The sequence below is a fragment of the Aplidium turbinatum genome, chromosome 16 (genome assembly GCF_918807975.1).
Source record: "Aplidium turbinatum chromosome 16, kaAplTurb1.1, whole genome shotgun sequence".
NCBI lineage: Eukaryota > Metazoa > Chordata > Ascidiacea > Aplousobranchia > Polyclinidae > Aplidium > Aplidium turbinatum.
In genome coordinates this window covers 2,691,923-2,836,101 of record NC_137487.1, presented here as the reverse complement: position 1 = coordinate 2,836,101, position 144,179 = coordinate 2,691,923, and the positions used below count along the sequence as shown (strand labels likewise).

Here is a 144,179-nt window from a genome sequence, read left to right as displayed (position 1 = left end):
GAAGAAATGTGATTTTGTGTCATTTTTTTTCCTTTCAGCCTTAAAAATTTCTGCAAAATGCAGTGCAGTGCTGGATTAATGCTACTGCATACGTAAGGGTGGTTTTTGCACGGGGGCCCCCCGATCTAAAAGTGCCCCGGGCCCCCATCAGCTAAATCCGGCTCTGCAAGCGGGCCATCTCTTGTGTAAGCTGTAGTTTGTTTCAAGACAAATAGCCGAAATTGGACATCTTCCATTTTTTTTGTTTTTTTCAACTAGCACAATTTCCCGCTGGCAAACTTTTCTTTGTCAATAACTGAACTGAATGGCATACGTTTCCACCTCGTGTCGCTTTTATAGGTTCGTGTCAAACTTTTTTTCTTTGATGATTTCCATAAGTGATTGCTTCTTCATTTAGCAACACGATGTTTTTAAACTTTATAGATTACCGACTGCGGTACTTTTCTCCAGCATATGACGTAATTATTCACTCGCTTAGTCAATGACATCACGTGTAAAATTTCATGATTGCAGTGCGAATCATAGATAATTGTGTATTTATGACAAGTGTATTTTTGCTGTAGCAGATACTGATCATGGAAAGCAGTCACTCAAAAGCCTATTCAAAATCCGACTATACGATGCTACATTGCTACAGGTACTGATATTAGAGAACCTCTCAAATAAACAATTTATGTAATTTCGAAAACTCTCCTATCCATCTTAGCCCCAACAAAACTCTACATAGGCTACATGAGTTTAACATTACTGAAAATTAACTTTTCAACTGTAGTAGCTTGCTTAGCCCTAGCTAGAATATTATTTATTTATGTCATTAGGCCTACTGACAGGACGCTGTGCTAACAGCCAGATTTGCATTATTCCAATGATGCATAAAAAGGTTAACATCATTAGCATGCTGGGCATTGATGCCACACCCACTCGAGCAATATCAACCATGGCCCACTGCAGATAAGGCCAGATTTGTCACATTTTGAAGGATTTTATTAACAGGCTGACTCAAATTGTCTTAAACATTGCAGTTTCTACAACTAAAGTTCTTTCAGAAAATATTGTAAGAGGGTAACAAACATTTCCTTTATTAGTAATAAGTATTTAAAGCTTTGCACGATATCGTGAACTTTCTTTGAGTTGATTGATAGTTATTAATCTTCATAAATGCCAACTGCAATACGAAATGAAACCTAAAGTTATCAGAAGTAGTTTTCTCCAAACCATCAACATTAACGTAAACGGAGAAAATAAACATTTTCTATAATTCAGTAGATTGTTTCTGATCTTTACTCAATGCACATTATAAAAAAATACGTCTTGGCAGGGCCATTGAGTGCATAATTGGGCCCGGTACCAAGCCAAACTTCGGGTCCCCTCAAAGTTTCAATTGGCAATGCACAAATAAATATACGTACGACCTGAATTTCACTTTCACAAGTTTACTTTTTCTGCATAATTAGCGCAAACTATTATTTATCACATAGGTCCTCACAACAAGTACGGTGTGTGGAAGAAATAACATACATAAAATAATAACCGTTTTAAATACGTTTGCCTGCAGAAATGACAAACTTTAGAAAAGATTCTGAATACTTGGTGCAAAATAACCTACGTCTTTCTTTAGCATACAACTACAAAAACAATTGCCAATGCAGCAGCCAAAAGAAAGACCATGAAATTGTAATGATAAATGTTTATCAGGGGTGTAGTCAGGGGGGCGAGCAAAGAGAGCAATTGCCTCCCCTCGAAATATTTTAAAGTAACATTTCACACTCTATTACAGGATCATTTGACAAAGTTTTACTATCGATTTTGGCTGAAACAATGGCAATTTTAAGATATATTTTAAAAAATTTTCTGGGGGAGGACCCCAGTGAGTGCTCCACCTTCGATGAAACTCGTTGCCACTCCAGGCTCACTCACATATGAAAAAATACTTATTTGCCACCCCTGAAATTTTGTGCTGGCTGCACCCCTGATATTATATTTCATAGCCTACGTAAAATTTCAAGATTAATACTCGATCTTGCTTCACACCATCACATACACCAAAGGGATGAGAATTATGGTATCCCTACTTTACAATCATACATTATTTTGCATAAAAATACAAGAATTGTACAAATACCATAGGATCATTGAACAAGCTTCGAAAACTTTACTTGGTCAAATTCATTTGGACAGTCTAAACATATAGTACAGTAAATAAGTGTAGGCAATGGGTTTAGCAAAATGCAAGATAGTTAACCTATTGATTTTAAAAAATACACTTACAGAAGTTGAAGCCAAACTGATTGTCAGTCATACATAAAAAGACTCTAGTTATGAAAAACAAAATCCTTGAAAATTGTTGAATGTCATGTTGGCAAATGTGTATGGGCTACCACAATAACTACTGTTGTCTTTGTTGCTTTTCACAGCATGTACAATTTCAGAATACATGCAATAATTAGATGCATGTCCAAGATACATTGAAGAAATGACTAGAAAAAGGTAACATACAAAAATCATAAGAAGGCTTAATACTCTCAGTTGTGGTACCCAGCTGATTAATTAATACCAATTTTTTAACACATTGTTTTGAACATATCTACAACGCAAAGGTACAAAAACCAACAAAAGTATATATCACGCTCCTATCTTGTAGAAGGGTTTGGATACAATGCATCATTGTTCATCACGAAGAGCACTTCTTAGTCTTACAGCATTTTTATAACAAAAGTAGAACACTCCTAATGCAGTAAGCTACATACTCACCATGGCACTGAGGTTTAACACCAAGGTCTACTGAAATCTGTACATGCCAACAATACCAGCTCCACCAGTCACTCTAACTCCATCAACAGATAACGAGAGAGGTGAACAGGTGGCAGACAAAAACTTTCTAATTACTTTTATGTTCATACTTGTCACTTAAATACTTTTGTAGTAAGTATTAATTCTTTCAACTTTGTCTTGTTTTGAAGCTGTTCTTGAACTCCTTGTGTTTTTGCTTCTTGTTTTTATATGAGGCAAAGCTTCTTTATTAATGAAGTAAAACCCGGTCAAATGCTGAGTCATTTTCAAACCACTGATATTTTATTAAGAAATTGGAATGCCTTTCTACCACCAGAAAGTGGTCCATCACCATGAATATGCTTAAAAGCAACTTCATTCCTTTGTTCAACATTACACAACTGAACTTTCCCTTCTATTTTTCTGTTCTTTTTTTGATGAATGAACTTTCCACGAAAGGACACAATCATTTAAATACAAAATTATAACTTTCAAAAATGTTTGTAATGGCCCTGATTAACTGTAACAGCAAAAATTCTGCATCTAAATGGTGATTGCTATGAACTACGAATAAAGATAAAAGTTTTCGCTAAGCACCTTGGTATAACGAGGATTTCTAAAAGTACCCCACTTTTGAGACGATGTTTCAGCCTAACACTTACCAGCAAAAAATCAACTTGTTGCTTCAGGATGTTTACAAACGAGTTTAATTAAAAAAGCAATGGCATTTAAAAAAGTTTTTTCTAATAGACTCACTTTTTAACATATCCATCATGTATTTTTGTTTTTAAAAACACAGCTCCTAAATGTCAAAAAGCTGTTTATGGTAAATATAACACAGTGGTACTTTGTTGGCTATTGTTGCCGCAAAAGTGTTTTAGCTTGTAAAAACATTAATGATTTTGTTAGATTTGTTTCAATGTTAATATTATGTTAAGATTAACTTGATTGAGCAGTCTTTGACCCATTGTAGATTTAAAAGCATTTCTAACTCCTTCAATCCTATTTATTTCCAGTAGATTTAGTCTAAGTCTAAATTACCATAGTCCAAGTCTAAATTACCATGTTGTACGGTACCGGTATATCGCGATTTCGGGTATTGAACCATTTTCAGTGTCACACAACTCCATAACCAGCACATTAAAATTTACAGCAGTTCAGTTTATAAAAAGGCTAAATGAAAATGACTGTGGCTATCATTCCCATACAAGGGTTGCCAGACATGGAATTCTGCCCAATTTTGAGAAAATACTTTAGCCTACGTTAAATTGCCCACTCCATTTTTTTTTATAAAGTGTAGCACACTGCAAAAACTTAATCCACATACAGTCAAGTTACTACAATTTTTCATGCATATTACAAAGTATTTGACTTGCGATAACTTGAAAAGATCCAGTGTCTAAATATACCGTACTTGGAGCAAAACTAAAGTTCTTGATTTTTTATCATTACAGTGCAGTGTTAAACACTTGTCATGCAGCCACTTAAAAAATGTGGGCATAAAAAGATCTGGGAGCTTGATTTAATTCTTTCAATTCTGATCACTTTCACAAAAGCATGGCTAATAAAACCTACTGAGACACTGTCATTTTGAATAAACCATGCCATAATAGCAACCACAAAAATGACTGCAATGATGAATGATGAGTTTTTTTATGATGAAATCAGCACCTGTCAGTTAGGCATACTTTAAAGCTTGGAAAAACTTAAAAGGTATAGTTTTTGCATAGTGAAAATAAAACAGTCATACTTGTTTGACATATCATTGGGCTATGTTAGCTAAAGCAGTAGACACTAGACAAGGCACTCTAACAGCTGCAAGGTATAATTATACGGTATCTGTTAAACATACCCAAAGATTAAATTGGTGAATGCCTAACCTATTCTGGTATACCTATGCCTGTTGAACTGCCCAGGTACTTTTCAGTTTTAACTATCAACTAAGCAGCTTCAAAAAAAAACAGACCCATCACCAGTGGTTTGAACTGCTGGACTTGGCTGGGTTGCATTGATCAAAAGTCTCACCAAATAGCCAGTTGAGTAATGTGGGAGTGGCAAACAAATCATGTTTAGTTAACTCTAGTTAAAATAACAATAACACATGAACTTTTTATCAATGAACTGCTTTTAACTTTTCTTTAGCAATCGCTATCTTTTCGAGTATCCTGCCACATTTTGCCAGCAACTCAGACTGTTAATGTTTCAAAGAAAAATGTGACAAATCAGGCCAGACACTAGAGGGGGCCATGTATCAACTAACGAAAGGTATTCGATTTACAAAATTACATGTTTAAACAGAGAAGTTTTAGTCGAAACCAACACAGCTGAATAGGCAACCATGGCAATATGAAGTAGTTTAATTGTGGCACTTTCAAACCGGAACATTGGGGCTCCACACAGCAACGTATTTATTGTTGTATAAGCGAAAAGTCGACTTAATTTTAACGCATGTTTATATAAAGGCAACAGGTTTTGCTACATTTGATACAATTTTAAAGTAAAATGAAGACGTCTAAAAAAGGGATGTTCAAACTCTAACCTGCTCTGTAAGTACTTTTTATGGCTAAAAATGGAAACGGTATAAAATATTACATATTTTGAATTTTGATTTAATCAGCTCACGCGCTATGCAATTGATTATTAAAGGGGCAGTAAACCCCAAACCATACTTTTCGATTTTTTTGTTTGTAAGTGCTCTAGACATGTATAATAAGTGGTTGTCGTTGAAATTTTCCCTTAATTTCATTGCGTTTCCTTTGTAGGGCCGTTTTAGTTAGCCCTTAGTTTCAGAGCGACGCGTGCTCACTGAACCGTGCGATAATCACGTGTGACGTCATAAGAGTACTAGCCGATCTTATGTTCGCGCAAGATGCATTGTAAGCAAGTGTTCGTAGTGTCGTTTCCAACAAATACAATGAACTACATGTATTTATGTCGATTGTAAGCGGCTTAGTAGTTGATAAAATGAACACTGAAAGTAACTACCTTTCGACAAGTACCATATTAGTTTGTAAAGAACTAGATTCTAGTATAGCTTACTGTACTGTTTGTACAAGTACATGTACAAAATTCACTCTCTCTGTGCACACGGAAAAGCTTTTTTCAAAGCAGATTTTGAATTCTGACTTTTTATTTCAAATCAGGATATTTAAATCCAACATATTCGCCGCTATCTTGATTTGAAAATTTCGACCTAATTGCAGAAACGACGCATGACGGCAGAGGCACACGGATTGAACGTCCAAGGTAACCCCAGATCCAGCGAACAAACTGTCTATAGGCAATGTGCCTATAACGTCTGTAAAAACAACTTTTGGTTACATTTACTCTTGTTACGGTAACTCCTTCAAATTCAAAACAACTTTTTAAACAAACAAACTTTTAAAACAACTTTTGTCTGTCTATGGTTTTTAAAAAGTACCTCTCTACCAAAGCTATACTTTTTAAATGGCCGCGAGTGTGCAGTTTTGAGAAAAGTACACATAATAGCAAATCAGTCGCTTTTTTACATTGGTTCAACGTCTGCAGACGTTGCATCAATGTAAAAAGCGACTGATTTGTTATCTGGGTATGTTCACACTGAAACGACCATTTATTAGGTTTAAATGAAGTAAGAGAGTAAAGAGACGAAGTACATCTGCAAAACACAAGCCAACAATATAAAACGAACCAATTAAATCAGTCTCACACGATCAGAACTTAAAGTAACAAAAGTCCCTTTTACTGAACACAGCAAGAAAAGCTCTTATGAAAATGGGCTTGCAGAGAAAACAATCAATGGAAAGCGCGCCGAGCAGAGAAACTATAACGTACAAACATACGTAAAATAAACGTAAATTTGTTATAAGACACACTGGCTTTTCAATGAGTCATGTAAAAGAAGCTGGATTTGCTAGCTAAAGTATAAAATGTACTGGCTGAAGTCCATACCTGAAGAAGTTGCAAATCCACTATTTTATTCAATCTTGTGTCCATGATCGTGTATGTGCCGTGCTTCCCACAATGTCCAGGAGAATCTACCCTTCCATCTCCTGCTAACATGAGGTCAATACCATCACCTTCCAATTGTTGAAGTACAATGTTCTGCTCAATGACATATTAAAAATTCTTATCAATGACACTATTTTAAAGAAAAGATTGAGCACTTCCGTTTACAGTATGTGTGTGTTTCCATACATCAGGAAGCATTCATAAAATATCTATAACAGATATATCATTGTTTACAAACTTCTATTTGAATAAGTTTATACTGATGAAGCCACACTTGTGTGGCAAAAGCTCTGTATTTAAATAAACCGATTCTTCTGATTTGGTGTGATATTGTTTACTTTATTTAAAATGTTTTGTCACACCGTGCATCCCAGTGGATCATCACTTAAATTATAGGAAAATTTGATGAAAAGTTTAGGAACGAAGTTTTGTTTTGGAATTTTACAAACTTACCCCGGCTTTTCACTGCGTTCATTGGTAGACACCTCCGAAAATGTATTTATTGAGAAATTTGGATAGTGCATTTCATTATCTTCAAAAGATATGTCTTGCAAAGCCATTCCTGCTTTTTTGGAAGTGGAAGTAAGGTAATCTGGTGGAATTCATTTTCTTTCTTGCAAGTTGCAGGTCACATCTACAGATTGTGTTAATACCAGGGCATTAGCCTGAGTTGCTGCACTGCTGCAATAAACATATTCCAAATCAAGCAAAGCAACTTTTACAGTATTATTTGGCACCACTTCTCTTTCCAAAGCTATTAAAATGTACACTACTGTTATTTCATAATATGTTATATTATAGAGTCAAAGTTTCTTACCTTTCGCCGCACTCATTGGCTTCAAGGCAGCTTGGCATCCTTTTGATGAACAAGCACGAAAATCTAATACGTCATATTGTGTTACAGCATCACAAGTAACCATTTCTGTTTGGCATGACTTCGGCTTTTTTTTAAAAATTTCTCTCGATCTTTTCAGTGTACGAATTGGGGGTAGGAATTGTTCAGGGTACGAATTTGGGTGCATTTCTAGCCAGTAACTGAAAAAGAAAACAACAATGTATATATGAAGGAACATTTTTTGTTAATGAACTTGGTGAATTATACATGGGACGTTCTAAAAGTGCATGTAGCTGGGAATCACTATACCAGCAGGCAGCATACATATTGTAAACTTATGGAAAACAATTTCTCAAGGATGCTACTTCGCTACTTGTGTGCGGTACTTTATAACAAACATGTAGTAATATAATTGTTAGCTTAAAATTACCTTAAGAACTTGCCGCTTCCTAGCAGCCGGTCGCATGGATAAAGTGGAATTTTGTTGTGGAGTTGTCTCTCTACTGGACTTTGAATCCAACGGTTGCAAAGTTGTTGAAATGTTTTTGTTTGGAAAAATTGAAGGGCATGCATTAAAGTTTCAATTGAGACGTGTGGCATGACCCATGTCAAATTGAAAAAGATTTTAAAAATCTGTTTCCTTGAAATGGAGTCGCCATATTGTGCTGGACTGTGTTGATCCTGGCCACACTCTTGTGGTGTTTACAGACTTGTTCCATTTCTTTTTTATGGTACGATTTTATGGAAAATGGAACAAAGAAATTTTATCAGTAGCCTAGAACTGTCAGATAAACAATTATATACGGTACAACACACCGATTTGGCATGATGAGTACCAAATTGTAACAGGTTTAGCTTAGTTTACTCACACAGCACTGGGGAAGAATGCATATTGAGACACCAGTATAGGCCTACATGTCTAGCCAATACACAATCACAAATTGAAATACATGAGTAAATACTAAGACTGGTAGGTAGGCCCATCGTGCATACAGCACAGGATGCAGCACTGACTAATCATGAAGTAAAAAATAAATGCAAATCTCTGCAACCTTTGACTGTCTGAACCTCTTGCTGTTAAATACCATCAAAACTACGCAAACACTGCAAGGTCTAGCCCAAAATGTTTAGGTTAAACGTCCAATAAAAAGTTTAGTGTAGTCTGTAAAATGATGTAAGCTAGCACCAAGGCTACAATAAACTAAATCTGAACTTCAATTGTAACTTGGAATAATCTTATCGACTGCTGCAAACGCATGCCACACCTCAAACAAGCAAAATATTTGTCCAGCAGTACTCTTATGACGTCACCCGAGAAAAAATTTTATTTCGACAACAGTTCGTGCAGTGTGTGTTCGAATTACAAAACCAAAACTTTGTTTTAAGATTGCGTGAGAACAAATGAGTATTTTTTCATAAAAACAAGTGCAACGTGTTTTTGAATATCCCCTTTATGTATTTCAACTCTCAATTTGCATTTGAAAATGGGGTTGTCTGCCCCTTTAAGATACAGTAGAGCAGTGATTCTCACTGTATGTATCACATCTACTGTATGTAGAGGAAAGTGTGTGTAATGAGACAAAAATAACACATCGCTCAAATTCCTGTTTTAATTGAAGTCGAACAAAGTAAAAACTTTATTCAAGGATTTACTTTGGTTTTGTCGAAAGTGAAGGAAGTGTTTGCAGTGATGTAAAAGGAATGAAACAAGGAAAAGAGTAGAACACAAACAAAGCTAGGAAAGTTTTCCGTGGAATGCGTGGGTTGTTGCTTCCTCGTTAAACCAACGTTGTGCAACATCTTGAAAAACATTTAGTGAGGAAGGTTAGACAAGAAGTTGCAGCTTGTAAGCAAAAATCACAACTAAAACGCTTTGCTGTTGCAAAGCATTTGCTGTTATCAAAAGCACTTTGCTCTTGAAAAAATGACATAGCTCACTTAAATGAAAACAATCGACATGATTTATTCTAATACTTTAATCTGTGTACATAACATGAAAATAAGTTCAATTATTAATAATAATAATAATAATAACAATATTTATATAGCGCCACATCCACAGTCAAACTATGCTCCTGGGCGCTGTACATGACAATGGTGATAATTAATACGGTACTTTCAGTCATAATGTTCATTGAAATAGAACGTTTTCAAGCGAGCTTTGAATTCATTTAAATTTTCAGCTTCTTTCACACAAATAGGCAAACAATTCCACTTTCCAGCAACTGGCAGCTACAACTGGGAAAGTGCGATTTCCATATTGTGTCTTACATGAAGGGTTGCACAAGAGCAATTGATGTTGAGAACGCAAAGTTCTGGCAGGTTTATAATGAACAAGCAAAGTGTCCAGATAGTTCGGAGCAAAACCATGGAAAACTTTATAAATTAATAGACATATTTTGAAGCGAATACGATACAATACTGGCAGCCAATGCAGGGATTTTAGTATAGGAGTGATATGCTCACGTTTACGTGTTAAAGTAATTAGCCGAGCAGCAGCAATCTGAACTCTTTGAAGACGCAAAATAGTACAATGTGGAATGTTATTTAACAATGAATTTGAATAATCAAGCCTGGACGTCACAAGTGCATGAGTTAAAGTTTTACAAGCATCAACATTAATAAACTGTCTGATGGAACCAATATTTCTAAGATGAAAAAAGCAAGATTTAACAGTGGAACTAACAAAGTTTTCCAAACACAAATGTTGATTTAATGTTACACCAAGCAATTTAATTGAGTTAGAAGAAGAAAGGTTGATATTACTCAGGGCACGGCCTACTAGAACACGGCCAAATATGTTGCTATTTGGGAAAATTTCTAAGAGTCTTAATTGTTACAATCATAGCCATGACAAACCTGTCATTTTCCCACTTACAGAAGTATGTAAAATAAACAATATTTGCATCTAGACACATTTTTGGCTTGTTTTGCCGGAGATTAGATATGTATGTTAAGCACAATTTATGCAATAAAAATGTAAAATGTGTAAGCTTTCCAACTGCATCCTGGAGGTAGTCTCATCATACAGTCGTTAGGTTTTTTGTATAGCAGGATCTTTCGCCAAAAGACATATTTCACTTGCAAAATTAAACTTGGCAAAAAACAAACTAAAATTTAAGTTGGCACATCAGAAATAAACAGCTTACAACATAGAATCCACAAAAAATTCTTGATATTTCAAATGGAACATGCAATGGCACCAAACGATACTACCTCCAGGGTGCAGTTGGAAAGTCTTACATATTACATTAGTATTGTGTAAACTGTGCTCAACGTACATATGCCTAATCTCCGGTTAAACAAGCTAAACATATGTCTAGTTGCAAATATTGCTTATTTTACTTACTTCTGGAAATGGGAAGATGACAAGTTTGTCATAGCTATGATTGTAACAATTCAGACTCTTAGAAATTTCCTCAAATAGCAACATATTTGGCCGTGTTCTAGTAGGTCATGCTCAGGGTAAGGGTCATGTCATTAAACTTTGAAATACACCGTTTCGGAGAAAATACAATAAACTCACATTTTTCTTGATTCAGTTTCAACATATTATAAGACATCCAATTTGAGATATCAACCATACATTTTAGGAATTTTGACTTAATACAACACAATGAATCTTCATCAGTAACACGCAAATACAATTGTATATCATCAGCATATGAGTGGTATAAAAGCCCATGTCGCTTTATGATGTCAAACAGAGGTTTTATGTAGAGGCAAAACAGGACAGGGCCGAGAACAGAACCCTGAGCAACTCCAGAAGAAAGAAATGTTGCAGAAGACATTGAGTTTTCAATTGCTACAGATTGAGTTCGATCATAAAGATAAGAAGAGAACCAGTCAAGTGCCATTCCTGTAATGCCAAAATCTGATTTGAGACGATTTAGAAGAATTTTGTGATCAATGGTATCAAAAGCAGCTAAAAGATCAAGAGAAAGTAGAACAACGCTGTGATTACAGTCAAGCACGGTAGCAATATCATTATGGATTTTTAGTAAAGCTGTTTCTGTGGAGTGATGTTGACGATAAGCAGATTGATTGATATCAAATAAATTTTGCACATTTAAGAAATCCTTTAACTGTCTGCCAACTACTTTTTCCAATATTTTTGACACAAAAGATAGATTGGACACTGGGCGATAGTTCTTGAACTCTTCTTTGTCTAGACTAGGCTTTTTTAAGTGTGGACGAACAATGGCATGTTTAAGTTTTGGGGGAACAAGACCACTTGTCAAGGATTTGTTTACGATGGAAGTCAGAATAGACAGAAAAGATGATGAATGCTTTTTGAGGAGCCATGAGGGTACTGGATCTAGTTCACAAGATGCAGATGATAATGCAGTTAAAATGTTAAGAACTTCAGTCTTGTCTGTTTCAAGAAAACTAGAAAATGAAAAATCAATGTGAGTATGGTTACAAGGATCTGTGACTGAGTTCCTCCAGTTATATGGTCAAGACATGGAAGAGTATTCCTAATTAAACTAATTTTGTTTGAAAAGTATTGGTTAAATAATTCAGCAATTTCTTGAGCAGACTTTCCAGTTGGATGAACACTTCTGTTATCTTTGCCCATCAATGTTTTAGAAAATTTGAAGAATTGTTTTGGAGTTTTGCTTTCACTGATTTGCTTAAGATAGTAATTTTTCTTGGCCTTAAGTACTAACATGTTCACATATTTGCATTGTTTTTTGTAAATATCTCGATGAATAGATAATTTAGTTTTTCTCCAGTTGTGTTCAAGCTTTTTTCGAATTTGTTTTTCTTTCTTGAGTTCAATAGTAAACCAGAGAGAATTTGTTCTGAGTGTGAGCAATTGGGAACAGATGGGGGCATGATCATTAGAAATAGATTTAAGAGTTGAATTATACAATTTTACAAGTTCTTCACAAGAACAGTTCAATTTTAAAGATTGAAAAGCAAGACAGACATCAGAAGCAAAATCTTTATCAATAATGTTCTTCCATTTGCGAAATTTTACTTGCTTCTTGGGACGAGGTGGTTTGTATAAATTTGTTTTTAATATTAATGCAAAATGGTCAGAGGAGAAAATACCCTGAACATTGGTCAGACATGGATCAATGACTAGTGGTTTATCAACAACAATGTTTGTATGACATCGCACTAACATGAAGTCTAGTGTGTGACCTTTTGCATGAGTTGGATCATTGATCAATTGTTTCAAACCAAATGTAGATGAAATATTGTTAAATTGCACAACATCCACTGAACCAATATTATCAAGATGCAAATTTATATCTCCAGTAACAATAATTTCATTATTACATAAAGACAATTGTTCCAAATAGTTAAACCACTCATTAAAAAATACGCTTGTTTTAAATCCATTCTTTATGGAGGAGGTCGATAAATTACACAAATTAATACTGGAATATTACCATGCTTTGAAATACATTCCATATGTTCAAACTGAGAAAACTGATAGCTAGCAAAAATTCAAAAAAAGTGTTTTTTTTATTCAAAAAAAGTGTTTCATAAAAGTCGCTCGTTAGTAAAAACCCAACTTGTACATAGTTTTTAAAGGTTACAAAAGTAGCCAAAAACGTAAATAATATAAGATTTCTGGTATTTTTTAAAGAATAACGTTAAGATTTCTGGTATGTTTATGCATGGTATATTTTTGATCTTTATGCTTAAAACTACAAATATTAACTGGAAAGCTCAGTTTGTCTGCTGTATAGTATGCAATGCAACAAAACATATACAGTATGCAACAAAACATATACAGTATGCAACAAAACATGTACAGTATGCAACAAAACTTGTACAGTATGCAACAAAACATATACAGTATGCAACAAAACATATACAGTATGCAACAAAACATATACAGTATGCAACAAAACATGTACAGTATGCAACAAAACTTGTACAGTATGCAACAAAACATATACAGTATGCAACAAAACATATACAGTATGCAACAAAACATGTACAGTAGGCTATGCAACAAAACATATACAGTATGCAACAAAACATTCAACTTGAGAAGATTTAAAATTTCATGTTATCCCAGCTTGTTCTCGCACAGTGCGTGCCATGACTGCGTACAAGGCCTATTATTGGATAGGTATACTTTTTTTGATCCCCATATTTCCACACAATCTCCATGACCTCCATCGTTGCTTGGCTCTCCGGGGTGCCGATGGATGTTTTCGGCAGTTCCAGTCACCCCATCGATCCAAAGGTAGTTTCCTTCATTTGTGATGTCATTCAAACCGATCCATGTCGCTTCCCCGTATTGAATGGCACGAGCTATGATGCTGAATATATTGGGTTGTAACTAAGCATCGAATATCATGAAGATGCACTAACCCATAACCTACGGCACCGAATAGACATTTAATGGCGGCCAACTCCGGAACACGTGACAAGATACATTTAGTCGTAGAGTTTGTGAGTGCTTACCTTGTAGATACAATGATACATGTCACATATAGTTTTTATAAAGCAATAAAAATTAATACAATATAATACTGTACTGTATAATAGGCAGTTATGCAGCACATATTTTTGTAAATACTTGATAAAACTAAGTCCGAAGGCAGAGTAATATCTCATACAATTCAATCAGACTTTTCCTATTTAGCGACCTCAACTTCAACTTACGGAATAACGTGGAAAGTTTGGACAAAGAAGCGTTTATACTTGAAAAATATTTTTTCACACTTACAATCGTGTATGGTAGTTTCTCATTCCTGCAGTAGCTAAATCTCCGCCCATACTTTGACACAACTTTCGGCTGTCATGCCAGGACTGTGTTGATGATGTCACAATATATTGATAACCATTTCCAGGTGTAAACCAGCCTTCATCAGGCGAAGACCGTTCTGAAAAGATAAAGCTTTAGGCAGGGAGTCGAACCGAACCCGAACCGGATTTTTGTAAACCGGTTTTGGTGCGATTTTGTCTGAACCTTAACCGGAACTGAACCGAAAATTTGAGTTAGCTTAAACCCTAACCGAACCCGAACCGGTTGAAAAAAGCGGTTCACTCCAGCATTACGTCATTGTTCGCATTATGGTAAGTGAAGTTGTACGTAGCATGTTGTTATCTTGGAGGCCACATTGTACGGATGAATTATAGCCTATTCCGTAACACAAGATCCACTATCATCCTATCATCGATGCTTTGGAGAGGAATTTTTGAGGTAAGCAACTTCTGTTCTGTGACATCATAGACAATATAGTTTGATTGTAACTTGTGCAACAAACAACAAAGGCAAGTTAATTGAGCAAAGTAGTGTTGAGATCAGTGTTGCCAATCTTGAGGTTTTCACGCCCAATTGGGCTAGTTAGTAGTTGGGCAATAGTAGGCCTAGGCCTAATTTTATCGGACCCGAACCGGAACTTATAAAACCGGTTTTAAGTTTCTTCAAACCCGAACCGGAACTGAACCAAATTTTGCAACAATCTTTGAACCAGAACCGGACCCGAACCGGAAAAATCAAACGGTTCGACTCCCTGGCTTTAGGTTGATTATAACAAAAGCAATTATTTCAATCAGTTAAGTTCATTGAAAAGGAATTGATATTTCTCAAAAATCGTACTATGCCTAGCCAAAAGAAGCTGTTTTTAAATGCTTTTTGAATAGGCCTATAAGCTGCTTAAGACAATTTTTTTACGAGATTTGAAGCTATTCATAACATGTCCCAACATGAGGTGTCATTGTGGGTTTTAGATGGTAAACAAATACCTTCAAGTGCCTTAATCCGTTGTTTTAGCTCTGTCACTTCAGAAAGATCGCAAGTAGCCTACATCTTCCAACATCTCCATCTCCTCTGTTGGAAGATGTACTTTGCTCCAGCAGGTCCGATAGGTCCCGCCACTCCCTGCTTCCCAGGACGTCCTTGGGTGATTACTGCATCATTAGGAATACGTTTCACAGCAAGATAGACTTCATCTGAATTTCCAATGGTGGTTGCGTAAGCAGTCATTGAAATGTGTAAAATCGCAAAGAAAATACCAACATTCATCTTAGTCAACACTTGCACCTGTAAAAATTGGAATAATTCAAATTAGTGAGCTTTTAAGGAGAAGGGCTTTACATCGTCATCAGCTCAAGACTCAAGTCAGCTGCATAGCCCAGTGGTGAGAGTCGTAGAGCGATGCTCGAAAGAGCGCCGATTCGACACCACTCAAAAGCATACGGCTGTGTCTTTGGCAGGTCACTTACTCCCTTAAGCCTTCTTGGCATACCTGATTGGATCTCGTGCTTTCTAAATCTTTATTCACCTGGCGTAAGCGGTAAGCCTATACATCGCACATCTTTGTGTAAAGAGATTTCAAGACTTAGCAACTATTCGTAGCCTACTGGAGGCAGGGCCTCCGAGAGAAATAAGGACAGGTCGGGAAACAATACGAAAAATGGGCTCTAATAAAATATTTTTAAGCAAAAAAATTATTATGCGTTGCATGTTCGTATCAATAAACTGAGCCTACTTTTATTGGCGTGAAATTGAATTCCTTTCAACGTTCGATCTTAACAACGCATTGAAATGGATAAAAAACTTCTCTCGATATGAAAATCTTCACAATTTCTCGAATATAACCTACTTGCAGCAGAAATACCATTGTTGCTAACTATTTTGTCTAGAAAAAATTGTAAAAAAACACAATAGCCTAGACCAGGGATGGCCAAATAATTGTGGCCATGATCCACTACTGCTAAATCTGACAACTTAGAGATCCACAATGAGCTGAAGATGTGCATTTTTCCTTTTGTATTATACAAAAAACATGCAATTATTTGTGTACATCTAAAACAAGGCGTGTGCTGTAATAAACAGATCTGGTATTAGTGAGATAAATGATGAGTGGGCTTTGATTTCACAATGCTATCGAAACGTGGTTTCCTGCTACTTACAGCGATTCTTACGAGTTCATGAAGATGAGTATTTGTAAGTCGTGTTCTATGGTTGTTTTTCACAAAACTCATTGCTGAAAACAACGATTCACACAGGTAAGTGGAGCCAAAGCAAGTAAGTAGTCTTCTAGCTAGCCTAGCAGTAATTGGGTACCTTTCCAAGCTTACAGGTGATGACCAAAACACATTTGAGTCTGAAATAGAAATCTCATTTCCTTTGAGACTGCACAGCTCTATCTGTATTTGAGGCACCAGTTATGCACACCCAACTTTCTCAGTGGCTCATCAGTGGTTATCGCCTTCGGCTCTGGTGCTGGTAGCCCTGGGTTCGATTCCAGGTCGGGTCATACCAAAGACTTTAAAAAGGGTACCGATTGTGTTCTTTCTTGCATAACGCAGTGAGGATAAATCGGGTAATAATCTGGTGACATATCACCAGTGTTGTACGTTGACGCCCTCAATTTGACGGCGTCATTTGACGGCGTCAACTTTTTGTTGAAGCTGAGGCTAGCGCCATCAGTTTATTTTTTAGTTGACGGAAGTGATAGCGCCATCAATTATTTTGCCGATTTTAAGCGTCAAGCGCTATGCGTCATTTTTTGTTTTCATGGAAAATCTCGTTTCACAATAAGAGTTTCACAATGTATTCTGGCCAGCGTGATTCATCCGAATTACCCAATTTCGCGTTGGTTGGAATGGCTCCCTGGAATGCAAGCGGAAGAAGTTCGCCAAATGGTGATCACTCATATCGTGATCAGTATCGAGAACGAGGGATCAGAGAGAGAAAGCGAAAAATCAATGAATGTCATCGCGGTGGTTGAAGATACTTTATTTCAAGAGCTCTATGCCCTTGAAAAGAGCGATGTTGGTGCAGTGGACCTCGTTAAAAGATTTATATATGCTAAGCCATCACAGCACGCTTGGAACAGTGATACCTTTCCGAGTAAAGGTTTTCAAGACTTGTTTTTAAAATACAACACACCAGTAGCCTATCATTTAGCGCTGCTGAGGAACGCATGTTTTCACTTGGAAAGGACATTATGCGTCCCAAACGCAGCAGATTGTCAGACAAACGTTTTGAAATGCTTGTGTTTCTACAAGGAAATAACTAATAAGCTAAAGCAGCTAGTTACAATACAGTCTCAAAACATAAAACCTGCTCTTTATTTATAGCTATTGTTAGCCTAAACTTGGTTGAGATAATTCCGTTTCGTGAGACCCTGGCTAAAATAGCGCTATAAATTAGCGCTGACGCTGACGCCGTCAATTTCTTTACGAGCTTACGCAGTACTTTACGCTGTAAAGTTCTTAGGCAATTCGCGCTGACGCTGACGCCGTCAATTTATTTCATTGATGCGTACAACACTGCATATCACCCTCTTCCAATCTGCCTTGAGCCAGCATGGAAGCAGTAGCCTACAGCTCATAAAATCACATGGAACCCTGTCAAGTAACCCATGTTGATGCGCAATCTGCTGCAAGCGGAGATAGCGAATGATTATTATTAATGTATAGCCTACTCAGCTGTAAGTTGGGTTTTCCAACTGCCATTAACATCAGTGGACAGTGGATGTGACACAAGGTCTATGACTGAACTGATTGCATAAAATTGTTGGCGATCCCTATACTATGAATCCCTGATAAAAGCCTTAAAAATATATATTATATAGGCTTTATAGACTAAAACAAAAAAAAATTAAGCAAATTTTAAAATAAATACTTTGAAATTTTTTTCAGATCCACAAAAAAAGTTGAAAAGATCCGGAACCGGATCGCGATCCGTCATTTGGCCATGCCTGGCCTAGACCAGTGGTTCTTAACCTTTGACACTGCCAGACAGTAAAAATTTAAAAATCTTTTTGCCGACCGGTAACCACAGTGTCGAAGGCACGTTTATTTTAGAAAAGGATCGCTAGGAAATAAAAAGAATACTTATGCAAAACTATATTCAAATATTCAGTGTGGCCTATAGGCAAGTATTTTAGTGTGTGCTGGGACAAAATTTATTTTAAAGTTGCCTGTAAAAAATAGGTCGAATAAATATCTACTACTGAGATTGAAATGAATGATACAAAGTTCTGGTTTGTAGCGGGTCAAAAAAACATGAAGGGCACCACAATTTAATATGACACAAAATTCTTAGCGAAATAAACAATGTAGGCTAAATTTTCGAAATCCAAATTTTGCCTTGTTTAGGTAGCTTTTTGTGTAGGCTATATGTACTGCAGGCTACACCAATATTCTGTCTTTTCGCATAAGATTCGCACTTCGTATTTGACTTAATGCATCCAATTAAAATCTAGATTTCTGTAAAAGCTATACCACAAACTCTGGTTTACACTTGAAATTAAATTTCAAATCAATTTTTTATGGGACGTGGTTTTAGTAGTACACCATTGACGAAAGTTATGACTAGTCTTATATAATTATTCTGGGAAGTTTTGTATATCCCTCCGCGGTGTCACCACCTTACCACGTGGGTCTAGTAGGTTGGCCTGCACAATAGGGTGGATCGAAAAATCCAAAAACAAATTTTTTTAAAGCTATATAGTATGTCAAAAAAGTGCGAAATGCCCATAATAACATTCATGCAATTTTTTTTTGATTTTGACAATTTTTGGATCGCCCCCCGCAAGGTTTTAATTTCCCTAATATCGGGTTCAAGAAAGTCACTTACAAAATTGGTCAAAAGCATAAACACTGTGTGTGACTCACTTATGCGCTTTATAGCCTAATAAACGACTTGTGTTTAAACATATACAACTGGCCGTTTTTTCACCATGGCTAAAATACTTGTTTGTGTATCTCAGCAATTAGCTGATGCAGCATTTGATTCTTCAAAAGAATTCTAGATATAAAAGAAGCTTTATAGTACAATTATTGGAATTTGTTTGCACTGCAGGTTCCACAAAGTTTAATAAAAGTTATCTGCGCTCGTTTTTTCCTTTACAATGTTATGCTAAGGGGGGAAAGTTGCCCGACTTCCCCCCACCTCTCTCGGAGCGCCTGACTGGAGGCAATGAAAAATATAATCACTTGTGAGCTATACTGACGCCATGTTTTAATTCATGGAAGAATATGACTTTGCTAAAAGGCAATAAAGTGTTAAAACAGATGCGCCGCACAAGTGAGTAATTTTAACAACTTACTGCACAATTGCCATCATTCGTCCACTTCTTTCAACGATTTTTCACGTTAACCTGATGTAAGGCAAACATTGCAATATATTATAAACTACACAAAACCATAAACAAGCGATTCAAAGTAACCGAATTGAATGACGTCATTTTAAGAATAATGAAACAATCAAGACAGGACAAACATGCATGTTCAGTGGCGTACGCAGGGGGGGGCCATTGGGCCATGCCCCCCCCCCCCCTTAAAAATGTTTTAGTAGTTAACGACGTAGATTAAGGCATTTAATATGTTTTGCATTGCTCTGTCAAAGCAATTACTGTAACAATGTTGTTTTATAGATTAAGCCAATACGAAATACATGGCCCAATCCACCTACCCCACCCCAGGTATGCCAATGTAGCATAGTGTTCTGTAAGCCTATTATAGTGATTAGTGAGAGAGAAATGGATAAAGTCTAAACTAAAACCATACTGGGATATCATGAAGACGTCTGGGATATCAATGGCCAGTGGCATAGCCAAAGGGGGGGGGGGGGGGTGGTGGGCCTTGGGGGTTACAACCCCACTTTGGCACGCGTGTGACGTCACGATATTGAGAATGATGCTTTCAGTTTCTTTATGCTTGGGAATGATGGTTTCAGTCTAAAAAAAACTTGCCTAATTTTTTACAAAACTGCATTAAAGAGCGAGTTTTGCCAATACCAAACATTCAAACATCTCAGCCAGGAATTAACAACAAGAAAACATAGAGACTTAGCTTTATTTCCGAAAAATGCCGAAGAAAACATGATCTTATCCTTTTGCTATGCCACCTGACAGCACCATTTTACAGGAATATTCATACCCACATTTTTGTTGAAAATGCTCTCAGACTGCACCAAATTTAAAGTAATTTTTTTAAATTTTCTGGGGGAGGGCCCCCAGACCCCCCGCCGCTGGGTGTCGTCTTAAGCGAAAACGCCGTCGGGCTTCGCCTGCCGGTCGTCAAAACCCCCTTTCGAAATTCCTGTCTACGCTACTCTCAATGGCCCCCCCCCCCCCCTTGAGAAAATCCTGCGTACGCCACTGTGCATGTTGCTTGTTAATAAACCCTGTGACCTCGTCATGAAAGATTATCCGCTACAACTGAATAAAATACGAATAATTCCAGTATGAATATTTGTCAATCTTAACCTCAACAAGTCAATCTCAACAAGCTGTTCAGACATGAGTTAACAAGCAATTACTTTGCAATCAAACATGAATTTGTCCTGAATTTTTGAGATGTAAACATTAGTTTATTTGTTGTTATTGTCGGCTGCGTAGCCGAGTGGTGAGAACATCTGCGCGACCTTCGAAAGGATGTGGGTTTGACACCGCTCCAGAGCACGCGGCTGTGTCTCCGCAAAGACACTTAATGGCAAGCCAAAATAAGGGGAGCAACTGACTCGAAGACTGTATGTCATTTCGCTGCTTCCTGTCGTCTGTTGTATCGCAGAGTTCTGCATATTATTACAAAGGGCGCAAATAAAAACAAGATTGTTATTATTTATGGCTTGGTAACGTTTATTCTTTCTGGAATTTTTCCGACTCGGAAACATAAATAATTTTTTTGTAAACATCTGCATTTCTGTGAAATCTAATAAAGTGAATATATGCCACTACATGCTAATGTGATCCACTCTCTCTCCATATCCTTCAAATATGCCTGGTTTTCATCCTGAAACATCAGGGTCGACATTTTTCATTTTAGGTCCTCCTGTGGCAATTATGCAATTGCACGGAAGAACATTTCTGTTTCAATCCTCAACAAGTTATTTAGTTTAATAAAAAAAGGAAATATCTGATTTCACATCTGAAGCCACATGACTTCCGGATTACAAATAAAATAAATTATGTCTACATTACAATGCAAGCCGATTGTCAATGAACAGAATAAAAGAGAGATACTTTGTCTCTTATGTTGGAGTCATGTGATCACTGAACTATTTGTTTTAACACAAGGCAATTCTCTTATGTTGTTGTCACGTTTAATTACGTTACAATCGAACTTAAAATGATTCACTTTGGTTCAGCTTTGATTTTGTGCTTTTGTCGAAAGTGAAGAAAGTGTTTGCAGTGATGTAAAAGGAATAAAACAAGGAAAAGAGTAGAACACAAACAAAGCTAGGAAAGTTTTCCATGGAATGCGTGGGTTGTTGCTTCCTCGTGGAAACTGATTCAACATCCTTCAGTAAAAGCATATCCTAGTGACTGGCTATGATGTTATATTGAAACGTTAAACCAACGCTGTGCAACATCTTGATAAAAATTTAGTGGGAAAGGTTATAGACAAGAACTTAGGCTACAGCTTGTAAGCAAAAAATACAACAAAAGTGCTTTGCTGTTGCAAAATATATTACACTGAGTGAACCATTTTGTGTTAATTATACTTTGATCAAGTGTTTTATCTCATTATTTTCCTTTACATTACGTAGGGACAGCACATTACGGGACGCGCAACTCCGTGGTTCCGCCAACATTAAAAGGGTCAATTGCCAATTTGACATTTTTTACGCTCTGCTGGTGGCTTGCTTCCAACTAAAAACCTTAAATTACTAACCAACTTCAATCTTCTTATACAACCCATGAAAAGTAGCCTACAATATTTTGTAAATCAAAAAAATGTAACCCTTCTAGTGTTGCGGATAAGCCACACGGGGATGTAGTTTCGTATCCCTATGATCTACAATCCCTTTACATTACGTTCCGAAGTGATTCCACAAATTATCCAAAACAGGAAGATAGCCTACGAAAAAAAATCTGAAACGTTTATTTATCAGCAGGATAAAAATTCGTAAAACATGTCGCACGTTCTTTCTATTGTTCGATAGCGATATATGCTTAACCTGTTTAGAAAAACCTGTGGCATGAATTAGTGGTGCGATACTGATGAGCATGGCTTCATGCGTCGAAACAGTGGTGTCTATTGCTGTCAATTCTTGCTACACTTGACTGTAGAGAAACATATATGCTTAAAATAAACTTAAAAATGAAAAATGTTGTGAGAAATGTAAAACGTGAGAAATGTTGTTTCATCAGAACATGGTTTTTACTTTGGTTTATGTAGGCTAAACCTATGATATTGTAGCGACCCATTGATTGATTGATTGAATCTTTATCCTCGGACTGGGAAAGCTTCTTGCAGAGCTTCATCTTGGCAGTTTCGCATACTTGTAGAGGCTTTGAATCACTGACGCAGGCCCGGTCACCGAGATTGGCAGAGTGAAGTTTCCGATTGTTGAAGTCTTGTTGCCGGGGAATTATTCCATCTATTAGATGCCGCTGAATGGAGAGCAGTCCTTAACGTGCGTTGCTCAAGCGCACGCCCTGAGAGTCGAACTAAATGCGTCAAATTAGTTCTTCTTTTTTTAACTAAAGCAAAGCAGAGCGAATTAAATCAAAATATAGTCATTACTATCTGAATTCTTAACAGCCTGTTTCACCTCAAACGGATCATCAGAAGGGTCTTATTCAAATACAATCAAATAAAAATACCATAGTTAATAAGTATATTTATTAACTATGGTTAAATCGAAAACGTTTGGCTATTAAAAACTACTATTTGTAAATATGTAAAATATATATTTATAATGCTCAACCCTGTTGTATTGTTGTGTCTTGCCTGTTTTTGGTACAAGAAAGTAAACTCTCCCGAAACTATATTGAAATGCCAAAATCTAATCCAAAGTTTGCATTGTAGCAATAGCACAAAAAGTAGCTCAAGATCACAGAAAATAGGCTATAGCCTACAAAGAAAATATTTATTAACTAGCTTAGGCTACTTAACTAACTATCAACTTATACCAGCGATTTTAGCTGCTGACAGCACTGCTTCCAGACAAGTTTCAAGCAAGTGAATCTACAAAAAAAACAAGCCTAAAACAGGCTAATCAACACAAAAACAAGCCCAATAATTCCTACCAATTAGCATGGGCCTAAAGCAGGCAGTTTAGCAGTCAAGATTTTCAATACAACCTTGGCAGTCCATACATCACGTTTATTTCAAGAATGGTATTGGTTTACGCCATTCCAAGCAATATATATCTTGAAAAGAAGAGATACAATATGTTGATTACAATAAAAACCTCGCGATTTCAGTGTCAAAAACAAGTTAAAAAAAGTTTGACTGGCCAAAAAATAAGCCCAAAAACAAGCGTCCACAAACTAAAAAAATCACGAAAACTTGAAAAAAAAAACAAGCCCAAACTTGCGGGAAAACCGCAAGGTTGGCAGCACTGTTAACGACTCTCACTGGCATGGTTTTTCTGAAATGTGTTACCGCAAAATTTTCCTTTATCCTTTAAAGTTCGAAAACCGGAATGGGACTAGGTCGGATAGTAATCCGAAAACTAAATCTCGTAAATTCTTTTTCACGACAAAGTAAGTGAACAACAAAAAATGATTCAGCAGTTCCCTTAAATATCGAAAAAACCGTAGCAAAAAATGAATAATGATTTCGTTGCTTGCATAAAAAAGCAGTGATAACGCACGTTCGATATGTATTTTTAAAAGGAATGGGTATTGGGTATAAGCATTCGTTATTCAGAAAGCAACGAATAACGCTATCGAATAGTGACAACTAGTCGTTACTTCCAACCCTGTTAATAACAAATAATCATCAAAATGTGGTGCGCGCTTGAACAACGCATTTCAGGACTGCTCTTCATTCAGCGGCACCTAGTGAATGGATTAATTCCTGGCAACAGCACTTTAACAATCGGAAACTTTACTCTGTCAATCTCAGTAACCAGCCCTGTGTCAACTGTCAAGAGCAGGGGTTCCAACCTGGAGGCCATGACCCCCTTAGTGGGCCATGAGCCTTTTTTAAGGAGGCCATAGAAAAATTTGAAAAATAATAATTTTTTTAATGTATCATCTCTAAGTCCACAAATTAAAATTTAATAAAAATACCAGTACATTTTGCCCAAATCTTCATGAAATGGCCTCTACCGGTTACTGTAGGCCTATAAACAATTTTTTTTTAATTAAAATGACGTTTTTTAATTTTTTTGAAATGTTGAAAAAATAGGGGGGCATTGATTTTTAAACATTTTCAAAGGGGCCCACGGTGTAAAAAAGGTTGGGAACCCCTGGTCAAGAGCCTCTGCAAGTAGGCTATACGAAACTACCAGGAATAACTATTCAAGGCTTTGTCAAATTGTCAGTCCGAGGGTAAAGATTCAAAAGCCAGCAAAAAATCGATGTGTTGCTTGATTGACTCAGTGACCATAGCTTCAGAGACTATGGCTACCACAAAATGGTAACTGTAGTTCAGTTTATTTTTGTCAACAATCCAAATGACAAATAGTTCACCCAACAAGGATGGCAGTGAAAGACCAAGAGATTTTAGATGATGATGATGATGATGATGTGGAACATCAATGGCATCTGACTTAGATAACCGTTTGGTTTTTACAGTGGCTCTAGGAGGTGTATAGCTTACTTAGCCAATGTGTTTTTGCCATGGCGATCTATACTACTGGCCATCCCAACATGGCAACAGCCAAATAATGTGGGGGCCTACTAAGTTTTGGCAACTAACAGGTATTAGGCGTTTTGCGTGAGTTATTATTAACAAACAAATACTCCTGGATTAGAAAACGAATTTGTTAACATACCGTACTGAATGTTTTGAAAGTTGGGTCACTCTTGATTTCGTGTACCTTGGTTCTGTTGATATCTTAATTCTCATGGTATTCTTAACATGTAGCTATTGTCCTGCTTTCTTGCCACTTATTTAATAATATTTCATCTTAATTACGTTTTGGCACTGTATTTACAATTTTTAGGCTAAAAAACAGTATAATACTTCAATGAAAACTGCTGATTATATGTTGTAACACTTATCTCAGTTGGTAAATTGAATTTTCGTATAGGCCCCCACATTATTTGGCTGTTGCCACGTTGGGATGGCCAGTAGTATAGATCGCCATGGTTTTTGCGGATTATACTAGTGCGTGGACAGCTGCTGTTGTGTGTTTTGTTTTCGTGGTAAATTCTGTCCAATGTGTGTGGCAAACTCGCTCGATCCAATTGCTTAATTTTTTTTTTTAATTTGTGGTGGCACCTTGAGTGTGGAAACCAAATGTTTTTTGTTGTTGTTTTTACAATGTAGACTCCTTATGGGTAGAAGTTAAGTGTTTGATATTTACTACTTTTGTACAAGCCTTCTGCGTGTGTGAAACTGTGTTAAAATGTATTTAATTAGGCTAGTCGATTATCACCTAGCCTACCCCAATTTATTGAAGTTCGGTTGTCACTTGCTATACGGTTGTCTTTATGGTGATACCAGTATAAATATTTGAGTGATTGAATCTTTATCCTCAGACTGGGAAAGCTTCTTGCAGAGCTTAATCCTGGTAGTTTCGCATACTTGTAGAGGCTTTGAATCACTGACGCAGGCCCGGTCACCGAGATTGGCAGAGTGAAGTTTCCGATTGTTGAAGTCTTCTTGCCGGGAACTATTCCATCCACAAGAGGCCGCTGAATAGAGAGCAGTCCTTAACGTGCGTTGCTCAAGCACACACCCCGAGAGTCGAACCAGCGCCGCTTGATTTTGAAGCTTCTTCGTTCCAGAAGTGACGCGCTAACCAATTGAGCTACTGAGTCATTCCATTATAATTCAACAAATTTTAAAGAAATTTTACACTACTTAGATTTTCTTCATTTTTACATATTTAGTACATATTTTAGAATAATATTCATAACTGTTGGAATTTTTTTGATACCTTGTATCGTTTTCAAGTGATCGCGATTTAAAATTATACATTTTTGCCACTAGTGGCGCCATTGTGCGTGGGAACATTTTGGGAAAATGCTCTAAAGTCACCATTTCTTGTCCAATTATGATGAACAAAGTGTCTATTCCCATGTTCTCATGGGTGAGGAATTCAATGATGCTATTAAAACATCAAAAAAACATTTGCTTGATATGAAAATCTTCATGTTAATTTTAAAAAGCTCCTCAAATTTTAAGGCCCCCCCACTCCCCCATGATTGCATAATTTTTTTTCTGATTGGCTCCATTTTGTAAAGTGATTGTTTAGTTACCAAGAAACGGAAAATCTTTCACTGAACTTTTCTCTAAGTGCTTTTATCACATTAACTGTTAGCATACCTAATAATTGTATTTAAGCTATTGTGAAGTTAAGGATAACGATTATGACTTCAGAGCAGAGCCATTATGACTTCACAAAGACATAAAAATGATGTGGTTAACCTCAATTTAAAATAAACAATATCACCCCACATCATAAAAATCAATTTATTAAAATATAGAGCTTTTGCCACACAAGTTTGGCTTCTTCAGTATAATCTTATTCAAATAGAAACTATTGAAAATATTCAAATATAATTCTATTTGAATAAGATTATACTGAAGAAGCCACACATGTGTAGCAAAAGCTCTATATTTTAATAAATTGATATTTATGACGTTGTGTGATATTGTTTATTTTAAATTGAGGTTAACCACATCATTTTTATGTCTTTGTGAAGTCACAATGGCTCTGAAGTCATAATTGTTATCCTTAACTTCACAATAGCTTAAATACAATCATTAGCTTTCAATGGGTATGCTAACAGTCAATGTGATAAAAGCACTTAGAGAAAAGTTCAGTGAAAGATTTTCCGTTTCTTGGTAACTAAACAATCACTTTACAAAATGGAGCCAATCAGAAAAAAAATTATGCAATCATGGGGGAGTGGGGGGGCCTTAAAGTTTGAGGAACTTTTTAAAATTAACATGAAGATTTTCATATCAAGCAATTGTTTTTTTGATATTTTAATAGCATAATTGAATTCCTCACCCATGAGAACATGGGAATAGACACTTTGTTCATCATAATTGGACAAGAAATGGTGACTTTAGAGCATTTTCCCAAAATGTTCCCACGCACAATGGCGCCACTAGTGGCAAAAATGTAAAATTTTAAATTGCGATAACTTGAAAACGATAAAAGGTATCAAAAAAATTCCAACAGTTATGAATATTATTCTAAAATATGTACTAAATATGTAAAAATGAAGAAAATCTAAGAGGTGGTAGTGTTCACCATTTGTTGAATTATAATGGAATGACTCTACTGTAGTTTCTTAAACTATTATGGGTAACCATCAGGCGCGGATTTATGGGGGGGGCCCAAGGGGCCCGGGCCCCCCCGAAATTTTGTGAGAAATTGTTGCATGGTTTGATATGCTTCTAAACAGCTGATATTAGTCCCACAGCGGACTTACAACCCCCCTTTGGCACGCTTGTGACGTCACGATATTGAGAATGATGCTTTCAGTCTCCATGTCTCTAAAACAAAGCTTGCCTAATTTTAAGCGAAACTGCATTAAAAGAGCGAGTTTTGCCAATACCAAACCACATTCAAACATCTCAGCCAGGAATTAGCAACAAGAAAACATAGAGACTTAGCTTTATTACCGAAAAAATGCCGAAGAAAACATGATCTTATCCTTTTGCTATGCCACCGGACAGCACTATTTCACAGGAATATTTATACCCATATTTTTGTTGAAAATGCTCTCAGAATGCACCAAATTCAAAGTAATTTTTCAAAATTTTCTGGGGGAGGCCCCCCAGACCCCCGCCGCTGGGTGTCGCCTTTGGCGAACACGCCGTCGGGCTTCGCCCGCCGGCCGTCAAACCCCCCAAATTCCTGGCTACGCCACTGGTTGTTCATATCTGTTTTTTCTTTTTCTTACTTTTTAGTTCATTTTCAAATTTTCTGGCCCCCCCAAAAAAAAACTCCTAGATCCGCGCCTGGTAACCATGGGCTGTTTAAATTTGATATAAAAAAAAATTTACAATCATTGTTTAGTGAAAATTAGCAAAAGCCCTACTAGTAGTATGTGCAGGTATAATACTAATAAAAAGTTTGTTTAATAATGTGGTCGCTGTTATATGGAGTCATTGCTCTATTCGTTTGCTGGGTATTTACAAGGTAGGCTGCTTAGTGCTTATAAGATTATTTTTTGTATGATATTTACGCTGCTTTTAAGAAATAATGGCTCAGCTCATAACTTTTTAGTTTTATGACTTGTTTATATTTTATGCTTGAAAAGTGATGTCAGGTTTAGTTATCAATTGTTGTAGTTTATGTATATTTTTATTGAACTGAAAGAAAGAAAGCAATAGCCCAGTTATTTAGTAACAGCTTAAGTTAATTATGCATAGCATAAAGAGAGAGAAACTTTATTGTCAAAAGTGAATGCTACATTTTGTAACAATACTGTAGTAGATATAATATTGAATCTAGCCTACTATCTTTCTGCAGTCTGCATGGTAGCCTATGCATCTAATTAGATAGGCATTGCATTGATTTTATAAAAATAAGCAAGTATATGTATATTGTAGAATCATTCGATGGCAAATTTCTCGATGGATAAAAGCAAAATTTGATGTGGATACTGCAATCAGATCAATTGGTTTGTTTTCTGTGTATGACATCACCATCCGACTGAACCAGCTGCAGACAATTGTAATTATATTTCTTTAATTTGTCTATGAAGTTAGTCATGCTAAGTTCATGTTCAACCAGGCTTACAAAATGGAATCTAATCGCATAAACCAAAAAAGATAATGAATTTTTGTCTGGTTTGATTTAACACTTGTTGAAAGATTGTAATTGGATATTATCTTCTTAATAAGCTTGTTGTTTGATTGACGATATTTGTTTCTTTGACAGGAAATTGACAAAGCATCTTTAAAGCTGAAGTTTTTCTCAAGAAATGCATCAAGGTAACTAGATTTCAGAAGAGCTGTCTATTTTGTTACAATCTTATAACTTATGATCTAATGATATGCTTTTTGGAGCTAAGTAGAAAGCTTTGTGTAGAGCTCCGTAACATGGTGATATTTTATCTCTTGCATGTTGTTTGTTGACAGTAACAATTGATATCCTTGCCTTGGTTTTTATTCTTATACTGTCGTAGTTGTATTTGTGAGTGTCTGCATTTATTGCCTTGTCTTCCTGCAAATTCATGCCATGTCTGCATTATAATATTTTAGTAAACAAAAAAAACTTTAGTTTTTAAGTACGGTAGATATTGAACAGTAATATATATTGTTTTTTCATAAATTTCTAGTTATATATACTAAACCAGTAGTTCTCATGCTTTCATAGCTCGTGACCCCTTCAAGTAGCCCTCAAACTCATCGCCCTTTGCTTACTAAAAAATGTATATATTATATATAATATGGTAAACTTAAGAAACTTGTCAAAGAGTTTTTAATCTACACTATTTCTGTGAAACATGCTCTAAGTCAAAGAACCTAACCAAGGTAAAAATACTTTTTGCCAACACAATTAACATAAAATGCCCTCAATGGTTCGTATGAGAAGACCATTTATTATTGGACAGGAGATGACCAAGGTACTCATTTTGACCGCTTAAAGTTGTAGAAATTTGCATATATATATATATATAATATGTATTTTGCTTTATGTTTATTGGTGGTCACCAGTAAAAGCCCACACCCGTGTCCCTATTAGGGGGCCACAGGCTTCAGTTTGTAAATGCCCTACTAACCACTTGTGACAGTATACAATAAACAGTTATATTAACATGTATAAATTGTATATACAGTAGGGTGGAGCTTAAAATATCCAAAAAAAACTAAATTTATATTTTTGAAAGTCTTACCCCCTGAATACGTTCCTTTTGATATAGATACAATGTGTATAAAGTTTCAGGCCTAAATTCCTACATTTAGAGGTAGCTCAATGACCTCAAAGATTATGAAAATGATGAAAATTCAATGGTTTGGGAGTAGGGCGTTGCAAATTTACACCACTATCACCAATTTTTTCAATCCCCTCCCAAAGTTGCGATATGGTCCAACTAGAACACCCATAAAATTTTGGGGCGATTGTCCAACCTTAAAGAGCCCTTTACCCCATATTTATGATTTCCGGGTACGCGCAAGAAGTATTGCTTTCCAAATACTCATATTTTGGCTTAGGAATGACTTAGAGACTTGGTTATAGGCTTAAAACGTGCACAGTTGCCAACTTTATATTAGCTTGTATAACAACTCTAAGCTCTAGGAGGCTTAGTTTTTATGTTATTTGTGAAAAACTGTATTTTGAGCCAATTTGCGGCCATTTAAATTTTTGATAGATTAAATTCAATTTTTGATGATTTTATAAGGAAACAGTCAATAAGCCACAATTCAAAAGTTACTAAGTCTCGTGGTATAGATTAACAACTAAGAGTAACTCATTGCATTAATCAACTTTTTTGTACATCGCTCTCCTCTTCCATTCTTCAGCAAATCCTTCTGATGTGTTCCTATTCCCTTGACAACTTGGAGCAAATGCTGCCGTTGTTCCAGGGATCTGGTGATTCTATCAAGATGATAATTGGTTAGCATGCCATGGGTTCTCTCTGCTGAGTCGTTAATTACCTTGATTGAACTGGCCAGGGCCGACAGCTTAATGAACGTCTCATCTGCTGACCATCGTGGCACCGGTTTAAAAAGAAATGTTGGCTCTATGCCACAAAGTCCAAAACATGTCCAGGAGTCAGGACCCACAAAGCTTTTCAGTCGTACTGAACTGAAATTCTTAGTGATAGACATATCCTGTGAGGCTGATAGTGTCTTCCCTTTATACCAGACAAGCTTCTTCGCCATGTCAGCCTTGTCTTCCTTGTCCGTGGTGTCGCTGAACAAGGCTAGTATAGCCAACCACTCACCCAGATACCACAAATGTGCTTGGAGTTTTTGCTGCACCACACACCAGCTCAGCTAGTTCTAGCAACTTGCAACCGAAAATCTTCTCAAGTCTAACAACTATTCCTGTGATGCATCCTGAGTTTGTACTATTGGTGTCGAATACCAGCCCAATGATCGATGTTCAGCTTCTTGAGGGTATCCACTTCACGTTGGTAATGAATTCAGCATCACTGCCGGAAACTTGTGGGATTCCTGAAACACGTTGAATTATATAATCAGAAACTAATTACGGTATATTATTGTGTATAAGTTGTTATTGAAAATTAAAAAAACTGTACAAAATAGGCTACCAATAAACTGGACTTACCAAGTAAGACTTCATCGCCCTCCTGCTCTAAAAGTATAGCCACCCTCTCTGATTTACCGATGTGTGTCAAGCTCTTGAGATGTTTCCCATCCCAGTGCAGAGTACAACCTCCAGTTAGCTTTTCCAAATTGCTTTTCAGGTATTTCGTCCCAGCTTCGGTTCTAATTTTATCTCTCCTTCGTTTTGATGTAGCTGCAGAAAGAGTTATTTCATCTAGATCCCCACCTTTGTCTTTGTGAGCGACTTCAAAAAGCTCAGTCAAACCTCTCAACTAGATCTTGTGCTTGTCTGCTACTACACAAACACCTGGAGAGAATGGTGAAGACTTACCAACTCGAGATTCTCGCGATCTCGTTGGAATGGGATTGTATTCATCATTTCGATATTCTGGTTCAGTCTCTACTGGATTGGGGTCGTCTGGTTCGATAATCTCAGCACGACTGTGAGATGGTCCACACTGTTTCGCTGCTGTAGCTAGTTCCCTTTCGGCTTTCCTCGTCAGTCTCCGTTGATATTCATTATCTTGGCAGCCAACACTTCCGTCACAGGTTGTCTTCATGTTCTCGAGAAACTGTTTATCTTCTACTTTTCTGGGATCAGTACTGTTTTCAAGTAGCTTCTCATAATCAGGACTCACTGCCCAAAATGTTTTATAGAATTCTTCCAGGAAAGTATCTCTTTGTTTGCTGCTGTATAGTAATCTTCTTCCTTTGAAAATAAAGCGTCTTCCAATTATTGTTTAGCTTCTCAATCATTGAAATAACGTTCTTCAATGTTTTCGTAGCAATATGAGTCCTCGCTCACTATTCAATAACTTGTTCTGCTGTTTGTTTGTAGGCATCTCTTAGTGAAGATGTTTCGTTAGAGTCAGCTTGGAGAACGTTATGAGTCCCCTTGAATTTGCGAAGTACATCTTTTACAGTTGGAGGTTTTGACCCGAGGAATGGATCAGGCGTAATGGCGTATCGGCATTATCATCAAGGAGCCAGATCTTCTTTCTTCGATCCATTTCGAACAAAAGCACGTTCACCAATTATATACCAGTAGCCCACTTTCAAAACAAAATATATTATATCATACACTAACAAATGTAAATTGTTATTTTATTGACTGTTTCCTTATAAAATCATCAAAAATTGAATTTAATCTGTCGTAAAATTGAAAATTGGCCGCAAATTGGCTCAAAATACAGTTTTTTGCAACTAACATAAAAACTAAGCCTATAAAGTTGGCAATTGCAAACGTTTTAAGCCGATAACCAAGTCTCTATGTCAAGTATCATATGTCATCCCTCATTGAGCTACCTCTAAATATTGTTCAATTGCACTGATTTTTTTTCTCAATTGTTATTTCATATAAAGGAACAATTTGAGAGGGTAAGAAAAACATATTTCAAAAATCAAAAAATAAGCTCCACCCTAATATACAGTATAAAAATGTATGTTGTTGACAAAGCTTTTTTTATCTAAATGCATCACTGCAATTTAGTGAATACATGACGCAACAGGGCCAGGCCTAGCTGATGATTTTAATCTCAAAATTCAGAGAACTTGCCTGTTGGTGGTCATGTCTCAAGTTTCATAAAACATTGCAATGATGTAGTAAGGGTAGGCCTATTCAATTGTACTGTTGCACAGTATTGTTTGTACAGTTTACGTAATTGAGTTTGGTCTTCAGTCGTTTGGTGTCACTTCATATTGGAGAGGTTCGTGTGCGTGGAGAAATTCGAACAAACCCGCTTTCTAGCTCCTCCTCAGATGGAAGCTTCAATAGCGCCAGAGCTCACAGACGTACAGCTTCTACTTCAAAGCGATACAATAAACTACTAAATCTCTTACCTGCATTTTTTAAGGTAGGGATTTCAATGGTTTGTATTTTTGTCTCTAATCATGCACCACGTAGTACCTGCATAGTGTCGACGCAACTCATTGTTGAGGCTTGAAACAGAAGCTAAGGACCGCACATATTTTTTAATTAAATCAAATGTAGTTATTACTATCTGAAGCCTTTGAGCACTTTTTGTAGTATTAATAGTTTTCATTGTTTTTTTTATTTTTTAATTATGTATTGACAGACTAGCATTAATTTATTTATTTATTGACTCATATTGCGTGACTACTGACTAGGGTTTCCGATATTGACTTTAACTCTTAGTAAACCGAATTTTGATTGGAAACTCTTATCTAAACTTCACTCATTGGCGATCATTTTATAGTCTACTGCTGTAAGCCATTTTGCTTTGAAACAAAAACAGAAAATAAAACTAGCCTATTAATTGAGACTGTGTGGATTTTAAATTTTCCGACTGATTTAGAGATATTTTCCTTTGTATTGGAAATGCAAATGTTTACCTTTGTACCATTGGATTAATTGGAATGGACTTAGTTGACGATTATTGCGGTAATATTAATTTTGGTTGTTCGATAAATGCTTAAACAGCTTAAAAGCTTGCTGCTATAAACTCAATGCTTGGATGTATTGATTTTCTCTTGCAGTATGTTTCTGTTCACATCGACATGCTCAACATCATGGTTCTCCATGCGCTTGTACCTGACTCCCTTCTTCATGTCAACATCTGTGGCATCCACCTTGCCTCCAGTGAATCAATTGTTGCAGAGCGTGAAGGAGGAAATCATGCAGTGACTGGAAGTCTTTTACTTCAAACTGTGGAAGGAAAAATTCTAAAAACCCCTAAAGAGGTGATATCAAGGACTTCAAGATCATATGTTACCCAAATGAAAATATATTTAGTGAAGTGTTATCAACAGATATTCGATTGCAAACCAAGTTGGCTAACAACCTTAAATAATAAATAAGATTTGTCCAAACTAAATGGCATCAGACTGTTGAGATTTGTTTTGCTGTATATAGTAAGCAATAATACCTGACGATTACTAGATGTGCTGTGGTTGTCGCAGCTATAACGTTGTCTAATAGTTCATTACGGTATATGAATGTCTGCAATGTTCCTGCTAGTTATAGATGGGTACCAGTAGATGTCCACAACCCAGTCAGCTGTTATGTCTACAATCCAGTAAAGTTTTACCATGTTTGCAGTGGATCAATCTAAACATGAACTGAATTTGTTGCCGGGAACTTATGTTTTGTAACCAGTGTGGACAACTACTCTGAACCTTTTCATAAGCTTGCCATCTTACGACCAAGTTTCAGCACAATGGTGTTGTATAGTAATTTAAAATATTTACGAAATATATCTGATGCCGTTGCCCGGTGTTTTATTTGTCTCATGACCTAGTAGTTATTATATACTTGATTTTCATTTATTAGAAAGCGTAGTGTCACACAGATGCGTACTTTCAGCTATTGCATTTGTAGTGTGACATGTTTGTTTAAACGATTTTGGGTTTACTGCTGTTGCTATAGTTCAGTTCAGTTTATTTTTTTCTGCTAGTGATTAAAAAAATATATACAAAACAGAATAAACACAAGTAATTCGCACAACAAGAATGACAGTGAAAGACCAAAAAGGTACCAAGGTCAACTGCCACCTATGCTGTAGCCTACTACATTAATAATCATAAAATTTACGGAGCGCAAAAACTCACTTCACGTTGAGCAGCTCTTTCAACACAGTCAAAGATCTCATGTGATTTCGTGACAACTCGGTGAAAACAGAAAAAGTTTCATGATGAGTTTTATTTCTTCCATTGATGTTGTTATATTTCTTTTATAATATATCAAACCAGGCATCTGAAGTTACTTCGTGCATCGCTGAAATTTCAACTTCAATTGAGCTCGCCATCCTGGCCAGTCGGCTAGACCCCTCTGTTGAACTGGACACTGTCAATCTTGACCTGAGCAAGTTGCAGATTGATCTTCACGAGGGGGCGCTGATTCCTGGCATTCTGCTTCCACAAATCAAGCCTGAACATTTCAATAGAAATTCTGAAGCGATCATGACTAGAGGTTGAATAAATTTCTGACAATTTGTTTTCATTAGTTTAAATATGAATATTTCCTTTCTAAACTTTTGACGTTAACTGTTGGATATGTAGACTCATTTTTCAATTTTTCCGACAAAATCTTTTGCATCAATGTGGTTGTACAGTAGAAGGTGGCCAAATAGTATGTTAAAAGTTAAGTTTATGAAGTCAATACACATAATATCACTATTTCCACATCATTGTTACAGAACAAGTAGAGCACAAGCTATTGAACGTGATTGAGATCTTACCAACCACTACAATCTTGTGCATTCGTTCCTTTGGCCTTGCATTCTTCGGGGACGAGACTATGGGGGAGACAATCAGGGGGGCACACGTTTGCTCAAGGAAGATTATGTTTCAGCAAGTCAAAGACACTGATAATATGGTCCCCGTTATTGTGGAGACGTCAAGAAATGAGCTCAAGGTGCCCAGCGGTAAGAAATAATACTTTTATTGAAAATAACTGCCAAGAAATTTCATGTGCTACTCTAAATGCTGACATGTAATGGAGAGAGAACTTACCAACTTCACCTGCTGCATGAGGTTGGTCTAATTTGTTTCAAGCAATGCTTTTCAGATACAGAGGGTCATTTCTACAAACTATGCTTTATACTGTATTATTAGATGGTTTTGCAACTTTAACATGCATCACTGCAAAGAACTAAGTTTCCCTTCCTAAACTTATCTGAATTGCTCATAAATGAGTTAAAAGATAGCTTACTTTAAGGTTGGTCTATCTCAGGTTATATTCGCCTTACCGTGGAAGATGTCGCAATGACTGACTACTATAAACACAAAGTGGCAGACATGGGGAAGACGGTGCTTGAGTCGAAGCTGACTCCCAATGGCGTGCTATCCAATTCCTTCGACTTTACATCTTGGCATGCTGATTACAAACATAAGGTAACAAGTATGGTACAAGAGGGTTATGCAGTGTGAAGCCGCACTTTGGCACCATCAGATGCGATGTGTTGCTTGTGCGTTTGAAACTGCTTTACTTGATCCTGCCTGTTTGTGTGTTCTTGGAATTACGATTGCGAAAATGTTTGCAAGGATTTTAATCAAAACGATGTTTGTGTACGTCGAAACATCATCGTATTGTATTGAAACTTAGGTTTCTTCTTTCGCTTTCAGCTATCTCGCATCGTGTCGGCCAATTCCGTGAGAGCGCTTTCTTGTAGAGTTACAAATTTTCTAAATAAAATGACTCGTTGGCATAGGCGCCGGGTTTTGAAAATCGCCGGGGAGGCAAACTTTCTAGCCGACTGATTGCTTACATTCAAAATGCTGAAATTTGTTTGTCAGCATTGATGTTTTTTTGCGTCTATATGCCATTGTATATCGCCAAGCTTTATAATGTAGGGGCTACTTCGAATTATATGCTGGTCACTTTGAACTTTAGCTCTTAATACGCGTAGAATAGATACTAAACTGAACAAACAGCAAACCGCACCTCGTTATTGACACTCCCAAGAAAAAACAAAGCAGAAGAAATCAAGAACAACGTTTTTCAATCATTGTTACTATGCTTCAACGGCACCATGCTGGCGTTTATCAGCTATCGTACTTCTGTTTCTTTTGTTATCTAAGGAGCAGCGCTCTTGTTGCAACAAGTAGATCTTTTAATTGAGATCGATCCGCAATGAAGGTCAAACTAACGCAAATCTGAACTTAGAAACATTTGATTTAGGATTTCTTTTTAATAATTTGCGGAGGGGCAGCCACCCCGAGCTAATTTCACGGGGGGCTCCGCCCCCGCCCCCCTGGAGTCGGCGCCTATGCTCGTTGGTATCGATCCCCTCGTGTAGATCTCTCAACAAGTTGCAGCAAACAACCGGTCACGTGATGAAACAGACATCTGCGTCGTCCGAGCCCAGCCATGGACTTGCTAGTCTTGTGTGTAATATTTCATCTAATATACTATTGTGATTTGGTGTTCAGGAATCTGTGGAGTTTTGGAGCATCATACTTCACAAAATACAAGATGCTCAGCAACAAAAAGCCATCTTGCGGCAAGCGCTCTACTATTTTCCACCGCAAGATAGCGATATAGACTCAAGGTTAGCATGCTTTTAAAGGATGATTTTTACAAGATAAATAAAGGATGAGCTTTTTGTGTGGGAGATAATTTATATTTTAATCATATCAAAATCTAACCTGTTGCTGAGGAGCTGACCAAGTGCGTTTTTCATGACAAAAATACCACAACGAAAATCGTTGGAAAAGCAGATCACACGATGTTTTAACATCGTCGCTTTCGCCTAGGAGCTTCAAACCATGACAAGACCTGTGTTGGGTCGAAGCTTGAACAAATATGCACAAATTCCTACGTGAAGCTGTTGGGAGACTTTCGTAGACGAGGAAAAATAATTTCTCAACTAATTTATTATCTACTTGTCTTGCATCGATTGAAACGCTGGTAACATGTCGTTTTTATTTTGACAAATAAGAAAAATATCAGAATGTTTATTTTAGTTAGCTAATAACTTAAGGACCAGAGGAAAACCTACTTGGTGTTTTGAGGAAAATATTGGCAGGTATTTGGCTTATTTACATGATATTGGCTTATTTACAGGAAAATATTGGCTTATTTACATGATTGAGTTGCAGGGGGCCCCGCATGAGAGCTGCCAGCAGTCCCGAGCCATCAGGCCACCTTTCCCATCCGGATATATTGCAAGGTAATTAGTGCGACATGGGAGTGGGTCATGCGGGTTAATTACGCGCATGCGAAAAATTTGGATCTTGAACTGCACAAACATAACATTCCGAATTATAGGAATTGGATTGGGTTGATATCATTTGATGGTCATCATGCTCTGTTTGTTGCTGTTTTAATTAGTGACGCATTGCACAAACGTGTACAGTTACACGCACTAGTCAGGATTCAAGATCAGAGTTGAACAATTACCCCTTTCAGCATTTAGAAAGAGTAATTTATTCATCATCATAATCCATCGTCGGTTTGTTCCCCACTAGTGGGGGTGGTCGATTGTTTCCGCGCAGCAATTGTTTTAATCCCTTTTCTCCATTTCACCCTGTCCCTTGCATCTTCCTCCTTCAGTCCGACTTTTTTAAATTCATCCTTCACTTGTTGTTTCCACGTTCTTCTTGGACGACCGCGTTTCCTCTTCCCATCCACCTTTAGATCTAGTGCCTTTCTAAGAAAACTTCCTTCCTCCCTCCTTGTCACATGTCCATACCATCTTACTCCGTTTGCCCTTGCCAGTTGATCTATGGTCTCTCTCATCTCTAGCATATCCATCAATTCTTCAGTCCTTTTTTCCCTTCTCGTTTTCACCCCACACATTGCTCTCACCATTGACCTTTCTGTTCTTCTCAGGATTTCATTATTATTCGTATTCCATTATTTTATTTGTGATTATTTACACGTTATCTTCACTTCTTGGTACGATAAAATAATGAAAACGTTTGTCTCAAGCACCTTGTAATAAATTCAATTAAGTTTTGTAAAGTTCCACTTAAATGAAAACTATCCAGATATTAATATCATTATAAGATTTAAATTTAAACTTTTCCGTCTTCAAATTTCTTTGTTGCTTTCTAGAACCTTTTGGTTTAGCCAAGAGCGTAAAACAATTAAAACCAATCCAACCTACTTGCTTATAGATGGCCGAGTTTGGCTTACAGAACTTCATTGCTTCCCAGGTACAGAGGACGCCGGGATTCCTGGCAGAGACCGAGCACTACCAGGCTCGCTGAGCATTTCCGAATTGCTTAAACTCGTTGAGATTGGCGTTGTATTGGAGTGCACGGTGTACGATGCGAGCATCAATGTGATCATGTCCAGCGTTGAAGAGGAAGCTGTTGGAGATCCTCCAAGGTGAGAACGATTCAGTCAACTCATGTCTCTGTTGAACTGGGTGACTTGAGAGTTGTGCGGAGTCAGGTTTTCTGAACTCCTTCTCTACTCTCACTCCGAAGTCATGATTTCAAACTCCACTCCTGCTCCAAATACTTTAGAAGCATTGACTCCACATTCCACTCCTATTCTACGCAAACCGTAAACCACAATCTAGGTTATTTTACCACTGTATGACTTGTACCTTCCTTAAGCCCTGTCATGAAAAGAAAAGTATATTTTTAAATGAAAAAATGGTTGCTTGGAAAATAAAACCATAGAAATACACAATAATAAAAAGTACAGTGTAAATATTAAAATCAGACGGGTTCCGGCCGCAACCCGAGATTACAGTTCCACTTTTTGTAAATACATTTTATTTCTTCAGTATATATGTGGGAGAGTGGGGTTAGTTGAAAAGTTAACATATTGGAACTGCTCATAGTTTGTTTTTAATTATCTGGTATCACCATGTGGCGTAGTTTGTTTTGGTTTGCTGAGTCAAACTGTGCCTGTTTTAAAGAGACATTGTCATTTCTGGCATGGGGTTAGGTGGAAAAAGTTGTGTGCAATATAAGTTGCATTAAAATCGACTTGGGACAATCTTTACGTTTTGTTTTACTGGAGAATAGACGACATTTGTAGCCCCTTGAACTTGTCAGGTCATGGACCGAAGTATTTCAATTAAAAAAAAGGTTTTAACTACCTCTTAGTACTGTGTTCAACTGTTCACTTATTATCGACTTTCAGGTTATGCCCCAAACAAACGATAAAGTAAATTAATTGTTGGTATGGCGTACACAGTGCACAACATCATATAAAGAATTGGAATCTTTGCTGGAAACTAATTACGAGAGTGCAGAGTATGTTTGTTCAACTTCTGCACAGAGAACATACTTTCAAACGCTCTCGTGCACCGCAAGGCCGTACATCTTGCAGTGCTGCGCTTGAAAGTTTTAAAATCATGTTTTAAACAACTCGTTTGTTGCAGTTTCACAATATGCCTCGATTCATTTACGGGGAGTATGGACCAGAGTCCGCATTCAAGAGACTTCAGCTTCATGGCCAAGACAGAAAGCTTCAATTGCACGGTAAGAACGCTGTAGAACAGGGGTGTGCAACGTGCGGCCCGCGGGCCAAATGCGGCCCGCGAAGAAAAATTGTGAGGCCCGCGAAGATGTGCCAATTTTGAATTGTGTGCGGCCCGCGAAACATGTTTATAATTTAGTTTAGTCTGATACGTGTGGACTTTGGATTGCGAGCACTTCCATTAAAGTAAATTTGGAAAGAGTTGTCGGGAAACGAAACCAGCTGCAAATTTCTCACTGAACTCGTTCAAAGACGGTGTGACAATAAATTTGAATAGCAGCTTTCTTCAGAAATTTATTCGTCTTAACTTATTATTTCTGCAAGGAGATAACCCCTAATAATGCCATAAAAATAACATGAATAACAAACAAACTACTTTTTGTGCCTGCAACTACTAGAAATCATATGTTAAATGAACGTGCGGCCCGCGGTTTCACCCAGTTGTTAATATCTGGCCCTCCTGTAATAAAGGTTGCACACCCCTGCTGTAGAAGATAGAACACGTTTTTATAACATGAGGCCAATAAGTATTTCACTTTGTTGAGCTACTCGTACAAGGCTGTTTGTCGGCCGCCCGCTGAACTGAAACAAGGAGCATAAAGCCCTAAACTTTCCATCAACAACAGTGGTAAAGATGACAGGGCAGTGACCATTCCACCCATATCAAATATGTAAATAACACTACAGTAGGTCCACGACATAAAGGTCGTGGACCTACAACGAAATATCCTTGCAGCCTTCGAGAGTGAGTAAAACTTTAAAATCTATCTACCTTCAGTTCTTCATTCTTTCTTAAGTATTTATGCGACGAGAAAAGAGCTTTCATCTTCAGCATATCGTAATGAACACTTGTTTCACGGTGTAACGGTTTACCACAGCCTTCTAACAAAGCAATGTTCGGGTGTCAGATAAACATCGTTGCCCAACAGACGGCTGCGTCATGCCGGCAAGGCACAACAGGTCGGGACAGGCTGGGTAATGGGTATACGCGGCTTGGTGTTTGAGTTTGTTGAACTGGTAGCTAGTCTGTTGGTCAAGGAGGTTTATCTGAGAACCGGACATTGCCTTGTTAGAAGGCTGTGGTAAACCGTTACGCCGTGAAACAAGTGTTCATTAGGATATGCTGAAGATGAAAGCTCTTTTCTCGTCGCATAAATACTTAAGAATGCAGGTAGATAGATTATCAAGTCTCACTCTCGAAAGCTGCAAGGATATTTCGTGACAAATCTTTTTAAATATATTTAGTGTAAATGCTTCAAGTGGCGTTTGAAATGTTTGTAGAAACACCACGCTGAGATGAATTAGTTTGAAAGTGGCTGCAAATACTGCAACTCGTATTTAGAGTAGTGATTGTATTACACTTAGTTTATTCATTAGTTATTGAAACTGTGTTTTTCTGCTACAATGAAGAAAATATGAAACAATTATTTGTGACACATTGAATAATTTTGTGACGCGTTGAATAATTATTTGTGACACGTTAGAGCTAACTAAACTGACTTCTTGAGCTAACTTTTCACTTATTTACATTTCCTTGTTAGTCATCATCACCTAAATTTGGTTTTGTCCTCACTTGTTCTTATAAATTCCACAAATCAGGTTTCACAAGACGGAAACCCACTTCCTGGAACTCACTCCAGTACGCCCGAAAGCAGCTCCAACTATAAGTACGTTACAACCACGTTAGAGCCCATATTCCTACTTCATTTTGTTTCTTCTGAACATGCAATCCATATATTCGGTCTTATAATTTGTTATATCAACGTTTAAATCATTTTTTTGTTTGTTCATCATGCAGTCGTCAACTCCAGGGTTTATTTCAATTGTTACGCAACAATTCTCTTGACTTTCAAGGTTTTATATTCTCGAACAGCAGATGATTTCCATTGAGAGTTCTAACATATTCAACACAAACTTGTTTTCCCCAGGGCCGGGGTGCATCAGTGGGGTCGCGCGTTCAACGTCGAGGGGTTAGGTTTGCATGGGTCGGCCAGCTTCAAACCCCAACAGGACAGCGACCCGCAAGAAGTTTCGTTTCTGATCGATGCCAAAGTAGGTGGTGTCCAGGTGGAAGTGTCGAAGCGTGCAGCGGAGGCATTGTCCAGTGTCTTGTGCACCTTCAACCTGCGAAGGAATGCCCACCATAGCAGGCCGTCGTATGAGAGACAAGTACGAACTTATGACGATTGACTGTTGTACTTTGTAAAACGGTGGAAGTCGCAGCGATGGTTTTTCATGCTTGACAAGAAAGCAACTGCTTCACCATTTAGATTTTACCGAAGTGTTCACGATTTGTTGTTTTGTTCAGACCTCAACTCCACTAAACTACGCAGCCTCGCCACAGGATAACCGAATAGGTGTGAAGAAGCATCGCTACTCGTTGGCTTGCCTCGAGCTGGAGTTGTCACGCGTGAATGGTTTCATCTTGTCATCAGATGAAACATCATGTGCCGATTGTTTGGTCGCGCGGTTTGACCGGGTCAAGGTAGGGCATCTGCTGCAGATGTGCAGTTATTTTGGGTGATTTCGCTGTGGGGATGAACATTGAACAACCTCCACTTAAATGTGATATTTCTTTAATTTGCACAACTCTGGTGCTATTTTGTCAGGTTAAAGTAAAAGTAATTAAAAAGGGGTTTGACACATTTAACCTTAAATAAACGTAAAGTTTGTAAGGGATCCACGTAAAGCAGATACTTATGCGTCGAAAATTTAAGAAAAAAATAGGTAGAATACCTTAACATATTAACGTCCACCTTGTAGAGTACAAGTCAATTCAAAGAGAAACAAGAATTTATTTGTTAAACTTCCATGTTTGATCAACTGCAGCATTAATAGTTTTCAAAGTTTTGCTGGTCCAGCTTGAAATTATCGTGTTGCAAATCGCGATTTCGGGTATTAAACCCTAAACTATTAATGCTGCAGTTGATCTAACATGGAAGTTTAGCAAATAAATTCTTGTTTCTCTTTGAATTGACTTGTACTCTACAAAGTGGAAGTTAATATGTTAAGGTATTCTACCTATTTTTTTCTTAAAGTAAAAGTTATGCTTTTTTTCAAATGTTCTTGTCCTATTTGCTTGAATATCTCAGTTACAAATTTATCTTACATCAGTTGCCGAGATAATTAGGTTTTTTTTAAACCACTAACACATTGTCACATGTCACTATTTTATTTGGAAGCAACCACCTTGACCGTGTTGGTAATTTGAAGTAACATATTTTCACACAGGTTGAAGTGAGCGGCGATAACATCAGCGACGATTTTGTTGCCGAGGCGACGCGGAATCTGAGTGTGATCGGTGTTGCCATTTCCACGGTACATAATCCGACCTTCTCAGCATTCGCTTCTTACGAAGGCGGCCTCGACGGGGCTCGAACCCCGTCCGCTAAGCTCCCCCCAAGCATGCGACTCCAACAAACCCGAGCCGCGGAACACCGATGCGTTGAGTCGGTGCTAATGACGCACAGTCACGTGACGTTCGCTCTGCTAGAGGTAGGGGTTTGCTAGATTGTTGAGGTTTTTCTCGGTCTTTGGGAACTAGTCTTAGAAGTTTCACACATTTGCAGAGGAATGCAATGGATATTGTGTTGAAGTGCACCATGCTAGTAGTACGCTTTCTTTGCTTAAGCTCTGCCTTTTTTCTCAGTTTTACCAATGTCAACGTTCAGTTGTATTGTTTTTATTTCAAGCTCGTAGCTGCTAGTGCTTGCAAATGTTCGGTTAATGGCAAGATTTTGTTTCCTTGCTGATACAATTACAAGCATTTATTTTTATTGGATGATGGAGTTGTCACGTCACAACACGTCACAAAGCGCTGGATATCCATTGCTATACCTTTACAATTGTGTAAAACTGCAAGAACTTTCTAGAGAAACATTAAATTACTTCACAAGTAATTGTCTGCTTGAAGTTTGGCTTTGCTGCTAATGGATGATTGTAATTCCGATGGTTTTGTTGTAGGTTTGTTATTCAGCAAAATTCAACAACAGCAATTGCGAAGAGGAGCGAAGATTACCAGAAAACATAAAAGAAGCAATCTGTCACAACCTCTCTGTGACGTTGACGGCAGACAATGACATCGTGGTGCGGTGGACCCCCTCTCTGCACGCGCTTATACATTATGAGATCACTGACTTTGTCTCCATTCTTTCACCGTTTTTCAATAAACGATCCAAATTGAAACAACACGGTGCAAGTGGCCACCACCCAAGCACACGGCGAGAACATGTCACAAATCACGGTGATCATAATATATCACAAACTACCCACAAAGATCCAATCAAGGTGAAGATGTTTGGGGATGGGGTCTCCTCCAGCAAGCTTGCCTCTCCCCGACCAGTTGTACTGGACATTAATATTTCTGCCGTCATTTTACATTTCTGCGTTTCCGACAAGCAAAACGTTAAATTTTGTTTATCTCCCCTAAGGTGAGTGATGTACCTTTGTTGCGCTTCATCCCTGGAATCGCCTACCAAGCAAATGTGATTTCGTATTTTCAACACATTTTGATTATGACTAACGGCCACTGCATTTACACTCTACTTTTTCTTTCCATGGAGCCGGTAACATTTTGCATGCTAGCCCAAACAGTTTGACTTCTCTTACTAACACATAAACTCTTATAAATCTTGTTGTGTCAGCTTATTCACATGTTGGGCTGGAAAACTAATTTCGATCTTTTGCTTCTCTAAACTGTTGAAGACTTTCGTGACCACTGTAATTGCTTGAGAAATTTTGTTTTTCTCGATGTTTTTTTTATATATTTTCTGTTCATCCAAGTGTGATCACGTGATCCTATTTCAGGTGCCTCCAATCACAAGCTGACACCAATATTAACTTCGACGAATTGTCGATAGCCATGGACGATAACGTTGTATTTGCGTTTTCCAACGTTGCTGTTGAACTAAGCAGGAGCAACGAAGTGTGCAACAAAGACAGGTATAATGCGTAAATGACATGTTAGCTTCATTCCAGCTTCATACGACGTTCAATCAATATAAAAAGAGGGATTTTGCCTCCATGGATAAAGCTAAAACGACGGGTTTTGTTTACAAATTAGCATTGCTGTTAAATTAGGGACAAACTTTAACTCTTTTGCTACGTAAAACTGCCACAGTGGCCTTCCCACTTTCATAAATGTACGTAAGGCTGCCCCACAGTGGCCCACGTCATGTGAACAAAACCGGCTATAGTGGCCACGTTTAAACAGCGGGATAAAAACAGCGCATTTACTGCGATGGTGAGTTGTATCAGTGGAACAATTGAAGACCTGATTCGAAGAACCACGGCGAACTAGAGAATATTCTCTAGTTCGCCGTGGAAGAACTTAAAGCCTAAAATACAACTTTTGAGTTAAAGCAAGTTAAAGGTCTTTGAAGGTTGTTTAATCATTTGTGTTTGTGCAAACACCAGCGTGTGATATAGCGAAATTAAGCCGTTTTCTAAATCAAATTTTGCCCGTGACATGGATTGACATCATACAACACGTTTTTGATGATAACAAAATGTGACTTACATAGTCCTACAACTTAGGTCTTCAATTAGGTAAAATTAAACACAGCATCGTTACTCCCACGTGCTGCAAGCAGTACATTCTGTAGTTTGCAGCGTTTACGTTCATTGAAGTTGTGTTTATGTTTTGTAGACGTTCATTTCCCGACCTTGTCACCGAGACCAACAGGGCATGGTCCTTCCACGTTGGCTCTCTCAAATGTTTCTTCCCCCACAAATACGACTTTGCGGCCACCTTCGACCAGTCCATCACAACATTCAAGTGGGTTAAGGGGCTTTACAGGAAGACATCCCATCCATTCAGGTGAAAATTATTTATGTTTTGAGTTACTGAACGTAATCGGCGTTTTGTATCCTTCCGTGATTTTCATGCGACGCATTGGAAACAGTTCCTGACCTTGCAACTCAATAGCACGTTGAATTTATATTCAATCATGCAAAATATATAATAACATGCCAACTTCGTGTGGAACTGTCCGTCGTGGTGTTCTGACCATCAACATTATGTCTTTGCTAGTCGCGATCGATTCCTCGTTTCCTGTAATCGTAGTGGAATGCATTACGAAGTAATTGTAAGCACTCCTAGAGTAGCATCAACAGTTACTAAGGGGATAAATTTATTTATTTTGTTTTCGACTTTAGCTCTAATTTAGAATACAACAGTGTATTCTAAGACCTCTGGTAATTTTTTTTAAAGTTTCCATCCAATTCCTCCACCCCCCGAAAATTACTTTTCAGAAGTTAGCATGGAAATGTAATTTGATACGTTTTTCACATTCACAGCTATAAACAGAATTTTAGTTGATAGACAAAAATCATTCAAGACTTAAATGAAACGTGATTTTGCTGATACACTAATTTTAGCTTGGATGTAAATTTCAAATTTGTTTTACCTGTAAGTCTTGGAATATACTGTTGTTTTCTAAAATCAGGGCTGAAGTTGGATTTGAAATAAAAAGCTAAATAACCCCCCTTACTGCTGCGTCTACTTTCCTACTACAATGCACCTGCGCACCGGCATTCGACCGAATAACGGTGGAATAAGATTTCTGTATCACCACACACAACGGTTTTAATGGGCCAGTAAGTCAACACAAGTGTCTGTCGCTTCGTTGTTATACTGTAGTAGTCAACTACTATTGTATTTCACAGTGTAGCTTTTAACAATCTGTTTTAGCCTGATGCTGCGAGTTCGCTGTGGCAATAGCGAAGTGCAATTCGCTTTTTCCACAGCGAACTCGCAGCATCAGACTAAAACAGATCGTTAAAATCTACACTGTGAAGTAAGTAACGATCATGCTGCTAAAAGCGAAACTCAATCAATTACTATTGTATTGTAGTTGAATGAGTTTCGCTTTTAGCAGCATGATCGTTGCTTACTTCACAGTGTAGATTCAAACGATCTGTTATAGCCTGATGCTGCGGGTTCTTTTTGGCAATATCAAATTACACTAGCTTTCGGAACACAGTTCCCTAGTCATGTGCTATGACGAAGTTGTATTGTTCTATTGTATTGTTCATCGAATCTTTGGAGTGTTTGTGAATCCAATTAACGAGGATGCTTTCGCTGGTTGGTAGGTTGCTGTGACGTCACGCTCATGCATCTCATTGCCAATCTGCTAAGTTCTTTCACATCTTGTCTTAATGCTGAGCTAAAGCTTAGAAGCAATATAACTTCCTGCACTCAATTGTGGGGATAAAGCGTCCCTCTGTCTTCAGGAGCCCTCGTCTTCCTCCTGATCTCCTCATCCACATCTCGCAGTTCACGTTTGAAATCGGGGATTGGGAGTTCGAATCCCACCTCCGTGACAATCACGAGCTGATGAAAGACGAGTGGTCGGAGAGCGAAAAGCGACGTCGTGTGCTAGACCAACGCATGGCCGAGTTGAGGAAGACCAGAGGTGAACTACTCCCGGCCAAGAAGGTTTGTTAACGTTAAAACTACATCACGGTATCTTCGTTTAACGTTTTGTATTATCGTTCAAATTGAGTATAACCTTTTCGAAAAGTTACATGTCATCAAAGGATGAACTTTCGTTTTTTATAAAGAGACGCAACAAAGCCTTGCATTCTTGAAGAAGATAATTTATATGATCTCTTTCAAGGTGGAAGAACTGTACTGTCGCCTAGAAGAAGAAAACACAAACATATATCTTACCCGTTGCCGTGACTTGCATGACCTTTCTTGTGCTCCTGTTTTTACCATGCCTCGACCCCAGAATAAAGCCTCTTCGGAAATATGGGCTTCCCAAAGCACACCTTTCTCGCAGAGCCATAATCCCGTTTACGAAAGTATAACTTGCAGCACTCTCTTTGTATGGAGCGTGTACGGCTTCAATCTCACAGGTGCAGCTCATGCAAGCGTGAATGCCCGTCTGATGTCTTTCCGTGTTTCCACTAACATCTAATTGCAAGCGTTCGACCTGCAACACTTTCTTTTGCGTTGGACTGCTGTGTTGAGTCATTTCAAAGCCACTTACGTTTTAACCGCAGCAGTTTGCACGACTGTGTCAAGTTGGAATCGCATGTGTTTATTTTCCAATTCTGTCGAGCATGGACCATCATGCAGACAAATGAACATGTTCCAGCAATCAGCAATGATTGGGAGTTGTAAACAACGGTCAATTGATTAAGTTGGAAATGCAATCCGATTACTTGTAGAAGTAACACTATATTGACAGACACTTGTGTCGGTTTTTTATTTAACTTCAGAGTGAATTACTAATTCTAATTTGAGTTTTCTTCCTTTCAGATTCGCGTTCAGTGCTTTTTATACACTTTTCACCCAGCTTCTGATTAGTTTGAGTAATTTTTTCTTCAGAAACAAAATGAAATTTAATGATTTTTTTTTCCATTTTAAATTTTTCCAGCACTGATCGTTAGCCTGGGTTAGAAAACTTTGTGTGCGATTGACATTGCATGCCTTCACCTCAGGTAGAAGAGCTCTACTGCCAGCTGGCTGCCACAAACATCAATATTTATCTGTTACGTTCACGCAAAATGTACACCCGCGCCTCCTGCCCCGTCCTTTTGACGTGGACCGTCAATAATTTCAACCTCACAGGTGCTGGCTGTACTTTAGCATTATTTCTCAATAACTGTGTTCGCTTGCTGATCGTAATCTTTCCCGGTCAGTTGACTAGTCTGTGATTTAAATTTCAAAGTTCTTTTAATTAAATAAGTTTGCCTGTCAGGTCAAAGTAGCAATGTTACGCATTGAACGCGCCATTGAAACTCAATGTATCGTAATCTCAAGCGACTTGCCTCTGCAACTATTGAACATACTAATGCCTACGTAGTAGTATTGTTGTCCGAGGTGTAAGTCTGTCCAAAATTGAGTGTAAAAACTTACCAGCGCTTGTTCTTTGTTAGACTACTTGCCAATTAATCGATTGTTTATGTTGAAGCATGGTGTCTCTAAAACAGTGGTTTCCAATATTTGTTTTGGTTGCTGACTCTTATATTGATTTTAAATTAGGCCTACCATATTTTCAACACCCAAAAAGAGGACATTTTTTGCCGGCAAGTAAAACTAAAGTAGAATTGTTACGTTTGATGTTTTACATTTCCTTGGTAGTGGCAGGCAAAAGTTACAAAAACAACACATCAAATTTATTTTTCAGATTCAGCCCATGAATACTTCGCGGTTCCCTTAACTTTTGCCAATAAGGAATGGTCATTTTTAACGAAATCGTGAAATTGTTTACACGAAATATCATTGAAATTATATACAACCGTCAAGATGCTCGAAGCTGATCCAACTAATAGGCTGTCTCTTTCTTTGCACCATTGTGGCTGCATCAAAGAAAAAATGCGTTCAACATTTGCATTATGGGCCATAATGCTAAAGTAAAATTGGGCGATTTTTAAGAGTTCACTAAACATTTCTTCGCTTCTGCAATGCAGGAAATATTCTGTCCATTTTTCATGTGCAATCATTTTAGAAAATGCAGTTGCATCAGTTTTATGCCGCCTTTGCACAAATTTACACAAGCCTTGGTACTGGTCGAACAGTTTAGCATCATCAATGTCAACATTTTTCTCGGCCAGATAATTTACACATGGCTCAACGTTAGCCCATTCTTTGGCGTTGGACAGAAGTATCCAATCAAAACATTTGAATTCAGCAAATGAATTGGTCCATTCATCCAAGTAGGCAACACAAGAATCGTACAATAAAGATACATCTGACATGAACAAATCACATTCCCGATCTTTTCCCTCTTCTCTGAATTTTGTCAGTGTTGATTTTACTTGAATCGATACAAACATTTGTCTTTTCCTGTCAAGAATGGTTGTCTTTACAGAGTTAAGACTAGCTACAACTTCAACAAGAGATATCTTTGATTTCTCGATGTTTTGAACTTGTTCATGAAAAACAGCCACAAAGGAGTGCATGTGTCTCAAATAATGTTCACCCAATGAATTTTCAAAAAAATGTTTTAGAACAATAGGTGGCTTGTCAATGGATAAGAAATACGACTTTAAAGCTGGATACATTTGGAGCATTCTAGACAGGCTAGGATAAAGTGAAAGCCATCTGGTTACGCTGTGGGAAAGAAGTTTCTTGTACTCTATATCCACAAACAGACAGAAATCTTTCAACTCTTCTGTCCGAACAGTATAGATAGAAAAATGTTGGTAGGTTTTGTAGATAATACTTTCAACATCAAGACTGATCTGATTTGCACCATGGTGTAAACAGTTATTCAAAATGTGTGCTGGGCAACCAACACCAACTAAAGAAGGTACGTCATTTTTCATATGAGTAAAAACGTTGTTACCTTTCCTTCGGCGCAGACCTCCAAAATTGGTGTTGCAGTTGTCACCAGTAAACGAAATGCATTTGTTAAACAGCTTTGTTTTCTTCAGTGTTTCTTTAATTTCATTTGCAATAGTCAAGGAAGTTTCATTTTTAGTGCTTCTGACATCAAGTAATTTAGACTGCAGACCTCCATTTTTCCAGTCAAAATATTGTATAACTGGCATCCAGGCCGGATAGCGACTGTCAAAACAGCGACTGTCATAATGGCGACTTCATAATAGCGACGTAATGAAGTGAGCGACTGTCAAAACAGCGACTGTCATAATGGCGACTGCATTAAAACAGCGACTGTTGACTTAACACTTTAAACCGAACCAAACCGAACCCAGCTACTACAAGGCAGAGACCTGACTCAGCGAATGAAAAGATACGTGACAATGAACACACGAATCACTGTTGTACAGCAAAATCGAGGCCAGTATGATCTGCGGCAGTTCCTTCGAGCCCTTGCTCACAATTTAGAAATAAACGTGGCTTGATTTTTATTGCAAGACTTTTGGTTGTTTTAAAGTCCCTTTTGGTTTCAATCTTTTTCTAGACCCTGAATTTTATTGCAAGGCTTGACGACTTTCTGTTGTTTGGCTTGACTAGCCTATTTCTTTTTAAATCATGTGACTTCTATGGATAGTCCAAATAAAATGTTGTTTTAAAGTCCCTTTTGGTTTCAATCTTTCACTACGCAGTGTTTGCCTATTTGTGCGTGCATACGTGTGTAGAGAGGTGTGGGGGATGGAAGGTATGTGTGGAGGGGGTGAAAGAGTGCGTGTGCGCGTAAGCCTTGGATTTAATAAAAGAAGTGAGGTCGCTGTTGTGGCAGTCGCTGTTTTTGATGAATCGCTGTCGTGTAGTCGCTCTATTGACAGTCGCTGTTTTTAATGAATCGCTGTCGTGTAGTCGCTCTATTGACAGTCGCTGTTTTAAATGAATCGCTGTCGTGTAGTCGCTCTATTGACAGTCGCTGTTCTGACAGTCGCTATTTGGAACCCGAGCCTGTATAACTATAGGAAAAAGTTTGGTAGATTTGTGATTACTGCCATCAGTGGCTACTCCGAGCTACTTGATTTCATGTTCTTCTATATCATTTAGCACATACTGAACAGACGTGGGAGCAAGTACATTATTTACGATTGCTTCAATCTTGGTGCGAGCACAAGAGTACCTTTTTGCAGTGCTGGAATCTGGAAATATCTTAGCCATCAAAGTAGAGGTGCAGTCGTTAGATTTATAGCTATAATGGTGTTTCACTGTATGAAATGCCATGGTGGCTTCGGCGGCTGCAACTTCGTTTCCTGACTTTGTGCCAACTTTGCTAAAATAGTCGGTCACTTTAGAATTAGATGAAGATGAGGCTTCATTTTCCCCTCTGATAGCCTGCTTATGCTTTGTGGTTTTAATATGGTCATCGAGGCTAACACTACCTTTGTTTGCCACAGAAATAAACGTGCCATATCCACAAGTAATGCATTCAGCTTCGAAGTTACTACGTCCTTTTCTGAAACAAGGATACTTCTGGCGTAGCTCATCAGTAAACAGAGTTTTCCTCTTCGGCATTATAATTTATACCTTGTTTTGCTTTATGGTTGTCTAAATGTAAAGAATAATAAAGAAAAATGAAAGCATCTGCTGAGAACTACCTGTTTGCTATAGCCTAACTAGACAAGCTTCTGTAAGAAATAAGAACATAGTCTACCATACAGTAACACCAATAGTGGGCTAGGCCTACAAAATTCACACCTTTGCTTTATTAATGGGCCTTTTTGCATGTAGGGTTATGTTGCAATTTTTCTGGCGCAAGTTTGAACTTAACAGACCCCAAGTTCGAACTTACACAACATGCGCGCATGTAAAACTACGAACTTGTCGAGACGACTAGCCGTAGCCTAGTTTCGTTACGGTCTGTTAAGTTCGAACTTACGCCAGATCCTCGCATGTAAAAAGGCCCGGATGTTGCAGAGGACGTGAAACAATGCTTGCAATAACAATCAAGAAGGTAGGGCAATTTGTTGGAAACCCTTTTTTAAACCAGCAATTCAGCATGTTTTTCATGGCTACAGTATTTTTTTGGAAATAAATACATCGTCTGGCCTAAAAGTTTTGAAAGTAGCCTATAAGCAACTAACTCGAAATGCGAAAAAAGAGGACATTTGGGCATTTTTGAGCGTCCTCGGAGGACCATTCACTTTTTTTGAAAAAAGAGGACAAATCCTCCTAAAAGAGGACATATGGTAGCCCTATTTTAAATATCTTGTTAGCTAGCCAACAAGATCAATCAAAATGCCTTGTTAAAGTACATAGTTTATTTGCAATCACATCTACCCAAATGAGACAGCTGGCTTTGCAACGCCATGGCCAACTTTGAAATCCGTTGTTAAATAATTAATCGACAACGCAAATCTCATGTCATCATCGGCTTTCATTGTGTTTCCTGCTTTTGTCTTGATATATGGAGAAGGGGTGAAAACCACTCTAGTAGATATTATGAGACAGTACGCTATGTACGGCTAATAGCTTTCGTACTAGAGCACAAGAACTCAGCGAGTGGCTTTTCTTGAACAAGATCACGCGTAAATGAATCATTGTTGTGATCTAGTAATTGCAATTCATTGGTAAATCTAATATCTAAAAATTAGATCTAAAAACGCGGAAAGTGTGTTTCCTGTAACTGTCTTTCAAACTTAGGAAAGTGCGTGTTGTTAAAATTCCACCTCAAGGAACAAAGTGCTCTACAATACAACTTCTCAGCTCCTGCTGATGATAGACCCTGACGAGTATTAGTAGACCCGTTCAGTTGTTGCTGATACGGGCTAAAAAGCTATAACAATATCACACATATCTGTCGTGACACCCAGAAAATTTCTCAGAGAGTCACAGCCTCCAAGTTGGAAACCACGACACATAGTTTTATTATTTGCTTGTTGTTTTTGTTGGAATGATTTTGTGGCCTTGTTTATTTTAACGGAGTTATTTGAAGTTGATTTCTTAAATAACCCGAGGCTGTTGATTCAGAAAGATTTCAACCTGTGTAAAGTTGGATATTTTGGCTTGGCTAAAATATCCTGAAAGAAATGATGAATGTTGTATTTCACGTTTTATGAACGTAGTGCTTATTAATACGAATATAAATTAATACGAATTTCTAAAAATGACTAGTTTTGCGCTGGAATATTTTTTATGAATTGTTCATGCTGATAAATCAAATAGCATGGACGTCTGCAGACGTTGAATCTCTTGAAAGGAGGGCTGATTGGTTGGCTGGTGCTCCTTCTGAGCTACCTTCAAGTCGTCCACCGATCTCTAATTTGTCGATCTGTATTGACACACTGTACTTCTGTGGGAAGATTATCAAGTTCAACTTGACACGTTGTACTGTTAAATACGTTTTCGACATCCGGTGGAAAGCAAATTTTCAATCGCGGCCATACGACGACCATAACATTCTTAAATAATTTTTAAAACATCCTCAAAGTAAACACCTTCCTTTACTCGAGCGTTAAGTTAGTGTCTGCTGATTGTGAGGTAGATGGCGTCGCATACCTTACAGTATATGGTCCTGTTAGATGGATCAGTTCATAACCAGTGTTTGCATTTCTTCACCGTTCATTCTGTTGGTGGTTTCATGTATGCCCATTACCCACCCAACAGAGGATATGCTGTTGGCTCATCAGCATAGTTGTTTCCCACCCAACAGAGGGTATGCTTTGGGCTCATCAGTATAGTTGTTAAAGTGGCAAAAATGTTCTCTTTCTATGTTTGTGCACGTGCCACTAACCTGGAAGCAACCGTGTTTACCTGTAACTTTCAAATATCTTACCACAGCGCTGGCAGATGAGTCAATGCATGGGATGGACAATGCCATTCGCACCATCAGAACAATTGATGATGTCTCACCGTTCCCATTCAAGCATGACCAAGGTGAATAGCTTTACGTCATCGTGTCTATAAACGTTGCATGCTTACGTTTGGACGATATAGTACTCTATATGTTTTACTGATCATTACAACAGCGCAGTGAATGGTAATACAGTAACAGTATAACGTAATGATGATAAAGCTGACTCCAGGATCATTTCGGGCGTGATCTTGTAAAGCAGGGCTACCACCTACATAAATCAACAGTTTTACAATCATATGGGCCAATAAACGGCAATGCCAAATCGAATGAAATAGCCTAGAAATTTAACATTGGTTTTAATGATCTATCGATTTAATGAAAACGTTATTTTAACCACTAAATATGCAACATTCCTTCCAATGTCCATCTTGCAGTAGAAGCTTTACCGCACGGATAGGCCTCATCAGCCGCCTCGGCACTCATGTAGCCTACACTGACCAAAGCACACACTAAAAAAAGCTTGATCTCAGTCTCATTGGCCATCTTCGGAGACGAAGGGCGAACAATCGAACATCATGCAGCATTCGGTTATGAAAGGGTCTAAATTTAATCAGAGTTTGGCTTCGCAAACGTTTGCATCAAAGTGTGACGTTTCATCATCAGAAACAAGGAATGAATAAGATGGATGTCGGTGACCGATCAATGTGTCTCATTGAGCTGCACCAATTGACATGAACATTGAACAGCTTTCGATTAGTTTTAAGGTCAGAGAATAAACGGACAAGAATGATTCCGTTTGAACAAAAATTGAATAAAAATCAACCTTTACCCGCACTTCCGCATGTTAACCCATTAAAAGCCGCCACAAGTTCCCGTTGCTCTTTTTAGGAAATATTTCAGCCACAAAGTTGTATTGTCATAACTTTTGAATTAGTTTAAAAAAATTTGATAATTTTTACTTTTTTGATGCATTTTTTTGTTTGCCTTTTAAAAGGACACCGGCCACATAGTCAAATGTAAATCTCGCGATACCTTAACATAAGAAGGTGTTTGTTTCGGTAGAAATTTGTCAGATCTTACTTGAAGGACGTTTCAAAGTTATTGTATGAACATATTATATTCACGGTAACCATCGGCGTAGCTAGTGGGGGGGTGTCCCCCCCAGTGGGCAGTCTCCCCCTCGGTCGTAAGCTTGTGGCAGTAGAATATTTTTAAACGTAAACGAAAAAGCATAGTCAAAATCTTTTTTGAAATGGATTTGGCTCGTATTCTAATTGCTGGTTCCTACTTCACGCGTTCAGGGGTGTAAAATCATGGTCCACCGCGGGCGGCACAAACCATAGCGATACGCCACTGACAGTCGTCGGCTCCAGCTCGTGTCTGAGCATTGGTTTCGTCATCAAATCGAATTTGGCTTTGGATGGTGATGTCATATATGGCTTTGGAGGCCAGTGTATGATGGAAAAGACGTGGGCAAAAGTCACATTGTATGAGGGGTAAGGATTGTATGGAGGGAGGGACGTGGTAGTTTTAACTTTTCTAGTGTTCGTTTTTCTTGGGCTTTTTGTATCCTTTTTTTCGAAAATTTCCGTGCCTTCCTTAGATCTTTTTCTGCAGAGTAATCTGTCACTAGCAAGGTTTTCCCATGAATCCAGATCAATGTTTGCATGGTTGAGGGAGACTTTCAGCTAATCTTTGTATCTCATTTTTGGTCTTCTGGAGGGGGGTTTCCTGTCTCTAGTTGTCCCTCCTCGTTGTTCCTTCTCATGACATGTCCTGTCCAGCGAAGGCAGTGTTGCAATATGGTGACTTCTGAACTGGGTAACCTAGCGCGATCAAGGATTGCATCTTTGGTGAGACAATCTTCCCAACGAGTGCCTAGCATTTGACCCAGTTTCCTCTGCTGAAAATTTTCAAGACTTTTGATGTAACGGCGGTATAATGTCCAGGTTTCACAAGCATAGAGAAGAGTGGATAGAACGACTGCCCGGAGGACCATAATTTTTGTGCGGATAAATATAGCATGGTTGTTGAAAACACGATGGTTAAGTCTTCCATAGGCATAATGTGCTGCTTTTACACGATGTTCAATATTCTTTGACAGTGTTATAAACAACCAAAAAAATGTGGCCATGTGGCCGGTGTCCTTTTAAAAGGCAACAATAAATATAAAGCAAAATAAACAAATAAAAGAAGCAAAACCTTACACAAATTAGAGTGTAGTAGGAAGCACAATATTACAGAGTGTCAAACTATGAAGAAACATAATTCATATCTATTACCAATAGGCAATAAAACATACATGTTCCTCCTCACTTCACTTTATCGGGCTCTTCTCATTTTTCAACAATTTTCAAACTTTCACAAAATTCAGAAAAAGTACGTTGTTTGCAAATATTTATCAACACCTTCCAAAACAGACCCTAAACAACTACTAGCAAGTCCAAAATGATTCAATCAAAATAAGATGATGCAATACTGATGCATTCAAAACGATGTCCTTTTAAAAGGACACCGGCCATGAATGGGTTAACACAGATGTGAGCGTCTGAGTTGCGCCATCGTTGAGTTACCGATCCTTTCACATTTTATGCTTTTCTTATCCAACAGATGACAATCCAGACTTTGTCACCTTATGGTGCAGATGCATATCCTTGCATGCAGAGCGCCACCAAGTGCGCGTTCGCAATTACCCACAATGCCTCATGGATTACAGCGATTGGAAAGTTCAAGGAAAGTTTTGTGGCGCTGAGCAAAGAGGTCCCGCCACAGCTCAACGGACAGGTTGTTTCTTCAAACCTCAGCTAACCGAATGTGATATTTTACGTTGATTTAACATTGCACAGCAATAGATTAACGTAGAAATGACCACCTGTTGTTCTGTTTTGAAACTATATAAAAACTTCAACTTAGTAAACCTCATGAAGTTACGAAATGGCGATGACGTTAATGTGGCACTGTGCGGTGATAATGGCGCAAGTGGAAAATTCAAGCGAATAGTCGAAGTGAAAAACCACAAGCTTTGCAACAAAACAATAGGAGTTGCAGTTACTCTTGTTATGCTTTTCTATGGAACTTTTGTTTAAATGTATTTTGATGTGCCTTAGTTGGGCGTAGAAAGTCAGTGGGACATCTTCGTAAAGCATATGCCGCTCCGATAGATGATTTTCATTTTCTGTCTGCTGGCATTTGCACAACAATTTAACCTCATAGGGTAATTCATTCAGGAACGATTTCGCTATACTGTACCAAATCGAGCTTGCAAAACTGTAAGTGGCAAAAACATATTAGTGACTCTGCAATAGGGCAACACGTTATCCAGCGATAACGAAGAATGTGCTTTGAACTTTAGACTGGAAATGTTTTTAATTCTTGCTCAAAGCCGTTCCTCGTTCCACCTCACAGTACTAGAAGCAATTGTTATAAAAACTCTCAATCCAATCTTATACCACTAAAAAGAATCTGTCTATGCCTTAAAACTTCTTCGTTAATTTTGAATTATTCTGATCAGCCAAATTCACGTTTCGCTTTTCTTCTGCTATAAATACTTCACATTTTGATTCGTTTTATTCTGACGTTAGCTCCTGAAGAAAGTCAGACAATAACCTGCAGCTTCAAGCTATGAGCAACTTTCTACTCGCAATTTTCAAGTTTTGTACCACCAATCAACTCTTCATACAGTATACTGCAATAATGGCGTCGTTAGCTTATTTAAATAGAAAATATTGTCTTCAAATTATTCAAATGTCTTAACATTATAGCCAGCAATTTACGTCACAGAATATGTGCATTTGCCGTTACCGTGGGAACCGGCTGCAGTGAAGCGTAACATGCCCGCATTGAAGTTCTACCACGACCTGAAGAGTCAAGTCCACACCTTCAACATGGCGTGGGGTCCGTGCTGGGATCCAGCTTGGGCGCAAGTCAGTCACTTCTTTTCAGATTGAACGTTTAGCTTTAAATTGACTTCAACACGTATCCGCTTGCCAGACATTTTCGTCGTCACTTTGTAAAAACAATCTTATAAACTCTTGTCGGTTAATCTGGTATGTGTGCACTGTGCAAGGTCATGAATAAGAATGACGTCATCGTTCGTCGTCGTCTTGGCTCTTCCACGACGTTGCAAAATAACCGTCAAGCTTTTGCGTGAAAAAAGTTTTCAATGCACGTCTGTTCGAAAGCCTTGAACAGTTGTGTACACCGAACACATGTTTCGGAAATCGGAAGTAATGAGACTGATTTGTTAAATACCGATGAGTGTTTGCTGTCGCCATGTACGCCACTTAAGAGTATGGTTTTTACCATTTGCATGTCACCATGCAAATGCTGTTGAAAAGCAGGAAGTAAACCTCGACTGCATACGATCAACGCGAGTTGTGTTGTTGGCCAAGCGTGGCCGCTATCTCTAGACTAGCGATCATTGTCAAGAATTGTGTATAAAAAAATGTCGCTGTTTTTGATTAATATTTTGATAACTTCCCAGGTTAACCTCGCTTTCAATTTGCTGACCAAGACCACGATTGATCCCAGTCCGCAGTTGCCATGGTGGGACAAGTCCCGGATGTTGTTTCACGGGAGCCTCCGCATGACCATGACTAGGTGAGACTTTCATGTGATTTGAATGGATGTTAACATTCGCTGTACGATTATTAGTGATAGCCTCGCAAATAGCAGAAGAATAAGCGCTTTTGATGCCTGTTATCGCCGGTCGTTGTGCAAATGATGTCACTTGTGGCGTGATGTATTAATGCATTTTACTTCTCGGTGTGAAGATGACTTTTATATTTTCCGTCGCATCAGAGTGAATCTTCTCCACCTCGCCTCCCTCGATCCTTACAACACAACCGAGCACATGCACTGGGACTGGAAGAACTTGAAGATGGACTGGTTGCCTGGGCGCTTCACCTTCAAGGTACTGTTGGTGGGCTGGTAACGCTTAATAGCCTCGGGATGCTCCGTTCAAGGTCTCCAACTGCAGATAAAGTTTAAACTGCGATTGCTAAAGTTGTGCTTAACTTTTCTTCAACGTTTCAACCAAAGTATATTCAGCGCAAATTTAAATCACGCACAAAACACGTCAGAACAGTATAAAGTCAGAATGGTAAGTAAAAATCAAGTGAACGGAATTGGATTCTAGATATCAGGTTGTTTCGTTCATACTTGTTGAAGATGAGCAACTATGAATGAATCTTTATGTTTTCTCTATCCAGTGCAAGTCATAAGAAAATGTGTTAGTCACTAGTGAACCTGGAGTTGAATTATCTTGGCCGATTGCTTTATTTTATTGCTATCTTGAAACCTCCTCTGAGCAGTCGTTCCAAGCTTAAATTGGCATCAGTCTCTCTTGGATGATGCATCTATAGTTGTAAACACTTTCGCAACACAGCACGATGAGATCACAATGCAAATCTCCTCTAGTGTGTCTCACCTGGCAACGACTACCTGTCATGGGAAGACTTCCTCAATTGTAATCCTCATCTTGTCAGGGTGATCTGGACATCCACATCCGGAACGCCTCCAAGTATGACGACATTCGCTTCCTCCACCTCCCTTCCTTGATCATGGATGTCACCTTTGATTGGATCTGTCTAGATGGAGCTGATCCTCACAATCATCATGCCGCCGTGCCGTTCTCCCCAGACCATGTTGATGGTAGGTCCGTAGATGGTAATGTCATCATCACGATTATGAGCTTTCAATTTTTTTTTAGATTTGTTGCAATTATTTAAAATAGCAGCAGCATTGATGAAGCTTTTTATTATTGAATTCATTTTTACATCTGGTTATTGTTATTATTGTGTTATTGTTATTGTTATTTTTAGTTATTGTTTGGATTGACTGAAAAAAAAATCAACTATCAAAAACGAAGACGGAAAAAAAACTTTTTTTATGTGAAATCTTTTCTAGTTGCTTTATCAAAACAATTGCAGTAGTTAAACTTTGTTGAGCTGCAACCAGCAGATCATTGAAAAGGTTTAATACGGCCAGGGCTGATGCCAGCATTGAGGGATTCCCTTGCTTTTGAAATGATTCGTTGAACAGTTTATGTGCAGTTCTCTGTTTGGGCGCATTATATTTGAGTCTCCGCTTTCTGCGTGCGGGGTGGGGGGCTTTGGCCATGGCATCCACCAAGTGAAGCTGATGTGTGGTCACGTGGCTGCATGATCATGCTTCCTCGTAAAGTTGCTTGATGTTATTGCAAACCATGTGCTATATGCTGACTGATTCAGACTTGTTACTCTTCTTCCAGCTGCTGATCTTCCTTCTCATGATTCCTATTCCTCCTTCCGATCCCGCAACATCGATCTCTCCATCAGTCTCGACACCACCACTGCGGATGATGCAGCAAATGACAAACCAGAGATCCTTCTCTACAGGTACTACTACGTCACGTGATACTCATCACGTGATCTAATGAGGTCATCATCGAAGGGAATCGGAGCGTAAAATGCTGTAACTGCGATTCTAGAATCAAATAGAACAAATTGATATATTCGGACTTGAATGCGTTAGGGTCATAATGTGGCATAAAGAAACTTTTTATTTGTGTTTTTGAGTCCAGGGCGGGTCTGTACAAGAGCTGGGAGCAACATTTATTATAAAACTTAAAAAATCACGTGATACCAACTGACGTCAAACCCTCTTTGTTACGTATAAAAGCTAAACGTGGTGACTTTCCATTTGCGTCAGTACGTAGTTATCACACATTGTTCGTTCACTCGCCGCTCCAGAGTGCTCGAAGTACAGAAACAGTGAGGAACGTCTAATATTTTACATCAACACCAACCACCTAATACGTAATATTAATGTCCTGTTTTCTGGCAGCACCACCTTGCGATGGCTTGGGAACTTCTGGTACGCAGTGAACGCAGTGACTCGACCGATATGCAAAGGCGCCATCTTTGGACATGTGATTCCACCAAAGCTGAAGCTGAGCCGACACTACAGAAACGTCAAACTGGCCTTTCATTTCCCTCAGTTGAAGGTTTAAGTTTTTTCATATTGATTTTACGTATCTGCCATGTGAATGTGTTATTCATTTTTGTCCGGTATTGATTTAAAATGTTTACAGCAATAATTGTAAAAATGTGGTTTGACCGACGCAGGACAACTGCCCTGGTTGAAACGGATTCTCTTAAGCCTTAAGCTGTTTGAGCACTGGAGAGATTCTTGACAGGTGACGTGATTATTGTCACTACACTCCATCAGATGACTTTAGTGGGGTTGATTGAAACATTTTATTGACCGATGGCTATCTTCAACCAGGCGTGTTACTGGTCATCCTACACCCAGCAGCTTGGTGTGGAACTCGTATGTGGCGCTGGTAAGGTATCGTCGCACTTCCGACTCCGCATTGTTCCGTTCGAAGGGAGACTGACACGTAGGAGCATGGGGGAGTGGTCAGTCGTCAGCACCAACTTCGTCGTCAAGGACGCAAAGGTCTGGGACTTATTTGTAACTGACCGAAATAAAAATACTGTTTAAAGTGATAACTCAGTTTTGAAAACCTTTCTGATCGTTTTTTTAAAATAATAAACTTTGTGTGACCGCCCTGGCATTCTATCTTGGACTGATTACGGAAGCTCGACAAAAGATTTGTTTTATACAAAACCTGAATACAAATACAGTATATGACGATGAGAACTTGTGTTCATTGGACGTGTAGACTCCTTTCATTAACTTGATGCTGTTATCGTTGGCCATTAGATCTATCTTTTGAAACGTCAAGAAATTGAAGACCTGGCGCAGTCACCTTCCACTAGATCCCTTGGCGTGGAGAGGAACTTCGTCCTGAGCCTGTCGAAGATGTCCTACCATCGCTCCAGTGTCGACCAGGATGCCGGCAAAGGGGCAACCACCAAAGGTGGGCTCAACATTGGCGGTTTTTTATTAATCAATTACAACAAAGCAGCTGAAATTATCAATTTATTGCTCCATGACTCGGCTTCTGCTGCTTCGACTTGTTCTTGTTTAGACAACGATTTTATCAATGTTCTGCTTTGCGTTGATTAAACGTTTTTCAACATGTCTATTGTCTAAGCAATAACGTTTTTTAAACACAACTCTCAAATGCAGGGACCCCGGCACGTCGCAAGACAAACGAATTTGTTGAATCAAAACAATGGAAGAAACCTCAAAAGAAAGTGTCTTCCCCCACCAAGAAGCCCCAGAACAGGTTTGCCTGCATGTGATGTTGTGCGATTGTTATCCTGGCAGCAAAATCCGTCGCTTTTTACATTGATTCAGTGTCTACATTAAATTAATGTAAAAATGACGGATTTTATTGTCAGCGTCATGGCCAAAATGTTTTCCAAATTGAACATGTTGAAAGGTGCAATACCAAACGATTGCGTCATGCATCGCACCACGCAGTCCATTGCATAGTTGTTAGACGCAAATTAACTTTCTTGTTTACCCAGCCAAACCCTGGTGGTCCATGACCTGCGCGCCATGTGGACGACCGACAACAGAGACGTCGGCTACGGTTTGTACGAGGGCTACAGCAAGGCTGCAGTCATGAGACGCAACCTGAGCACTAAGATACTGAGCAAGTTCAGAGTCGGTACGAACAGAGGTGGGTGTCTGAAGTAACGTATCCAATTCATTCAATTAATAGTGGCACCGTTGTTTGGTTTAGATTAAGCTGCGGCTGAAAGGGTGGCTTAAAACATCCTGTCTTTTGCTGTTATATCAATCTCTTCTTTAAACTCATCTCTTTGTACTTTGTACTATTTTGCTTCTTCAAAGAGTTCAGAAAGCTGTCGCTCGGCTAATTACTTTAACACGTAAACGTGAGCATATCACTCCTATACTAAAATCCCTGCATTGGCTTCCAGTATTGTATCGTATTCACTTCAAAATATGTCTAACAATTTATAAAGTTTTCCATGGTTTTGCTCCGAACTATCTGGACACTTTGCTTGTTCATTATAAACTTGTCAGAACTTTGCGTTCTCAACATCAAATGCTCTTATGTAATCGTTTCTGTAAGACACAAGTTGGAAATCGCAGCTTTCCAGTTGTTCCTGCCAGTTGCTTGAATTGCTTACCTGTTTGTATAAAAGAAGCTGAAGATTTAAAGGAATTCAAAACTCGCTTGAAAACTTTCTATTTTACTGAACATTATGACTGAAACTACCGTATTATTTATCACCATCGTCATATATACTTGTATACTAGCGCAGAGAGCATAGTTTTTACTGTGGATGTGGCGCTATATAAATATTGTTATTATTGGTTTCTGTCTTACGGATTTAGGCCGGCGCTGTCTTACGGATTTATAAATATGGTTATTATAAATATTTTATTACCAAATGCCTGGTGAACAGTCTCTCTCTGTTTTTATTGTTATTATTATTATCTCGCCATTTAGTCCTCTCTAGTTGTTATATATCTCTTGGTGACTAATCTGTGGTTATCTTGCCCCCTTTTCACTAAATATAATGTTGAATTGGTTGACACATTAGTTGCTTAACAGTTCGTCGTCGTCGTGTGAGCCTTTGGGGCCGAGGGTGTATCCTTTTACCACCCCAGATTCACGATGTTCCCGGACTACACTGGAAGGCTACTAGACAGCAGCCAGTCTTTGGTTTCATCATCCATGACACGCAGACCTTCCACTCCGTTAGGTGGCTTGAACATGGAACAGTCATTGATGATGTGGTCTGCGGTCTGTTCCTCGGCACCACATTCACAGGAGGAGGAAGAGGCCATTCCCCATTGGTGCATGGTTGAGCGGAAAAGCCCGACGCCCGTACGGAGACGGTTGAGGCGCACCCATGCCTGTCTTGGTAGTGTTAGGCCGATGGGGCGTGTGTCGGCGTCGGGGATGAACGAATAGAGTCTGGTGGCGCTTGACTTCCAGCTGTCCAAACCATCGACTTCTCACACTCAAGCCGCAAAGCATGGAGCATCATCAACAACCTCACTGGGCGCTCAGCAAACTCCCCCTGGTCATTGCCCCATTTCTGCTAATGCCATCCCTTCCCAGCTAGTGCAGAACGGGGTGTACAAGACAAAGGACCGCAAGGCATCCCGCCTTGTTGCCAAGGAAGTATCTGCCCTGTGGCGAGTGGAAACACCACCAGAAGAAACAATCTCTGGAGACTTCACTCCAGAGGAATTCGCCACCGCCCTCCGCCTAGTGAAACCACACAAGTCTCCAGGGCTCGATAAGATCTGCCCTGAGCTAGTGCTCCATGCTGGCCATGCCCTAAAGTCCTGGTTACGTAGATTCCTCTCTTCCTGCCTGCACCACCTCACAATTCCAAAAATCTGGAGAAGAGTTTTAGTAGTTGCGATCCCGAAGCCTCACAAGCCACCAGAGGACCCAAGGAGTTATCATCCGATATCCCTCTTCTGTGTTCCTTTCAAGATCCTCGAAAGACTGATCTATGCCCGCGTCAACCCAATCATCGACCCGCTCCTTCCAAAAGAGCAAGCTGGGTTTCGGCGCGGAAAATCCACCGTAGATCAGGTCACACTCTTAACCCAAGACATCGAGGATTGCGTTGAGGCAAAAAAGAAGGCCGGCGCTGTCTTTATAGATCTCACAGCTGCCTATGACACCGTATGGCATCGCGGCCTTACTTGCAAGCTGCTTTGCATGCTTCCTGACCGACATATGGTTCATATGATTATGGAACTTGTCAGGAACCGAAGCTTCACCCTCACCACCGGTAGCTCACGGCGAAGGAGACTGAGACGCCTGAAAAACGGCGTCCCACAGGGATCGGTCCTGGCTCCACTTCTTTTCAACATCTACACCCACGACCTGCCAACTACGGTCTCTGCAAAATACGCTTATACGGACGACCTGGCAATTCTCCACTCCACAAAGTCGTGGGAAAATCTAGAAGACACCTTGAGCAAGGACATGAAAACTCTCTCAGCCTATCTTCAGAACTGGCGACTGAAACTCAGCGAAACCAAAACTGTGGCAGCAGCTTTCCACCTCCACAATCGGGAAGCTGATCGTGAGCTACACGTCCAGAACAACGGAAAATCTCTGTCCTTTTGCCCCGAACCAAGATATCTTGTGGTAACACTGGGTAGATCGCTCACATACCGCCACCATTTGGTGTCACTGCGCAAGAAACTCACATCCCGCGCTGCGCTACTCAAGCGCCTGGCAGGTTCTAGCTGGGGGCGCGAGGGCTGACACTTTGCGTATAGCAGCCTTAGCCCTTGTCTACTCTTCAGCAGAGTACTGTGCACCTGTTGGGTGCCGCAGTGCTCACTGCCACAACATCGACACTGCCATAAATAGCGCCCTGCGCACAGTGACCGGATGCCTGCGTCCCACACCATTGGACAATCTCCCTATTCTCGCTGGCATCCAACCCGCTGAGCTTCGTCGCGAAGAAGCCACTTTGTCCCTCGGTCGACAGGCACTGGAGCCTAACCACCTTCTCCACCACAAGATCTCTGCCTTCCCAAACGAGCACCCCGGTCGACTGAAATCAAGACACCCATTCGTGCCAGCCGCTCAACTTCTTATCAACGAAGCTGATGTACAAGACATCTCTGCGGCTACTTGGGCGGACCATAAATGGAGTTCTGAATGGAAGTCTTAACAGTTAAGACTTAACTTCCATCGGGCATTGTTGGCTGTTGGATACCAGACATATAGCGGACAAAGATGGATTGTGTGTCGGGATGTTTCTTGTACGGATTTATTGTATTTAGGTGACGACGCCATTGATGGTGGTGCTCCTGGGAAGAAAGCATCTCAGCTTTCCCCTAATTCCGACTCCCCATCATCTTCAGGAATCAGTCAAAAGACGATGGATCCGAGTGAAATGCTCCACCAACTCCTTTCCGAGTCCGCAAACAGGTAAGATGGCTGATGAGTACAACTGTGCTTTGGTTTTATCCTTAGTCCCCTGGTTTAGGTGCCTTGTGTAGGTTTGCAATTGTCCGTAGGGATAGGGCGTGAAACAGTTTACAATACTTGTAATGTAAGCGAGAGCGCGCCTCCGTTACAATCATGCGGACTTCTAGGTACGGCCACTCTCGAATTTGATTTCCTTTATTTCGTTTGCCGTTAACCTGGATAAAATCGGCTCGTTGTGACGTAATAATGCAGTTAATGTGATGTAGGCTTGTTGTTGGAGCGGAGGATCCAACCACTGAACAGCAACAACTGAAGGGAGTGGCAGCCAGCAGCATGGACGATGTTGCCAACGAGAACTGGCTCATCAAATTTGTCAACTGCCAGGCCATGTTGAAGGTACGTAAGTTGTAAATGTGCAAAAGATGCCATTCAGATTCATTTGTGAATTGATTTGTTCCCCATGTAGCAAGTGGGAAGCTGGTGCAGATGATACAAAAATTAGGTGCTTCCCAATCTGTACAGAAATTGAAACAAACCAGATTTTTACGTGAAAGTTATAATAAGATATTGCGAAGATAGTTAGTACATCTTCAATATAAGCGACAATTGAACTCTATCACTCAGGGACCGAAAACTCAAGGGTACATCATAATGACCGCCGCCCAAGCTGACTTCTTCAACCGCGACCACAAGGTGGCATGGAGGGACGGCCAGTTAACGACCAAGTCGTCATGGATTGGTTCGCTGGTTGGCACGCAAGTCTTCGCCACCGTTGAGAAAGATGTCACTTCGTCAGGTAAAAGGATTTTGCTTTAGGGAGTATTTGATTCTGGGAAATGCGTATACGACGGATGTTAACAACTTGTTTAATGTTTATATTTTTTCTTCACCTAGGGTTCTTTCTTCATGTTAAGTATCAACAAAAGTTAATGAGCTGTTTCCCGCATTGAAAGCATTTTTGAAATGGAACTGTTTACATTTCGATATAACAGCACAAATAATACACGCTTCAGAATACCAATTCAACAGAAAAATGTATAATTTCGATGCTAGCTTTATAAATCTGCTCAACTTGTCTTCACTTCCGCTCCATGCTTTCGCCTGTAATGTTCAGGCCACCAGGAGACAATGGTTGAGTTTTTCTGACTTTGTTCAGGTCAAGACGGGGAGAACGTGCCGTGGCTGTCTGTCAGTGACATCGCTCCTAGAGGACCCAGTCCTGGCATGCTGGATATATCGGATCTCATGGGCGGGGGGCAGGCAATCGGAGGGGTTGTGGGTGATGGGGTGTCTGCAGGTTAGACTAAGATAGTTGTTATCCAACTACTGTGTTGACTGCATGTTACGAGGTGCAAGATATATAGTTTTCTGTTGAAGTCCGCTAAATGCATTTATGCCACATCTTTTTCTCTAATCCAGGCTTATACCCGGTAACTAAGGATTTAAAATGAATGGAGGGGAAAGCAAGGAAGCCAATGTTCATGTCCACCTTGAGGCATGCTTAAGTGTCTTGTCAGACACACGGCTTTTCGAACGATGATCCAGGGCTTTCACGACTCGGTTACGACTTACCCCTAGTCGAACATACCATATGTCCGTTCTTGATGAAAATACGGCAGCGTTTTCTCGTTGTGTTGATGTCCGGATGTGCTGGTGAATAAAGGAGGGAGGATCCTCCAACATCTTTGTGATTCCGCTTGATCATTGTGCTTGTCCTAGGTTTATTCCAACTCCAGCGGATAGTATCCCGCTGCACTTGCCGGATGTTCTACGTTGGTTATGAGTCTCTGGTGGACTCGGAGCAGAGTGACTATGCTCATCTCCTCCCTGAGACTCCGATGTCCCCGGAGGACGACAATTCCCAGTTGCCGAAGGATAAATCTTCCCGGAGCAGTTTGCTCGGCAATGAGAAGGCGATGAACGTTCTCACTATCTCGCAACCGGAGCTGGAGATTTGCACAAACACTGTGAGTGATTGTCTTGGTCAGAAGAAAGCAGGGAAACGAGTAACGTCAAGTAACGAGTTTGAAGTTGAGCAACAACTCGGGAAATTGCGACCCATCAACGGTTTCATTGGTCGGTTTTGTAACTTTGTATCTTTGCTTAACTTTACTTACGTTGGTGATTTTGTGATCATCCTCAAAAATATGATGTCGAAAACGTTCGATACTTAATTTGTTGCGTAGTTTTATGTTTATGTAAATATAATAAACTTGAAGATGTTAAACTTAATCACGTTGCTCGGCTTCGTATGCCTATGGTTCAACAAGACAAACTCTCTACCGAAGCTCTATCCTCAAAAATAGTACAGCAGAATTTCGAGGCCATTTTACATTAAATGAGTGTTTCAATGTTCTTGACCTGATAAAGCTCCTTTCTGTGCTGTCCTTAATCTTAGCAGTTTCGCTTAGCCCACTTGTAGAAGCTTTGAACCACTAACGTAGGTTCGGTCTGGGAGATCAATAGTTTGAAATTTATTTTTATTTACATGTTGTTGCTTGTTAAACAGTTTATCCACAAAGTGTCGCTCGAAACACAACTGTGTTTCGAATAAAATGTGTTGCTCAACTGTTCCCGCTCAGATTCGAACCAATGTTTCATGCGCTTGTGTCATTTTATTGGTGTTGTTGTTGAACTCCAGATCTATGTGAAATATTTCAATATTGTAGTGATATAACTTGAATTGTCTCCGCAGAGCCAGTTTACGATGATCATCGATATTGTGGAGAACTTGTTACTGTACGTGGAACCAGTCATGCGTGAACACTGGGAGCGTGTTGATAGGATGAGATTTAAGCTTCGTTTGACGTCAGCTGATGACGCTGCCAAGCACAAGGACACGTTGGCAGCCATGCAGAGCCGCATACGGACGCAACTGACCAACATGCGGCAACTGGAGAGGCAGTTGTATAGGATTGATCGGGTGAGGTGTCGTAGCTGTATTGATAGTTCGGTTCTCCGTTCAACATTTTTTACCTTTTTGTTCATACGAACCACCAGGACCGAAAATCTATGTGTTCCTATTTCGGGTTGTGGATGTTTTCCGTCTTTACATTGAGACGATTAAGCCGCTCAACCGGTTGTACTTTTTGAAATAAAGTCTACATCTGTAGTGTACCAGCCCGTACATACCACACCACATCCCGCCAGATAGCATGCGCATCAAGTTCAGCAACCTGTTGTAGTGCGGCTTGTCAGCTTAATGAACTCACTTTATACGAACGAGATAGAGCAAGCACACCTCACTGGCGACCCAGGCGTGGTTTGAACACTCAACTGTGTGATCTGTCATTTAAAGCATGTGGAGTGGTGGGCGTCACGTTCCTATTGTCAGTGTTTGCTGTTTTACATTGAGACGATTAAACCGCAATCTGTTGATGTTTGAACACAGGCGTTGGACAAAGACCCAGACAACCTGGACATCCTTGATGAGGCTGCTGGTCTCCGCCAACGACTCGCTGAAGACAAGGAGACGCTCAACATCCACAATGAGGAGCTTGGCATCATCATCAGGTGGGTAAAAGTGGTTCCCACACCTCACAAGGTTCTCTTCAAACTGAACCTTCGGCACAGTTCGCTTCTCTGGGCCGTCTTTCCTTCTGCAACTACGCCATCCCAATTTATTACACTTTGAGTCTGTGAGCTGATTTTTTTAAAACAGGTGAAACCGGGAGTAGAATATTGGAAAAGTGCTATTGGAAAAGCGAGTAGTTTAGTGAACAGCTTCATGTTTGATGTTGTGATTTCACCAACTAATGATTATTATTATCAACTTTTTCAACATTCGGTTGCCATTTTCTTTGAGCCATTAAAACAGCAACAATATGTTGCTTCTCCAATAATCCACAGCTGTAGTTGCTCGTGGTAGCATCAGTCAGACATTGAGCTGGAATATTTCAATTGTCATAAATGTTATTGCAATTCTTAAAGCACATTCATATCTAGAAGAATTCAAGCAGCTGCTTCAGTTGATTTTCTTTATGCTTGCCGGGATTTTAGATGCTTCAAGGAGATGTTTCTTGAGCAAAAGACACGGACTTCATCACTTCGACCTCAGAACCGAGGGTCTTCAGGAGAAGAGGATGAAGCATCGGTTGTCAGGACAACCGAGGTATCGTTGGGTCGAGTCAAGTGGCACCTCACCGATGCTGATGGGCAACTCAACATAGCCCAGTTTGAAATGAAGGATTTCCTCTACGAAAAGGTAGACCTACCTTTCATAAAGGGAACACTTGAACTTCTTTGGAAACATAACTTTAAAATAGAGAAGTGACTTCTGTCATTGGTTTCTAAATTAGGTTTAACTTAGATGTCATCATTATCATCATCAGTAAAACTGATTCAAACATGGACCATTGTTACAGATCCTACTGCAGCGATCTGATGCCCATAACGTGTGTACTCATACTGTGTACTGTACTTGCGAAAAATCCTTTCTGTGGATACTGATTATTGTCGAAACATTCACGTAACTATGATCATAAACTTTTGGTGTCGACGGATCTACGGTGCAATCCTATCTGAACGGATTGTTTGAAAAGTAGCGCCATCAGTTATACATGAAATGATTAAAATGTCTATTTGAGAATCAGTCGAGTTGTGCAGTATGCTACTCATCTATGGATGTATAGACGGATAGTGAGATACTCTATACTCTATAGCAGTGGTTCTCAACCTTTTTGTCTTGGCGGACCCCTTTTGGTACCTTCGAAGCGGTCGCGGACCCCTAAAAGTTTTTGGTATATCGCGTCTCCTCATAGAACCATTATGTTACATAAGTTTCGAAGTAACACACTTAGAAGAATTTTCTGAATTTGCAACGCACTTGACGATTGATGAGATTGACGAAATTATGTTATGAACTATATGTTGGCACACAGGATCAACATCCAGGGCCCGATTAACCATGAGGCACACGAGGCACAGGCCTCAGGCCCCCTGGTTTTGGGGGCCCCCAATTTTTTTTACATTAGTACCGTAGGCGTCAATACTTTTATAGGTTTCAAGCAGTGCCGTGTCAAGGGGGGCCCGGATCCCAGGCCCACCATCTCAAGGGGCCCACAAATAATACATTTTTGCATTTCAGAAAATTGTTTTTTGAGTTGCTAAAGTTCACTGCATGTACTTGTCCATTAAGAAGATGATTTAGGCCTTTATTATACTAAAACATCTCAAATTTGGGGCCTATTATACAAGTTTGGGCCCTAACTACACTGAAACATCTCTAAAAACACCATTACTATCTAAAAACAAAGTTAAAATGCGATAATGTTAGTAACATGATCTGCAGAAATGTATTTAACATATAACAGGTTGAATGCAATTGAATATATGAATTCAAAAAGGGCCCAATTGCCACAAAGTGTTTTTGGCACAACTGTTTTAATTATTTTGGTCATTTACTTTTGTGGTGAACTTCGGTAATGATTATATGCTTAAACATACTGGTAAGCATCATACCTACAAAGTTCACTCAGTGAGGATTCTGTGGAGAAACTATAGAGAAGTTGAAGTGCAATTGCTGTAGTTGGGCCCATTTCAAAATCAATGGAAAAATTGATAGGGTATTTTTTATGTGTTTACCGATATGTTTGAAAAATCTGGCTGTTTTTTTTAAGTATCATTTAGAAGACATAGAAAGAAATTGAAAAGCACAAATAGTGAAATAAACAAAAAAACAACTGGAGGGCCCTTTTTGAATTCACATATTCAATTTCTTTTCATTGAAAGAAATCGGAAAGCACAAAAAGTAAAATAAAAAAATGGGGTTGGGCCCTTTGTGAATTTACATATTCAATTTATTTTCATCAATAAAAGTGTTTTGTTTTAAAAAAATGTTATCTGTAAGCTAAATAGCATTTCAGATAGTTTAATTATCATTTCAATTTTAACATTTACAAAACCATAATTATAAATATCCTTGACTAGTGATGTTGCGAGCAGGAAAAACCTGTCCTGTACTTTTAGCAGAAACGTTCTTTTGTATTTACTTTCTCTGAATATATGCACATGAAATTGCTCTTATCTTCAAATACCTTATAAGCCTGGCATATCACAAGTTGTACGGTACAAAACAAAAATCATTCTTAACACAAGGGACCTGTTTATTCATGCCACTAACCTAGGCTACCATACCCTAAAAACTTTAATTAACTTGAATACCTACATAAAATTATGAAAGCTTTGCCTTGGAATGAAATAATGTTGAATAAAAATAATTGAACACCAGATCCTCAAAACGCTTCTGTTTACTGTCAAAACGCTTCTGCTTTTGTTTACAAATTCCGTACAATCACAATGTTTTCACATTGGTTGACAGAACAAGTAATGTTGCCAGATAAAACATAAAAATAGTGAAAAACAATAATGTTACCAGATGGCCAAATCTGAATGGAAATTAATAATTTCTACAGTTTTGGTTTTATCCTCAGATTTTATCTGCGCGGTACCGGGCGGCAAAGCAGGGCAAAGTTAAAACAGTCAAAATTTTGTGTGGTACGATGGTATGGCCGCGTCGTGACCGATAATGTTCCATTGCCAGTATTGGAGTGGGTATACAAGTCCCCCCCCCACCCCCCTTGGCAACTCATGACAAAGACAGGACTCAACCAAACATATAGGGTGAAACTACTTTACCTTTGCCTTTGCTTTACTGTCCACACACTTCAATCCACATGTTTTGGTCAATTCTTCTTTATCATGAGTATACCAGCTCCCTAGTATTTTTTTTATTACAAATTGTTAACACTTTTGGCTTTCATTCCGAGCAAAGATGTAGCTGAGAAATGATAGACCTGTGTTTGCGGTTACTTACACTTGTGTTGTTTTCTAAACTGGTGAGAAAGTCTATTGACATAAACCACATTTCCATGTCGATGCAGTGAAAATATACACAATATTATAGGTCTGCTTGACGATAGAGGGCCCAAAATTATTCTGGCCCCGGGGCCCACAAAGGGTTTAACACAGCACTAGTTTCAAGGAACCATTAATAAAATCTGCTAGTTCAAATTCAAATGTAGCCTATATTTTGCTAGTGTTTCCTGTATGAAATTGAAATGAGCTCAATTGCCAATCTGTTAGAGAGATTTTTCATCCAATAATTTTTGTAATAAGTATAAAAGTGTTCATACTGTTAGAAAGTTGTAGGTAAATTGGCTAAATTAATATTTATGAAGTTATAGTTTTGCTTGAACTATATTTTAGCCCATATTTCATCATTCGCAGAGACTACATGGCATTGCTTTGAAAGTCATTACCAACAGGGCCCCCTAAACTTAGCTGTGCCTCGGGCCCCCGTGAGCCTTAATCAGGCCCTGTCAACATCGGTAACCTATATGCTCATTTGACGTTTTTCTATAAATTTTATCAAAAGTTAATAGAATACTTGCGACCATTAAAAAGAATTTTTCCCTTGTTTCATTTGTAATCAACATTAATTCGTTTTAATAACAGTCATTGCAAAACTGTGTGGTGATTGACAGACTGACTGAAGTTTGCATTTCCAAGTTAATCATTGAACAACAATCTGCCGCTACAAAAGAATTAAGTTGAACAAAGCCAACATAGCCTTATTAAAACGTTTAAGTGATTTATATGATATTTTTTGTTAAGAAACCAAACCTTTGTGCAATGTCCTTTGCAATTTCAAACGACGCACCAATGCGTTGCGACTTACAGTTTGAGAATCACTATAGGCTAATACATAAACGAAGCACAAAATTTTTTTAAATTTTGTAATTTATCAATCATGCTGAAAACTCGGAAACTTTCACGGACCCCCTGAAATCGATTCACGGACCCCTAGGGGTCCGCGGACCCCCGGTTGAGAACCACTGGTCTATAGGATGCTGTTAGAAGTGCACTTTTTATGATAATGAAGAATTTAGCCAATTATTTGGCTACTTAGTACTTAGCCTAAAAACTGGACTCTCATCAGTACACTTCGAATCCTTCTGTTTGCACCGTCACTTTAACTTGACGCTAGGGGGATATGGGTTAACGAAGCATATCGTGATCACCATCTTTACCATTCAGGTGAACAGAAACGATGAGTCTGTGTCCCACAGCTTCGAGCTTGCCTGGCTCTGTTTGCAAAATCTCCTTCCAAACTCTCTGTACCGCGACGTGCTCAAGCCGCGCCACGAGTCGGGGTTGCGCGCACATGGGGTGTCTGGGGCCGGGGGCCGATCCCTCACCCTGAGGGTCTTGTGCAAAGTGCGACCTCCGGTGGGTGGTATATCTGTCAAAGACCACGTAGAGGTTGGTAGAAATGTGGTAGCAACTTGCTGTCTGTAATTAAGCAATTTTGTCCGAGTAGCAACTTGCTTAACTAATAGAACTTGCAAAGCCAGTTATGGTTTGAAATTGATTCTTCGCTATGATGGGTTTTGCTTTCTTTAACCATGTCCAAAATTTCATGTACAATTCAACGGAACGAACAACTTAATCTCTGTTTAAAATTTTGTCAAATTCAGTCTACAAACGTTACAATCTTGCCGAAGTACGGACGCACGCAAAACAATGTCGTCTTTTTCATGGCAATTTTATCACATGACGTTTATTTTACATTGTGATGTTGCGTAGAATGGAAATAGCATCAGGCTTTATAGAAGGCTGTGGTACTGTGGCTCCTTATTCAAAACTGATATGTTTTGTTTTTTCAGGTCAACACTGTCCCTCTAACCATCCAACTAACCTTCCAGTTTTTCAAGAGAATGATGTCTTTCTTCTTCCCTGATAAAGGCATCACTTCCTCTGTGGTAGAGGAGGATGGCGGCTCCCAGGACAACCGTGGTGCCACCCTCCTTGGTCTCCCATCCAGTAACCTCCCTCAAGATCGATACGGTAGTCTCTTGAGCCTCCCCAGTAGACCCCCTCCATCACCATCAAGCTCCCACAGTCAGCTCTCCACTCCTGGAAGTCTCCGCAAAGGAAGGTAAGCATCTTCGTCATGAATTGCCCAAGTTACCAGTTCAAACTGGAAATGACCGGATTGAACTTGCTTGGTTGATGGTTTTATGAAGATTCTAATATTTCCTGATGGCCTCGTCTTGACCAAACATATCATCTCACCCCATTCATGTTTTTTTATTCATTGATATCAAAACTCGATAATCTAAATCACTACCCTTAACTAGACCCCAATTGGCAATGTTTTTCCTTAATTCCACGTCATACCTCACGTGACAGATCGTCAACAAAGCGTGACCGGTCGTTGATGGACGCCTTCGATGACGTAGACAAGATGAAGGAGCGTGCTGCAAAGAACAACTCCTTCCTTTATATCAAGATAACCCAAGTGCCGCTGTGTGTCAGCTACAAAGTGAGTTGGCCTGAGCTGAATCATTTTCTCTTACATCCTCCATTTTAACCCGTCTTCCACCACGCTTGGGGAGAGCCCCTGAGCAAACTAGACTCTTTAGCTAAATCTTGCAAGCTGTCGATTGGCCTCTTTCATTAACCAAAGTCGGTATACGTCACGCTTTTAATCTTGACAACGTCTGCGTTGATGACATCATTGATGACGCATGTTGCAGGGCGAGAAAGAGAAAAACATGGAAGACGTTCACGAATTTGATGTCGCGATCCCGATGCTGGAGTACCACAGTGTGACGTGGACCTGGCACGACTTCGCCATGGCAGTCAAGCGTGACTGCAAAAAGCAGTTGCTGTCGCAGGTGAGGGATTTCACGTCATCCACTAGTTTACCGAGGATCCATGGAACCAGAGCAACCTCTGTACCTTGGACGACATTATGTCGCGAGATGCTTTGCTGCCAGTTTTGCTGACTTGTAGAGACTGGAACGATTCGTACTAGTTGCATTGTGACTGATGGGATTTGCGCCTATTCGTCGAACTTCTGAATAACAGACGCCGAGGATCACTGTTTAAATTGTTTTTTTCGTTGTGGTTAAAGATTTTTCAGCAGTTCATAAACCACTTGCCAGAAAACATTAAATAGCTGGTTCGCTAATTTCGTTCAGCTCTTGAAGTTATCTTGCGCTATTACAACGTCACTTTCTCTTGACGGTATTGGCAATGCACTGACAATTTATTGTCTTTTTTAGTTAATCAAGAAAAAACTTCACATTAGTGAAAGAAGTTCATCGCATGCTTCCGCTGGAAGCGCCACTGAGCAGACCGAGTCGTCACAAGCGACAGAAAACAACAAAGCCAAGTTGTTGCTAGGCAACACCCTGCAGAGGTCAGAGAGTCGCAAGAAGTCGTTGCTTTTCCGGAAAAAGAAGTGAATTTCGACATCACACAGACGCAAAAAGTGAATCTCATCTCCATGTGAAAGAGAATTTGTTGGTTTTTGCCCGATCCTATTACTGTCTCTGCTGTTAAAAGACAATGGAAGGTCACGTAATCACCTTCAGCCCTGTTATGATATCTACAGTGTTAATGTTTGCGTACAAGTGTTGCCATACCAAGGTCCGAGGTTCAATTCCCGAACCAAGCAATACCTACTTTCAGTTTCTTCTACGATCAGCAACAATGGTTTGGAATTATTATAACGTGACCCTGGCAATCTGTTGACAACCTCATCAGACGCAGCTATTCTTCATATGAAGTCTTGCTAGAGTATTTGAAAACGTGAAGTCATGCAATGTAAGTGCCGCTGAAGCCAAACACTCTCTTCATTCAGATGACGTATAACAAAGTAATTGTGTTGAACAAATGAATAGCATTAAAAATACGCAAAATCATCAGCAATTTTACAATAATTCACACCTGACTAAGCTGAGAAACGAAATCGAAATAACCCTACACTAGTGTCGAGTCGGCAATTTTCGTAAATAGAATGTGTTTGGCTTGAGTGGGTGTCGCATGTCCGCACTGCGTGTTTTAAAATGAAACATCCGGGTTGGTGATGTGGCGCTTAACTTCCGCCGATAGAGAGATGAATGTCTAACCAGCATTCACTTTGTACTGACGGGGCCTCCCTCGTGCGCTTTGTCAGCCACACTGATGATTCCATTTCCGGCTTCTAAAACTGCGCGATCGAAGTTAGATTCTCATGGGAAAACTTGTATAAAAGCCTACGTACATATATGCTACTGGCTATGCAATCACACGCATCTTAGTGCTCGACAACCTGTGTTTACACAAAGTGGGAGCTTTTGTGTTGAAAAGCTATAAACAAACATAGGCTATCCCAGCTGATTATGTGCAGTATGATAATTTATATGTTTACAATGTGTAAAACTCGAGCCTTTGAGTTTAACCTCCATGCTGTGCAATATCCATGCTTCAACTTCCTACAAGGTTGATGCGTTGTTACATTTGTGTAAACTATTACCGCGTTTCAAACACTGTTTATACAAAGTCAGTTGTAAATTACACACAAATGTGACACGTACTTTAAAACCTTGCTGGGTGGCCGTGTTGGAGCATGTCGTGATCACTTTCCTGCAGTGTATTTATTTGTATTTCTTGCCGACGATAAATTTTCCGTCGCTTTATTAGTTGAAAAGTAAAAGTTGTTGCTTTCAACCAAGATACTATGGTTTTTAAAGAGTAGCGAAGAGGCCAATTCACCAAAACGGCTCCAAAGCTAGGCAAAAATGCAAACAAATATACAAATTTCATCAGTGCAATTCACACAACACGATGCTCAATGTTGTCAAACTCCTCGTGATGAGCCCCGGTAATTCACGTTTATGAAGCGAATGGAAACAACCAGAGACCACAACTCGCCCGGGCGGTAATAGGATAAACCCTCGGTCCCGGTGTCCAACGAGAGGAACTCATCCTGCATGAAAAGCACACAATCCATTTGCTGCTGTGGCTGAAAGTAACAACGTGACCTGTGGCGGCCTCAAATGTAATAAGCTAGGCCTGACTTAATAAAGCTGAACATTTACAAAACATTCCTACACGTCTTCAACCAATATAGGCTAGGCTACTGTCTATATTGGTTCTTACTCTAGTCGTTCCGCACCGGCTTCGTTTGCCGCATTAATTTGCCTATAACGCAATAGTGCTCGTTTTACCACCGCAGTGAATACTCCGCGCTTGTGCTAAAAACTCGAAAGAAACGAACCAAATAGAATCGCATCACCCAGCAGGCTGCTTTCAAAATCAAAACTTCTGTGGAAAATTTTGTTAACATCATAGAGCGCTCTCGGTGCCGAAACTAGGAGATGTATAAAAGGTAAATCCTTGTCAATGCAACGTCGGCGAAGTGCCAGATGGACTGGACGGTTTCACCGAAGTGTTGCGATTACGAACAATGGTTTGGTTTTGAATCTTTATCCTAGGATTGACAAAGCCTTGATAGTTTATTCCTGGTAGTTTCGCATACTAGTAGAGGCAGTAGCGTAGCCAGGAGTTTTGAAAGGGGGGGTTTTGACCACCCAACGGCGGGGGGTCTGGGGGGCCTCCCCCAGAAAATTTTGAAAAATTATTTTGAATTTGGTGCATTCTGAGAGCATTTTCAACAAAAATGTGGGTAAGAATATTCCTGTAAAATGGTGCTGTCTGGTAGCATAGCAAAAGGATAAGATCATGTTTTCTTCGGTATTTTTCGGAAAAAAAGCAAAGTCTCTGTGTTTTCTTGTTGCTAATTCCTGGCTGAGATGTTTAAATGTTTGGTATTGGCAAAACTCGCTCTTTTAATGCAATTTTGTTTAAAACTAGGCAATTTTTTTTTAGACTGAAAGCATCATTCTCAATATCGTGACGTCACACACGTGCAACCCCCCCCCCCCCCCTTGGCTACGCCACTGAGTAGAGGCTTTTGACGCAGGGCCGGTTACCGAGATTGGCAGAGTCAAAATACCGGTAGTAAAAAATGAGATATAATTAAGCGAAATAAAGGTGCTATTTATTTATTTTTAAATAATGTTGAATTAATCAAATTCAAAAGCTTAAGGAAAATCACAAATAAAACAAGTTTTAACAATAAGTTTCTGGGCACCCCTTCTTGGGCTCCCCCAAGGGGTCCGCGGACTAGTTTTAGGGGGTCCATGAAAGCTCAATGGAAATCTTAGTGTATAATTTCAACAATAGAATAAATTTTTCAAAAGAAAGAGATTAAGTTCAAATAACGCTGATGATTTTCCTCAGGTCATCGTTACTCATTGCTTTTTACATCGCCATGCATTAGAATCGAAAACTCTCCCAACAAATTTGAAAGAAATTTTGTCGGGTAGTGTGAAAATCGTTAATTTTATCAGAGCTTGGGCTTTGAACCATCGAATATTCAAGAGGTTATGTCAAGAAATGGGAGCGGAACATGAAGTTCTCCTCTATAATATAGAAGCTCGCTGGCTGTCAAGGGGACAAGTTTTGAAGCACTTATTTGAACTTCGAATGGAAGTTTCTTTTTTTCTAAGATACAAAAATATTGAACTCTCAAAGCAGTTTAACAGTGAAGAGTTTATTCAAGGGTTAGCTTACTTGGCGGATGTTTTTTACTCATATGAATGAAGTAAATCGTTCGATTCAAAGCCCTGCCGTTACAACTATGGATGCTTCTGAAAAACTTAAAGCTTTTCAGGACAAGTTATCTCTGTGAAAAAGGACATTGGAGACTAACAACTATTCTAATTTCTCAACGTCGGAAGAATTGATGCTTCAAAATGGAACTGCAGTTTGTAATGCTCTACCATCTTCTCTGCACACAGACATGTGCAGTCATTTGGAAGCTTTGCAAAACACTTTGTGAGGCCACTGCTCAGCCGCAGGGGATATTAAAAATACAGCATGGATACTTTACTCTTTCCTCGTTGAACTGGAATCTATCAGGATGAGGAGGACCTTGCAAAAGATGAGTTCATTAAACTAAGGGCAATGGAATCATTAAGAATGTCCTTCAATTCGAAAAGTATTGGCGATTTTTGGAGTGCGTTGACGCAAGCATATCTTCTTTTGGTAAAGAGTGTCATGGCTGCTATGTATAATCCCTTTGGGACTACATAGGCTATTTATGTGAGTCACAATTTTCATCCTTGGTAACTATCAAAACAAGGAATCGAAACCGGTTGGATGCAAAGGATGACATGTGTGTTGCCCTATCAAAGACGAAGTCACAATTTCATATTCTTGTTGAAAACTAACAGCAGCATCCTTCACATTGCTGAAATTAAATCGAAGATATTGAAAAACAATCTGCATTCGCTATTTCAAACATAAATTTTGTTACTAATATTCACTTTAATTTTATTGCGTTATGTCCAATTCATGCTGATCAAAAAAAGTTTCTCGGACTAGGCCACAAAGGGGGTCCACGCAAACCAAATTTTTTTTTTAAGGGGTCCGCGTTAAAAAAAAGTTTAAGAACCCCCGGGGTTAGAGGGAGCCAAATAGTACAAAATATGAAAAATCGCGATGTCCCGCTTTGCCCCGTCTTCTCCTAATTAATTTTTTTTAATAATTCTATAAGCTATTTTGCAGACTAGTTTTTCGAAGTAGTGGTTTGCTGCTGATTTCGATTTCAAATGAGCTTGGCAACCAAAGTCAAGTTCATGAAAAATTCAAGCCTTTCAGTAACTTGGGAATCTTCATTGTGACGTCATCAAAGCGCGAGCTTCACTCATGACGTCATTTTTATGTGACGATTTCCGACACCGATAAAAAAACTTTATGTAGCCTACAGTAAGCTATTTCTTATGGTTGTCTTTAACCTTTCAAAACATTTTTTTGGAAAAATGCCGAAAAAAAGTCGAAATGCTTTTGTGCGCAACCTGAGCAAAAAATTAAAAAAAAAAATTAAGGGTATCTTTGAAAACTACTTTATAGAAAAAACGTTTACTCTTTGTAGCTTAGGCTACTTGTTTGCTTTAGCAAGTAATGAGGTTATAAAACCTATCCATTTGAATAAGCTTAACTGAAGATGATATACAAAATCGATTTTTAGCTGTTTGTGATTGAACTGACTCGTGTGAATATAAATTCGTTTGCATTACAAGGCATGCAACCGAGTCGTTCACATCAAGCATTGTTGTGGGTTTGACACCTGTCAGAAGATATTTCATTTTCTTGTTTATTATAATATTTACTATCAAAAGTATGCATAAAAAAGTTTTCTACCAAAACATGCAATAATATTTTTATTAGTAAAATGGAGTACCCCGCGATTGGGGGCCCCTCGCCCCTCCTACGGAGGGGCTAAAAACCTAAAAAAAAACTATTTTTTTGTTTCACCATGTCATTTTGATACCATTTAAAGCAAAATTTGCTTTTACCATGAAAAAAATCACAAAACCTATTTTTCTGACACAACGCCCAACGTTATACACTCGGACACTTTTGCTTGATCCAATGAAAATATCGAAGTCGCATATGGAGACTGCTTGCAGTGATGCTCTGGCAACGTTCTAGAATCTCGGTATCGAGTGCTGCATCTCACCCTTGTCTGACTTGTTAACTTAACCAAACGTATATCAACCGTTCACCGCTTTCAGCAAATGTATTCCAACGTTGAATTGAAGCGAATAATCGTTACTTTTACATTGCTTACTCAATGTTTTAATAAACATACTTCGAGGTGACATCAACAATTGATGTCATAAATTTTAAATATGCCACAAAACTGCAACAAGAGATACAAAGTGCCAACTGAAACTTTACGCAATAATAATCTTGGCGTCGAACACAGTACATGCCGCTATTGCCACGCTGATGTAGGAAACATAGAGGTCGAATAACATGGAATCAAAATAACTAAAAGGCCACAAATTGGAAATTAAAGCGAGGAGTTGTGTGTGTGGCTTTGTTGCGTCGCACTCGACTGGACTCAGAGGAACCAATCAAACCTCATTATATCATCAGATAAGTTGTGTTGCGTTATATCAACATCATTGCAACGTCGAGCCGACGACGACGATTGCAACGAGGCTTGAAGCAACTAATGGACTTTCGCAGCTGAGCGTCCAACATACTTAAAGACATCAGAAAAGCGAGGAACAAATTGAAAGGCCGTTCGCTTTCGATACCTCAAAAAATGTCGATTGCAAAAATACCAGAAGCTATGTTCACTTTAGTAGCCTACATTACTAAGTCTACATACAGGCACAGCTACTTTTCACGAGCAAGTATGCATTGCACTGAATGTGTCGTCAGAACAATCCAGCTACAGATAATCGTGTTACCCAGGAGCACACAATGAGTTGAAATCTTGTTTGCAGGATGTTTATAACTCTCAGTTTGTTAAAGTATATCAGTTCACAAACGGCTAAGTTTGCAGCAACAGGTTTAACTAAACCACAGGTTCAAAGTATTATTTGTGAACAACATGACGGTTAAAACTTTCACAATCGTGACAGGGAACAAAGTATCGGTAAGCATCCTTGAAACTTTGCTTTATCTTTTGCATAATTTTAAAATGAGCTACAAACAATTGAGAGAACACTTTTGCATCGAGCTGACTTTCACAAAACCACCGCAACCAGGCAATTAGCAACGGGCGAGTCCATTTACGGCTTGTCGGGTGCAATGTAATTCCCTATACTTCGTATCAAGTTGTTGAAGTAAGCATATGACGTCATGGCATACAGATGGAATGCGTTTTGAAAATCCGCCAAACTAATTTGACCGCTGAAAATTGAAAGCAAATTTTATATGACGTTGCTGTGAGGCATAAAATTATTAGTAGGCTATAAATTTGCATGAAGGCAACTTAATAATAAAATTTTGTTGGGCATCGCGAGTGAGATGCAGCAATGCGCTGGTTCAATGCAATGAATTCATAAGTAACTTGATTTTATGACGACAGACTTGTGTTCTGTGACGGGTCAAACAAACAAGGTAGGCTAATCTTCATATTCAAGCGCATACATCGGTGGTTCCCAACACATGGGCCAAGGAGAGATTGAGCTTGGGCCACAAAGCTTTTGATTTCAAGAAAATTTCAGGGGAATTAACAGCGAGATGAAACTTCAAATGGACCGAAAATGTAATTTCAGCAAGACGTAAATGAATTTATTCAAAGTAAGCTGTGGCGAAAAAGGATCTCAAAGCGCCAGTGCACACTTTACAGTGTCATCAAGATGCAGCAGTCTGTTCATGCTGGGAACCGAACCGAGGTACTCTCGAGCGTTAGCCTCCACAGATACGGAAATGGCATTAGACTTGGCACCAAGCAACTTACCTGACAAGTTGATAAAGCGCCAGGTACACAATCTCAACCGCTCCTCGTAGCCACACGGCCGCCTGGTAGGCGACGTCCATGCAAACGTCGACTACATCCAGAAATTTCATAGAAACCACCTTCAAGATGTCAATCACCTAAAACAAAGATACGAGGTTAAGTTTTAACCTTGGTGCGTTGTTGTGGTGCAATGATTGAACACCAGCGGTATGAAAAATGACAGCCGGCCAAAACTAATTCTCGCCAATAGGACAGTGCTTCTGATCTACGCTTCAGTTTCGTCAGCCCCGTTAGCTCAGTGGTTAAGCGCGCAACTTTATGCACAAGAAACCTCAAGATCAAGCGGGGTTGGTTCGACTCTCGGGGTGCGCGCTTGAGCAACGCATTTTCAAGGACTGCTCTCCATTCAGTGGCACCTAGTGGAAGGAATAATTCCCCGACTCTTCAACAATCGGCAAAACTTCACTCTGCCAATCTCGGTAACCGGCCCTGGGTCAAGAGCCTCTACAAGTATGCGAAACTACCAGGAATAATCTATCAAGGCTTTGTCAATCCTTGGATAAAGATTTAAAACAATCAGTTGAACAAGCGACGATAATTCTGCGTGATACAACAAATTTATGAATTTTGCTTGTAACGTTTCAGAAGTCATTGGCAATAGTCTGCTGCGATGATATGTACATGAGTACGTTGCTAAAGAGACGTAGTGCAAAATCTATAGTAATTTGCCGATCCATGTTGTCAATAACAACCTGCATCGAGATCTGGCAGGTTTGATCCAAAAACCATGTTCTCGCTGGCAATGTAACCTCAGCCATCCACCCGAACAAGCCTTTAACTGCACTGGCCAGCTCAGAGACATAAGGTCCAAGTATGTCCCGAGTAGCAACCCAGTAAAACGGAATGTTTGTCCTCAGCCACCTGGACAGAGATGGAAGGTTGAGGTAAGAAAGAAAACGTTTGGAAATTTGTGGTTAATAACAAAATGTTAGTTTGTAGTTAATAACAGTTTCAAGTTGTATCTTACCCTACATTATTTGACGCTGCATCATCATGATAAAAACAACGGTCAAAAGTTAAGGATATTACCATAACCTCTGTTATAAACATGTTTGATGTGCTGCTGCATTGAAAAAATACGAACCAATTGGCAGCAACAGTGTAAGGTTAAACTGAAACCTCATGTGAAGGTTAGAAAAGTTCATAAATTTATAGAGATATTAAAGGGATGACGCGCAAAGACTAACCTTGATGTCACATCAGCAGAATAGAGAATCCTCGACCACATATGGTCCACAACAGTGATTATCCCTTTCGATTTCAGAAAAATATAAGTGTCAGACTTCTCCCACACGCCACCATGCGATTCGATATCGGAATATACAAAACCAGCTCCCAAGGCGAACATCGCGATGAGGACAGCAACGACAATGGGGGCGAGGATGGGGTTCGATTTCACGAGGGGGTCAGATAGCTGGGCATTTATTCCCTGACAAATGCAGACGCTGATTAAAAACTTAAACAACGAAGTGGATCAAAACGTAGATTGTTCCAAAGCCAAAACCTAACAGTTCTTTTCATGCCTATACAATGGAAAACATGGATTCCATACTTCAAACGAAACTACACAACAGAACTTTTGGTTTTAGTAAGTTAATTGCTAAACAAAACTGTACCAAAATATTTCATCATTATGGAATAATTTACCATCTTATTTACCATATTATCATAAATCGTAAAAATCTATATTGTTTTACGATATTATTTACCATTATTTACGATAAACTAAAAATTAGCATTTTTCAGGAAAACTCAAAGATCTTTCACACACTCGTTTAGAACAATAAGCAACTGGAACACACTCGGGTTCTGGGATGTGCAACCGACATGCTGTCAGCAAGTACTCAGCTGAGCCTCGTTGAACTGAGGCGGAGCTCAGAGCATGTTAAGTTCAACAATTGATTGATTGATTGACTTTTTATTTGTTGCGAGTATAAACACTAGGGTGTCCCACTTTTAGGCGACTTTTCAGGAAAATTAGGTTCGGGTCAAATTCTGAATGGATTTTCGTTACTGATTTCAAAAATGACGTTATCTTTTCATTATGACGTCATCTTGATGTGCCAGCTAGCGGATTTTTGCTATTTTGGCCTTATCACGAATATGGCAAGAGCTAGAGACTTGGAACTTGTACCAAAATGACCGGAAGGGGCGACTTCCTATTTGTTGTCAATACAATATGAAACGCTAACTGCAACAGAAAAAAAGTTATTTTGAAAAAACGTGTTTTTGCTCATTTCGGACAAAAATATGAGAAACACGGCAATTTTGCTACAGTGACGCTTTTATTTCGGTTGTTAAGTTGCTGTGCTGCGCCACATTGTTTAACAATTAAGTACAGTGGTAGTTAGTCTAGCATATTGTATTTACAATTGATTATATACCTCAGCATTGATTTTTACATGCATATTGCAATTACTAATACTGGCTAACTTTAAACCCTTGATCATTTCGTTCAAAGATCTATCAAACAAAATTACCATTCAACAACACAACACAGTTCAATGGGATTATTTATCACACCATACTGTGCAAAGCAGCACAAATGCGCAAGTCTGTTTTGGCCAAATCATCTTGGTCATCTCGAATCAAGCCGTTCACAACCCGTTTCAGTCTGCCAATAAAGCGCTCTGTTCCTCGATTGTTGTTGTTGATCATACGCAAAAACACTGATGGAGATGAAAAACATGCAATGCGTGAGGCCATCTTACTTTCTTCGGAGAAAAAAATCACTTAAGTTACGCTTCAAAAGCGTCTGCTCGATATCAACGTTTCTTGGAAAACTTTTCTGTCTTGCCGCATCAGCAGCAAAAAGCGGAGCTTCAGCGTGGAGAACTTAAAGCAACGTTTTTAGGGCTCAACCATTGGGATGCATGCTTAACGAAATGTTTCAGAATAGCGTTGAATACTGGTTCATCCACAGATTTATATGCAAGTAATAAATCTCTTGTAAACAGTACCAATTGAGGGACCTTCAGCAGCGGAAGGTTTAAGATGGATAACTAAAAATGCTGGCAAATAAACACAAACAATAAAAGAAACCATACGTTGAAGTTTAGGGATATCCTGAGGCCCAACACAATACCCAAAAATCAGCAATCTTAAGTAACCACTCGCTGTTGTTAATCAACGCGGATGGAACAACCTTTCTTGACGATAAAAAAGTAGGTGTTTCAAATTTCCTGGAACATTCATCACTAAATGAACTGCCATAGCAAGAAGACACATAATGGTCGCTCCGAAAAGATGAATCTTAGCTTCTTTCTTGTGCTCAGAAAACCATAAGATCTTGGCTTTTAAATGATTTGCGGCTATAGCTGTGATGAAACTTTACAATATTGTCTGATTTTCAGATGTTGGGGCTTAAGTTTTGATATTTTCTTAATTATGTTCATCAAACCACCATCTTCGTATGCATTAGGGCCTTTCACTTTGCCTTCCAAAAAGCTTTTTGCGTGTGTAAAATAAATCTCATTTACATGGAAGAGACATTCGAGAGTGTGTACCACTACTACTACCACTGTACTTAATTGCTTAACAAGGTGGAGCAACTTAACAATCGAAATAAAAGCATCACTGTAGCAAAATTGCCGTGTTTCTCATTTTTTTCTCCAAAAATGAGCAAAAACATGTTTTTTTCAAAATAACTCCTTTTCTGTTGCAGTTGGCGTTTCATATTGTATTGACAACAAATAGGAAATCGTCCCTTCCGGTCATTTTGGAACAAGTTCCAAGTCTCTAGCTCTTACCATATTCGTGATAAGGTCAAAATAGCAAAAATCCGCTAGCTGGCACATCAAGATGACGTCATAATGAAAAGATAACGTCATTTTTGAAATCAGTGACGAAAATCCATTCAGAATTTGACCCGAACCTAATTTTTCTGAAAAGTCGCCCAAAAGAGGACACCCTAATAAACACACATATAATATTCAACAAAGTCGGATAAAACAAACGATAACGTAGAATGTATTATGTGTGGATACTGCAACGGGTGGCTGCGAAGTGACCTGGAAGGTCTTCTAGTCGAGCAGCCACCCTCAACAAAAGAAAAAATAACAAATTAAACATCAATGAAGCGAGGCTAAAGAATCTAAAACATAAATTTACGGTATAATTGCTTGAGTGAACACAAAATACATCATCTAATAAAAGTTCTACTTATAAACAAACAAAACTAAATATACTTGCTATCCCAAATTTGATTTGAGTAAAAATAATCTGAGGACCTCTGCAGTAAGGTTGAAACAGGCTGTTAAGGTTTTCAAGAGAGTAGCATAAGCCAAAACAGGTATTGAACATTATTTTCGTAGTATTAGTAATATTTCTTGTATAGATGCACGCCTTCAAGTCTCGGTCATAATGACGCAAACACGAATGACGCATGACCTGAATGCCGCAAGGCACGAATGCCGCAATGCATGAATGACGCGAGGTTTGATTATTTCGTACATTAGTACAATCAATTGTTCTTTTGAATTCGGTAGTAATTTCATTTGCCACTGTACCACTTTCAACTTTTATTTTCTTCATCAACAAAAAGAAAAAAATTGTTTTTTTTTACACTTAACAAAATACAGATAAAGTGAAATAAAGGTTCCATTAATGCGTTTGTTGCTTCTTGAATTAAATGGACAATTGGACATGTCTGCAGAAAACTCACTAATCAGAAACATCTGGCAAACTCGAGGTGTAATTCTGGCTTCCCGTAGTTATCTCGTTCCTCGCTGCTTCAGCAATAACACAGGAGATCAGTTGCACTGTTTTGTTTTCAAAGACCGATTAGGTTTGCACTCGCTGTCAAACAGCCTTTCATGATTAAAATATTACTCTCTGTATTGCAACAGCACCAAAAGCCCACAATGGCATCTGATTCGGAGGAGTGCAGTGACGCAGCCAGCCTTAGAACTTGGCGTCGGCAATTGCCGAAGTAATCGAACAAAATATGAGACCAAACAAGTGAAACTTTACCCGTTATCCAATAAACGCATTTGTAATAAAAAGTGGCCATTTTCACTTTGTGCCCAACACGAAAAAAACTCATAACAGACAAAAATGAAGCCATATGAAATATGAAAAAACAATTAGTTTTAGTGAGAAATAACCACATCTCATCTTTATACAAACTGCTGACCAAACAAAACTGCTGACCATGACGTTCTCGAATGTCCGATCTGTAAGGCACCAAATGGAACGCATGGTATAGCAACGCTGAACGAAGCTACACTCACCTGGCTCTCCATCACCTGCCCTGAAATTTGATTTGATCTGGTCTCAAACGAAAGAAAAAGATCTTTATACTTTTAAGTGCAAAAACAATTTTTATATTTTTGTTTGTTTAAAAAATGAAAATTGAAATTGATACCGGACAAATGAAATTACTACCGAGTACCGAATTCAAATAAACAATTAATTTTAGTACAAAATAATCTAATCACGCGTCATTCCTGTCTTGTGGCATAGGGATCGCGTCATTCGCGTTCGCATCATTCGGACCGCGGCACAACGCCGTGTACGGTTATTGTATAATTATTAGGGTGTTTCATTTTTTCACCATTCTTGAAATTCAAAATGCCTGGGGTCCCATCTGGTGGTATTTGGGGAAAAAAGTTTACACCCCAAATTTTTTCAATTATGACGTCATATTGAGGTGGTCCACGAGGTTTGAAATTTTTGGGCCTCAAAATCTCGAAATTTGGCCGTATCTCCGGAACCACACATCATAGATCGACAAAATTAGTATCAAAATGCGCAGAAGGGTTGGTTTCCTATACCTGATGTAGAGGATATTAAGATCTATGTGGTTCACAAAAAAACTTATTTCAAAAAATCTGATTTTCGGTCTATTTTCTCTTGATGAACAGAGATCAGGTGATCAAGATAAGAAGTTTTTCTGTATTTTTCCATTCTTGGAAGCTGCTATTGCGTTATAATAGTCCTTGTTGGTTTTGCAAAAGATGAAATGGTAATTTGAAGGTATTACTATTATAATATTAATGTAACCGTTGAGGAAGAGGTATGCTGCTCACCTGCTTTAGATTAAGTGTCATTATGGCATTAAGGTCAGGTATTAGTAAGTCGATGCAAAACTTCATGGAATTGGAGAGAAATGTGCTTCTCCTTAATTCAGATATAGTCAGTCACTATTTTTACTTGAGGAAGAAAGTAGTCGAAACGAATCCTAAGTTTTTGAAGAAAATGCCCCATTTCCAAGCTTTGAAAGATGAACTGCTGAAAGATGTAGTTGGCATATGGAACAAAGCTGGTCTTCCAGTGCTCAGCAAACAGAGAAACCTAGAACTTCTGGCAAAACAATCTGCCAAAGCATCGGCACTGCTATGTTTGAAACAAAGAAAAAGAAATGAAGTAGTTAGATGTCTACACAGTAGCGAAAGCGACTCTGATGGGGAAATGAATTGGGAAGATGATAACGAATACGAGCCTCTGAAACCAACTGTTTGGGGAAAAGTGTACAAGAAAGTACATTATTTTTCAATAAATGATAGAAGTTGTGTACTTGCTGATCGTAGGATGACTTCGGTACGCCAGCAGTCAGACCTTATGAGGTCGGTTCTTGGAAAAGATCAAGTAGCTGCTGCTGCATCACCTTCGACAGTAGGCTATACCGCCAACGACAAAAAACGAGAGAAAAATCTCTGATCGAAAGTGAGAACCTTCTCAACTCAGCTTCTGCCGTTCAGTTATGTTATGATGGGCGCGTTGTCGATAAAATAGATCGATGCGTCTTCTTGGGTCAACTTGTTGATGATAATGGCATGAAGCACGAAAGTGTGCTTGCTGTTAAAATTTTTCCCAAAAGTGTGTCGGTCACTGCAGAACTGATTTTTGGCACCGTCATCCAGGAGGCTTGCAGAGTTCACCTATCCCAAGTATATTCAGTCATGGCTGATACGACTGCTCTCAACACAGGAAAAAAAGTCCGGAGAATACTCGACTGGTCAATTATTTTAATGATGAAATTGGTCATGATATTCATACCATTGAATGCATGTTCCACATCAACGAAATATATCTTTCCCATGTCATTTCTTTTGTGGACGGCGCCAAGAAGGGTCCCGGAGCAATGCAAGATGGGGCTTTGCTTAACCAGATAGCAAGACTAGACAAGCCCAGTACTGAAACATTAACACCAACTATTATTACGCAATAACAGCTTCCAAGAGTGGAAAAATACAGAAAAACTTTTATCTTGATCACCTGATCTCTGTTCATCAAGAGAAAATAGACCGAAAATCAGATTTTTTTAAGTAACTTTTTTTCTGAAGCAGATAGACCTTAATATTCTCTACATCGGGTATAGGAAACCGACCCTTCTGCGCATTTTGATACTAATTTTGTCGATCTATGATGAGCGGTTCCGGAGATACGGCCAAATTTCGAGATTTTGAGGCCCAAAAATTTCAAACCTCGTGGACCACCTCAATATGACGTCATAATTGAAAAAATTTGGGGTGTAAACTTTTTTCCCCAAATACCACCAGATGGGACCCCAGGCATTTTGAATTTCAAAAATGGTGAAAAAATGAAACACCCTAATAATTATGCAGTAGTCCAGTTTTAATCCGGTGATGTCATTGTCCCCGTTACCGAGGGTGGCCGGACCCAACTCCACGTGCCGCAATCGCGTTCACACCCTGCCTCCACATCGATCTGTTTCTTAAAGCATCCTCTTAACCCATACTCGATTCACGATAGATGATGCTACTAGCTTGTAAAGGAATAAGTTGTGAACTGCCAGGTCTATTTCGTGTCGTGTCAACCCGAGATTACAACTCAACCAACCACAAACCTCGCACAAGGAGCGGATATCAGGGAATTCTGGTTTACTGGTGAGAGGGTCGGACTGGGCAGCAATGTCCGAGTTAGTGTTGTGAAAAGCCCGCATGGTTTCCTTGAACTGCTGCTCAGGCATCTCCTTGACTACAATCTCCCAACGCTCCGATATGTCCGTTAATAGAAGCCTGGAGGATAGAAAAGATAAATTTAAAATGTAGATTTTGTCAAAGGCAAACACTGAAGCAACCACACCATTTGTTTCATAACATATTGAAATAGGTTTGCGTTTCCAGCAGGTAGACAAGCAAATAACTCCTTGTATCATTTTGTCAAAACAAGAAAGAGTTTAATTTATTTTTAACGTAATAAATGTCTTTTTTTTTTTCAAACAAAATACAAGAAAAAGTTGTACAGCACATATGAACACTTAACGTAACCTTAAACTATAGATATTATCCCAGTTGAGGCTAGTCCATTCAGATTCTACATAGCGGTCATATCAAATCAAATCATTCAATCAATCAATCAAATGGCATTGAATATAAAATGTGTGCAGTCTGATTGAAAGAACTGAATTAGAGCAGTGCACCAGATTGCACTCAAACTGTCTGTATCACGTAGAAGCAAGGCAAATATCTCCCCTAACCGCGTCACACGTACCTTGTCCTGTACCAGGTGTTGACGTAAGAATCTCTCCACAATTTAAAGCAGGATGGTTCGTCCTTCAGGCAACCCATGGCCACGCTGGTCAGCTCTTCACTTAGTGTAGGACCCTGAAACAAGATAGAAAACTTCGGCTTACATCGATTAACGGATACAAAGTATGTTTCTAGGATGAGAGTTGTTCAGTTTGTTATTCCCAACTTCATTGCGTCTACCCTGAGACTTGCGAAGTTTCACCTATGAACTCAACCAATCAAGTTTGAACACGTTTAAGTCAGCGACAGTAAAAGGTAAATTTAAAAAGTATGTTCTCGTTACAAAACTATACTTTTTAGTTGGAAACAATTATTAATCCAAAGCAACAGGTTTGGAAATTTGTAAAAGAAACGTATTGATCGATGAGTTCAAGGCCAAACGTTCCGGTCAATGACCTGGAATGTAAAACCCACTCTGACAATATATCTGCGTTTACATGACACTATAACTAAGTGCAAAAGCACAATGGGTGGTCGACTATCAGATTTTCAGATTCAAATTCTTGTTTATTTGGTTTAGCACTACAGCACGTATACATCAATTAATATATGGATACATAAATATTCCAAGAATGAATTGTAGCAAATGCAAATAAAGTGCTCAATGCAGTCATGCAGGTAGCAGAGCCAGTGATTACAAAAACTAAAATGGCTGAGATATGCGTTAGATAGATACATATATAAATACATTAAATGTGATACTGGTAATACGATGACAGAGAAAGACCACAGGGTCAACGAAGTCAGCTGCCACCCTCATACAACTAACAATAAACAAAAAACCACGAAGAGGCAATAGCAACATGAGTACAACAACAAAATGAACAAACAAACCACTAAAGTTACACTAAACCACTAAAGATCAGAACTGACGATGCACTGAATAAGTGCGAAATATATTTTCTGTAACATCTACTGACTACTGATCCCTGTTACCTTAGCAATTGAGGTTTTAGCTTTCTAGATATGGAACAGGGATCGTTTCAGAATAAGACTAGGTCAGAAAGCGAGGCAGACTCCGACGCAGCTCAGCATCAGCCAAGAGCAGTTAGCTACACTAAAGTTACACATATAATAAAAAGCAGTGGGGTAATGGTAGGCTAAACAAGATAGCAAGTAAAATTTCCACGCCTGGTTGTTGTATTGTTTAAGAATGTGTTTTTTAATTTGGTTTTTTGAAACATAAAGGTATTGTTTTAAGGTTTGTGGGAATGGTGCTCCAGAGTTTTAGAGCTAGATATTCAATTTTTTTCTTGTCTGTGTTGGATTTACAACTTGGTAGATAAAATTTCAGTTTAATTTTCTGTCTAGTGTTGTGATGATGAACTCCATTTAGGTTTTTAAAATATTAGGAGAATTCACCAGGCAATATATTGCGAGCAGGTTTATATATAAAAACAGCGCATTCCAGGTTAACTATATCGTTTGGTTAAGGACATTAAATTTAGAACACTGAAGGAGTTCGTTATGGTGCGTAGAGAAGAAAATAAACAAGTTCTAATAAAGACGTTTTGCATTGTTTGAATTGATGCAAGTGACGTTTGGGAAGCTTTACCCCAGTTAAGAATGGAATATTGTAGTTTCGAATGAAATTAAACGAAGTAATTATTTGCAGAATTGCAGTAGGCATAAGATGCCTTAGTTTGTAAGCAATCCCGCAAGCTCTGGACAGGATAATCTTCAAGTTAGACAAATGCACGTCCCACTTAAGTCTGTTGTCAAAGTAAATTAAAGATGTTTGATACTTTCGGTTTCTAAAATGTTGATTCCATTTATGCACAGATTAAATTTATGGTCTTTGTTCGGGTTTTTGCTCATGATCATGTGGTTTGTTTTGTTATAGTTTAACGTAAGTTTGTTGCATTTCAGCCAATTGTTCATTCAAACAAGGCATTAGATAGATCATTAATATAAATTAAAAATAGTAAGGATCCAAGAATGGATCCTTGTGGGACACCGCAAATCACTTTAAGAAATTCAGACTTAGCGTTACCGATTCTAGTACATTGAGTTCTATTTTTAAGATATGATTTTAAGATGCTCCAGATTTGACCACGGAAGCCGTAGTGGAGAAGCTTGCTTAAAACGATATTATGATTAACGGTGTCGAAGGCTTTGCTGAGATCTAGAAAAATAGCACAAGTGTGTTTGTATTGGCCTATGTTAGATTGTCACTTAGGTTGTCACGGCTCGGTTGGTAGAGTGAGATGATCGAAAGGAGTTTCTGTGTTTTTGTAGAAAGTTTTGGATGTGATTAAATAAAATTCTCTCAACTATTTTTGATAAAGTTGGTAAAATAGAGATTGGTCAAAAATCACTAAGTTGTTTTGGAGTAGGAGTTTTAGTAATTCTGGATTGTTTAAATAGGAGAGGAAATGTTTCATCGGTCACACACTGGTTTAATAAAGGTAAAGGTCCCATACTCAGGTACTGAGCTTTGGGGAAGGAGAAGATAGGGTTATCATTATACTAAGTAGAGATGTACCGATATCACTTTTTTGGCCGATACCGATATCACTTTTTTAGGCCGATACCGATACTGATACCGATATTTTGGCCGATACTTTGGTGTTACAAAAAGAAGCAATTTTGGTATTTGCAAGGAATTATATCAAATGCTAAGTTTTACCTTATTTGCATAAAACTATTAAAAAAAGCTTTTAATTGGCATAATTTATTAAAGATTTAAGAATCCAATCTCAACCGCATTGTTGTGTCATAATAGTAGGTTTTAGTAATGAAAGGCCACCATGATTGAGGACTGGGGTATAAGGGAAGAAACATTACATCATAATTTGGGTTTCTGAAAAATTAAATAAAGTGTTTGCGTAAAATCTCCAAATAGGCTATCATAATTGATAATAAGATGTAAAATGTAAACCAAGTGATTTGTGTAGTCGTACAAAAACTATTCGACAAGTAATGTGCAACCTAAGGGCGCTTGTCGTTTGGTTGAAAAGCTTTTGCCAGGCCAAGACCACCCAGGCAGCAAAAATGCACAATCCCACATCGCCCCCTACGCTGCTAAAGGTCCAAAAATCCAGTTCGCGACCCAACTTCCACCCCTCGCTGCAACAAACCAACCAAGCTCAAACAATGCCACGGCAGAACAAGCAGGCCCAAAACGAAACCAATCGGACCACGAATCCTCACCAAACCGATCAAAACGGTCTTGCCGCGCTCAATACGACAACCCCACCGCAAAGAAAGGAGCACCCCTCCCGGCCACCAGCACAAGGCCGAGCACCCACCAGCAGCAAGCAGCCGCGACCCGCCAACCACAACGGTGCAGCTTCCACTCTAGCCATTTCAATTCTTGTCGATGTAAATTCTTGCCACAAAACGACTGCCGAGAAACATATAATTGATTGGATGGTCAAAATGGCTAGCGTGGAAGCCACACCGCTATGGCCAGCGAACTGCAACAGCCCGCCGCACCAGTGAGCGCCCTGCGCCGACAGGCGGAAGAACGCTCCCCCCACAACGAGGCCGCCATTCCAGGCGCAACAAGACCACTTATTGACCAGCCCAGCGAGGACCCGCAGTCCCACCGCTCCCACCCACGACATTGCCCAAGCTTGGCGAGTCCACCACAACGAAAGGTGGAAACCAAATCACAAACCGACAGAAACCAGACCACCAAAAACAACCAAGTTACACGGGTCCCTCAAACGTCCAACAATGCAAAAACGATGCAAAATTACACATCTCCGCCACCTGGGCAGTCCTGACCTGGTTTTATCCTCTGTTAAAAGTAAAAGAGAAACACAAATGATAAGTATTGGAGAAATTGAGTCTCCTTCACAACTTAAGAATCGAATAACACAAAACTGCTGAAACAAAAACAAAACGTTTTGTTTGAGTGAAAGAATCACTGTAAGCAAACAATGCCAAAAGGTGCGCGCATTAAGTCATGGGAGTATGAGGTATCAAAAATTTGAACAGGTTTTTATTTTTCTACATCAATGTGACATTAGTTACAACCTTAAAAAAATCTATATCTTTGCTTCTGCAGAAAATCCCCAGCAAACGCCTTTTTTTACATGTTCAGTATCGGCCACAGTATCGGCCAAATTTTGCCGATACCGATACTAAAAAAATGGCCGATATCACCGAAGCCGATATATCGGTACATCTCTAATAAGCCTTCGGCACTAAGGAGAGTAGGGTGGCCAGTTCCTTTCTCTCGGCCGCCTTTACTTTAGCAACAACGCCCACCCAATTTATTACACCCTGGGTAGAGGTGAGCGGTGTTTTTCAACAACCAGCTGAAGCCGGGAGTCGAACCAGGTTTGCATAATTGGAAAGCCAACGCCTTATCCGCTGCGCCATCCCACCACTGGTTTAATAGTTTAGTAATAATCGGCAAAATAATGTGTTTTGATAGTTATTGAAACTGATTTGGAATTCCATCAATTCCGAGGCAGATCTACTTTTTTAACTTTGTGCAGTCGTATACTTCCGTTTTTGAAATGTCACTCGAAACAAAGGATTCCAGACAGCTAAAGTAAGATGGTTTACTATACACTTTTCAAGTGTTGGGTATGAGAAGATACGGTTCTCATTGTACTAAGGCTTCGGCACTAAGGAGAGTAGGGTGGCCAGTTCCTTTCTCTCGGCCGCCTTTCCTGCAGCAATTACACCCACCCAATTTATGACACCCTGGGTAGAGGTGAGCGGTGTTTACAACACGCCATCCCACCGCAGACCACGCTACTAGGTAAATAATCCGTTACTTTAGATTTAACAGCTCAGGAATGCAGTTTAACAAAGTCTAAAAAGAGGTGCCTATTTTTGTGAAATGTTCATTAAGTAAGTTGACATAATCAGAGCTTTAGTTTTGAATAAAGTCTCATTGATAGTTATAGTTTTAGGAAATTTTGTTTAAGTGGATGGGTTTTTTGTGTTAATAATTTCATTGGATACTTCCCAGGCTTTAAATGCGTCTTGACTGTTTTTCTTAATCAAATTATTGTAGTATTGTTGTTACACTTCGATTTGATCAAAGCAGAGCATGTACGTAACAACTTTGATGGCCGCAATGGTAAGTTGCTCTTCTAGAATAAAACTCGAAAAACATTCTAAATAAAAACGTAAATCTCTCTCAGTAACAATTCATAAGTGGTGTGGTGTTATGAGGATAACTTGACACAAACGTTTATATGGAGGATTGCAACTCACTTCCTGGGAGGAGGTTTTAAGGAGGGAGGCGAACACATGTCGCCTTCTTGCCTTCGTGTCGGTGGCAAGAGTACGGAAAGTTGGATAGATTGCTTGCATCTTGAACTGGACTCTGGGGATATCAATCACAACAGGGGATTATAATTTCAAAGTGGGACCGAAATAAACCACGATGATGAACGATATTATGAGCAATCAATTAGTGGTAAAATCCTGTGGTTGGTAACTTTTTAAAACTATTTTTTGAAGTTGCTGTAAACATTCAGCAAACAAATTTTAATAAAATGCGGAACTTACTAAACAAGAAATAAAATAAATAAATAAGGGAGTTGCGCCTGGTCATTGGCATAAAGACCCCGAGTACTAGCTAGGTATAAACTAGGCTAGCTAGGTATAAACTAGGTGACGTTATATGAAACTCCACTCACGAGGGTGCATGCTTGACAGTTCCATTGTTATCGTGCGCCCAACGAGCGACGGCAAGGTAATGATCCGCTGACACGCTTCCCTTCAGGTCGACAGTGGGTGATTTGCATTGGGACAATATTGTTTCGATGTAATTCATCGCATACTGAGATACCGGCTTGATATGGAGATGAGGAAGCATTACTTGGAGCCAAACTAAGAAAAGAAATGACGCAGATCAAGAAACAAATGCTTATGGTTACGGCAATCTGTACCTTTAATTGATGTTATCTATGATTAAGATATTTAAAATGTTTGAAGATAGTATCCAAGTAATACCGTTTCGTTACGCGCATGGAAATATTTTTCGAACTGAATTTTCGTTTTGACGCAAAGTACATTTGCTTTGGTTTCAAACTAAAGATCATCATCATCATTCATTCGCCAGAAAGGGTCTGGACATCACTCCCAATTACCAGGACTGTCTACCTACTAGACAAAAAATCCGTTATTTTTTACATTAATTTACGTCTGCAGACGTTGAATCAATGTAAAAATGACGAATTTTGCGGTTTGGGTAGTTTTTCTACAGTGACTTTATTTCGTTTGCTCCATTTCCTCATCAATAGCTAAAGTTCATCTGATTAAATTCTCTTTCACTGTCTCGTCCAACGTTTTCTTAGGTCTTCTTTTTTGACATTTCCAATCACCATATTTCTTTTTGTACCTGTCTTACAACACATTCCTCGTCCATTCATTCAAGGTTCCCCATCCATCTCAGACGACGCCCTCTCCTGTAAGACTGCCGGTGACATCTCTGCCACATAACAATGTTGTTTTTACTGTGCTTCATTTTTCTTCTAATCTCAACCCTCCAATTCTTCGTACTTCGTTACTAACCTCTTCATGTATCGCCTTTGCCATTTTTTCCATTCTTTTCTTTTTCTATATTTTACATACAACGATTTTGTTTATTTGTTTCTATCAATTCTCCAATTTTTATAACGTGCCGTTTCTCTTCTATGGCCGTCTTGACTGCACAATTGTCTCATCACCAAGTTTCCTTTCTGCCAGCCCCAATAGACGGCCCACATCGTCTCTCCCACCTAGGTTGATCTCATCCCATTCTACATAAGTGAGATTCTTGCTTTATCAAATTAAGCAAAGAATTTACAATTTCTAATGTATCTCTCTATATTATGTTAAATGCCGTGTCGTCGCTCGGTTTTGTCTGCTCATGCAAAGAATTTAGTTTCACCGATATAAAACTGGCTATGAACACTTAAGATTATAACATAATCCTTTAGTTGCCATGCCAAGAAACATGATTTCAAGAAAAGCAATCAGCAGCCAACGTGATGAGGAAGCTAACCTTTGACCCCGCACTTTGAACTCTTCACTCCAGTCTGGCCGAGAGCCCAAAGCAAAGACAAACATCTAAAATTGACAATAAATCAAAATTAGTTACTAGTTGACTAAAAACTTTCACAGCCTGTTTCAGCTAAATGAGATCATCAGAAGGAACTTATTCAAATAGAATCATTCTAATGATCCCATTAAGGTGAAACAGGCTGTTAAGGTTTTTTGTGAACCAGTAACTAATTTTGATCTGCTTGGCATTAAGCACTTTTGTAGTATTAATAGCATGTATTGTTTAAAATTGACAATACATTTTGAAGCTGTTTTTATTACTGCATTCCTGTACCTGTCAAGGAAGAACACAGCGATGCTTTCAAAGTTTGGTTAAAATATTCCGTTAAAAATTTACGTGACTGTGTGCAGTCGATTGCTTGACGATACAAAAAATGAAAATGATTTACTACAATTTCAAGCAATAATGATACTGTGGTACTTTTCCCCGCGTTCCTTAAATTAAAAACCAAATAATTCTGTATTTAACTCTCTATAACTATGATTGTTTTTAATTTAACGCTGTCTTAAAGACCGAAAGTTTCTTTGCGGTATCTAGTTCGACTAAACAAATTCTTTATGAATTTTGATTTCAATTTACAGAGAAAAAAGTTTCCACTACAGAATTAATAAACTAGGGCAACTTTACACCGATTCATGCAATATTGAATTTCAACAGATAGGTATCCCCCTTCTAATCCAGTTGACTGCTACATGAAAATGGCAATATATAATCATCATATACTCACTTTTTAGACACATGATGCATGCTTATCATCTTGTCATTGTATTTCTCAACTTCTTCAAGACATAGATTAGGATGTGCATGAGCTAGTGCTTGCAGACACAACCGAAAGCCCCAGGTTTGCGTATCTGCGCAGTGAACGAGCCAATGAACAGCAATGTGTCAGTTATCATGTTCTCAGTTATTATTATCAGCCCAGACCAAGCTCAGCCTCAAATGTATTGTGGCGTCACATATCATGTGATTTTCATTTCTACATATCAACAAATAGATCAAATATCTGTTTCAACCCCAAAAGGGGGACATCAGAATGTCCTTATTCAAATACGATTCTATTTGAATAAGGACTCTCTGATGATCCCCCTTTTAGGGTGAAACAGGCGGTAGAGGTTTTAGAGAGTAATACTGTAACTATATTTGATGTAATTCGCTCTGCTTGACTTTTTGGTTGGCAATGTGCACTTTTTGTAGTATTAATAGTATTTATTGTTTACTAACAAATACAAGTATTCTATCACTGACACAGCTCTTTGATGCAGACACACAAGATGGAAAAGAAGCGACAATTTGTTTTAGTTCGTAACATCAGTTAGTTTTTGCATGTCATCATCATCATGTTCCTTCCGTATTGAGGGTTGGATACAATGCGCCATTGTTCAAGATCATGAGCTTTTTGCACGACACTTTTATAATTTAGTATTTGATTATATTAAACTTAAAAGCTCTTATCTGAGCATGAAAAAATACCTCTGGTGATGTGATCCAGCATGGCGTTCAAGCAGTGCTGGAACATGAGTGGAATCAAAGCTTCGTTGAGGTCTTTTCCAAATAGTTTCATCAAAGTATCTCGCACTGTCTGCAATAATCAGGACATGTTGTAATGAGATCCGGGAACAGCGAAGATCACAAAACTAGTGCCATAACAAACTGTATTACATTCATACAGAAAGAACTGTTTTATAAATTGTGATTTTCAGTAGGTCCAGTAACTCAAAGCTTTATGAGTCATCTAACAAAAATTTACTCCGAATCACAATGATGAGATTGAGAACAAAATTAAAACCAGAAATATCACCACATTCACCAGCCGGAATGGCCCGTTTCGGCTAGTCCGATTCGGCTGGTCCAATTTGGCTAGCTCCCTATTCGGGTACAGTCTTTCTCGGCTAGTTCCCTATTCGGCAAATTTTTGAAAATCCAACCATAATCCTTCTGTAATCCAACAAAATCCTTAAGTAAATCCAACGAACCAGCCGAAAAAGACTGCAGCCGAATCGGACTAGCCGAATAGTAGCGGACCCTTCACCAGCATAGTTTGGATTTGTTGCCTCCAGACAAAAGGGCCAGAAATGAAATTTTCACATTACAAATGGTAACAGAGAGATGTATAGAAAAGAACAAGGATCTGTGTTTTAGACTAAGTTTCTAAAGCTTTTGACGAGGTTCAACATGCTAAATTATTCGAAATATTGTATTCTTTTGGCATCGACGGAAAAAATATCAGAATTATACAAAACCTCTACTGGAAACAAACGGCTGCAATACGTATAAATAGTGATCTTAGCGAATTCAAACCGATACGACGGGCGTCAGACAAGGATATGTCTTATTGTAATTATCTCCCGACCTCTTCAACGTTTACAGTGAGATGATTTTGAGAGACATCGAATATATGAATGGAGTAAAGGTTGGAGGACAAAATATAACAAACTTGAGATACGCTGATGATACAGTCTTGATAGCAGAATCTGCAACCAATCTATAAAACTTATTAGAGTTGAACTCAGAAACAGAATGCACGACCGTTTCAAAAAAGAATACTCATCCAAAATGCAACTTGACACTCAAGCGACTTGACATCCAATTACTAGCAAAGGACACTTTTAGTAAAATGAACACAGTCTTCAACCATCGCAACATAACAAGAAAAACCAAAATTAAAGTTTTAAAATCATATGTTGAATCAAGTTTAGCCTATGGGTGCGAATGCTGGACGATAAGTAACGAAATGAAGAAAAGATTAGAGACTGCTGAGATGTGGTTTCTCAGAAGAATGTTGAAAATGCAGAAAGGAGATTAACAACAACAGTTAGAAGGCACCAGATGGATTTGTAGGTCATATTCACAGACATGGAGATTTGGAAAAATTAGCACTATTGGGGATGACACAAGAAAAAAGAAGCAGAGGTCCACAAAGATTAACTTATTTAACAGCTTGAATCAATGGGCCACAAACACAACAGTCAAAACGAACGATTTTATACGAATGGCAAATGACAGAGAAGTTTGGAAGACCATGATCGCCAACGTCTGCATCAGATCAGGCACATAATCAGCAGTAACTCAAAAATCCACTTCAAGATACAAAGTATTTGTTTGGTCGTCGACTAACAAATTACAAGCGCACCAAGTTAACTATTTAAAATATTTGAGCATAGTATGCAAGCAAGTTGGACAGCACTGAGGTCTAGCCTCACGAATTTGTGACTTCGGCTACTGCGGGCTCTGCATACGTCTTTTCGTAATTGGTTCTGGAATCCGTGTGGCCTTACAGGTTCATAGTTTTTTCCTTGCGTTGCGTACAAATCCTCAGGCTGGAATTTCACAGAGCGCGTGCTTTCTCTGTCGCATTACGTTGCATTTACATGATTCTGTGTCTATCTACGTCGTTGGTCTGTCGTGTGCTGTGTGTAATCAATAAGTCATGTTTGTAATCTAAAAAAAATGACATTTTCGAATTCAGAAATTTTCATTTTTGGAATGAAAATTTCTGCTTTTCTCTTAGTTTTGAACATTGGTAGACAATAGATCACTATCCTCCACAAAATGAGCTTTCTACATATTTTAGTTTTGCTTATAGTTATAGACTTTCTACGGTAGCTTGTTTGGGGCAAAACGGAAATATCGATATCACTTGCAACACAGCCTAAAAAAAGCAATAGTTTTTTTGGCGTGAAATTTGTTTTCAAACGGCCATCTAGTTTGTTTTGGAGAACTAAAACAGAAAAGACGCATTTGTTAAACACTGTTTGACAAACAGATAGTCGGATTCCATTTGAATAAGACCACTGAAGAAGCTGGCTTTATGGCGGCGAAAGTTACAATTAATGTAACTTTACTGGTTACTAAGCTTGATAGTTTTTGTTCATGGACATTGATTCTAACAAGTTCACAGAAATTTGCTTGACTTTGACAACTAACTAACAAAACGAACACCCACAATAAAATTTTTTTTAAGAAACAAAAAAAGAAAAACACATTAGGTTTCATACTTTGGGATTTTGGGAAGTTACATCTAAATTCAAGAAACGCGATAGGTCTAGAATCTGATTTGTTTGCTCAAATGGAGCACTTTAAAGTTAGCATGTCCGTTTTGCCTCGCCTTTCCCTATGTTCAGATACGTATTTTAAAGTGTTAACATAAAAATAGTCTGTACATATTAAAAGTAATTTGTTGAGGGCAACTTCAAGATTTGATTTAACGTAAGAAATTGATGGCAGTTTCATCGTGTTTGTGCGAGCTGATATTCAAGAACTCGTGGATAAAAACTAGATATATCGTGGTCAAACTGACAGTTGGTTCCGCATTGAAACCCGGGTAGGAATCCCGCATCATCACCTTACAATGCCAAACACGGCTCAATAGCAGTAATTGGAGAAGTTTCATCTATGATTCCATGGTAACACATAAATGTGGGAAACCAAAAATGTGTTCACTGAAGGAAAAAAATTAAGCTAGTAAAACATCTTTGTGATTATGATGCTGCAACGTCTGCAACAAGCATTGGCGACCTGTCTGTCACGACGAACATACTGGACAAACATGCGACAGTGGTGATGACGCGGGTTATTTTGACGCTTAAAAACATGCCATGACAGGAACTAGCAGTCATGCCTGAGCTTGCAGCACTGTGCATGGCTGTGTTTCATTCATCAAGGACCTGCTGTTTATATGTTCTGAGTTTTGCCTGTAAAAGATGTTCAAGCGTTTGTGAAGCAGACTAGATTTCACCTTGCCAATTGGGTGAAACACCTCAGACAAATAGGGCTTTTTCCACAACCCCTATTCGTCACGCATACTTCATGAAGTGGTCTTAATTTCTGAGCTATTAACAAATTACTTAGTGAGGTTAAGTAAGAAACCTATCATCTGTGATGCTGATATTTTTACTGCGTTCGTCATGTCATGCAGCCATTGCTTTCTTTTTGAGTGAAGCCTTCACCTTTGTGGTCTTGCATAGTGGATAGTCGAATGGCTTCCCAACGAACGTCGGGTTTTCATCAGGACACTTTAAAATGGAATTTAAGTATCCGGCAACTTCTTTCGGCCAAACCTGTGCAAATGAAACAAGGCCATTAGAAGTCATTCAATGGAGTTTCCATTTCAACTGACCATTTATTATTTGATTGGTCATCTCAAAGATGCTAAAAGAAAAGACGAAACACTTCAACTAAGTTGTTGCCAAACAAAAGTTGAAATATGGCAAATACAACATTAAAAAAAGCGGATTATGTGCTTTACAGAAGTTCAAGCAATTTGATATAAAATGGAAAATATATGGTACAGCTCCATTAAAAGACAATTAATGGGGTACCAACACTCCCAACAGTAGCTTATACAACCACAGTTTCATCAAACTTAAATATATATAAAAGTTTGGTAGAGAGTTTGCTTTGTTGAACCATAGACAAGCAAAGTAACTTTAGCGGGTTTAACATGTTTTATTACATAGAGATATAACATAATTAAAAAAAATCAACTTAAACGTTTGCGACACGTACGTGTGTCATCAGGGATTACTTAATTAATTATAGTGCATAGTCAGATTTATCTTAAAATCTTCATTTTATATATATTGCAGATTTAAGTAATTCCTGATGACGACACATGTAGGTGTCAAAAACATTTGAATTATTATTATTTTTAATTATATTTCGTTGTAATAAAACCTGTTAATTCCGCTAAAGTTAATTTGTTTATAAATATATACAATATCCATACACATACAACACGGTACGTAAAACAATACATACTGTCAAGTCAATAATCTACAAAAAGTGTTCAATAAAAGCAGAGTGAATTTTCAAATGGTTACCATACTGATCACCTAAAAACATTGCTACCTGTTTCAGTGTTTCACCCTTCAGAAGGTATTCAGAAGGATGAAACAATCTTCAGAAGGTTTTATTCAAATCGAATTCTATACAACAGGGTAAACAGAAAGTCCTTGGACTAACTTATAAACAAGTTGTAAATGTGGATTGTGGATGCTTATTATCAATGCTTAGAAATAGACCTAAAGTTTAAAGAGTTTAGCAAGATATTTAGCCTATTAAAAGGCGTATAAGTGACATTCAATATGTTTAAACATAAAGTGAAAAAAGTTCAAGAAGTTTATGTTCACCTTATATTCTGTTATAATATATGATATACTAACTATGATAACTATCTATACCAGGGCTACTCAACTAATTTTAGCAAAGGTCCATTTTGACAAGTTGAATATTTTTGCGGTCTGGTGAATATTTCATATGCAACCACGAAAATTAAACAACCAGTAGCCTACGAGCACCGAAACACTTTTCAGGTAGTATGTAACACGACTTGGATTTTTGTCTGACACAAATAAAGAAATAAAAAGGGAAAAAATTTATCTTATGTTTCTTTGTAGTGTAGCTGTGTGGATCGCACATCAGAGAAGATGGAAAAGCGTTGGGGGGACTGGGGGCGAAGCCCCCAGCTCGTTGGATAATCCCAAAAAAATGCTTTTCCCTAATGGAAATCTGTTTAAAGAGGCCCTAAAATGTGGCAATGAGGTTATTCTTCCAGAAGCCCGAGGTCCACCATCAACACCCAGAAGGTGTGGATTCGAACCGCAGTCCGCCAGTTGAGTAGCCCTGATCTATACACTGCATGGCATAAAGTTATACTGCAAAGACAAGATGACACTACTTGGTTGTGCAGGAAACAGCATCCCAGAAAGATGGTGAAAAGTAACAACCAGTTACGCTAATGCATGGAGTCGACTATCAATCGTCTTGATAAACACTTGGATTTATGATAAAACGTAATGTGCCATTGAAGATTGAGGCAATGCCATGCAGCAGATCACAGTAGTGTATCTACCAACTGCAGTTGGGCGATAACAAAGGATACTTACAGCAGGTTTGTCGGAATATTGTTCTTTCAACTGGAGAATTTTCTCCACTATAGAATCGTCCTGCACATATGAAATCAACAAATTATTGAACCTTTCTCAAACTCCCGATCTCGCCCAATAAAGATAGATCGTACGAAGCAACTGACATGCTGCATCTCTGAATGAACAGCCATTCAATCCGTACCAATGCTTTTCAACATGTTTAAAAAAAAACTCAATCAAATTTGTAGTTCTAAAATACGACTACCAATATGAATGGTAGCCTATGGTAACTCATCACCAGTAGACTTGTTAAAAAGCCATTATTGTAGTTATATGAGTGGCTGTTAATATCAAACCTACAAAAAGTCAAACCAAGTCAAAAATTTCAAAAAGTCAAAACCAGAATCTCATATTTATCAGTTGAGGTTTTATGTATCCAACTATCCATAATAACTAAGCATTGAGTGGCTGGTTTACTGCAGGTCTCCTCAAATGGAACCAGAAAACTGACGTTTGTCCAATGTACAACTACGACTATCAATGTTGCATGCAATGATCTATGATTGTACACTTCATTCTTAGAAATATGTAAGCCTTTATGGCACAAGTGCAACAAAATATCAATAAAACAACCATAAAATGTTATACAGGGGACATACTGTCACGCCGATCTGTCGCAAAGACATCTCACCACAGGGTACAGTGGTACACCATACGGCTACACGACTTGACGCGAAATTCTTACGAATTCGATTAACGCTTTCTTCTCATAGCATGCTCATTGCTGTTTGGCTCGAAATTTGGACCTGGGTTTTCTTTTCGGTCATAGATCGATTTTTTATTAAAATGTCCGAAAAAAATATAGTCAATTCGGTCAAAATGTCCAAAGAAATATATAGTCAATTCGCAGCCGACGTATTATATCAATTACAAAAGATACAATTTTTTGCTTTGGTATTTTTGTACAAAAGAAAAATAAATTTTCCCATTAATGAATGCTTTTTCGCTTAATACTTTCCCTGTTTGATTTGTGTATTTTTTAGGTTTGCTGATGAACGTTTTGTTCTGCATTCAAAATGAGCGCCCCATCCACTTTGCTTCCGAATGGCATTCATTGACCAACATTCAAATACGAAATGCTACTCAAAAATTATGTGAGCCAAGTTCTAACTTTTCTCAGATAAAACAAGACAATGTTTCTCAGCGAAACTTCATGTTGTAGCTAGTCAGGAAGTGCAAATTTTGGTTTGTATCAGCTCCTTGAAAGGAAATATTTTCATCAGAAAAAATGACCGAAATAAATAAAAAAATTTAACCTTTTTTTTTATTTTAAAATTAAACCGAATTTTTTCTAGTCGTTTCGGACAAATGACCGAAAATCTCAAAAAAAACAAAAAACCCAGCCTTGGACATCTGTTTCAGAAAACAACAACAGAGTTATTATAAAACTTCTAAATTGCTGATGTCTTTAATATTGTATAATAATATTGAGGAAAAATATTTAATGCACTATTGATAAAAAATATAAACAGCCTCTGAATTTAAACTCAGAAATAATGAGAAACAAAAAGTGTGTAAAGCATGATTCACAATCAGTGGTATGAAAGAGCTCCGGAGCTGGAGCTATGCTCTGATAGTAGAGAGCTATGAAGCTGGAGCAGTTTTATTTTTATGTCGGCTCCAAAGCTCTGTTTTCTAGCTGGGAAGTAAAAGGAACACTATGAACTTAATCGATACAATAAATTCTATTAGCCAAGGTGGCTTATATTTTTGATCAATATTAAATATTTATCATCAATAGTACAATGTTAAAAACATCAGCAATCAACCTATACTGGAGTTGGAAGTTTTAAAGATGCTCGGTTGTGGTTTCCTAAAATAGATCAACAGATGTCCAAAGTGCGAGTCAAACAAGCCCGGAGCATGCTATGATAGTATATGATAAGGAAGCGTTAATCGGATTGGTAAAGAATTTATTTCACATCAAGTCAACTAGTGTTGAGATGTACGCTGTCGCTGTGGTTAGATGTCCTTGTGACAGTGATAAGTTGTCCAGCCACAGGATGCCGTGTACCCTGTTATTCAATTAGTGATGTGAGCTCAACAATTGATAAGTTATATAATATATGTCAACATTAATAGTGTTCGAATAAAATTTTCAAAAAATAATAACTTACTGCGCTTATTGCACTTTCAAAAGTTTTGAAATCATATCTACTTTCTTGTGCTGCTTTCTTGTTCTTCTTTTTACTAGCCTGTTTACCAGGAGATTTTGGGACTAAAAGAAAATTGAGCATTGAAATATAATTATAGTGGAACAACTAACCCAAGATGGAAACCAATTATAACAACACTTTTAATAATAATATATAATGTTTGTTTTTATATAGCGCACTGTATCCATCGCAGAATGCGTTGCTCCTCGGCGCTTTACAAAGCAGACAGTGCCAATGCAGCCGTATAGAGGCGCAACTGAGTACATTATAAGCTACCTTGACACCTCAAGTCAAGATTGTTTGATAGAAGAAGCATTATGCCATACAGGCATATACATTATACAATTATACATGAGTAAAATTTCCTACACTTTTACATTAAAGCTTGTCAAGATTTCTTTCTATCTCTTACCAGGAAAAAGACTTGGAAAGATTCAATGACGTAGTTTAATGGGTCAAACCGAAAAGCAGTCAATTAAATGTCGAATAATTCTACTAGTAGTGAAATGATAATCTGACTTCTTGAAGAACTTTAACGAGTTACGGCTTCTCAAATAACTCTAAATTCGAACACAATTTATATCAGCACCAATTCTCATCTACTTGTATTCAATTACTTCAAGTCTCAATCACCAATAATTTCTGCATCAACTACCAATCCACAACTCATAACACAACTCTCATAACCATCTCAATAATAATCATCATAATAATCCATTACGCAAATCACACCACTATTTATAAAAGGTTTGTTCGGTCTAGTAACTTCGAGAAGGTTACGTAGTGTTGCATCACACGAACTCATCGTCGGTCACGTAGCATTGAGCGGCACAACAAGCAAGTTTAAAGAAGTCTAAAGAATGTCACGTAGGGCCGAAGGGTGTAGAAAACACGTTACATAATACAGATTTCGTCATCAGAGGTTACTTTAGGTCAATACCCGATAATAACACATCGCTCAAAATTCCATAATGAAAACAGCCCATTCTGTCAAGACGCAAAGCAGCCCGACGCGAGGCCTTGCACATTGATTGTGACAAAGCTGTAAAAAGTATCATTCAGACTGTTATTACGGGCACTGTATTTTAATTCATGCAATCAATCCCAAAATGCACACAAGCATTACACTTACCAGACTGGTTAGGAATGTTTGATCTGTCTTGTAGAGGTTCGCTGTCTCCAGCATCTAAGTCATCATATAGTAGTGCAGCAGCATGACCTGTTGAAAACTAACAATTATATAAATGGTGCATTGAAAAAATTAAAATATTTTGCCAATATTAAGCAAGTTACGAGAATAAAAAGCATGTAGTGTAGGAATTACTTGTAAATACAAAAGACAAAAGGAAACAAAGGGAGTTTATAAGGGATGTCACAGTTGATCAAGCATGATTAATCTGTTAATAGAAATTAAAACTCATCTAAACAGCTGTATTTGTTACTAGCCCATCTGATAGAAGACATGATTGGCTATATCCGTCAAGGTCTTCACATAAAATGTCGGAATGGCCAGTTTCGGTGAGTCCGATTCGGTGAGTCCGATTCGGTGAGTCCGATACCTTAACGGGGGATTTTTTTCAATTTTTTTTTAAATTATTGGGTACCGTAGCCTAATTATCATTGCCGTTTTAGAGTTAGGGCTTAGAGGTTAGGAACTCACCGAATAGTAGCAGACCCATAAAATGTAGCATTGGTAATGCGGGTCTGCTACTATTCGGTAAGTCTGATTCGGAGAGTTCCCTATTCGAAGACAGCCTTTTTCGGAGAGTTCCCTATTCGGAGATTTTTTGAAATTTTTTTTGAAAATTATCGGGACCCGTAGCCTAATTATCATTGCCGCTTTTACATCGTTTTAACGTCGCTAAACGTTCAAATCGTGCAGAAAAAAATAGAAATAAAATGTTTGAACAATTAAATGAAAATTCGTCATGTCAGTTCAGTTGAATTGTTTTTATTTGTGACCATCATATCAAAAACAATACACGTCAACATAGCAAAGATATTTAAGATATGAAGTGAGCATTCTGTTGCTCCGGTTTTCTTTGGTAAAGTTATGAATATGGAACGTACCATATCACTAGGGTCTTTCCGGTGTCATAAATATGTATGATTTAAGATCTCAGTGGTTAGGTCTAAACCCCACTCATCTAAAGCTTCGAGAATTTCAACTATAAAAGAAATGATATTGTGGAATAAAATACAAACTTCTCTACTGTAAATAAACAGAAGGCGTCGTTGCATTCAGAACTTTGTTATAGTTGAGGATTCTAATATATTCTAAGTTTGCATGCAGAAGGCTACGCAGGATACATGTCAATTTTATCTGAGCAAACATTAATAGTTCAAAAATAAATTTAATTCCCTTTTTAGTCTTAAGATCTCAGTGGTTAAGTCTAAACCCCACTCATCTAAAGCTTCGACTATTTTTTTCTGCACGATTTGAACGTTTAGCGATGTTAAAACGATGTAACAGCGGCAATGATAATTAGTCTACGATACCGACGAATTTTCATTTATATAATTGTTCAAACATTTTATTTCTATTTTTTTCTGCACGATTTGAACGTTTAGCGATGTTAAAACGATGTAAAAGGGGCAATGATTTAGGCTACGGTACCGACGAATTTTCATTTAATTGTTCAAACATTTTATTTCTATTTTTTCTGCACGATTTGAACGTTTAGCGACGTTAAAACGATGTAAAAGCGGCAATGATAATTAGCCTAGGCTACGGTTCCCGATAATTTTCAAAAAAAATTTCAAAAAATCCGAATAGGGAACTCTCCTAATCGGACTCTCCGAATCGGACTCAGCGAAACGGGCCATTTCGGGCTAATGCACTGTTGTGAAACAATGAATTTAGTGAATTTTGCTTTAATTGTAAAATTGAGTGTCGGATAGTAAAACCATATTTATGCAGGAGTCACCAATTGCATCAAGAGATTGTTCCTCCGGTTCAAAATAGGCTGTTAAAAAGCTCTTCAGGTGACAACCAATGTGTAATAATATACAACCAATAAATTTTATTTTGGTAAACTTTGTGCATTGTGATTTCCACATAGAATTAGGTTCACCAGAAGAGGATAAGAATGTAGCACAATTAGTTCCCGAAGAATCAACATAACTCACTAGGAAAAAGGGACAAGGTTAACCCTTAGAAGGTTGGGCTCCTGGAGTCTTGCTCAGTTTGGGGGGGGGGTGTCGATTCTTCTTATGCTTTAGGAGTGATATCTTTGTTATTTTTTAAGGCACGGTTTCAAAATTTGGGATTTACTTTGTAAAATTATATATTCATGACTGCGTCGCTGAGCATATCCGAAAATTAAAACTATATGAATTTTAGAACTGCTCATATACGTTGAAATGTTGAGGTGACTTATGACTGTAATTGTAGCGTGAGTTTACAGTAATGAGGAACATGCATTGCAATGTTGTGATTACAATTTTTTTACATAATTTTACATACAGCCTTCACGCTGTGAAAACGCTGTGAAAACAGTTACGAGGGCCAACTTGATTACTTTCATCCAGCTGGTGGGAAAATTTTGAACAATAGAATACGAAATATTTCAGAGGATATGCTGAGAAATGCCTTATACTGTATCTCTCAATTTATAACTTTTATTCGCTCAAATTTTCAGCTCAATAGAGGTGAATAAAAGTTAGGAAAAGTCAAGAAATCTCGTAGTTGCAGCCTCAGTGGTTTTAGAGATACAACTGTTGATACAAGAAAGTTGAATTGACACTTGACAGCCTCCCTCCTAACCTTCAAAGGGTTAATATCTTATATACTTTACCTTTCACTTTTGGCAAGTTTTTGAAAGCAGCTTCTTTTTGTGCTTTGGTCTTGGGAACTTTTCCCACATGAATCCATTTTCCTCCATCATTGTCCATTTTTATTTTAGTAAGGTAAATCCGCAACTATATTAATTGTTAACATAAAAAATCAAAATTCTGAATATCAAACATATATATATATACAATTTATAAGATCCATTTAATTTTAAAATTTAAGTTATCACATATATACATACCACAAAATCGTTTAGCATAACCTAAACCATGACATCAATATCAACCAGTCTTAAGGCCATGAATTAACCTTTATTGAGAGTGTGGCACCGTGGCCTATCTGTTTCGACCAGGGCTACTCAACTAATGTTAGCAAAGGTCCATTTTGACAAGTTGAATATTTTTGCGGTCCGGTAAATATTTCATATGCAACCACGAAAATTAAACAACCAGTAGCCTACGAGCACCGAAACACTTTTCAGGTACGGTAGTATGTAACACGACTTGGATTTTTGTCTGACACAACCAAAGAAAAATAAAACATAGTAACTTTAGCGGGTTTAGCATACTTTATTTCACACAAAATATAACATATATAAACTCAAACGTTTTCGACACGTACGTGTGTCCTCATCAGGAATTAAATCTGCAATACATAAAATGAAAAATCGTAAGATAAATTTGACTATGCACTGTAACTGTAACGACACTCTGGACTGAAAGCACAAACTGAACAAATGATACGAGAATGATTGCGAGTAAATTATGCGGTGGGAAACAGATCACGTGAGGTGTATAACCTGTGTATAACTATAACCACATGTGTTGACTGTTGACGTGTATTGTTTTTCATATGATGGTCAGAAATAAAAACAACTGAACTGACATGACGAATTTTAATTTAATAGTTCAAACATTTTATTTTTATTCCTTTTTGCACGATTTTAACGTTTAGCGACGTTAAAACGATGTAAAAACGGCAATTGCAATTAGGCTACAGTACCCGATAATTTCCTTTTAAAAATTTCAAAAACTCGCCGAATAGGGCACTCGCCGAATAGGGAACTCGCCGAATCGGACTAGTCGAATCGGACTCGCCGAATTGGACTCGCCGAAACGGGCCATTCCGGTAGAAAACAGCCTAGTTTCCGACCAGATGTTCAGAAATACAGATGAAAAAAGCCGCTATTTTTATGGAAAGGAGTTCTCTTCCAGAACATTTTGAAGTTTGAACACTGCGGGAAAATGCTTTGATCGAAGTTCTAACGCCTGTCATCAAACATTTTGCCACACACGTTTTGTGCTATTCGACACAACAGGTTTCTTTTATAGATAAAATAACCGAAGTAGGCTACTTTTAGTTGTCAACGTGTTTGCAAGTTTGTGTTTATGTCTGACTTTTGCACTTGTTGTTCGAAGATTGCAGAAACGTTTTGCAAAGTGAATAAAAAATACTAGTAGACAGATAAACACGGTTGCAACTCGACTTCACTAAAAGAGTTTCTGTGATTACGTAATGGGCGATTTTGCACATTCACAAAAGCACACAACCCAGCTAGCAAAACCCATCGCTTTTACATTGATTTAACGTTTGCAGACGTTGAATCACAATGCATGACATGTATAAACAAGTTTGCTGGCTGGGAAGTCTGGACATCTGCAGGAAATTTGTCTCGCACCAGGCGAGATGCCATCCTTTGAAAGATTTAACAACGATGGATTTATGTATATATGTAGGCAGTGCATGATGATGAAAACAAATTTAAGATTTCCTTTCCGTTATATAACTTAAAGCAGGTGATTGATACAGGAGAAAATAATCGCAGAAGCACACAATAAAAGAACACAATAAAGACTACTTATTACGCAAGTTTTTTATATCAAGAAAATAGCCTAGTTTCCAACCAGATGTTCAGAATCAGAAACACAGATAAGAAAGATCGCTATATATATATATATAAGAGTTCGCTTCTAGAAGAATAGTACGTAGGACGTAGGTAGTCACTGGGAGTGGACAAGGCAAGGTAATAGGCAAGTTGTAAGAACAGCATAGCTTTTCCCAACTACAGATAGGATATAGTTTTCAGTTAGTCAGTATCCTATAATGACAAAAAACGAAAGAATCCTCCGACAACACGGATGGCAAAAGCTTCGGTCGGTCTTACCGAGAAGCGGTTAAGGTTCAGCAAACAGCGAGTGAAGCGCGGGATCTGTTCGAAGGAGCTATCGAGAGAAGCATTGCCACGTCACTTTGGAACTTATCATTCAGGTAAACTTCCTGCTAATAGCGTTTAGTAGCCAGGCCTTAAAACTCGTGTTTTTTTCCGGCAGCCATTGTGGCCTACCGAGAGCTCCTTCTCGGCGGCCAAATCTGCGTGCTTGGAAGCCAAAATACAATTAACGAAAGCACAAGTAAATAGAATTAAACTTGCAACAATGCTAAAATGATCACTTAGCGTTGTTGAAGTAGAATCGTTGTACCACGCAACGCAATAACTGCTTTATCGGGATTGTGATCCGGTATTGTGGGATCATCTAACGACACTAAATTGCTTCAACTGCTCGCTGCTCAGTAAATTGTTTCAACTGCATACCGCCTTTCATAAAACCTGACGATTTATACCGTTATGATGTCACCATTGAGGGTGTGAAGTCACTACAGCGGGAATATTTCTCAACTATGAAGAGTGAAGACACGTGTTTTCCCCTCGGATGTCAACTTTGAACCTAGTTCTCCTTTTTAACAACGATTAAATGTCCGACAACATTGAATCAACATAAAAACGACAATATTGCCAGCCGGTTAAACCACGACCATTCTATTGCGAAATTAAATGATTGGCTAGAAGAAACCGGCGCCAAACTTGGCCGACTAAGGAGGCAGCACCGGCGGTCATTCAAGCACTACTTAGCAGCCATGGCCGCGATGGCCGCAGGCTGCTTAAAGGCTTGGTAGCCTAACGTCGCAAAGCATTCTCAATTTTGAACATGTTTAATTTAATAGTGGTAAGCAAAAGCATGCTTCGTAAAATGCGCCTATCAATTCTCTATCACGTAGTAATTCGCGGCCAAACGCTTATAATCTGACTGTTGTGACGTCATACCACTATTCGACAAACAAACGCAGAATTTTTGGTCGTTCGACAAGAAAGAAAAAATCGCAGCCCTGTTTCACCCTAAAAAAGAGGGATTATCAGAAAGTCCTTTTTCAAATAGAGATTTAAATAAATAAAACCATAACATTATTTTTATTCCGATGTTAGCTGCAGAAGAGAGTCAGACAAAAACCTACAGCACAGTGGCGGATTTAGGGCAAAATTTTAGGGGGCGCCGAAGAAGTATGAAACAACAAACAACCTCGCTGCAAATGGCTTGGGAAAATTTTTTGCGTTTTTATCAATAAAATTGCCTATCTAAGTCAGGTAGGCTACCAGTCATTCCCACATCACAAATCAACACCACAAGTGACAATCAGTTGTAAAGTTGAGGCAATGCCATAATGCCACTCGTGGCAATTAAAAGCAATAACAAACGTTGTAATGATAATTTAGGTATTTTCCACTAAAACTTTAGGCTATAAAACAGTGATTGCTCCAAGTGAATGAAAAGGGGTAACTACCAAAATCCATTTCAATAAATCACCAACCTAGAGTGCCTGAAGCTCACTGGTGCATAGCCCAAAAAAATGCATTATAAAAAAACATTCAAACGGTGAGGCCTAGGTGTACTTAGTACAAGTGAGTGGTAGGCTACTCAGCAGTTAAGATATTGCAAATAAAAAAATAATTCAAATATGAACAAAGCACTTGCAACAATAAGAGTCTACTATTTCTATTTTGTAAAATAAGCGAAATCGGGCCTATGCCCTATCAGCAAAACAAAATATTGTGAACTGACAATGATGCAATTGAGCAAAAGAACAATATGATTAAACTAATTCAATTTTATTTTTTGTTGCTGGCGCAAACATGTACACTGTACAGAACCGCAAAGTAAACATACGAATTTGACACCAACAAAAGGGAAAGATGGCAAAACCAAAAAGTTTAAAATATACATCGATCAAACAGCCTCAGCCACTAACTAAAAAATTGCACAGCACAGCAATACTCATGCTGATAATGTTGCAATAAAGATGACATTAGATTTCCTCTAACAAGTAATTCGATCATAAACATGTTTTGAATAAAATACGTAATAAATTTAGCAGAGATGTGTTCAAGACCAGATCCAGCTTTACTGTCCAAAAGGTTGATGCATGGCATTCCATCCTATCTCTTTGCTTAAACTGCCATAAAATCTGGATTGCTAGTTGCTACCATGCATTATTATTTAAACTTGAGTTAAAAAAGTTTTTTTATTAGTTACTAGTATTTTATAGATAATGTCCATTGTCTCTTGTACCGCTATCAGCGGTTATTAGCAGTTAGTAGGTCTACTTGCCGAGACTAAACATCACGCATTGTTTTACGTTAGTAAAATGGAAATTTACAAGTTAAAGTGTAGCATAAAAAGAAAATTTGCATGCAGATATAAAAAAATAAATTGGAATTTTAGGGGGCGCCGTAGGTAAATCTGCCCCTGCTACAGCATCAAGTGCACTGTGCAACTTTCTAAGGTAGCCTACTCGTTATTTTCGAGCTGGCTGTCTGTAAAAGAAACGTGAAAACATGAACTTTTAAACTTGGCAACTCTGAAAAATGCCACATTTCTCAGAGTTGCCAATGAAATATACAAAGTACACTTTGCAGTTACAATGTTATCAACAGCGCATCGTTCAACCAGACCTAAACTCTGGTTCAACGCAGAGCCGTTGACAGGATTTCTCGGACCTGGTACCAACTTATTTTCAGGCTTCCTTCATCGACAATGTTATGAATATAAAGGTTGTGTACAAACTTTTATTGATGTCGTTTCAGCATGATCATTTAACAAATCTTGCGCAATCTTAAAATTTCTTTAACCGGAAAACTTACTAACTTTATCTAGCGGTTGCTTTTTCGAACTTTTATTTGTCACATGGCGCTAGAGTATTACTTCGCGATTTCATTGATGTTTCACTGGTCATTGGTCATTTCCGTCACTGGTCATTCCGCCGCCGCCAGTCCGCCCGATAGCTCAATTGGTTAGCGCGTCACTTCTGAAACAAAGAAGCTTCAAGATCAAGCGGCGCTGGTTCGACTCTCGGGGTGTGCGCTTGAGCAACGCACGTTAAGGACTGCTCTCCATTCAGCGGCATCTAATGGATGGAATAGTTCCCCGGCAACAAGACTTCAACAATCGGAAACTTCACTCTGTCAATCTCGGTGACCGGCCTGCGTCAGTGATTCAAAGCCTCTACATTGTCTACAAGTATGCGAAACTGCCAGGATTAAGCTCTGCAAGAAGCTTTCCCAGTCTGAGGATAAAAACTCAATCAATCAATCAATCAATTGTATTGTAGGCTCACAAGAAGAGAATTTACAGAAAAGGTAGTGCAGACAGTCAGAAAATTTTTCAGCGATTTGGGAAAGGTGTTTGGGCCTCAGTCAAACATTTGCTGATTGCTGCAACCTGAAAAGCGATTTTGGTCTAACTTTTAGTGCAGAAATAGGGATAACAATCTTCTTACCTGTGCCATTTCAGTTTCTAAGTTTGAACAAATATCAGCCTGTTTATTTTGAAACTTGTGTTTCGTGTAATACCTAATCGTAGTTAGGGAAATCACTATACTAGACTAAATTCTTATTTTACTGTTTGGTGACTGAAGTGGCTATTTTACCACCAGAAAGCTGAAGTGGGCCGGTACCCAGAAGGGGGTCTGAAGACGGTATGGTGGTCTCGTTCTCTCCCCATCGGTATGGGAACTTGTGTAACTTTTGCATTGTGTATAACCAATAGCCTAGCCTACTTGCATAATTTCAAACATGTGGGCTACTATGTTCCTGTTGCTGACAAATAAACCATGATTGATAATCCTGCCGGACGAACTCGACTTTTTCCGCCCGGCATAAGCAGGGTTAGCCTACCGGTCTTTTAGATAACTAGACCTACTTGGCAATAGCAATCAATTAAGTCTGACTGTCGGACGAACTCGACTTTTTCCACCCAGCATAAGCAGGGTTAGCCAACCGTTTTTGGTTTTTTTTTCAGATAGCTGCTTGCCTTTACTTATAGCAATCAATTTGTTCAGACAATCTTCAAATCAAACGTCACATAGAACCGTTGTTTACTGAACCTGACGTTTTACGTCATAGATGTACTAGGGTGCGGTGAAAAATTAAAATTTTAGAATTTCAACAAAAAGTAGGTGTCTTAAATGGTGGCCCTACACCTAAAAGCATGTCTGATGGTGTTTTGGAGTTGTTGCACCCCTAACTGTCCGTGCAACTTTGGAAAGTTGTATGCGGGGGGGCCAAAATCATAAAAAATAGCATAACTCATGATCCATGTGTCGTAGAAAGTTAATTTTTGGCTCTATGGAATCAGAAACACCATGTTTCTATTTATTGCAAGAGAACTTTTAGCTCTAAGAGCAATAGAATTTAAGTTATGCTCAAATATCTAAATTTGAGACATAGGCTATTGTGGGCAAAAATGTCACAAAATTGACAACAAGTTTGGACAAACCAATGACAAAATTTAAACAAGAAAAATTTTCATTTCTGTCATTTGTCAGTGCTTGACTGTTGAGCTTACACTTCAAATTTCGATAATGGAGCACTGGCCTATAGTAGCCTATATTGGTACTGTAGCCTACAAAACAATGATGCAAAATTGTGTATGATGCGCTCAAATAACTTTGGGACAAGAAATTCTGTAGTTTGGGCTAATTACCGGTACTTAAGCTAAGCTCTTTAAATGTTGTCACTTGACTAATCAACGTGTGGGACATTAATCATAAGCAATACATTACACAATCATAAGCAGTGCATCAATAAACACAATACGATGTGTTGTCAAATTTATTTTCTAAGAGAGTTTGTCGACAGTAAATTGATGCTTAGTATGAAACTTTTTCATAAGTTTTCTTGATTTGATTCGCTGGCGTATCATGCCATCTCGTTTTTCAAAACTAGCTACTGCTCCAGCAGCTTCAGTAACAAGCTTGACATGTCTCTCTACTCTTTGATTGTGACAGGGATGCATTAAACTCAACGGTTTGTCATACAGCACGTTTAAATCAGCATCACTTAAGTCCTTGACAGCAGGTGGCTCTGTGATGCTTTCGAGTGCCAAATCAGTAAGTTCATGATATGACTTTGCCTTGACATTAAGTTTTGGTAAAACAAATTTTCGAATTGCTTGGTTGGAATTATCAACATCTTCAACAATCACATCTTTTTCTTCTCGATGCCATCCAGAAGTAGAGCCATCTCGTAATGCTCGTATTTTGTTTACACACAATTTTCGAATATCATCATCCTCTTCACACAACATTGCAAGCAAGATGTTTTCGTGGTGGCCAAAATAAACATTTCTTTGAAGAGTTTTCAAGGCCTCATCTTTTACTTGCTGATTTTAAAATTTGATAACACGCTCGTCGTCGTCAACATTCTGAAGAAATTCTTGCTGTCATCGGAAATCTTGTTATTCAGTTTGATGTCAAACCAAGAAGAAAAACATACTTTCAAACAAAATTCAGCCAAAAAATTAAGGTTCTTGGTTCTTCTACATCCAAGAGTTAACCACCGAGAGTGCACGATAGGTCCTACTTGTATAAATCTCAAATCCTCATCCACTTCTCCTAAAATGATGCACCAACAAATTCTATAAGCGTAGAATTGGTCTGAACTTAGATCATCAGTAACGTCATTTGGTAAAGTCGGGAAAGTGGAATATGGAAGTGGCTACTCTGCAATAAGCCATTCGGAAACTGAACCGCCAATTTCTTTTCCAATTGCACCTGAAAAGCTGTCAGGACTTTTTGTGCAACCATCTAGTAAGGAAAAAAATCGTAATGGCAGTTCATTGCAATGAAGTAAACAAATTACCCATTGCAATGGGAGTTGAAGGTGTCTCTCCAGGTTTACAATACAGCCATTGATATTGCCAGTGTTCACAGCAGTTCCATCAGAACCAATGATTTTCAGTTTATGCTCCAGATATGTTCCTGACAAGACATTATACAAATTTTCAGCAAGTGTTTCTCCTTTAGGCTACTATTGCTTGTTGTAAAGTGTGTCAAATAAACTAAGTCCTCTGACTCACCCACAACAACAATGTAGTGTTCTTCCAATTGTGTAGACATTGAAGTTTTTCCTGTTTGTTCTTTTACCAAGGTTAGAGTTAAATCTTTTCTGCCATCAAAATAAATCGCATCAACCAGCTGAAAAAAATTCTCTTCGTTTACTCTGATTTCTGTTCTGAACTTTTCTCGTTCTCTTGGGCCTGAAATTCGATTTTTACGCGTAACTTAAATTTTATTGCTCTTAGAGTTAAAAGTTCTCTTGGAACAAATAGAAACATGGTGTTTCTGATTCCATAGAGCCAAAAATTAACTTTCTACGACGCATGGATCATGAGTTGTGCTATTTTTTATGATTTTGGCCCCCCCGCATACAACTTTCCAAGGTTGCACGGACAGTTAGGGGTGCAACAACTTCAAAACACCATCAGACATGTTTTTAGGTGTAGGGCCACCATTTAAGACATACTTTTTGTTGAAATTCTAAAATTTTAATTTTTCACCGCACCCTTTATGTACTATTGCTAGAAATAAGCAAAGATTGCATCACCTTTGTCACACCTGTGAAGCATTACATCATCGTTAAATCTTGAATTACGAGATACAGTATGGTGTAAGCCAAATTTAACAGGTGCTTGAATAGCTTCATAATGCTAATTATAATTATTACGTCACAGAAGATGGTTTAAGGTGCGTTTGGAATATTGCAATCTATTCTCTCATTTGTAAAGTTGTTGCTTGAAAAGTTGGTCGCATATTAAAACGGTTTTGCTTGTGTTTACCAACTAGACGAAATTTCTGTCTTTATCTCAGTAATTTGTATTGTAGTGACAAGTTTTAGTAGGTACAGTGTTGCCTCCATTTTTCGACGGCCTTGGGGCTATTTTTACAGAAATACAATTCTTGAATAGACGTTTTCAGAAGAGTGTTTCTTTCGGTCATTGCATACAGACGAACGGATCCGTTCGTCTGTATGTAATGACCGAAGAAACACTCTTTTGAAACCGTCTATTCAAAATTGTATATCAGTAAAATTAGCCACCTGGCTGTCGAAATTGAGATACAACACCGTACACCACTAAAACTTGTCACTACAACAAACTATACTTAGATAAAAGACGGAACTTTCGTCCAGCTGACAAGCACTAAGCAAAACAGTTAAACATGCGACCAACTTTCAAGTAACAATTTTAAGAATGAGAGAATAGATTGTAATATCTCAACTCACGTAAACAGTTACTGTGACGTAATAATGAAACATTGTCAAGCAATTCAAACCGGTGTTCAAAGGGGATGATGCAATGTTTCATCAGGTCTTACGAACGATGGTGCAATATTTGGACATTTTCTAGCAATTTCCACGACGTAAGATGCCAGCTAGGTTAAGTCAGGGCCCGATTAACCATGAGGCACACGAGGCACAGGCCTCAGGCCCCCTGGATTTGGGGGTCCCCAATTTTTTTTTACCTTAGTACCGTAGGCGTCAATACTTTTATAGGTTTCAAGCAGTGCCGTGTCAAGGGGGCCCAGACCTCGGGCCCACCATCTCAGGGGCTACAAATAATACATTTTTGCGTTTCAGTAAAGTGTTTTTGAGTTGCTAAAGTTCACTGCAGGTACTTGTCCATTAAAAAGATGATTTAGGCCCTTATTATACTAAAACATCTCAAATTTGGGCCCTATTATACAAATTTGGGCCCCTAACTACACTGACACATCTCTAAAAACAAAGTTAAAATGCGATAACATCAGTAACATGATCTGCAGAAATGTATTTAACATATAACAGGTTTGATGCAATTGAATATATGAATTCAAAAAGGGCCCAATTGCCACAAAGTGTTTTTGGCACAACTGTTTTAATTATTTTGGTCATTTACTTTTGTCGTTAAACTTCGATAATGATTATATGCTTAAACATACTGGTAAGAAGCATCATACCTAAAAAGTTCACTCAGTGAGGATTCTGTGGAGAAACTATAAAGAAATTGAAGTGCAATTGCTTTAGTTGGGCCCATTTTAAAATCAATGGAAAAATTGATAGGGTATTTTTTATGTGTGTACCGGTATGTTTGAAATATTTGGCTGTTTTTTTAAAGTATTATTTAGAAGACATTGAAAGAAATCGGAAAGCACAAAAAGTAAAAAAAACAAACTGGAGGGCCCTTTTTGAATTCATATAATCAATTTCTTTTCATTGAAAGAAATCGGAAAGCACAAAAAGTAAAAAAAAATGGGGTTGGGCCCTTTGTGAATTCACATATTCAATTTATTTTCACCAATAAAAGTGTTTTGTTAAAATTGTTAGGTGTAAGCAAAATAGCATTTCAGATAGTTTAATTATCATTTCATTTTAACATTTACAATACCGTAATTATAAATATCCTTGACTAGTGATGTTGCGAGCAGGAAAAACCTGTCCTGTACTTTTAGCAGAAACGTTCTTCTGTATTTAATTTTTCTGAATATATGCACATGAAATTGCTCTTATCTTCAAATACCTTATAAGCCTGGCATATCACATGTTGTACGGTACAAAACAAAAATCATTCTTAACACAAGGAAGCTGTTTATTCTTGCCACTAACCTAGGCTACCATACCCTAAAAACTTTAATTAGACTTGAATGCCTACATAAATTTATGAAAGCTTTGCCTTGGAATGAAATAATGTTGAATAAAAATAATTGAACACCTGATCCTCAAAACGCTTTACACTGCTTTTGTTTACAATTACTGTAGGCTACAATGTTTTTACCTTGGTTGACAGAACAAGTAATGTTGCCAGATAAAAAATAAAAATGGGGAAAAACAATTGTTACCAGATGACCAAATCTGAATGGAAATTAATAATTTCTACAGTTTTGGTTTTGTCCTCAGATTTTATCTGCGCGGAACCGGCGGCAAAGTTCAAACAGTCAAAATTTTGTATGATGGTATTACCGCGTCGTGACCGATAGCCTATGTTTGATATGTTCCATTGCCAGTATTTTTTTTATTAGAAATTGTTAACACTTTTGGCTTTCATTCCGAGCAAAGGTGTAGCTAAGAAATGATAAACCTGTGTTTGCGGTTACTTACACTTGTGTTGTTTTCTAAACTGGTGGGAAAGTCTATTGAAATGAACCACATTTCCATGTCGGTGCAGTGAAAATATACACAATATTATAGGTCTGCTTGACGGTAGAGAGCCCAAATTATTCTGGCCCCGGGGCCCACAAAGGGTTTAACACAGCACTGGTTTCAAGGATCCATTAATAAACTCTGCTAGTTCAAATTCAAATGTAGCCTATATTTTGCTAGTGTTTCCAGTATGAAATTGAAATGAGCTCAATTTCCAATCTGTTAGAGAGATTCTTCATCCAATAATTTTTGTAACAAGTACAAGAGTGTTCATACTGTTAGAAAGTTGTAGTTAAATTGGCTAAATTAATATTTATGAAGTTATAGTTTTGCTTGAACTATTTGTTAGCCCATATTTCATTATTCGCAGAGACTACATGGTATTGCATTGAAAGCGATTGCCAACAGGGGCCCCTAAACTTAGCTGTGCCTCGGGCCCCCATGAGCCTTAATCAGGCCCTGGGTTAAGTAGACCATAACGGTTTATATATGACGTTTGATTTGGTAAAAATTGTCCGTAACACCACTAGCCTACTTGACGGAATTTTGCCCTGAGTTACCTTTCATTAACTAAAACAAGTACCGTAATTTAATTTTCTTCCTAGTTTCTAATTTAAATTATTACTTGCAGTGCCTAGTCTATCTCCAAAATCCTTGCTAAATTAAATATTTCATAACGCAATAATACTGTTTTGTTTATTTTCCAAAGTTTTTCTCACACCACTTAAATCAGATTTGTTATTTGTTCTTTTTCGATGCTTATTGGTCACCGTCATATTTCGTCACACATAAGTAAATTCTTTGATTATCCTGACTACAAGTTATAAATGCAGGTGTTGGTGATTTTTCTTTTTATCTGTTTTGTTGCAAAGTCATTTTGTAACCTTTCGTGTCCTGCGTTATTGGTTGTGTAATGTGTATTCATCTGTTGGTCTCCTGGAGGAGGATGATGAGGGCTTGATGCTTGGTGGCCAGGTGCTCGATGATGTTGAGCTTGCTGGCCGTGATGCCCTCGGTGTTCAGCTGCAGTACGGTGGGTCGTCAGTACTTTTCGACAGTGCGAGCACTGCCGTGCCCTGAAAAGGGCATTTTCCTACCCACCCTGCGCTGAACAGTCTCATTAGCTCTTGTTTGACAAGCTTCGTTTCGCATACGTATTTTGTATAATTTCGTATGTTACTGACGGGGGGGACCACGTGAAGGTGCTTGTCTTCCTCCCCAAGGTGCTTGTCTTCCTTCCATCCCCTCCGGGAATGTCCCTCGCAAGACTTGCGTGGGTCCGGCTTAACCGCCTACGAACCGGCGTCGGTCGCTTTCGTTCAGACATGTGCAAATGGGGCCTGGCTCCCTCACCGGGATGCGAGTGTGGCGCCACAGACCAGACAGTAGATCATGTCGTCCATGACTGCCCAATCCATCAACCACCACATGGAGCGCTTGGACTGAAGGCCCTGGATGACGAAACTGTCGAGTGGCTGATGACATCATGCCCAAACATATAGTCCAGAAGAACAGCTCATACGACGAAGAAGAAGATCTGTTGGTCATACTTTGTTTGTTGCAATGTCTGCGGATTGTAAAAACTTTTATTCAAAAAACTCCTTCTCTTCAACTAACAATATTAATGGGAACCAGCTATCGATTTTACATGTAAACATGAGAAGCCTAGTTGGCAACTTTGAAAAATTAGAATCACTGCTTGTCGAAATGCAGGAAGCACCGGACCTTATTGCTGTGTCAGAAACCTGGCTAAATGAAAATCGATTGCAATTTGTTAGTTTGCAAGGCTATAATTTTGTTCACTTTACTAACAAACAAACTGATGCTAAAATACAAGCAGGTGGTGTCGGGCTATACGTAAGTAGTTCAATAAAGTATAATCAAATTAATAATTTAAGTTTAAACTTACAGGAATGTGAAGATCTCTGGGTAGATATTACCTTATCAAACAGTAGACAATGCACAGTTGGTGTAGTATACAGGCATCCCAAAAATAAGTTAATTGAGTTTCAAAACAAATTCTGTGAGTGCATTGATTCGTTAAATAATTTCAAAAAAGAATATTACATATGTGATGATTTTAATTTAATATGCTAGCCAAGACAAAAAATCCTGCTATAAAAAATTACTGTGATGCATTTCTCTCTTTAGGCTGCAATCAATTAAGTTAGTGCAATCCCCAACCCGTGTAACTTCCACAAGTTCAACTTTAATCGATCATGTTTACAGCAATGACCAAACAAATAAAATTCAATGCTATATTCTTATTCACGATGTTTCTGATCACTTTCCAATTGCAGTTGTAATACTCTATAGCCTAAAACCTAAACAAGAAAAATATACACAAAAAGTAATGGAATATGAAAAACTTTGTTGCTGATGAATTCGTTTGTGATCTTCAAAATAGCTTGACCAACCATTATACAAAAAGGAATGATTCAGTTCATGGTAAATTTCGTCATTTCATCGACACTTTTAGTGAAACTTTAAACAAGCATGCACCTTTACGATTGTTGTTTCGAAGAGAAAGAAAACTCAAGACCAAACAATGGCTAACAAAAGGAATTTTGAACTCCATCAAAACTAAAAACAGATTATATCACTTAAAAATAAAAGACCCAACAAACACTTCTGCACAAGCAACATACAAAAAGTACAGAAATGTACTTACTCATACCAAAGAGCAAGCAAAAAAATGCATTAGTTTTCTTATTACGCAAAGCAAGCACAACACTGGAAAAATATGGAAAACCATAAACGACATCATCAAGTACAAACATAAGCACACAGCTCACATACCAGAAGAAATAATTAGCACTGACAATGAAAAAATATCTGACCCTGCACAAATAAGTAATTGTTTTAATGATTATTTCACAGAAATTGGTCCTTCCATGACATCTAAAATCCCTCTACCGTCTCCTGGCTCATTACTGAAATTGCAAAGTGTCCCATTCCCCTTTTTCCTAAAACCTGTCAACCAAGAAGAAGTATTAAAACATTTTAATAATCTTTCTGTCTCTAAAAGTACGGGACATGATGGAATTCTTATAAAATTTGTCAAACCATCCTTACCAATAATCGCCCTTTTCTTCACCAACTTATTCAATGAGTGCATCGATAAAGGTGTATATCCTGACGTACTAAAGGTCGCTCAAGTTACCGTACCCCAATCTTCAAAAGTGGCTCCAGGAAAAATTGTTCCAACTACAGGCCCATATCACTATTGTCCCCTTTCACCAAAATATTCGAAAAATGCCTGTACGAACAAATGTACAATTATCTAACAAGAAAAGACCTGATCACACCACATCAATATGGATTTAGACCACAATATTCCACTTCGTTAGCTGTGTCAAACGTTTGTGATAACATTTTAACCAGAGGTGGGCAGTAACTATAGTTACAAAAGTAACTAGTTACTGTAACTAGTTACTGTAACTAGTTACTGTAACTAGTTACTTTTTGAGTAACTGTAACGGTAACTTCGTTACTATTTTCCAAAAGCAACAAAACGCAGTGACTAGTTCCTATTTTAGCACTTTTTCAACAGTTACAGTTACAAGTTACTTTTGTATTGAAATTTCTGTTTCTAATTGCCGTCCATTTCTCTGCATATGTTTGTGTCATGCTTTATGCGTGTTTGCTGCGCGTTGCGCAATAATGCATTCTTCTCGCAGCTGTATCGGAGCAGCACTGCCCATGCGCGGCGCTCTTGTTTTGTGATCTTATGGAGCAAGATTGCCATATTGGCGAATTCATCGCCAAAATCCAGAAATCTGGCTATTTTTTAAGACGTTTGGCTTCATATTTATGGTTTGGCGATTTGGCTCTTTTTTAGCGCTTTTTGAGAACTGATTTGGCTAAATTAATTGCTTTTGGTGATTGATCCATATGTGACTTTCTATGTAAGGTTTAGCAAGTGTTTGGCAACACTTGATAGCTCAGTTCATGGGAAAAACCTAGAACATCACACAACTAAGGCGAAAAAGAAAATTGAATTGAGTCCTGTCTTTGTCATGAGTTACCAAGGGGGGTGGAGGGGACTTATATACCAGTCCCAGGTATACAAGTCCCACCCCCCTTTGGTAACTCATGACAAAGACAGGACTCAATTCAATTTTTTCTTTCGCCTTAGTTATGTGATGTTCTAGGCGTTACCTAGTTCATGCTTGTCGTATAGCTGCCAGAGGTGTACAGGAGCCGTAGTTTTGGAGTATTTAGGACCCGGAGTCTCGGTGTTACGTTCACTGTTCGCAACCTTATTACATCATTGTTTTCTCGATTCAAAATCGGAAGTCGATGTCTAAGTAACTTGAGTCATAGCAGGGAAAACAAATTATTTCCTTTGTTTCGAGCATTTAAAGAGATTTAGTTTCGGGAGAGAGTTTGCTTTTTTGTACCAAGACAGGCAAAACACAACAATACCACAGGGTTGAGCATTACAACAATATATTTTACATATTTACAAGTAATTTAACAGTCAAACGTTTTCGGCTTAACTTAAGCTCTCATCAGGAATCTGAAAATATGTATAAATTGCAATAAATTTTAACTTTTTGAATGTAACTATAACTAACTGAAACATCAAGAAACACGCAACGATTATAAGCAATAGTGTGGAAAACAGACAGACGGAAAACAAATTACAATAGGAAAAGGCAACGGCGTAACTAGAAAAAAATTTGCACCACAGGGTGCGTGATACACATGGGCGCCGATCGCTCTCTAAGATTGGTGGGGACATTTACTAGGAAAGAAAGGGGAGGCGAGTAAAGCGAGCTAGAAAGATCGAGGTCTGTTCAACAAACAAACTAATACAGTAGGTACAAGTCCAATGTGATGTATTTTAATTGTCAGTGTCAGCATTGGACAGCAGATGTCTATTTATTGTCTAAACACTGCAACACGGCAACGAGTCTCCGGCGAATTAAAAACGAAGTCCTTGGAGAGGTAATGGAGGTTGATCGAATTCAAAACTTTTTTGTGCACATGGCAGACCATTGCATGATTTGGCTGTTTCTGTGTCATAGTAGATCGTAACCAAGTTTTGACACCTCGCATAGTTGAAACTGACCGTTCAGCTGAACACAAGGTGGCTGGTGAAATGAGCAAAAGTTCCACACTGCGGAAACATTTGCCAAACAGCGGATGGCATCTTCTTGAATATCATCCGCTTGTGCAAGGGACTCTGTTTCAGAAAACTCAGGATAATAGTATACCACAATGTGATTGTAGCTTTCCACTAAAGAGTGATTCTTGTAGAATTTTGTAGTGCTCAAGATCGGTCGACTTGAAATAGTCAGTAAGATTTTGTGCGCGCTGTCAATGACTACAAAATACTCTGACCGATATTTCGTCTCTGGTGTTTGAAGTTTAGGAGGTTGACCATGACCATGTCCATACTGCAGACGATTTGAAACCAGACAAGTCTTTTAAAAATTGGTTAGGGTAAGAGTTTTTTCAATTGAAAAAAAGCTGCCTGACAGCCTTCCAACTGCTTCTTCTATCGAGTCTTCTAAAGTTCGTTGATACACCACAGATTGACACATTCTTCCGCAACGGAGTTATACACTGACAGGTCCCACCTACTACACCGGGTGGCAAGCCGAGGGCAAACAAGAAGATGGTCCGCTGTTTGGGGCTCGGTGCCACAGATACATGCAACTGGGCCCGTGTCGTAGCCCCACTCTACCATTGCAGACTTAGTGCGTCCAACACCGGTTCGGAGATGGTTTAATGTTTTCCACTTTGCCAGTGTTCCACTTTCCACTTTGCCCAACCTTCCAACTGCTGATTTGGCCTATATACAATTTTTGCCAAACCGGAAAAGACGTTTTAGCAGCTCTTAACCTCAATATAGGCCTAATAATAACTGAAAAAATAACTTTTTTCTTATACAAAATAAGTAACACAAGCTAAACTCACTGCACTACATGCTTTTACGACTCTTTCTAAGTACCGTAATTCTAAAACTTTGTACTGTCTCGCCCTGGCGTAACCAACACAAATACAATTTGCGAGTTGCACCAGGGTTTCTCCGCCTAATAAAACATTTTTGCTACGGTTGGGGCTTCCTCGCATAAAACAAAAATGTTGTCCCCTCTTATTCAATGTATTTTAAACGTCTGACTGATAAAATTGTGACGTTCGGTTAATATTTTCCCTGCATAGCCGAGTTTCAGCTGCATAGCAGAGTGGTGAGAGCCCTGGAACGACGTTCGAAAGGGCGACGGTTCGACACCGCTCAAGAGCATGCGGCTGTGTCTTTGGCAGGACACTTAAAAGCATGCCTAAAGGTGGACACGAAGACTGGCTTCCTTGCCTTCCCGTCCACTTAATCTAAATCTTCAAACACCGGGTGTAGGCTAAGCCTGGACACGACAAACAAACAATACTATCCCTTTTACGTTACAAAAATTATGTAAAAAGATGGTGGGGACATGTAAAAAGATGGTGGAGACATGTCTCCGCTGTTCTATAGGGATCGGCGCCCATGGCGATACATCTAATAAATGTTAAGGAGAATGGATGCGCCTCCCGCAAATAATTGTTTGTTTAAATTTGGAATACAGCGTTTATGTTGAGATTTATGAGTAACTGAAAGTAACTAGTAACTGTAACTAGTTACATTTTTGAAACCGGTAACTGTAACGGTAACTCAGTTACTATTTTGGCCAAGTAATTGTAACTGTAACTCAGTTACTTTTGAAAGTAACTTTACCCACCTTTGATTTTAACTAACTTAGATAATAAAAATACAACTTGCTCTGTATTTCTTGATTTAGCCAAAGCCTTCGACACAGTTGATCACACTATTCTCATACAGAAACTGCAAACATATGGTTTTCGGGGCTTGCCATTACAATTGTTAAAAAGCTATATCAGCAATCGTCTACAGCACACGGTAGTCAATGGAATCTCTTCAAACTCAAGACAGGTTACCTGCGGTGTGCCACAAGCATCGACATTCGGACCCCTTCTTTTCTTAATTTATATAAATGACTTACCAAATTCAACAAAGATGAATGTTAAACTATTTGCAGACGACACCAATCTTACGATGAGCGACAAATGTGAAATAAATTTGCAGAACAATGTGAATGCCGAAATGTAAAAAGTTTACAACTGGTTGAAGCTTAATAGATTATCGTTAAATTTCTCAATAACTGAATACATGCTAATAACTAACAAAAAACAAATAAAAAAATTTAACATTAACATTGGCAACACAACCATTCAACAAAAAGATCAAATCAAATACCTTGGCGTTTACATAGATAACAAATTAACATGGAAATATCACATAAACAAAATTTGCGGAAAAGTAGCAAAGCTAGGTTCTTGGGCGTTGCTAAAACTCAGAAATTATGTCAACACAGCAGTGGCGTATATTCAGGGTGTTCAAGGTGTGCACTGCACACCCCAAGAAATCCAGAAAAAAAGAAAATTTCCATCGGTTGTCGATGTTCTTAACTTTCATGATATTCTAACATCTTGCTGCATGCTGATTGCTTTTTTTTCAATTGCAAAACTCGTCCCTTTCTAATTTTAATACTCCAACGTTTGAGGTCATTGCCTTTAATTGTTTTCGGTCATTACCTTTAAGCTGGGTGTGCACTGACAGCTTGGCGAGTGCTATTTGATTGATTGATTGATTGATTGGTTGAATTTTTATCCTCGGACTGGGAAAGCTTCTTGCAGAGCTTAATCCTGGCAGTTTTGCATACTTGTAGAGGCTTTGAATCACTGACGCAGGCCGGTCACCGAGATTGTCAGAGTGAAGTTTCCGATTGTTGAAGTCTTGTTGCCGGGGAACTATTCCATCCATTAGATACCGCTGAATGGAGAGCAGTCCTTAACGTGCGTTGCTCAAGCGCACACCCCGAGAGTCGAACCAGCGCCGCTTGATCTTGAAGCTTCTTCGTTCCAGAAGTGACGCGCTAACCAATTGAGCTATCAGGGCGGAAATAAACAATTAAGAAAAATGACGTCACAAGGCAGCGAAAACAGCAATGGTTTTAGGTCAGCCAGGCTGTGCATTCGCTGATCTGCACACCTTGGCGCGTCATTGGGGGAATCCCAGGCAATAGCAAGTTTTAGCTTGTTGGATTAGAGTTTGAGGTGATCAGCGCTGGAAACAACTTTTGCTAGAACTGAAGCAAAAGCAAGCTTTCTACGACGATGTAATTCAAAAATTTATTGCACAAACAAGAAGAATCGAATTATGCTATAGATGAATTTTCCTTCTGTAGTCGAGGTGTTAAACATTTTCGTTTTTACTAAGTAGTACGGCGGATAAAAGTACAGCCGACCAACATAGCAATCGACTTTCTTTTCTTGTTTATTATCGAGTTGCTTTGCTATTGTTTTTTGTTTTAACTTTCACCTGTTTGTTTTTAATTCGCTTGTACATTTCTCAAAGTGTTGCGACCGTGCCTAATCCTTGCATGAAGTAAATCATTTCCATCTCGAGCACGCTTTATCTTTCGCGTTTTTTCAGACTCCTGCTGTGTTATGGCAAGTAATATTGTTCGTTTTGATGGTCGGAAATAAAAAGTGAACTGAAGTATGTGACTTTAGAAATGCAACTTAATGTTTGATATTATTAAGTCTTTCATTCAATGCGCTGTCAAATAAATATCTATTTTGTATTCTTCTCCATTCCGACAACATTATTTTTGTCAGTTCTGTTCATGTTCAGAATTTGTGCTGAAAATGCTCTCTGAACGCACCAAATTCAATGTTAATTTTAAAAATTTTCTGGGGGAGGCCCCCCAGACCCCTCGCTGTAGCTTTGCTGTCACTGAACACCCTGTCAAAGTGGTCACGGTACGTCACTGCAACACAGACACTTTAAAGGATGTGTATCACGCTTTGATTTACTGTCATTTGCAATATTGTATATCAAGTTGGGGAAAGGCCTGTGACAGTGTACTGGATCCATTAATAAAATTACAAAAAAAGGTTATAAGAATAACTGAATAATTACGAAACAAAATTACTATACTCACACTAATTCTTTATTTTTCAAAATGAACATCTTGAAACTAAAAGACATACATAACATTGAACTAAAAAAAAATATATACAAAGTTCATATGAATCAGTATCCGTCTACGTATTGTGATTTATTTACAAATGCTTCATCCATTCATCAGCATAACACAAGATATCAAACAAGCAACAACTATTTTATAAATAGATCAAACACAGAATTTGGCAAAAAGTCAATGCAGGTATTGGGACCAATAGTCTGGTCAGAGGTTTCAAGTAGGTTAAAAAACTTATCATTTCATTGTTTCAAAAAAGAGATCTGTAGCGGACGCGGTAGTTAGCACGCGCGCTCATATGCAGCCGTCCGTGCTGACGGCGACATTTCTGGGCAGAACCGAGATCAGGACTGGCGAGGAATGACCAGGACACGATAGTCTTCTTCACTGTCCTATCTTTTGACTGGCTTGACGAAATAATACTTGACACAAGATAGAATTCTTTAAGACTGCGTTGTTTATTAACTTGACCACTAGTTCCAGGAGAACAGAAATCCAAACATAGCAAAAGGAAAACACCGAACTATTAACAATCCCACTACAGAAATACTAGCATCCTGCGTACTACATTAGGAACTTCATCACAACAAAAAGAACTTCAACTTTGAGGAAAAGAAACTTCGTTTACGACTGCACCTTGATTACAAATAGAATAATAGCGAGTCTGAGTTGAATAATCCTCGAATCGTCTTGAACAGTATAGTAAAGTATAATAAAGTCTAATATAGCAGTCTCGTAAGTATAGTCGAATAGCAGTCTAGTATAGCAGTCTAGTGAAGGATCATGGTTGCAGTTGCTTAAAAAGAACTCTAGTTTAAATTGGAGAGGCGCATCCACAGGCATTGCCGATTCCACATGCGATCATCTAACGTAATACAACGGTGAAATACAGTGGTAGATGAATGATACACTAGTCGATGATACACTAGTCGATGATACACTAGTCGATGAATAGTCGATGATACACTAGTCGATGAAATACAGTGGTACTGCGATTCAGGCGCAATGCAAAGATTGATTACAAGGTTGCATTCCGAAAGTACGCGGTATTTGTTGATTGGGAAGGAAGATTCTGGAATACGACACGACGTCACAGTGACGCGCGTTGCGTCAGAGAAAATTAGCTCTCGGGCGCCACAAGATCAAAACGTTAATTTTACAAAGCTACAGTGCATCGTAAGTGATGTTATGGAAACCAACTTGCCAGTTTCATAATTATGCAATAGGCCTACAGCATGTTCAGTCGGAAACTTGATTAATCTCTGCTTGCTTCTTGGAATTTTATGTTTAGGCCTACGTTATCTTAAATATGTTTTTTTTGTGCGTATGTTGAAGCGCGGCAACGTTTTAACGTTTTATTCTATTCTTCTCTTGTAAGCTTATTTTAAATGACAAAATCGTCATTTCCGTAGGGTGGCAATTGTCTAGTAGACCGTATGGTCGTCTCGTTGTCTCTCTGTCGGTATGGGAAATTGTGTAACTTTTGCATTGTGTATATTAATTGCATATTTCAAACATATGTACCTATGTTCCTGTAACTGACAAATAAAACATTGATTGATTGATACTATGGCAGTTGAAGTATTTTTTGCTAAGAAAACACTTGGCAACCTTTTCATACAACTAGTATCAACCAGTGCTCCCATTTAACCGGAATTTGTCCCTAGGCCCAGGCTTGCCAGATTGGCCCTTTTTAGAGGTAGTTGGCCCCAAAAAAAATTGTTTGGCCCCTTGGCCCTTTGTTTGCAATATTTGGCTCTTTTTTGGAAGCAGTTGGCACATGCTATCAAACTAGCTATTTAAATAAATGTCTTTCGGAAATTGAGACTGAGAAGTGTTATTACGATTTTTTAGACAGCGTTTAGCTGACAATGTTTATACCAATGCCAAAGATTCGAGTGGAAACACTGTAAAACATGAAGATTTGGAATTGTTCTTGTAGAATGTAGACTGTGTTGTTGTAACGTTATTATGCTTTATTAGCAACGTTATTAACATTATTGAGCAATTTGGCTCTTTTTTACCCAGTTTGGCCCTTTTTTCGACATTGTTTGGCTCTTTTTCTCAAAAGCTGTCTGACAACCCTGGCAGAACAGTGCTTCTCAAACTTTTTTAGTCCATCGCCCCCTTTTCGTTATTGAAATAAAATTTCGCCCCCCTAATTCTGTCAAGTAAAATAAACATTGATAATAGAGTGATAGACAAATCTAGTTTTGGGAATTTACTCAACGAAATTGACATGAATACATGATAATGTTCAATGGGATGGATGAGCTTGGCGACTTTTACAAAGTTTTGAAATGTTTGGCGACATCTTCGTAAGATAGGATGGATGGTCATTTTATTTTTGTTTGGATGGGAAACGCCGAAACATAGCCTACATAAAACAAATACTGACAGTGTGCATCCAATGAGAGAGTGCGAAAGACCGTAGCCCTGAAGGCGTAGGAGGTCGTCGAGTCTGCACTCTCTCAAGAGATAGAGTCGAAGATCAGATAGAGTCGAAGATCATCGAAGAGTCAAGTCTAGAGTCAAGATATCATCGAAGAGTCAAGATAGAGTCGAAGATCATCCCGTTTATGAACTAGCAAGCGATTTCTTTGCTTTGAAAGCATCAATGCCACAGTCGAAAACCCCTTTTCAACCATATATGAAGTAGGAAACGACAAAATCCACATTCTGGCTTCTTTCCAAAGAAGCTTATATTTGCCAGCAACCTGGCACTAAAACAAATCATATCAATCATTTCCGAATTTCACTCTTGACTCATCATCTGTTTGCATATCAATGAACTGCTCTTGAAGTTCCACTTTTACAGTATGCCTGTAGGTTTGGTAGAAAATGGTTGTAGGAACATGGAGGTCCACGAGATCTGCAAAGCGAAGTTTCATGTCTTTATGAATCATGTCTAAATGTGAGCAGTATTTTTGCCGTTGTTCTTCTGTAATAACATTCTCACTCAAATTGAGAAACTGAGTTAAGACATTTTGACCTGCGCTTTTATCTTGTTGACGCATTTTATCACAATATTCAGTGATTCATGCAGTTCAGGACTGAGCTTACGGGCAACCAAATGCTGACGGTGAATTACACAATGTATTGCAATATGTCCAGGAATTGCTCTTTTCATCAGTGCAATGAACCCTCGATGCTTTCCAACCATTGCCGGAGCACCATCAGTTGCGCATTGTAGAATATTCTTCAGTGGAATCCCCTTCTCTCCGTAGAAGTTTTTCACTGCATTAAAGAATTAAAGATGCTTGATGCCCGAATATCTGTAGGAAGACTGAGCGCAAAAATCATTTCTTCTTGTTCTCATATTATGAACAAAACGCACATATCCAAGCAGCAGCGATACATTGTCGGTCAGGGTAGAATCATCTATTTGCAGTAAATGGTTTGCTCGTTGGACTGTTGTTAGCGCGTTGGACTGTTATTGGTGGTTTGATAAATTCGCCCCTTTGAGTGTTTTCGCCCCCTTTGATTTCCCCCCCCTGGCGCTCAAAATCGCCCCCAGGGGGGCAATTTCGCCCACTTTGAGAAACGCTGTTGTAGAATGTAGACTCAGTCAGACTGTGTTGTAATGTTATTGACGTTGTTAACGTTAATTATTATGTTTTATTAGCAACGTTATTAACATTATTGAACAATTTGGCTCTTTTTTACCCAGTTTGGCCCTTTTTTTGACATTGTTTGGCTCTTTTTCTCAAAAGCTGTCTGACAACCCTGCCTAGGCCTAGATCGGAACATTTGACCACTTTTAGGGATAAGTTTAGAGTATTCGATAATTTAGGAATTTTTTTGGGGATTTCAGAAGTTTTGTCTTGTTTGCTTACGAAATAAATGGAAGTTTGTTTGTACTTACATCTTTTCAGTTTTTGGCAAGTGTCCCACCACTAGATTTGGTAGACATAGAGCACTTGGTGGAAAGTGGAAACAAGCGGTTAAAGAGCCTACTGATGCCAAGTATGGTTGGTTGGTTTTTAATCTTTATCCTCGGACTGACAAAGCCTTGATAGGTTATCCTGGGTAGTTTCACACACTTGTAGACGCTCTTGATGCAGGCCGGTTACCGAGATTGACAGAGTGAAGTTTTCCGATTGTTAAAGTGTTGTTGAAAGAAAATTATTCCATTCATTAGTTGCCTCTGAATGGAGGGCAGTCCTTAGAATGCGTTGCTCAAGCGCATACCCCGAGAGTCGAACCAGCGCCGCATGATCTTGAACCGGCCCTGTAACCACTGAGCTAACCGGGCGGGCGAGGATGGTCGCAATGATATGGAATTCAATCAGTCATTTTATTTTTTGTCATTAAACGCGTCTGGGACAAAAAAGATACTAATTACAAAAATCGATATAAACCTACCAGCACGTTAACGAAAGCGAAAAGGTGGCAAAACCTTGACAGGTTTAAAACGTGCCTGAATGAAAAATTATGTAGTAGGCTGTATATCAGTAGTTAGCTTGGCCACAAAACCAAAAAAAACAAATAGCAAAAAATAAAACAAAAACAATTTTGGAAAGAACGACTTTTTAGTAGTTTGAAGGACATTAAACTGACCACAGGTACAGTTTAAAGAGAGAATGTTTAGTTGGTTTGCTACACATCCAACAAGGTATGAAGTCAGCTAGCTTATCAGCTGACAAACTGGGTTTAAGGGATCGAGCTAAATCAGGGGCGTGCAACTGTTTATCGCAATGGGCCACAACGTACAATTATAATGATGCTGAGGGCCAGTCTATCGAATAACACATGAATATATATGAACAATTTATTTAATGGAAAAGTACGCACAATCAAGTTACACATTAAGTTTCAGATATCTTGAAGCTCAGTTTTGTAACAAGCTCAATGTCTTTCTTGTAACCGTGAAATACCTCTTGCTGTTTGCTCAAAGATTTTTTCAACTGCTGCATTTTGTCAACCGTAATTGACCCACAATGCTATCATAATTAGCAGAGTGTTCTGCACAGTATTGTCGCTTGATATTGTGCTCTTTCATTACTGCTATAGTGTTTTGACAAATCAGGCAAACAACATCTTGATTGCGTTGAACAACGAATTAATTTATTCACCACTCATTGTTGAACTTCCGCCTTTCATAATCAACCTTCCTTTTCTTACTTGTAGACATTTTTACTATGCTAAGCTTTTTGTAGAATAAATATTAATATATTCACCACACTGCACCCATAAAGTAAGATTTATGTTACTGAATCATTGCCAGAAGAACAAGGCGGTTTTCTACGACGCTTACTAATGACGCAACAATAATGCTAATGATGTAATAATGCTAAAAGTCAATAATGCTAATGATGACGTTACAAATAACAACATCCTCCGATCTAACAGTGAAAAGTATTTAAAAATAATGGGCTACTTGATAAAGAATGTGCGGGCCACGTAAATGGGTACCGCGGGCCGTGCTCTGGCCCGCGGGCCGTATGTTGCACGCCTCTGAGCTAAATTGTTGACATTGGCAAGGGCTGTGAAGAATTCAGCTACAGATGCTGAAGCACACGAACTAATTGCTAGTCGAATTAGCTCTGATGAATAATAATAAGTTGTTAGTCGTGCACAGTTTATTTCATTTTTAGCATGTGATAAACATTGGTAAATCTTCAGTGTATCCCTGTAATGTTAAGCATCACTGTAAAATTAAAATATTATACTGCTTTTTGCTTTGAGACTTAGCCCACTAACAACAAAGTCATGTAGAATGGTTTTTGGGTAAGTCTTTGTCAACTTGACCAGAAAAAAGGGAAAATGTAACCCATGGTGTCAGATTTTGATGAAACTTAGACACTTTGCAGAGCAAGTCATTCTGAGAAAAATGATACCAATGTCAGAAAAATCGGCTCAGCGGTTTTCGGGATATGGCCATTTGAAAATGAGGTGTTTTTGTGTTCGCTCAAGCATGAAATTAGTAAAAAGTTGGTACAACAAATTTTAGACGTAAATAAAACATACACCATTAATGTTACAAACTTCAAATTTTGTGAGAACTTAAGTTTGGTTGAAGTCAACACATTTACAAACTTTCAACAATTTTGGTCATGGTTGAATGATTTTGAAGACAAGTTAATATTGTTGTGGAATTGAAATCAATCAACCGTGACGTAACTTCCAAGCACTATACTGAAAAAGGCCCCTCTTCAATTTTTTCGAGTAATACATCATATGAAAGGTCTTAACTTCCCCTATACAGTGAAACAAAGATATCTTTGTGTATTTGAGAAAATCTAGGTGTAGTAAGTCGAAATGTACCATACACACAAAGTGGCTAAATTGATTGTTTTTATAATTGTTCAACAGTGCTTTGCTTCCCTTTTTTCCAATTATGCACAAAATATATACATTAGTAGACATAATAGGTAAGTTGAAAGCTTTGAATATCTTGCTTAGTCAATTAACCATACTAATTACTATGACTACTGAAAATCAAAGCAAAGATTATTGAAATTCAATGTGTAAAATGTTTCACTTGAAATTGGTTTTTAATGATTGTATGGTTTAATGCTAGAAGGAAATAAAACCAAGAATACTAATAGAAAAGTGGCTCTTTTTACCTGGTCCAAAGATGCAATTTAATCAACAAAAAAGGTTATCGTGCTTTGAGAAATTTTAAGAAAAACATAACGATATATCACAAAATTTGTCAGCAAAAGCCAAAGGATAATTATATTGAACTCTCATTGCAGTTTTGAACCATGATAACTTTTGGGCTGCTTTTCAATTTATATTCCCAATTTAAATAATTGGTTAAACTGGATATTAATGTATATATAATATATTCCAAAGCATATGTGTGACAGAAATTTATTAGCTGATCTCCAATGAGTTTGAATTTGTTGCTAACATTGCATGGAAAATTGATATTGGTCTTGAGTAGTTGCAAGGGTTGGATTGTCTACAACACACAAAACATGTTCAAAAGGAATCCAACATACGTCTTTGGTTCTTGGCCAATGAAAAGATGGAGACGGTCCATTAGGGTGCAGAAAATTTACAAAGATGTCACCATTTTCTGTGTCAACTACCAAAGTTACTCCAACACAACCACTTTCCATCATACATGGCTGCTACAAAGTTACCTTGATTGATGCTTTTGTTGCTGTACTTGGTATCAAAGTTGAAAGTGTAATTATATGTGAGTTCATTGCTTATTCTTTTGATGCCAATTTTAGACTTGTCAACTGGTTCAAAGTAATGAAATCCTCTGGTTCCTTTTATTGCACTTGCTAGCTTGTTGGCAAAGAAAATTTCATTTGTGCCTGCACAAACATGATTTTGGCCTGGAAACATCATGGTCTTTCTTTGCCACAAGTCATGGTAAGTCACCTTGCGATGGCACTGGAGGCACTGTAAAGCATTCAATAGCTATGGAAAGTTTACGAAGACCTCTACATCATCAAATTGGTACTTTAGATGAAATGATGGATCACTGCACTGAAAAGTTGCCTTCAATACATTTCATCAAACTTCTCAAGGAAGATTTGACGAATGAAAGAAAACGTCTGGAAGAAAGGTGGAAGCTAGCAAGTACAATAAAAGGAACCAGAGGATTTCATTACTTTGAACCAGTTGACAAGTCTAAAATTGGCATCAAAAGAATAAGCAATGAACTCACATATAATTACACTTTCAACTTTGATACCAAGTACAGCAACAAAAGCATCAATCAAGGTAACTTTGTAGCAGCCATGTATGATGGAAAGTGGTTATGTTGGAGTAACTTTGGTAGTTGACACAGAAAATGGTGACATCTTTGTAAATTTTCTGCACCCTAATGGACCGTCTCCATCTTTTCATTGGCCAAGAACCAAAGACGTATGTTGGATTCCTTTTGAACATGTTTTGTGTGTTGTAGACAATCCAACCCTTGCAACTACTCAAGACCAATATCAATTTTCCATGCAATGTTAGCAACAAATTCAAACTCATTGGAGATCAGCTAATAAATTTCTGTCACACATATGCTTTGGAATATATTATATATACATTAATATCCAGTTTAACCAATTATTTAAATTGGGAATATAAATTGAAAAGCAGCCCAAAAGTTATCATGGTTCAAAACTGCAATGAGAATTCAATATAATTATCCTTTGGCTTTTGCTGACAAATTTTGTGATATATCGTTATGTTTTTCTTAAAATTTCTCAAAGCACGATAACCTTTTTTGTTGATTAAATTGCATCTTTGGACCAGGTAAAAAGAGCCACTTTTCTATTAGTATTCTTGGTTTTATTTCCTTCTGGCATTAAACTATACAATCATTAAAAACCAATTTCAAGTAAAACATTTTACACATTGAATTTCAATAATCTTTGCTTTGATTTTCAGTAGTCATAGTAATTAGTATGGTTAATTGACTAAGCAAGATATTCAAAGCTTTCAACTTACCTATTATGTCTACTAATGTATATATTTTGTGCATAATTGGAAAAAAGGGAAGCAAAGCACTGTTGAACAATTATAAAAACAATCAATTTAGCCACTTTGTGTATATGTTACATTTCGACTTACTACACCTAGATTTTCTCAAATACACAAAGATATCTTTGTTTCACTGTATAGGGGAAGTCAAGACCTTTCAAATGATGTATTACTCGAAAAAATTGACGAGGGGCCTTTTTCAGTATAGTGCTTGGAAGTTACGTCACGGTTGATTGATTTCAATTCCACAACAATGTTAACTAGTCTTCAAAATCATTCAACCATGACCAAAATTGTTGAAAGTTTGTAAATGTGTTGACTTCAACCAAACTTAAGTTCTCACAAAATTTGAAGTTTGTAACATTAATGGTGTATGTTTTATTTACGTTTAAAATTTGTTGTACCAACTTTTCACTAATTTCATGCTTGAGCGAACGCGAAAACACCTCATTTTCAAATGGCCATATCCCGAAAACCGCTGAACCGATTTTGCTGAGATTGGTATCATTTTTTTCAGAATGACTTGCTCTGCAAAGTGTCTAAGTTTCATCAAAATCTGAGACCATGGGTTACATAGCTTGGTCAAGTTGACAAAGACTTACCCTTTTGCTAGTGTTGTTGTTTATACCGCTTAACTTGGAACTGAATGTATGATAATAATGATTTAGGGAATTTTGATGTAATTTAGGGATTTTTAATCGTAGCTTTGGGGACTTCCATGTCTTCATTTATGAGAGCACTGCAATCAACACACCCTCTTTTGAGAAAGTAGTTTCACATCCCGTACTTCTAGACATCCCTGGTTTTGAACAAAAAATGAGTGTTAACAGTTAACTTACTTGATTACCAAAAATCCACTCATTTACGAACAGTGACCACTCCAGTCGATTCACACATATGGCAAATATTGTTAACACAAACATTTTTTTACAAAACCAGTTTTAACAACTAATTTATCAGTTACTAGCACTTCCAAAATCAACTGAAAGTGCGTTGATTATTGAAGCAAATGATGTGAACAATTGGCATAAGATAATGTTTTTTTTTATGTTGACCACTTGCTTGAATTTTTACAAGGGATAGTTTCTGCTAGAGGTAGACTTATACTAGTTACTGTGCTGTATGCTAATGACTTCTCCAGCTAAGGTATATACTCTATTTTTATAACTTCTTAATCACCTCACATGTTTTTACTGTTTATTCTTGTTATATGTAGATAATTTTTCTAAGTTTTTTGAACATTAGTTGTAAGATGGTACGTGAAGCAGCACAAGTTGCTCAACGATGCATGGAAGCTCAAGAAAGCGGAAAAGTTGATCTCTCCAATTGTGGCTTGATGAGCATTCCAGATGCTCTGTTCTTGTTCTTGAAGAATACAAAAGTGAGTGCCATAGATGTTTCTGGCAACCAACTGAAACGAATCCCTGCAAAGCTGGCTACTGAATTTCCACATGTCACTACATTTGATTTGTCAAACAACGCAGAAGTATCATCTCTGCCCAAGGAATTTTCTTCATTGGCTGATTTGACGATTCTTAATTTGTCCAAAAACAAGTTCTCAAGGTTACCGGTATTAAATCTTCCTTCATTAAAAGAATTAAATCTTTCCAACAACATCATAAAAGAAGTTAACGAAGAAGAAGTTGTTCATTATTCTCATGTTAAATCAGTTCTGTTATTTCAAAACAACTTGTCACAAGAAGCAATGACTGCTTTGCAAAATCATCAAAACTTTTTTGTGAAAGAAAACGTTTCATGAACACATTTTTAGCTTGAATTTTTTTTCTTATTGCATCCCACACAGGCCACAGCAAAACCCATTTTTGCATTGGATGTGTACATTATATATGTACATTGTACAACATGTGTGTACACTGTACAACTGTACATACATTTTACATTGTAATGTAAAAATGGCCGATTTTGCTGTCTGAAAAGTCATGAGTAATTTCCCAAATAATGGTACAGGTTGTTTGCAATTGTCATTCACAGCACTAAAGAAGTGGGTTTTGGCTATGGATGTGGCGCTGTATAAATGCTGCTGAAATTATTACTGTCTACAACTGGTGTACTGTAATATGTAAACTATATCTGCAATCCTAATGTTTTTTTGATTACCGTACTCTTTAGCTAGTAGTGGATCTAAAAATAATAATCGGAGGCACCATTATGTCCCTTGAACTAAGACTTTGTAGGGAGCATAGACAAGATAAACTTTGAGATCTCAAGAAGCAAATGTTCAAGTAGAAACATCCGACAGACTTGTCCAAATATTTGTGGTTGATTTTAATTCGTTTTATTTGAATTTTGTGTAACTTTGTGGTTGTGATATCCTTATACTTCAAGGCGCACAGTTGCACACATTTGGCTATGACCAGTGACCACCAAGTCAAATAATTATTTTTTTAATGTTTGCTTTTAAACGTTTGGTTTAAAATTGCACAAGTTCGAAGTCAATGTTTTTCTCCATTTCTGAAAAGCCTTGGTTTAATTAAAAGTTGGGTCACGATCTAGCCTAATGCTCTCCAACTTTCTCATGACCAGTTAGCATTTTGACTTCGTCTTTATGAAAGAGAGGTGTTAACTGCTTTTATTTTAGATTGTTTTAATAATCATGTATTATTTTGCGCCCATTGTGACAACATACAACTGCGACCAACAGGAAGCAACATGGGGACATATAGTGAGCTTCTCCCCTTATTTGTCATGCCAATAAGTCTTTACCAAAACACAGCCCTGTGCTCTGGAGTGATGTCGGACCTACGTCCTTTTTAACGTTGCGCAGAAGTTCTCACCACTCGGCTAAATATTTAATCATATTATGTAATTACACATGCGTTGAAGTGCCTCGGCAAAGACACCCTGTCCATTCTTAACGTGAAAGTACATGTAGCCTCTATCCCTCGACATTGGTGAAAATGCATCACCGCTATTGCAATTGCAGCCGCTACGACTACACAAACTAGTACTCTCTCAGTGATTTCAAATTTAAAAGCACTTCACATTGAATTTATGCCTTTTGTGGTTTTTCGACGACTTTTGTTAGTCTATCATTACTTCTGGTGTCGTTGAGTCTTCCACATTTTGTTTTATCAGAAAAATACGATACGTAATCTTACTTTATGGTTTGATTTCAAACGTAATTTGTACCCTTCTCAAGTTGCAATTGCAAACTCAGGGTGGTAGGCTATTGATCACAGTTTTAATTAGGTCGAATTTTGTAAATTGTACAGTAAAGTCACAATTTCAGGATGTTTG

General features: G+C 38.4%; 5 protein-coding genes and 1 long non-coding RNA gene across 7 annotated transcripts; 3 read left to right on the top strand and 3 right to left on the bottom strand.

Annotated features, from left to right (window-relative positions):
- Positions 1–5,949: 5,949 nt before the first annotated feature.
- Positions 5,950–7,762, bottom strand: LOC145785079 (uncharacterized). The gene is made up of 4 exons (XR_014291116.1): positions 7,577–7,762; positions 7,213–7,393; positions 6,700–6,852; positions 5,950–6,067 (listed from the first exon to the last, which is right to left on the bottom strand). It is a non-coding gene; the product is annotated as an uncharacterized LOC145785079 (long non-coding RNA).
- A 5,938-nt stretch (positions 7,763–13,700) lies between these two features.
- LOC145785901 (lectin-like) lies at positions 13,701–16,191 on the bottom strand (the record flags this gene model as incomplete). Its single annotated transcript, XM_082597597.1, has 5 exons — positions 16,174–16,191; positions 15,480–15,611; positions 15,314–15,371; positions 14,292–14,448; positions 13,701–13,881 (listed from the first exon to the last, which is right to left on the bottom strand). Coding segments are annotated over exons 1-5 (546 nt in total), but the record flags the coding sequence as incomplete, so codon positions are not given.
- Positions 16,192–28,469: 12,278 nt separating this feature from the next.
- Positions 28,470–38,327, top strand: LOC145785899 (uncharacterized). The gene is made up of 10 exons (XM_082597596.1): positions 28,470–28,589; positions 29,003–29,126; positions 29,334–29,386; positions 33,369–33,543; positions 34,187–34,390; positions 35,399–35,618; positions 35,845–36,072; positions 36,381–36,541; positions 37,580–37,698; positions 38,249–38,327. The coding sequence occupies exons 1-10, from the start codon at positions 28,534–28,536 to the stop codon at positions 38,325–38,327; spliced, it is 1,419 nt and encodes a 472-aa protein (XP_082453722.1). The 5' UTR covers positions 28,470–28,533.
- Positions 38,328–39,399: 1,072 nt separating this feature from the next.
- Positions 39,400–77,941, top strand: LOC145785666 (bridge-like lipid transfer protein family member 2). Its single transcript, XM_082597352.1, has 36 exons — positions 39,400–39,482; positions 40,492–40,591; positions 42,189–42,256; positions 42,518–42,758; positions 42,898–43,074; positions 43,821–44,084; positions 44,553–45,019; positions 45,396–45,530; positions 46,237–46,407; positions 47,823–48,027; positions 49,038–49,167; positions 54,745–54,840; positions 57,371–57,544; positions 58,541–58,683; positions 59,244–59,359; positions 59,561–59,672; positions 60,247–60,427; positions 61,011–61,137; positions 61,586–61,745; positions 62,027–62,200; positions 62,468–62,639; positions 62,837–62,936; positions 63,181–63,323; positions 66,449–66,596; positions 66,863–66,992; positions 67,221–67,392; positions 67,753–67,893; positions 68,316–68,563; positions 69,292–69,519; positions 69,988–70,109; positions 70,596–70,800; positions 74,634–74,858; positions 75,263–75,534; positions 75,789–75,921; positions 76,136–76,276; positions 76,667–77,941. The coding sequence occupies exons 1-36, from the start codon at positions 39,442–39,444 to the stop codon at positions 76,847–76,849; spliced, it is 6,045 nt and encodes a 2,014-aa protein (XP_082453478.1). The 5' UTR covers positions 39,400–39,441; the 3' UTR covers positions 76,850–77,941.
- Positions 77,942–78,087: 146 nt separating this feature from the next.
- On the bottom strand, positions 78,088–112,299 carry LOC145785667 (transmembrane protein 214-like). 2 transcript variants are annotated; one of them, XM_082597355.1, is made up of 16 exons: positions 112,147–112,299; positions 109,482–109,568; positions 108,311–108,411; positions 106,152–106,211; positions 104,214–104,324; positions 100,738–100,846; positions 99,995–100,118; positions 99,208–99,272; positions 97,859–98,051; positions 97,431–97,542; positions 92,212–92,324; positions 91,565–91,736; positions 84,942–85,183; positions 84,447–84,615; positions 83,695–83,831; positions 78,088–78,354 (listed from the first exon to the last, which is right to left on the bottom strand). In XM_082597355.1, exons 1-16 carry the CDS (start codon positions 112,241–112,243, stop codon positions 78,261–78,263), a joined length of 1,986 nt encoding a protein of 661 aa, XP_082453481.1. In that variant the 5' UTR covers positions 112,244–112,299; the 3' UTR covers positions 78,088–78,260. The 2 variants fall into 2 exon arrangements, with proteins under 2 accessions (XP_082453481.1, XP_082453479.1); XM_082597353.1 differs by lacking the exon at positions 78,088–78,354 and adding an exon at positions 81,996–83,141.
- Positions 112,300–142,173: 29,874 nt separating this feature from the next.
- On the top strand, positions 142,174–142,680 carry LOC145785898 (extracellular matrix protein 2-like). The gene has a single exon (XM_082597595.1). It carries the CDS (start codon positions 142,174–142,176, stop codon positions 142,678–142,680), a length of 507 nt encoding a protein of 168 aa, XP_082453721.1.
- Positions 142,681–144,179: the final 1,499 nt, after the last annotated feature.

Excerpts from the sequence above, each read along its gene's own strand:
- LOC145785899 (XM_082597596.1), top strand. The coding sequence starts at position 28,534 with ATGTGGTCGCTGTTATATGGAGTCATTGCTCTATTCGTTTGCTGGGTA. Across the intron at positions 29,387-33,368 it reads TTCTCAAGAAATGCATCAAG|TCGTTTGGTGTCACTTCATA; the intron begins GTAACTAGATTT and ends TTTGGTCTTCAG. Across the intron at positions 34,391-35,398 it reads TTCTAAAAACCCCTAAAGAG|GCATCTGAAGTTACTTCGTG; the intron begins GTGATATCAAGG and ends ATATCAAACCAG.
- LOC145785666 (XM_082597352.1), top strand. The coding sequence starts at position 39,442 with ATGTCCAGCGTTGAAGAGGAAGCTGTTGGAGATCCTCCAAG. Across the intron at positions 61,138-61,585 it reads CCAGAGATCCTTCTCTACAG|CACCACCTTGCGATGGCTTG; the intron begins GTACTACTACGT and ends GTTTTCTGGCAG. Across the intron at positions 76,277-76,666 it reads AAAAGCAGTTGCTGTCGCAG|TTAATCAAGAAAAAACTTCA; the intron begins GTGAGGGATTTC and ends TGTCTTTTTTAG.
- LOC145785667 (XM_082597353.1), bottom strand. The coding sequence starts at position 112,243 with ATGGACAATGATGGAGGAAAATGGATTCATGTGGGAAAAGTTCCCAAG. Across the intron at positions 109,569-112,146 it reads AAACTTGCCAAAAGTGAAAG|GTCATGCTGCTGCACTACTA; the intron begins GTAAAGTATATA and ends AGTTTTCAACAG. Across the intron at positions 100,847-104,213 it reads CACTATGCAAGACCACAAAG|ACAGTGCGAGATACTTTGAT; the intron begins GTGAAGGCTTCA and ends TGATTATTGCAG.
- LOC145785898 (XM_082597595.1), top strand. The coding sequence starts at position 142,174 with ATGGTACGTGAAGCAGCACAAGTTGCTCAACGATGCATGGAAGCTCAA.